This window comes from Pelophylax lessonae, assembly GCF_965119305.1.
Source record: "Pelophylax lessonae genome assembly, chromosome: 9".
Taxonomy (NCBI): domain Eukaryota; kingdom Metazoa; phylum Chordata; class Amphibia; order Anura; family Ranidae; genus Pelophylax; species Pelophylax lessonae.
Genome location: NC_138776.1, coordinates 57,260,639 through 57,389,691, shown reverse-complemented (window position 1 = coordinate 57,389,691; position 129,053 = coordinate 57,260,639). Strand labels below are relative to the sequence as shown.

Sequence of the window (129,053 nt, the reverse complement as noted above, 5' to 3'; positions counted from 1 at the left end):
TTTTTTTTTCTTTGAAGCACGTGATTAGAGCCGGAGGCTCTAATAGGCTTAAACAAAGGGTGGGCCCGGGGCGCAGAGCACTGCACCCTGAGCCCACCCAGTTGTGTGACATTAGCGAATGAATATTCGCTATTATCACACTGACTCTCCTCCCAGCCAATCAGGAAGCAGGTCGTGAGACCCCTTTCCCGATTAGTTGAAAGGAGAATCTATCTTATTGGCCGAGGAGAAGGAGGGAGGAGACACACAGCCAGAGAGAGGAGAAGCAGTAGAAGCACAGCCTGATCCACCAGCCGCCACTGACCGGCAGACAACTAGCAAATTCACGAGGTACGCAATGGTTGCTCTTGTGTATCTCCCATGAAAGGTTCACATTGATTCTGGCAGACTTGCCTGTGCTGAAGGCTGAAAACCCATTGTAAAAAAAACCCACCTCTATGGGATTTTGGGATGGATTACTGAAAGACAATAGCAACCTATGTGTATCCTCCTCACTTATGGAAACAGCCGACCTGGGAAATTCACATGAGCTGTATGCATCTAGAAACTCCAGACAAAGTGTTGCATCTGATCATGATGTCATGGATTCCCAGTGAATGGATGAGCTACACTACGTTCTTGGAAACCTGTGCCCAACACACAAAGCAGCAGCATCAGCTTTACATGTCTGTGAGTAAGGCAGATACACAAAACAGAGCAGTGTCATTATGTATTGATCATGTGATCACCAATCTAGTAGTTAGTTTTTTTACATTTATGGAGGGGATCATTTCTTGTACATACAGACTGCAGATAGTATACAATCTGTGTATACAGCAAGCTTTCACAAAGCATATAGAAAGCTTTCAGCAAACTTAGATCAGTTTTCTTGAAGATTTGAAATGTCATTCAACTGCAATCTGGGGATGGTAAAACATGGATCTTAATGGAAGTGCTGTCATGCTAAACAAGTTTCAACAAGTTTCAAGAAGTGGTAAAGCTCACAAAAAGCCTGCTAACCGCTTGTTTAAAATGGCAGGTAGGCCTCCAATTTCAGATCTGTTTTAAAAGCATCTGAGTTGTGCTTCAAATAGACAATGCCACCTTGCCTACGTACTGTAGGACAAGTGTCTGTAAAAAAGGGCACATATCCCCCCAAAATCATAACCCCCCCCCCCCCCAGCCCTATAGGGATGGATTGCTGAGAGTTTCCAGGACAAGTAGAATGTTAGAAGTTAGCAAGGGCTGCTGCCAGTACAGGGCGATCAAGGGCATACCAGAGGTGGGCAAGCTGGCACTGTTGATGGGGGGCAGATGGGGGATGACAGCTGGAAGTTGATGGGGGGGAAATGTGCAACAGTGTCTCAGGGAGCATTTTCAGTGCGGGATGGTTTGCAGCATGTGTGTACAGCAAAGCATGCAATGCCGCAGTTTACAGTGTGATGTTGTAGTCCTGGTCCCTGACTGTGTAATATGATGTCCTTCTGCTGATGATAGGTCCGGTATGCTGTGCAGCATGATACTAGAGATGAATGATGAAAGATGCCAGGAATCATAGCTGAGCCTAGTAGTAGAGTATGAGCAAAAGTGTGCAAGTGTGTCTCTGCATCCATTCTCACTCTCAGTATATATCCCATATGTGGGGGGTCACTCTCAGTCAGTGTATCCCATAATAGGGTGTCTCTCACAGTATATCCCATATTAGGGCCCCTGCTCCCTATTATGGGATATACTAGTACTGAGAGACCCCTTAATATATGATATATTGGGAGAATTTGTTCACGCAAGCGAAATACAGGGGGCGAAATGGGTGGAGTCTATAAGGGGTGGGGCTTCTGAGAGGTGGGAGGGGTCAAAATGGAAGAGTGGGGTCAGGCGCCCCACCATCTTAAAACTTCGCCAGCCGCCACTGTAGGTGACCTGTAATACGGCCTGGGGTTCTATAAAGTTTGTTAACCAGAAGAAAGTAGAGGTCATGTGGAGCAGATATAAAAAAATCTCAGATGCCCTTATAATGCACATTCAGATCTGTAGCAAAAAAAGCAAGGAAAAAAAGAGAAGGAAAGCTCAGTAGAGACTTCTTATGGTGCAGTATTATCTGTGGCTGGATGGAGAGCACATTTCCTGACAAATTTTCATTTGCATAATTACATCTGCAAGGTGGCTGAGACTTCTATTTGAGGAATATATATGTCTCCACTCAAATATCTTAGGAGAGGGTCATATGATGCACATAGTGGTCATTGCAATACTGAGCGCTGTTCTGCTTGGGTATATAAACAATATCGTGGCTGTAACTAGGTTCACACTGCTGCAATCTGATTTCAATCCAATTTTTAGTGTGAATATGTAGACATGGATGCAATTTGGCTGTGGTTTGCATATCCAATGGGGCCAAAATTGCACTGGAATCGCACCAAAGTAGTACAGGAAGCTTTTTCAAAATTGCTCTATGCCGAGTTTCATTGATATAACTGGACACCATTGAAAACAAAATGATTTTCATTGTCATGCAATTTTGTGGTACTCAAGTCACATCTATAATTGTGCTAGTGTGAAGAAAGCCTTAAGGGAAGATGCATGGACACATACATAAAATTATGTTTTCATCAACCTATACGTCTTCCAACAAAGTTCTTTACTGATCCCTCCAGTGTTAATAACCTGAACTGTGTCAATACATTAGTTGACACACCACCTGAAAGGTAAGATCAGGCTCCCAGTGGGAGTGACTGCTTTATTATTTGATGGATAAAAAGAGGAGGTACTCTTGTGGGTTGAAGGAGCTCAGGGCAGCCAAAGCCCATTTGACCTCCAGTGGGTCCCACGTGCCCTGGCTAAGATTGTCTCCTAATTTATAACAATCTGCTAAAGCCATGGAATTTAAAGTTATCTGCCCCTACAGCAATGGTAACGCCCCACTCCAGGCACACATGGACGTTTCCTGCCACAAAGAGTTACAACTGAAACTGTGCTGATACTTGATTGCAGTAGGACATGCTTGTAGTTTTAGAGCAGGAGGAGGCTGGTTGATGTGGTGGGAAAGGAAAGTGCTTCTGTGAAGTGTTCTCATGACACAGGTCTAGTAAAGATTTGTTTTCATTGTCAGCATACACGCCCTGATAAAGGGGATCTGTTGGACTCTGAAAACGCACTGGATTTTTACTTTTACATTGTATCTAATAAAAAACCCACACTGGACTGAACCATTTAATGTGGTACTCTCAACCAATAAAAAACATAAAAGAAAACACAACCATACAAGGCGAAGGCGAAAAACCCCAGCAAAGCATGATCCAATTTGCTACAGTGGGTAATAAATTCCTTCCTGATCCCCTGAGAGGCAATCGAATATTCCCTGGATCAACTTTACCTATAAATGTTAGTACCCAGTTATATTATGTATATCTAGGAAAGAATCCAGGCCTTTTTTAAACCAATCTACTGAGCTGTCCAGAACCACCTCTGGAGGGAGTCTATTCCACATTTTCATAGCTCCTACTGGGAAGAAACCTTTCCGTATTTGGAGACAAAATCTCTTTTCCTCTAGATGTAGAGTGCCCCCTTGTCCTCTGTGTTGACCTTAAAGTGAATAACCCAACACCAATTTCATTTTATGGACCCCTTATGTATTTATACATGTTGATCATATCCCCCCCCTAATCTCCTCTTTTTAAGAGAAAATAAATTCAGTTCCTCTAATCTCTCCTCATAGCTGAGTTCCTCAATGCCTCTAATCAGTTTGGTTGCCCTTCTCTGCACTTTCTCCAGTTCCCCGATATCCTTTTTGAGAACTGGTGCCCAAAACTGAACTGCATATTCTAAATGAGGTCTTACTAATGATTTGTACAGGGGCAAAATTATATCTCTCTCGCTGGAGTCCATACGTCTCTTAATACAAGAGAGGACTTTGCTTGCTTTGGAAACTGCAGCTTGGCATTGCATGCCATTATTAAGCTTATGATCTACCAGAACACCCAGATCATTCTCCGCTATGGATTCCCCCAGTTCTACTCCACCTAGTATGTATGATGCATGCATATTCTTAGCCCCCAAGTGCATAACTTTACATTCATCAACATTAAACCTCATTTGCCACATAGTTGCCCAATGAAACAGCGCATTGAGGTTGGCTTGTAAGTTGGAGACATCCTGTAAGGAAGTTATTCCACTGCATAGCTTTGTGTCATTTGCAAATGGTGGTACCTTTATTCCCAGACCCTATATCATTTATAAATATATGAAAAAGTAAGGATCCCAACCAATCAAGGAGATGTACCAGGGGATTGGAGGAAGGCTAACGTGATTCCGATATTCAAAAAGGGCCAGAGACATATCCCGGGAAATTATAGGCCTGTCAGTCTGACATCAATAATATGTAAACTTTTGGAGGGGATGATAAGGGACTATATCGTAGAGTATGCTAAAGACAACAACATCATCAGTAGTAACCAGCACGGGTTTACAAATGGGCGATCTTGTCAAACCAATCTCTTAGCATTCTACGAGGAAGTGAGCTGTGAGCTAGATAGGGGGAGACCAGTGGATGTGGTGTACTTGGATTTCGCTAAGGCGTTTGATACAGTTCCCCACAAGCGCTTAATTTATAAAATAAGGTCTGCAGGTATCGACAGCAGGGTTTGCTCTTGGATACGGAATTGGCTAAAAGGCCGTGTCCAAAGGGTAGTAATAAACAGCGCATACTCAGACTGGTCTGAGGTAGTAAGCGGGGTGCCCCAGGGCTCAGTCCTGGGACCAACCTTGTTCAATTTATTCATAAACAGCATTGAGGAAGGGATCAGTAGTTCGTTATCAGTTTTTGCAGATGACACAAAATTGGCCAGGGCAATAACTGCACAGCATGAAGCAGATATCCTACAGAATGACCTGGACAAAATTACGGAGTGGGCAACGACATGGCAAATGAGGTTTAATGTGGAGAAGTGTAAGGTTTTGCACTTGGGGACCAAAAACATAAAAACACAATACACGTTAGGAGGGGAACCCTTGGGGGAACCAAAAACGGAGAAAGATCTGGGAGTCTTAGTTGATGATAGATTAGGCAACAGCATGCAATGCCAAGCGGCAGCTTCCAAAGCCAACAGAATATTAGCATGCATAAAGAAAGGGATGTATTCCAGAGATAAGACTATAATCCTTCCACTTTATAAAACTCTGGTCCGACCGCATCTGGAGTATTCTGTCCAGTTCTGGTCGCCAGTCCTCAGGAGGGATGTGTTGGAGCTGGAGAAAGTCCAGAGAAGGGCAACTAAACTGATTAGGGGGTTGGAGGACCTTACCTATGAAGAGCGGCTGCAATCGCTCGATTTATTTTCCCTGGAGAAAAGACGTCTGAGAGGGGACATGATAGCAATTTATAAATATCTTAATGGGGATCTCAGCTTAGAAGAAAAGCTGTTCATTCGAAGGAATTGCATGAGGACTCGAGGACATACAATGCGATTAGAGGAGAAGCGTTTTAACCTCAGGCAACGTGGGGGGTTCTTTACTGTTAGGGCTACAAGATTGTGGAATTGTCTACCACAAGAGGTGGTTTCTGCGGGTAGTATGGTGACTTTCAAAAGACTCTTAGACTTACATCTCAAGGATCAGGAGATTGAGGGCTATGTTAGATGATTACAGTCACACACACCTACACAGGTTGAACTGGATGGACTATTGTCTTTATTCAACCTCACCTACTATGTAACTATGTAACTATGTAACCATGTGCATTCACAGAACTTTTTCCAGGGGGGGGGGGGCATCATTTTAAGGTCAGTGATGCTCCGCCCCTTTTCACCAATGTCATGAAGGGGAGGGGTTCAGTCATTATGACGTAAAGAGCAGGTATTCAAAGGTTTGAGAAACTTAATGCAAAAGCAAAGCTGACCCTCTCTGTTTTGGGTTCGTGCAGGCGACATGACGTCATTTAACGGGGAAGTTGAGATTCCGGGAAGGTTTTACTTGCCCCCCCCATGCGGACGCCCATGGTCCCGACACTGAACCTTGGGGTACACCACTGATAACCTTAGACCATTCAGAGTAAGAATCATTAACCACTAATCTCTGAATTCTATCTTTTAGCCAGTTTTCTATCCATTTACAAACTGATCTTTCCAAAAATTGACGTCCTTTTTTTTCCCACAAATAGAGCTTTCGTTTAGTGGTATTTGATCGCCTGTGCGATTTTTTTTTTTTTTTTTTTGCGCTATAAACAAAAAAAGCGACAATTTTGAAAAAAAAAATATATATATTTTTCACATTCTGCTATATGACATTCTCAAAAAAAAAATTAAAAATCTAAATTTTTTAACATTTTAGGCCAATTTGTTTCCTGCTACATATTTTTGGTAAAAAAAATTGTAATAAGCGTATTTTGATTAGTTTGCGCAGTAGTTATTGCGTCTACTAACTACGGGAAGGATTTATGTCATTTTTATTGTTTTTTTTTTTTTTTACTAGTAATGGCGGCGATCTGCGATTTTTAGCGGGACTGCGACATTGCGGCGGACAGATCGGACCCCTAACTGACATTTATGACACTCTTGGGGGTACCAGTGACCTTACTACAGTAATCAGTGCTAAAAATATGCACTGTTACTGTAATAATGCCATTGGCAGGGAAGGGGTTAATACTGTTGGTGATCAAGGGGTTAAATGTGACCCTAGGGAGTGATTCTAACTGTGGGGAGGGGGGGGGGGTTTGGGCTTGTGAGATGATCACAGAGACATGCAATCCTATATAGCAGGGTAACATGGTATCTGTGATCATTGCAGGGAGGACGGACGGCTGTGTTTACATCAGCTGACTGTCCTTCTCCCTCAGCGGGGAGAGATCGAGAGTGTCAGGCGGCAACATGCGCCGGCTTCCCCGCTGATGATCGGGGATGTATATATACGTGATTCTGCCTGTAGGTGCCAATCTGCCGCTGTTTATATCCAGTAAGCAATCGGCAAGTGGTTAACCTCTCCTGGTGCAGCTCTGAATAGAAACCAATAATCTTCCATTGTTTTTATCAAAGCTTAAATGAACAAGCTGAGGGTACAAGCTGATTGGCTACCATGCAGAGCTCCACCAGATTTTGCACTCTCCAGTTTTAGTAAATCACCCCCAATGCATCTAATATGTTTATTTATTTGTTTATAGACATGGCTGTGCAAATGCGGAGTCATTCACACAGCAATTTTACACACAGACCCCAAATCATTTACCTGAAACCAAAGTGCTTCCAGGGATACACCCTTCATTCAAGCTCTTCATTAGGGCTTGAAGAAAAAAAGAAACAAGCTGACACTGCTTGGCTACCATGAGCAGATGCACCAGATTTTGTATTCTCCAGTTTTAGTAAAGCAAACCCTTTGTCAGCAGGAGATTGATGTCATTCTCTGCAATATGGAAGCTGGGGAAAGGTGAGTATATTATATGACTATTCCCCCCCCCCACAAGCTCATTATTGCACTATTATGTTGCATTTAAGCAAGGGGGAGGGGACCACACTGAATAAGCGGGCTTTGCTTGAAGAGCAAGGTCTACTTTTAAATTGTCTGTAAAAGAAATTGTAGGAGATGAAAAGGAAAGACTTGACTTTTGTCAGCTCAATGGCCGAACACACAGTCTATTAAATATATAATATGTACACAGATATTGGAAACATACATGCTCTTTTTCCTTTGTTAACCAGCAAAACACTTTAAGCGATTACAGAGGCAATCAACAGCTTGCTCCACTGATCTCATCCATTCTCCTCCTCTAATGGAATCTTTTCCAATCTGCACAGACAGTTCACTCACAATACCACTTCTTGTGTTTTGAAGGCCCTCCTCTTCGTACGTTGCCACGCTCTTCCTTTCGTAAACATGTCAACTAGATGTAAACAGTTTAAAGCCATTGGCAAGGAGTGAAACAAGTGGATAATATTTATCAGCCAAGTGCTAAATGCTTATTGTTTGCAGGGAAAAGCTGCGGCCTTGCCTGTAGAAAAGGCTTACAGATTGCCAGAGACACAATGGAGGAGCAGCTGTTTGTCCTGGGAATAATACAGCCTGTTAAGTGAATTCTTCAGCAAGTTGGGAGGATTTGTGCTGCCTGCTCAGCTTTTAATGGGGTCATGGAGATGCAAGCAGGTAATTCAAGGTAAGCATGGGGGTTGGCCACAGGATACTGCCACTGTGCGCCATTGTGCGTGCTGTTTTCATTAACCAGAGATACCTGGAGATGAGGTGTAGAGGGATCATGGTCTCCCTGCATTCTGTGCGCCGATGATAAAAGCTTGCAGGAGTGCATTATTATGCTCACAATGGATTGCGTTCACCTGCTGAGATGTGCCACCATTAGTAAGAGGGGCATTCATTTTTCCAAATGTTTCTTTTCCTATTCTCCATATACATTAGAAGAAAGCTTTTTTTTTTCATCTGTCTTGTCCCCTCTTCTCCTCCCCACTTAACCCTCTCCAATGTTACAGCTGTTGACTTGTTGGCTCTGGAGCGCAATCTGGAGTGTCTCTGCTATTTTCCAGACTGGCATAATGCCATCTCCCATCTTCTTGGCCTGAGAATGGAGCAGTGAGGGTCTCCAAGCAGCCAACAGGATATTGTCTTTCCTCTTCTGGAGATGAAGAAGAAAAGATCAGCAGCGGAAACTCTTTAGCTACAAACATTTGTGATACTTGAGGTGTATTGTGCAAGTAACTCCATGGCACGTCATTCCAAAAAGATTATTTTAAAGTGGCATAAAAAAAAAATAGGAAACTACAGGGCAAATTTCTTAAGTGTCAGCGTGTCATTATTCTGGGAACCCCAAAAGTCTGTGTGTTATTGGTCTGGGACCTCCAAGTATCAGTGCGTCATTGTTTCTGGAACCCTCAGGGTCAGTACATCATTGCTATAGGTATCAGTGTGTCATTATCCTGGGACACATGGGCTGAATGTCGGTGACATCAGCTGGTAAAAAAAAATTTGGCCTGTGTGTACTGCAGTTGGCCTGAGTGAAGCAGGCCATTCGTCCATTTTCTGTCGAAGAGGCATGATCAAAATAGGTCTACTGATCAGTGCTCTCAGCCTATGGCTGAGTGCGTTGACTGGAGTGTTCTGGCGGGGTGTTCTGTCAGAACACAACAGATCAGCAGGGGATCGCTGTACTACCATCGGATCGATAGTACAGCGGGTCCTCCTGAGCTGTCAGTTTTTTTTTCGTTTAGCCCTGTTGGGTTGACCGTTAAAAAAAAAAAATACTGTGTACTAGGCTTTAATGTCAGTTTGCTCTGCTTCAGGGATCCCCAAAGTCCAAAGTGTTATTGTTCTGGGATCCCCAAGTGTAGTGACGGTGTACACTTGTTTTCGGACACCCAGGTGTCAGTGTGCCAGTGTTCTGGGACCTCTAATTGTCCATGTGTCATTATTCTCAGACGCCAAAGTATCAGTGTGTCATTGTTCTGAGACTCACAAATGTTGTCCTAACTCTGGGACCCCCAAGTCCATAGTGTTATTGCTTAGGAACCCCCAAGTGTCAGTGTGTGCTTATTCTGGGATCCCCAAGTGTCAGTGTGCCCATCTTCTTGGAACCCCAAGTGTCAGTGTGTCCATTTTGTGGGATCCACAAAATCTCAAGTGTTATTGTTCTGGGTTCCCCAAGTGTAGTCTCAAGTGTTTTTGGACCCCCAGTTGTCAGTGTGCCATATTTCTGGGACCTCCAAGTGTAGTCTCAGTGTATAAAAGGTTTTGGACCTGGACCCTCAGGTGTCAGTGTGTCTTTATTCTGGGACCCCCAGGTGTCAGTGTGTCATTGTTCTGGGATCTCTGAGGACGTCACAACAAGTGACAAAACGCGTTAGATTGGAACGCATAGCGTCGTCACGTCACGTAAGGTGGAACGCAAGCCAGAAGCACCGCTCGCCACTCTGCAGGGAGGACGCGCAGCCCACACCGCTGACCACCAGTGATCCCCTTTTATATATTTTATTGCAATCTAACCCAAATTGAATTTGAATTACTACACTATCTGGAGCTTCTTTCTCCTTCTCCAATATTTAACTGGCCGTACACCCGGAGCCTAAGGAGGCGGCACCAGCCCATAGGATCTTAAAGGGGAAGCCATCCCAGCCCAGGGGGTAACTAAGCACAAGTGGTCCTAATGCTATACGGCATATAGGACCCACAAGATCCGGTAAATGATTTACTCTATCCATATACACGGTGAAAGGAATCGATGTCATGGACAATCACGTCTGAGCACCTGCACTTTTGAATTTGTTGGAAAATTCACAATCACTGAGGACTTTTGTTGATAAGAATTTTGAGCACTACAGTCACCTTTTGGACTTTATCATTGATCATATCCGTTGAACATATTTATTCATATATTATTTATTAAGTCACTGATGCATATTGTGGCACGCATTTATTTATTAGATTATTGAATGATTTTGGTATTTGTTATTTATTAAGGTTGTCCACAAGTCACCTTTAATCACTATATTAATATCACCTATTTTTTAATTTTAATCACAGATTATATATATTTTACTGAAAGTTTTTATGTTCATCACATATCACCTGTTTCAGTTATTATTACTGCTATTTAAGTAGGGTTTAACTAGCAAGCGCTGTAGTTGGCCTTTTAGTAAGACCAATACCCTCTAATTTACTCATTCTTTCTACAGCAGCTGCTGTACCCTACATCATATAATATAATATAACAATTACTATTTATCATTAGATTACTCCTAGGCACGTGGAATATACCTTAGTATATTTTTTCACATTGTTCTGGGACTGCTGAATGTCAGTGTGCCATTGTACTGGGACCTTCAAGCATAAGTGTTTGTGCGCATTTTGAGATCTCCAAGTGTCTGCGTGTCCTTAATCTCAGACCTCAGGTATCAATGTGTCATTGTTCTGAGACCCACAAAAGTCAGAGTGTTCTTATTTTGGGACCCCCAAGTCCAAAGTTTTATTGCTCTTGGACCCCAAGTGTCAATGTGTCCATCATCTGGGAAACCCCAAGTGCTGGTGTGTCCATCTTCTGGGATCCCCAAAGTCTCAAGTGTTATTTTTCTGGGATCCCCAAGTGTAGTCTCAATGTAAAGGTGTTTTTAGGACCCCCGGTGTCAGTGTGTCATGGGACCCCCAAGCTTCAGTGTGTGCTCACTCTAAGATTTCCAAGTGTCAGTGTGTCCTCATTCTGTGATCAGGTGTCAGCGTGCCATTGTTCTGGGATCCCCAAGTGTACGTGTGTCCTTATTCTCAGACCCCCATGTATCAGAGTGGAATTGTTCTAGGACCCAGAAATCTCAGAGTGTTCTTATTTTGGAACCCCCAAGTCTAAAGTGTTATTGCTCTGGGACCCCCAAGTGTCAGTGTGTCCATATTCTTGGATTCCCAAGTGCGAGTGTGTCATTGTTTTTGGAACACAAAATAACAGTGTGTCCCTATTCTGAGATCCCCAAGTGTCAGTGTGTCATTGTTCCGGCCCCCTGAGTGTCAGTATGTCCATCTTCTCAGAACCCAAAGCCCCAAGTGTTATTGTTTTCGGACCCCCAAATGTCAGTGTGTCCATCATTTGGGAACCCTATATCCCAAGTGTTATTGTGTGGGGATTCCCAAGTGTCAATATGTGATTGTACTTCACCCCCAAGGTGTCAGTGTGTCCATCTTCTAGGAACCCCCAGGTGTCAGTGTGCCATTGCTCTGGGAACTTCAAGCTCCAGTGTCTGCTCATTCTGGGATCTGCAAGTGCCAGTTTGTCCTCGTTCTGGGATGTCTAAGTGTCCCTTTTCTCGGACCCCCTCTACAAATGTGTCATTGTTTTGAGACCCACGAGTGTCAGTGTGTCCTTGTTCTGGGCCCCCTTCCACTCCCAAGTTTTATTATTCTGGGACCCCCCAGGTGTCATTGTGTCCTTATTCTGAGATCCTCGGGTCTTATTGTACTGGGAACCCCAAGTGTCATTGCTCTTCAGCCCACAAGTAGCAGTGTGTCCCTATTCTGGTATCCCAAAGTGCCAGTGTGCCATTGTTCTGGGAACCCCAAAGTCCCAAGTGTTATTGTTCTGGGATCCCCAAGTGTCAGTGTATCAGGGTTCTCAGACCCCTAGGTGTCAGTGTTCCATTTTTCTGTGACATCCATGTGCGAGTGTGTGCTTAATCTGAGATCTCCAAGTCTCAGTTTGTCCTCTTTCTGAGATCTGTCAGTGGGAAGTGTCAGTGTACCATTTTTCTGGTATCCCAAAGTGTCCGTGTGTCCTTATTCACAGACCCGCAAGTATAAACATGTCATTGTTCTCGGACCCACAAGTGTCAGTGTGTCCTCATTCTCGGACCCCCAAATCCAAAGCGTTATTGCTCTGGGACCCCACAGTGTCAGTGATTCCTTGTTTTGGGCCCCTCTAAGTCCCAAGAGTTATTGTTCTGGGAGCCCAAAGTTTTATTGTTTGCTTATTCTTGGACACCCAAGTGTTGTACTGAAATCCCCAAGTGTCATTGTGACATTGTTCTCAGATCCCAAAATGTCAGTGTGTCCTTCTGGGGACCCCACAGTCCCAAGTGTTATTGTTCTGGGATCCCCAAGTTCAGTGTATCAGTGTTCTCAGACCCCCAGGTGTCAGTCATTGCTCTGGGACCTCCATATGTTATTGTGTCCTCTTTCTCCGCGACTTAGTGTACGTGCAGCTACGGGATGGGGTATGTCTTAGTTGCTGCTGATTGGTCCTGTTCAGCCAAACCCAATTTTGGACTAAACCCAATGCAATTTCTTCCAGCATTTTAAGCAAGAAGGCACCTAGAATAAGGAGATTTTGTCACTGAGGTGCATTGTCCAATTTAACTGGGGAATTGCTTTTCGCAGATATTAAGTTAGAGTTTCTTTACACAGACAATTGTTAGTGTCAGAAGAGTTTTTCCCTCCATACAAGTCAATAGGCGAAAAACTAGCTCAAGTGAAGGTTAGGTGTAGCTCAGAAAGGGGTCATAAGCAGCTCAGGAGGATGTCAGAAGCATCTCAGATATAGGTCAAAAGCAGCTCAGGATGGGGTGAGAAGAATCTCAGACAGAGGTCAGAAGCAGCTTGGGATGAGATTAGAAGCAGCTCAGAACAAGGTCAGAAGCATCTCAGATAGAGGTCATAAGCTGCTTAGACAGAGGTCAAGATGCAGCTTGGGATGAGATCAGAAGCAGCTCAAAAAGAGGCCAGAAGCAACTCAGGAGTTAGTCAAAAGCAACTCCCTGGGAGGTCTGAAGCATCCCAGAAAAAAAGCCAGAGGCAACTCAGGAGGTCAGAAGCAGTTCAGAAGCTTCTGACATCCTCCTGAGCTGCTTATGACCCCTTTCTGAGCTACACCTAACCTTCACTTGAGCTACTTTTTCACCTATTGACTTGTATGGAGGGAAAAACTCTTCTGACACTAACAATTGTCTGTGTAAAGAAACTCTAACTTAATATCTGCGAAAAGCAATTCCCCAGTTAAATTGGACAATGCACCTCAGTGACAATATCTCCTTATTCAAGGTGCCTTCTTGCTTTAAATGCTGGAAGAAATTGCAAAGACAAGGTTAGATAATATACTTACCATCTCCATGCTTCCTCAAATTGAACCTGAGCAAAGGTGACCTTATCCTCTTCCCAGCCAGATTTCAGAGAATTTTTATAGCCCAATAACCCATAAAGAAGACAATCCTGAACTTTGCTGTAGCCTCTTCTTGTGAGATTTGGGCTAGTGAGGGGTTTTGTCTGCATCTGAGTGATGCAGTATGGAAGTCAAGGAAAGGTGAGTATATTATAGAACTCATTTTTCCCCCACAGACTCGTTATTGCACTATTATATTGCATTTACGCAAGGGGAGGGGGCCACATTGAATAAGCAGGCCTTGCTTGAAAAGCAAGGTCCACTTTTAAATTGCCTGTAGTAAGTAATTGTTGTAAGAGATGAAAAGGAAAGACTTGACCTTTGTCAGCTCAATGGCTAAACATATATATATGTACACAAATACTGAAAACATATGTGCTCTTCTTCCTTTGTCAATTGGCAAAACACTTAAGGGATTACAGGGGCAATCAACAACTTGCTCCACTGATCTCATCCATTCTCCTCCACTAATGGAATCTTTTTTTAATCTGCGCAGACAATTCACTCACAATACCGCTCATTGTTCTGAGAAGACAGAGCTATCTCTCCTCTTCGCACGTGGCCACACACTTCCTTTTATAAACCTGTCAACTAGATGTAAACCGCTTAAAGCCATTGGCTAGGAGTAAAACAAGCAGATATTATTTATCAGCTGAGTACTAAATGCTCAGTAAAGAGCTTAGTAAATGAGCTTCAATCATGTGCAAGCAAAAATGCTTTTTTTTTTAATTTTCCTTGCATATGATTGGGTACTCCTTGCAAAGTGAAGCTTTACCTCATTTACTAAGCTCTGGAGTAACCGCACTTGCAGAGGGCAATTGCACTTTGCAAAGTGTACAGTCTATTTGCCTTTAGTAAACCAACCCCAGTGTGTCATTGGTCTGGGACCCCCTCCAAGTCCCAAGTGTTATTGTTCTGGAACCCCCAAGTGTCAGTGTGCCTTTGTTCTTGGACCTCCAATTCCCAAGTGTTATTGTCTGGGGATCCCCAAGTGTCAATGTGTGATTGCTCTTGAACTCTCCAAGTGTCAGTGTGTGATTGTTCTGGACCCCAAAGTGTCCATATTCTGGGATTCCCAAGTAGGAGTGTAGCATTGTTCTTAGACTGCCAAGCGTCAGTGTGTCATTGTTCTGGGACCCCAAGTCCCAAGTGTTATTGATTTGTGATTCCCAAGTGTCAGTGTGTCCTTGTCTGGGATCTCCAAGTGTTAGTTTTCTAGAACCACCAAATGTCAATGTGTAGTTGTTCTGTGACACCCTCCAAGTCCCAAGTGTTATTGTTCTGGAACCTCCAAGTGTCAGTGTGTCATTGTCTTTGACTCCTTCCCTCCCAAAACTGTATCTTGGAAGTCTATGCTATTGATTGTAAACAATATTAGCACCCCAGCTCCCATTAGCCTCATAAAATGTATGTATCATATACAATATAATTTCGTTAGTACTGGCTCCTTTATTAGATTATAGCAACATCATGTACGTGAGAAGGAAAATGTGCATCCAGGCAGCTGTAATAATAATTTTATGTATTACCGTGTTTTCCCCAAAATTAAGACCTACCCCGAAATCAAGACCTATCTTGGTTTTCTATGATGGCTGCAATAAAAGGCCTACCACGAAAAAAAAAGCCCTAGTAAAATCATGTAATCCACACTGTAAAAGGATAAAAAAATGTCCAGGGTGTGTCTATATGTAACATTATTGTACAAAATATCTTATTTACAGCGTCGCTGGGTGCTCATGTGACCCACCGGAGCTCTCCTGCTCTCCGCCCGACTGACGTCAGCGGCCCTTCCCTCTGCAGTGCTCGGAGCAGGGCTGACGTCAGTGAGGATCTCCCTTGGCAGTACTCAGGGCGGGGAAGAAGAGTTCTGGCAGGTCCTGTGAGCGCCCAGCAATGCTGTAAAAAAGGTATTCTCTACAATGTTACATAAAGACACACACTGGACATTATATAATCCATTTACAGCGCGGATTAAATGATTTTACAAGGACTTTAACTAGGGTTTATTTTGGAGATTACAGAGATACTGACTCCTATGCTGACAGGGAGGGAGAGGGGGAAAGAAGACAGGAGACAAATAAGACATTCCCCAAACATTAAACCCCTAATGCATTTTTGTAGCCAAAATTATAAGACCCGGTCTTACTTTCGGGGAAACATGGTAATTTTAATGGCTATGTTTCTGCTCACAGTTATGATTTAGGGGTTTCGTTCTTGTAACTCTAATAGTACAAACATAAACTCCTATTGTCACTGTATGGCAAAGATGACTGAGGGCCCAACCAGGGAGGAAATAAGAGTTTGGAGATTTGGGTGACCTCTGAATAAACTGATTACAACCAATCCTCCCTATAACTGGATTTGGGATCATAGTGGCTGTGGGTGTGAACTGTGCACAGTTCAAGTGTAAGTATCATATTGTCTCTGACCATCCCCGAGGAGCAAAATGATGATCTGTGAAAAGGAAAAAAATCTATTAGTGAAAACATTTACACAACTTTCTAAGAAAAATGTTGCACAATGAGGACTCCTGGAAACAATACTGTGCTTAAAGTGCACCTTTGCAAAGACTTCAGACATCACTCAAACCTTCCCTTCAGTCTTGTACAGTTATACAGGCTCCTATCCTGGTCTGAAATTACTAACTCTGATTTCACTGCTTACTGTCAGCTTCTCACAATTACATTAGAAGCTACACAGATTTAACCACTTTCAATCATGGAGGTTCATCATTATAGGTGGGCTTTATCTAGGACATTTTCCATGCAAATGCAGCCTGCCTAGGAAGACTAAACTAAAACACAGCACAATAGAATCCTACAGGGTTAAAAACCACTTAAACTTATTGTACATATTGAACGGTGGGGGAGCAGTTCCACTGTTTGAAACTATAAAATAAAAACTTTTGACCTAAAGATGGATGTTTCTCAACCCCTACCCACATATATAATGCCTAGGAACACTCATCCAGACCAACATCCACCCATCAAGGCATTTTGATATTTGCATACCTCCTCCCAAGAGACAACCCACAGTTTACATCAGAGCTGAGGACTTTTAAGAGGAGTGCTGAGGTACAGTGCTGCAATATCCTATTGACAAGAGTTTAAAGGGGTAACCAGGGAAGTCAAATTATGAACAGATTAAGCACGCGCAAACTATTTGCAGATTCTTAACAATCTGTGACAAGGCTTTTAAACACGCATCCCTGATCTTTGTAGCTGTTAGTGTTGTGAAGTAATTCAGCCTTAAAGATTCTCAAAGATCATACCAAAGACTTTGAAGTTGGGTTTAAGTTTCTAACAGCTCAGCAACACCTATTTTGGGGTCAGCAGCCCGTCAATCGCGATCTACCCATTGACTGTGGGTAGGTGATAGGTAGATGGTGAACATGTCCCTGCACTGCTGATTCTTGAGTGCTATCCTCCATAGCTGCAGAGCAGGCACAGGCTCAGCCAAGTCCTAGTCTGGAGAGGCATTCCCTGTCTCCTAACATGCCCCTTGCATATGTGTGGCTGTGGGGTGGGGAAAGCCTCAAGAACAGCTTACGCGGGTTCGGCTCCGTTTTTCCTCTGAGTGTGATATGGTCAATGCACCCGCCCTCCTATCTGATCCATCCAATGTGCACTGCCCTACATACTACTTACACTGATCAGAGAGCCAGGCTAACACTGAAGCCAGCCAGGCCTTAAACGAATTGAGCAAACCAGCCTGCAGTACTAGATGTTCTGCTTTCATTATGGACTCCGGCATCAGACTTGTGGGGTGACCAAATACTCCCCAGACATAAAAAAACAATTGTTAATGAAAGTGAATTCTGTTTTTCACTGAAGCTAAATTTTAAGGTAATCCTAAAAGCTTTTTTTTTTTTACCTTCATGCATTTCATTTACCCATAGGAAGGAAGCAACTGTGGTGGCACTCGGCAGGGGCCCAGAGCACTGGGGGGGATCCCGAGAAGAGGAGGATTGGGGCAGAGGCGTAACTAAAACCTTCAGGGCCTCGGTGCAAGAACCCATAAAGGGTCCCCCCGCCCCTCCCTTCCATCCAAGCTCTGGGCTTCCAGTTCTGGGTGGGCGTCCGTGGACATCAACCCCAGAATCCTGCCTCCCACATGCCCCCTGGTACACGCATCCAGCATGCTCTGTGACTGCTGTGTTCTTCAGACAATCACAGTGGCCCTTTACCATGTGATCAGCTGATCACATGTAAACAAACTTGTCGGTTATCGGCACTCCTTTCTTCCCATGCTGTGTCTGTGTGAGGAAAGATGAGCCGTTAACTAGCAAAACTGTTAGTACATTGTTTACACTGATAATCAGGGCTCTGATTGTGTCCTGATTATCAGTGCAGCCACATCATTGCTGCCTATCTTTGCTACCTACCAGTGCTCATGAATGCCGCCTATCAGTGTTGCCTATCAGTGCAGTGTTCAGCATACTGCCTGTCAGTGATCATCAATACCCATCAGTGCTGCTTATCAGTGCTCATCAATGTTGCCTATCAGTGCTGCCTATCAGTGCCACCTATCAGTACTCATCAATGTCCAGCAGTGCTGCCTATCAGTGCTCACAAATGATGCCTATTAGTGCTCATCAATGCTGCCTATTAATGCCACCTATCAGTGCTCATCAGTAGAGTTGAGCGGACACCTGGATGTCCGTGTTCGGCGGGTTCGGCCGAACTTTAAAAAAAAGTCCGGGTCCGTGTCCCCGGACTTTTGCCGAACTTTTCCCGGACACCGAACCCCATGGCTCTAAAACAACGTTTCTCAACTCCGGTCCTCAGGGCACACTAACAGGCCAGGTTTGCAAAAAAACTGAAATGCATCACAGGTGATATAATTTGCTGCTCACTGATTGCAGTATTCTAGTCTTCATCTCCCCAAGGTAATACTTAAAATCTGGCCTGTTAGTGTGCCCCGAGAACCGGAGTCGAGAAACACTGCTCTAAAACACCAATGGAAAGGGCTAGAGTGCTGCAAATGGCAGCAAAACGTAGTTAAGACCATGGCGAGTGCTCTGCAAACAAATGTGGATAGGGAAATAACTTAAAAAAAAAAAAAAATAAATAAAACAACGTTCTTCATCTCTGAAGGACGAGGCCCATATGGAGTAGGAGGGAGGTTAAGGTGGTGGTGGATGTGGCGGTGTCATAGGCGTGCGCACAGGGTGTGCCGGGTGTACCTGGGCACACCCTAATCACCTAGGGCACATAGCATTATCGCTCTGTTTGCCAGTGAGGAGATGGGAAGGATCTCCCTCGGACCTGCTCTGCTCTATTTCTCTTTGCCAGCAGGGAGAGTAATGTATCGGGGCCATGTACATGTAGGCAAACACATGCATGTGTATTTAAACTCTCGGGTGCACACCCTAATGCAATAGGCTGCGCACACCTATGGGCGGTGTAGGTGGAAGCGGCGGCGGAGGAGGACCAGGGCCGGATTAAGAGCATCATGGGCTTGGTGCTGAGGATTTTGAAGGGCCTTAAGGGGCGTGCCTTGGCATGCACCCAGAGGAGGAAGGGTGCAGCCATGCATGCCTAATTCAACATGGGATGCTGTCTCTGAAGCCCATAAACACATCCATGCATCGGCAACTGTCCCTCCTTGTCCGGCCTTCGTGCTGTGTGGGGAGGTTCTGAGGGAGCTGCCTGGGGAAGCGAGCATAGAAGCCAGACTTCTGTGTTTACAAGTCACAGAAGAGCGGTAACAGTGAATATGGCCAACCCGGGGCCTATATAAAGGTAGGGGCCTGGAGCTGCAGCTCCAATAGCCCCTACGTTAATCTGGCCCTGAGGAGGACGAGGTAGCCAACACTGCTTCTTTTCAGAAATTTTAAATGAGGGTACACCCCAAAAGAGTGAGAAAGAGCAAAAATAGAACAATGGGTGGGTAAGGTCGGTATCCATTGCTATTCTGCACAAGGTACGGAAAAGTCCCGTGGGATCCATGCCTGGTTCATTTTAATGAACGTGAGCTTGTCCACATTGTCTCTGGACAGGCGGCTGCGCTTGTCTGTGATAACGCCTCCAGCCGTGCTAAATACCCGTTCAGATAATACACTGGCTGCAGGGCACGACAGCACCTCCAAGGCGTAAAGGGCAAGCTCAGGCCATGTGCCCAACTTGGAGACCCAGAAGTTGAAGGGGGCAGACCCGTCATTCAGTACGTCTAGGCGTGTGCACACATACTGCTCCACCATGTTGGTGAAATGCTGCCTCCTGCTAAGACGTTCCATATGAGCTGCTGGTGCTGCTGTTTGTTGTGGCGTGCTGACAAAGCTTTTCCACATTTCGGCCATGCTAACCCTGCCTTCTGAGGTGCTGGCGGTGCCCTGGTTGCGTTGGCGACCTCTTCCTCCTCCTCTGCCTTGTGCTTCCACTGTGGCCCCGCTGTCAGGTGGGAATGCCAGCAGCGTCACGTCTACCAGCGTGCGCTTGTACTCGCGCATCTTGCGATCGCGCTCCAGTGAGTGAATTAAGGACGGTACATTGTCCTTGTAATGGGGATCCAGCAGCGTGGCCACCCAGTAATCAGCACAAGTTAGAATGTGGGCAACTCGGCGGTCGTTGTGGAGACACTGCAGCATGTAATCGCTCATGTGTGCCAGGCTGCCCAGAGGCAACGAAAGGCTGTCCTCTGTGGGAGGTGTATCGTCTGTGTCCTCTGTATCCCCCCAGCCATGCACCAGTGATGGCCATGAGCTGGCCTGGGTGCCACCCTGCTGTGAACATGGTTCCATCTCCTCCTCCAGCTCCTCCTCCTCATCCTCCAGAACTGTGCCCCTGCTGGACAATTGTGTCCCTGGCGTTTGTGTGTGCAGGAAACCACCCTTGGAGCCCCTTGTGAATGACTGCCCTGAAAGCCTTGGAAATGTTACCTCTTCATCCTCCTCCTCCTCCTCATCCTGTGCCACATCCTCTTCCATCATCGCCCGAATTGTTTTTTCAAGGAGGCATAGAAGTGGGATAGTTAAGCTGACAACGGCGTCATCGGCACTGGCCATGTTGGTGGAGTACTCAAAACAGCGCAACAAGGCACACAGGTCTCACATGGAGGCCCAGTTATTGGTGGTGAAGTGGTGCTGTTCCGCAGAGCGACTCACGCGTGCGTGCTGCAGCTGAGACTCCACTATGGCCTGCTGCTGCTCGCACAGTCTTTCCAGCATGTGCAAGGTGGAGTTCCACCTTGTGGGCACGTCACATATGAGGCGGTGAGCGGGAAGGCCAAAGTTACGCTGCAGCGCTGACAGGCGAGCAGCAGCAGGGTGAGAACGCCGAAAGTGCGCACAGACGGCCCACACTTTCTGCAGCAGCTCTGACATATCGGGGTAGTTTTTAAGGAACCTCTGCACCACCAAATTCAGCACATGCGCAGGGCAAGGGATGTGCGTCAAACCGGCTAGGCCCAGAGCTGCTATGAGATTTCGCCCGTTATCGCACACCACCAGGCCGGGCTTGAGGCTCGCTGGCAGCAACCACTCATTTGTCTGCTGTTCCATGCTCCTCCACAACTCCTGCGCGGTGTATGGTTTTTCCCCCAAACAGGCAAGTTTTAAAACTGCCTGCTGTCGTTTACCCCTGGCCGTGCTGAAGTTGGTGGTGAAGGTGTTACGCTGTCCGGATGAGGAGGCGGTAGAGGATGAGGAAGCGGAGTAGGAGGAGTTAGGAACAGGAGGCAAACTGAAGCGCCCTGCAATCCTCGGTGGTGGAAGGACATGCGCCAAATTGCTATCCGCCTCAGGCCCATCCGCCACTGCATTTACCCAGTGTGCCGTTAGGGAGATATAACGCCCCTGACCGTGCTTACTGGTCCACGTATCGGTAGTTAGGTGGACCTTGGCACAGATGGCTTTGCGCAGTGCACACCTGATTTTTTCCCCCACTTGGTTGTGCAGGGAAGGGATGGCTTGCCTGGAAAAGTAGTGGCGGCTGGGCACGACGTACTGTGGGACAGCCACCGACATAAGGTTTTTAAAACTGTGCGTCTCCACCAGACGGAATGACAGCATTTCAAAGGCCAAGAATTTTGAAATGCTGGCATTCAGGGCCAGGGATCGCGGGTGGGTAGGGGGGTACTTCCTCTTCCTCTCAAGTGTTTGGGAGATGGAAAGCTGAACGCTTCCACGGGACATTGTGGAGATGGTTGGTGACCCAGGTGGTGGTGTTGCTGACAGATCGTCTGTTTGCAGGGTGGCAGGTGCCGGTATCACTACAGATGTGGCTGGAGCGGCCGAGACTGCAGCAGAAGAGGAAGCAGGATGAGCCAGAGACGTTTCTTGGTTTTGAAGGTGTCTACTCCACTGCAGCTCGTGCTTTGCACTTAGATGCCTGATCATGCAGGTTGTGCTCAGGTTGAGAACGTTTATGCCTCGCTTCAGGCTCTGATTGCACAGGGTGCAAACCACTCGTGTCCTGTCATCAGCACATTTTCTAAAGAACTTCCACGCTAGAGAACTCCTTTGAGCTGGCTTTGGTGCGCTCGTTCCCTTGCTGCGTTGGGCAGTAGCAGGCGTAGTGTCTAGGGCACGGCCGCTCCGCTTCTGCACCCTGCTCCCTCTTCTGCTGTGCTGTTGGCTCTGTGCAACCACCACCTCTTCCTCCAAACTACTCAGGTCACCTGCATGACCTTCATTCCATGTGGGGTCGAGAACCTCATCGTCCTCCACATCATCTTCCACCCAGTCTTCACCCCTGCCCTCCTTGTCGGTCTCCACAATTCTGAACGCCGCAGCAGTTGGCACCTGCGTTTCGTCATCATCGGAGACGTGCTGCGATGGTCCTTGCATGTACTCATCTTGAGAAATAAGTGGTTGGGCATCGCTGCACTCAATCTCTTCCACTTCTGGGGCAGGGCTAGGTGGATGGCCCTGGGAAACCCTGCTGACAGAGTCCTCAAAAAGAACAAGAGACTGCTGTATGGCTTGGGGCTCAGACTGCTTGTCTGATTTGCAAGGGGGTGAGGTGAAAGACGGTTGGACATTGGCTGCAGGTGCCAACTCTGACCTTTCTGCAGTAGACTGGGTGGGAGACAATGTGAAGGAACTGGAGGCAGTGTCAGCAGCAAACCAATCTACTATCGCCTCTACGTGTTCTGGCCTCATCACTTCTAGAGGCGTATGATGCCCTACCAAATACTGATGCAGGTTCTGTCGCCTACTAACACTTGAGGAAGGTGTTTCACTTGTGCGTGTAGCTGGCACAGATCGACCACGTCCTCTCCTTGCAACAGGAGCTCTACCAGCAGCACCACGACCCAGGCCACGGCCCCTATTTGACGGTCTCCTCATATTTCTGTAATTTAAGATCTTGCCCTAGAAAGGTGTTTATTGAATAGCGGAACAAAACAACAACAGTATCGCACGGGTGTATCTCACAGTCAAATATGCAAACTATGCCGCAATTTAATGTTTTTTACCCCAAAAGGGTGTATATTGAATAGCGGAATAGGATAAAAAACGGTGTATCTCACATGTACAAACACAGACTAGGCCCCGATTAAAATTTTTTGTACCCTAAAGGGAGGATGAGGAAGAGGAGTAGGAGGAGTTGGGAACAGGAGGCAAACTGAAGCGCCCTGCAATCCTTGGCGGTGGAAGAATATGCGCCAAACAAATTTAAAAGGTGTATCTCACACGTACCGATACAGACTATGCCGTAATTTTATTTTTTACACTCCAAAAGGGTGTATATTGAATAGCGGAATAGGAAAAATTTTATAATACTGTGTATCTCACACGTACAAACACAGACTAGGCCCCGATTACAATTTTTTGTACCCTAAAGGCAGGATGAGGAAGAGGAGTAGGAGGAGTTGGGAACAGGAGGCAAACTGAAGCGCCCTGCAATCCTTGGCGGTGGAAGGAGATGCACCAAACAAATTTAAAAGGTGTATCTCACACGTACCGATACAGACTATGCCGTAATTTAATTTTTTACACTGCAAAAGGGTGTATATTGAATAGCGGAATAGGAAAAATTTTATAATACGGTGTATCTCACACGTACAAACACAGACTAGGCCCCGATTACAATTTTTTGTACCCTAAAGGCAGGATGAGGAGTAGGAGGAGTTGGGAACAGGAGGCAAACTGAAGCGCCCTGCAATCCTCGGCGGTAGAAGGAGATGCGCCAAACAAATTTAAAAAGGTGTATCTCACATGTACCGATACAGACTATCCCGCAATTTAATTTTTTACACTCAAACAGGGTGTATATTGAATAGCGGAATAGGACAAATTTTACAAAACGGTGTATCTCACACGTACAAACACCAACTAGGCCCCGATTACAATTTTTTCTACCCTAAAGGCAGGATGAGGAGTAGGAGGAGTTCGGAACAGGCAGGAGGCAGACTGAAGCACCCTCAAATCCTCGGCAGTATGAGATGCGCCCCAAAAATTGGAAAGGTGTATCTCACACGTACCAACACAGACTATCCCGCAATTTAATTGATACCCAAAGGCTTTTATTGAATAGCGGAAATTGAAAATATGATATAAAATTGGTGTGATTTATCAATAGCACATGATGTGAACAGCAGTGTCTTATATCATTCAGCTCTGCTGCAGGCCACAATTTAATTTTTTTTAACCCAAGGCTGTATATTGAATAGTGGAATAGAAAAAAGTGTATGATTTTTGAAATAATAGCACATGTGAACTGAACACTGAACACAGCAGTGTATGATCAGAGTCAGCACAGCACAGCTGAAGGACAAACGCTGCACACAGTGACTGATAGAAAAGTACTTTTCTCCCTCCTCCTCAGTGGGCAAAAAAGATTGTGTTCACTGCACTCCACACACAGCAAAATCGATGTGGACCACTGACACCTGCCTATCTCCAGCCTCTCCCTAAAAGGATTGATAAGATCGGTCACTGCAAACCCCCCCACACAGCAATATCGATTGTAGAACACACTGTCTGACCCTAAAAATCAGCAGCCTCTCTCCCTAAAAGGATTGATAAGATCGGTCACTGCAAACCCCACCCCACACAGGAATATTGATTGTAGAACACACTGTCTGACCCTAAAAATCAGCAGCCTCTCTCCCTAAAAGGATTGATGAGATCGGTCACTGCAAACCCCACCCCACACAGCAATATCGATTGTAGAACACACTGTCTGACCCTAAAAATCAGCAGCCTCTCTCCCTAAAAGGATTGATAAGATCGGTCACTGCAAACCCCACCCCATACAGCAATATCGATTGTAAAACACACTGTCTGACCCTAAAAATCAGCAGCCTCTCTCCCTAAAAGGATTGATAAGATCGTAGATCGGTCACTGCAAACCCCCCCCACACAGCAAAATCGATCGTAGAAAACTGACCCTAAAAATCAGCAGCCTCGCCCTAAAATGCCTACAACTCGCCCTGCCTAACACACTCTGACCTGTCCCTCAATTCTATGCGGACACAAATGAGTTTTGCCTGCCTGTCTGTCCCTAATCAGCAGCCAGCATGTATAATGTGTGCTCTGTCCCTGAACTACACAGCAGAATGACGCCAGCTGCCGCGCTGGCTCGAACTTATAAAGACTTGGTCACATGCTTCAGATGGCCAATCACAGCTACTAATACATTTGTAGGCATGGCTGGGATGGCTTAAGTCACACCAGTTAAACGCTTGTTGATTGGCTGTTGAAAGCCCGCCATGAAAAGCACGCCAATGCATACAAAACCCGGAAATAAAACGACCGAACACTGATTTTTACCCGAATATACAGTAAAGTTTTCGGGTCCGTGTTCGGGTAACAAAAAACCAATTATTCGGTAAGAACACGAATAATACAGTCCGTGTTCGATCAACCCTACTCATCAGTGCTGCCTATCAGTGCCACTTATCAGTGCTCATCAATGCTGCCTATTAGTGCCACTTAGTGCTCATCAATGCCGCCTATCAGAGCCCATCATCAGTACTCTGAGCTGAAAGTATCTCTCTCATACAGCTCAGACTCAAAGCCTGCACTGACAGTCCCTCCTACCTCACACAGATAGAAGAGAGCCAATCTGCTCCTTCCCCTTCCGCCCCTCTCCTGTGTGCACAGCAGGAAGTGTGAAGCTCAGCAGCTGAATGTGATCATTCACACTTCCCGCTGTTTACACAGGAGAGGGGCGGGAGGAGAAGGAGCAGATCGGCTGTCTTCTATCTGTTCTATCTGTGCGAAGTAGGAGGAACTGTCAGTACAGGTTCTGAGCCACTGACCGAGTGACAGAACGGGCGGGGGGCAGGCCCCCTCCTCTCGCAGTGACCGCCCCTTCCCCACGCAGTGACAGAAGAGGCGGATGAGGGCGGGCCCCCTCCTCTCGCAGTGACCGCCATCTCCCCTCGAAGTGACAGAACGGGTGGGTGGGAGTGGGCCCCCTCCCCTCACAGTGACAGAATGGGCAGGCCCCCTCCTCTCCCAGTGGCCAAGCCGTCCCCTCGCAGTGACAGACGGTGGGCCACCCACAGTGTCGGAACTTCAGGAGCCAGTTGCAAGTGCGACTCCTGCGACCCTGGTAGTTCTGCCACTGGTTTGGGACTGCACTGTGCAAAACCACTGCAAAGATCAGGTAAGTATAATGTGTGTTACTACTAAAGAAAGGAAAAAATGTCATTTAAAATTGCTCGCAGCTGTAATGTATGTATTGTTGGCTCCCGGTAATACTGGTATGGATTTTAAGGGGAACACGCCAAAATGAAAAAAAAAAAAACGCTGTAGGGTCCCCCCCCAAAATACATACCAGACCTCTATCTTAGCATGCAGTCTGGCAGGTCAGGAAAGGGGGAGGGGGATGAGCGAGCACCCCCCCTCCTGAACCATACCAGGCCACATGCCCTCACCATGCTATCTCCATGTTGATGGGGACAAGGGCCACTACCTGACAACCCTGGGCTGTGGTTGTCGGGGTCTGCGGGTGTGGGGGCTTATCGTAATCTGAAAAATCCTGATAAGATATCAAGATCCCAGCTCCCACTATGTAAATGGGTATCAGGTACGTCGTACCCCTACCCATTCACAAAAAAAGTGTACAACAAAAATAAAAACATAAGACGTCGGTGATGTCACCGGGTGTTCCCGCCCCTCGTGATGTCACAGACCGTTGCCTACTGGGTTGGTGACGTCGCAAAGGGCGGGGCTGCTGGGTGACATCACCGGTGTGGCCCTGCCCATTCCCTATATAAGAAATGTCAAACCATGAATAGGCAGTCCGCGGGAAGCATTCACAGAGGGAGAAACTTTTTTTTTCTTTTTTTGGGTCAGCGGGCGGCGTGATTGACGATGGATTTACATCGGGGGACACTATTTTTTAATTTTTAAATAAAGGACTTGTCGAAAACTGTCTTGTGTGTTTATTTTTTTTGCACACTTTTTTGGTGAATGGGTAGGGGTACGATGTACTCGATACCCCTTTCAAATGGGGGGGGGATCTGGGGGCCCCCTTGTTAAAGGGGATTCAAGATTCTGATAAGCCCCCCCACCCACAGACCCCCACAACCACAGCCCACGGTTGTTGGGAAGAGGCCCTTGTCCCCATCAACATGGGGACCGGTGCCTTGGGGGGCACCCCAAAGCATCCTCCCTATGTTGAGGGCAAGCGGCTGGTATGGTTCAGGGGGGGTAAGCGCTCCCCCCTTTCCTGCTCGGATAAGGGTCTGGTATGGATTTTGGGGGGGGGGGGGACCGCACGCCATTATTTTTCTTAATTCTGTCATGGGTTCCTCTTTAACCACTTAAGCCCCGGAGGATTTGGCTGCTAAAAGACCAGGGTTTTTTTTGCGATTTTTTACTGCGTGAATTTAACGGACAATTGCGCGGTCGTACGACGCTGTACCCAAACAAATTTGACATCCTTTTTTTCCCACAAACAGAGCTTTCTTTTGGTGGTATTTGATCACCTGTGCGATTTTTTGATCATGCGCTATAAACAAAAAAAGAGCGTCAATTTTGCAAAAATAACAATATTTTTCACATTTTTTTATATGAAATTCCCCAAGAAAAAATGTAAAAATCAAAATATTTTAACATTTTCGGCCAATTTGTTTTATGCTACATATGTTTGGTAAAAAAAAATTGCAAAAAGCGTATTTTGATTGGTTTGAGCAAAAGTTATCGCGTTTACTAACAAAGGGACAGATTTTTGTCATTTTTGGTGGGTTTTTTTAACGCGTAATGGCGGTACTGCGACATTGCGGCGGACAGATTGGACCCTTGACTGACATTTTTGACACTTTTGGGGTTACCAGTGACATTACTGCAGTAATCAGTGCTATACATATGCACTGTTACTGCAAAAATGACACTGGCAGGGAAGGGGTTAACTGTATTGGAGAGGGAGGGGTTAAGTGTGTCCTAGGGGCGTGTTTCTAACTGTAAAGGGACATGGCTATTGGTGTAAAAACAAAGATCAACGGTCCTACATAGTAGAACCGTCTGATCTTCATTTTTACACAGGGAAGAATGACAGACGGCTTGTTAACATAAGCCGTCCGCCTTTCTCCCTTCACCGGAGCGATCGTGAGTGACCGGCGGACGATCGGGTCCGCCGGTCACACGCACTGACTTGTCAGTGAACGAGCCGGGGTGGGCGCACACGTCGGCGGGCGCGTGCCCGCCCGCAATTGGCTCACAAGTCAGTGACAGGCGAGTGACCTACCCCTACGTCACTCTGACTGGCCGGGGCTGACCGCCGCAGTATATAGTCGTGCGGCGGTTGGCAACCGGTTAAAGCCATACAAGACCCAAAGGGTCCCCCAAGCTGTTTTTACCCCAGTTTTTATTTAATTTACATTGTTTTTTTGCAATTATTTTTTTAAATTAAGCTCTCAGCAGGGAAGCCTTAACAACCTATTGACTGTGCGCTCGGCAGGTGAACATCCCACTAAGTGCCAAGAAAGGTCAGGTGTTAGGCGAGTACCTGAATAGGCAATGTTTAGGTGAAACTTATGCTCAGCCTACACCGTTCACCCATCCCTACTGGTGCCTGAACACTGTAACCCCTCACAGTTACTCTTGTTGGGTGCAGGAACAGGCCCTTCTGTTAAAAAATAGAAAGAAAATTTGAAATTACATGTACCTGTCATACAGGTGCAGAAAAATTGGGCCTTGGGTGTTGTGTTGCTGTAAACCAAAAGCACTGTTGGAAGCTAGCATAATCAAGATTCAGGAATAGGATAGGCAGCATGGGCAGTCTTCAAGGGATCCCAGATCCCTAGCAAATTCAATCAGTTACATCAGCATCAGGAGCTTGATAGCTGCTGTTGATCCAGGACTGATTCATTTTGATAAATGTCAGCTGGTCAACGGAGTTTGTGGAATGACACACTCTTTTATCTGTCACGAAACCTCGGCAGCACTGAATGTCCGTTCGGAAAGCACGCTGGTAGCAGGACAGGCCAGTAGCTTGATTGCATATTGGGCTGTTTTGGTCCAGCCTCAAGACCCAGTATCCAAGTGGATGCTCAGTTGGAAAGGTCTCTAAGTCTGCTTTTAAAAATTCAGATAAGGCAGCGCTAACAGGTAAAAAATGTGTAGATAAAATGCAAAGAAGTATCTATATATTTGTATCCATGTGACTTGTGATCAAAATATGAAAATACTTAATTAAATATAAATATAAAGTGCATTAGTGAACAACAATCAATAATATTAAGTGCAGAAATATAATAGATCGAAATGTCCTTTGTGCAACCATATGCAAAGTGCAAAATATTCAGTCCAAAAGGAAAGGTTTCTTTCAAACGAAACTAAGGTGCTGAAAAGGTGCTCACATCCATATAAGTGCCCAGGTGCTCTTCAAGAAAAGGACCCCCTATGGGGATGCACTCACCACAACTAGGATATCAATGCGCCTTATGCAAACATAGCATTCCTTAACCGGATGGTTGGATGGGAACCTCTTAGTATTGGCTTCCTTAATAATGCCTTGCCTCTCTCTCCCCTGCAGTGTGTCTCATAAGAAAAGGAAGGAGGCGAACACAGTGAAGCCCGTAAGGTGTTTATTAAATTTTGAGCAAAGAAATAGTACTCACAAACATAGGTTGATAATCGGCATTGGTAAAGCAAATACACTCCGTGTTCCTCCGCTTCCGTGTACGCTGCCGGCGTGCGTTCCACGGTTGTGGTGAGTGCATCCCCATAGGGGGTCCTTTTCTTGAAGAGCACCTGGGCACTTATATGGATGTGAGCACCTTTTCAGCACCTTAGTTTCGTTTGAAAGAAACCTTTCCTTTTGGACTGAATATTTTGCACTTTGCATATGGTTGCACAAAGGACATTTCGATCTATTATATTTCTGCACTTAATATTATTGATTGTTGTTCACTAATGCACTTTATATTTATATTTAATTAAGTATTTTCATATTTTGATCACAAGTCACATGGATACAAATATATAGATACTTCTTTGCATTTTATCTACACATTTTTTACCTGTTAGCGCTGCCTTATCTGAATTTTTAATCTTTCTGGTATTTTACTTAATGAGCAGCAGCTTCAGGTTGACTATTAATTTATTTATTATTAATCATTTTTTTATTCCTCATTTATTTATTCATCAATTTATTGGTTTTATAAGTCTGCTTTTGCCCCTAGATAATCCTGCACCATATGATGCAGGCGCTGCAGATGAATGCTTAAACCTACCAGCCCTGGGTGCTGAGCACTAAAGAATTGTTTAAAGGCATCAGTCAGCCGGCCGCCTTCTCCACCGCTTCTTCTTTGACCGAACAAAGCCTCAGAAACACATTGTCCAGGAAACGGTAACCTCCCAGTGTCTGGAATGATCATGGTATCACTGTGCTTGATTGGCCAGCAAACTCGCCTGACCTAAACCCCATAGAGGATCTGTGGGGTACTGTCAAGAGAAAGATGAGAGACACCAGACCCAACAATACAGATGAGCTGAAAGCTGCTATCAAAGCATCCTGGGCTTCCATATCACCTCAGCAGTGTCACAGGCTGATCGCCTCCATGCAATGCCACATTGATGCAGTAATTCATGCAAAAGGAGGCCCGACCAAGTATTGTGTGTATACTGTACTGTACATGAACATACTATTTAGTAAGCCAACATTTCTGTATTAAAAATCCATTATTTTTATTTTTAAAAATCCTACATTTTTATTGGTCTTATGTAATATTCTTCTTTTCGGAGATAATGAATTTTGGATTTTCACTAGCTGTAAGCCATGATCATCAAAATTGAAAGAAAGAAATTCTTGAAATATATCTCTGTGTGTAACGCATCTATATAAAATATATGAGTTTCACTTTTTATATTGAGTTACTGAAATAAATTAACTTTTTGATGATATTCTAATTTTACGAGATGCACCTGTATATAGGATGGGTGGAGTGGAGTGAGTGGCTGGTTGATGGGAAAGGGAAAATCAATGGGAGAGAGCATTACCTAGAGGACGGTGACTTTATTTGTTCTGTTGTCTGGAGGGAGCTTCCCTGTAACTGGGCACAAAGAGATACACTACCACACCAAATGGGAACTTTTTTTTACTTTAATGGAGGATATAATGTTGTTTGCATTTTTAGAACTGTGCAGAATAAAAAGATGCTGATTACTTTATTAGAACTGTGACACTTACAATGACATTGGGTTGGATTAAGCTTCTGGCTGCTTCATGTGTCTGAGGTTGATTCTCAGTAACCTTGCTGTTGGGAAGTGGGATAGCACACCTCTAGGCTAGGCTATGCTAGACAGTGCCTCCAATGAGGTATCCACTTGGTGAAGAAGGATCCCGGTGTGCCCAATGGTGTCGCAAACCTGACCTAACTAGGGGCAAGTGGTGGTTAGGCAGGGAAAGAGCTATCCTGGAACCACAAGAAGTCTTCAGGCCTGAAGTGACTGGTATCCCTGGCAAGAAGATATGCTGTTGTCAAGAGAGACCAGGAGCGTGGAGAGTGAGCCTAAGAATATGTCTCTGACACATTACAAGGTGCAAATGGCAGGCAGATGCATAATTCTGCAAGGGCTCAGGTCAACACTCATAGCCAGTGAGTGAATCTGGGTGAGCCCTGTGTACTAGGCGGACCCCGATAAAGCAAGTTATGGCCGCCTTTGGCACATATGGGTAGCCCCACCTATATGGGTACAGGTTAATCTCTACAATAAGGTAAAAAACTTTCATTATGCAGCCCCCGCCCCCTTATTCTTACATGAGCCCAATTTTGATCCAGCAATGTACATGAGAGTGCTATGGGGGCACTCGTGCAGACTTGCTCCCGAGTTAGCTCTGTGCGTCCATAGACAGACAGAGCAGAGCTTGGCTCTCTTCCTCCTCATTGGCTCAGAGACAGCAGCATGAGCGATTGGCTCCCGATGCTTTCAATCACAGCTAGTGAAGAGGGAACAAGGCCAAGACGTCCTCTGTTTGTCTAGGGGCCCACAGAGCCAGCTTGGAAGTGAGCCCGCACAAATGCCCCCATAGAAAGCAGCGTGCTATGGGGGGGGCAGTCGGCAGGGGGTAGAGAGGGGGCCAGGAGCGTCAGCGGGGGACCCCAGAAAAGGAGGATTGGGGCTGCTCTGTGCAAGACTATTTCACAGAACAGGAAAGTATGATCTTTTTTGTTATTTTAAAAAATACGATGAGAGTTTACAATTACTTTAATGTTATTTAAAGAAAAAACTGAACTGATAGGATATCTAAAAAAATATCCTGTATTTCAGCATCATGAGTGGGAAACTAGATATAGATTTTACTGGGTTGCAATTTATCCCTCCTGTTTAGGGTTGAGCGGACACCTAGATGTCCGTGTTCGACGGGTTCGGCCGAACTTTAAAAAAAAGTCCGGGTCCGTGTCCCGGACTTTTACCGAACTTTTCCCGGACACCGAACCCCATTGAAGTCAATGGGGACCCGAACTTTAAGGCACTAAAATGGCTCTAAAACACCAATGGAAAGGGCTAGAGTGCTGCAAATGGCAGCAAAACGTAGTTAAGAGCATGGCAAGTGCTCTGCAAACAAATGTGGATAGGGAAATAACTTAAAACAACAAAAAAAAAAACAGAAAAATAAAACAATGTTCTTCATCTCTGAAGGACGAGGCCCATATGGAGTAGGAGGGAGGTTGAGGTGGTGGTGGATGTGGCGGTGTCATAGGCGTGCGCACAGGGTGTGCCTGGTGTACCTGGGCACACCCTAATCACCTAGGGCACATAGCATTATCGCTCTGTTTGCCAGTGAGGAGATGGGAAAGATCTCCCTCGCACCTGCTCTGCTCTATTTCTCTTTGCCAGCAGGGAGAGTAATGTATCGGGGCCATGTACATGTAGGCAAACACATGCATGTGTATTTCAACTTTGGGGTGCACACCCTAATGCAATAGGCTGCGCACACCTATGGGCGGTGTAGGTGGAAGCGGCGGTGGAGGAGGACCAGGGCCGGATTAAGAGCATCATGGTCTTGGTGCTGAGGATTTTGAAGGGCCTTAAGGGCCGTGCCTTGGCATGCACCCAGAGGAGGAAGGGTGCAGCCATGCATGCCTAATTCAACATGGGATGCTGTCTCTGAAGCCCATAAACACATCCATGCATCGGCAACTGTCCCTCCTTGTCCGGCCTTCGCGCTGTGTGGGGAGGTTCTGAGGGTGCTGCCTGGGGAAGCGAGCATAGAAGCCAGACTTCTGTGTTTACAAGTGACAGAAGAGCGGTAACAGTGAATATGGCCAACCCGGGGCCTATATAAAAGGTAGGGGCCTGCATGGAGCTGCAGCTCCAATAGCCCCTACGTTAATCTGGCCCTGAGGAGGAGGACGAGGTAGCCAACACTGCTTCTTTTCACAAATTTTAAATGAGGGTACACCCCAAAAGAGTGAGAAAGAGCAAAAATGGAACAATGGGTGGGTAAGGTCGGTATCCATTGCTATTCTGCACAAGGTACGGAAAAGTCCCGTGGGATCCATGCCTGGTTCATTTTAATGAACGTGAGCTTGTCCACATTGTCTCTGGACAGGCGGCTGCGCTTGTCTGTTATAACGCCCCCAGCCGTGCTAAATACCCGTTCAGATAATACACTGGCTGCAGGGCACGCCAGCACCTCCAAGGCGTAAAGGGCAAGCTCAGGCCATGTGCCCAATTTGGAGACCCAGAAGTTGAAGGGGGCAGACCCCTCATTCACTACATGTAGGCGTGTGCACACATACTGCTCCACCATGTTGGTAAAATGCTGCCTCCTGCTAAGACGTTCCATCTGAGCTGCTGGTGCTGCTGTTTGTTGTGGCGTGCTGACAAAGCTTTTCCACATTTCGGCCATGCTAACCCTGCCTTCTGAGGTGCTGGCGGTGCCCTGGTTGCGTTGGCGACCTCCTCCTCCTCTGCCTTGTGCTTCCACTGCGGCCCCGCTGTCAGATGGGAATGCCAGCAGCATGGCGTCTACCAGCGTGCGCTTGTACTCGCGCATCTTGCGATCGCGCTCCAGTGAGTGAATTAAGGACGGTACGTTGTCCTTGTAACGGGGATCCAGCAGCGTGGCCACCCAGTAATCAGCACAAGTTAGAATGTGGGCAACTCGGCGGTCGTTGTGGAGACACTGCAGCATGTAATCGCTCATGTGTGCCAGGCTGCCCAGAGGCAACGAAAGGCTGTCCTCTGTGGGAGGTGTATCGTCCGTGTCCTCTGTATCCCCCCAGCCACGCACCAGTGATGGCCATGAGCTGGCCTGGGTGCCACCCTGCTGTGAACATGGTTCCATCTCCTCCTCCAGCTCCTCCTCCTCCTCATCCTCCAGAACTGTGCCCCTGCTGGACAATTGTGTCCCTGGCGTTTGTGTGTGCAGGAACCCACCCTCGGAGCCCCTTGCGAATGACTGCCCTGAAAGCCTTGGAAATGTTACCTCTTCATCCTCCTCCTCCTCCTCATCCTGTGCCACATCCTCTTCCATCATCGCCCGAATTGTTTTTTCAAGGAGGCATAGAAGTGGGATAGTTAAGCTGAGAACGGCGTCATTGCCACTGGCCATGTTGGTGGAGTACTCAAAACAGCGCAACAAGGCACACAGGTCTCGCATGGAGGCCCAGTTATTGGTGGTGAAGTGGTGCTGTTCCGCAGAGCGACTCACGCGTGCGTGCTGCAGCTGAAACTCCACTATGGCCTGCTGCTGCTCGCACAGTCTTTCCAGCATGTGCAAGGTGGAGTTCCACCTTGTGGGCACGTCACATATGAGGCGGTGAGCGGGAAGGCCGAAGTTACGCTGCAGCGCTGCCAGGCGAGCAGCAGCAGGGTGAGAACGCCGAAAGTGCGCACAAACGGCCCGCACTTTCTGCAGCAGCTCTGACATATCGGGGTAGTTTTTAAGGAACCTCTGCACCACCAAATTCAGCACATGCGCCAGGCAAGGGATGTGCGTCAAACCGGCTAGGCCCAGAGCTGCTATGAGATTTCTCCCGTTATCGCACACCACAAGGCCGGGCTTGAGGCTCGCTGGCAGCAACCACTCATTTGTCTGCTGTTCCATGCTCCTCCACAACTCCTGCGCGGTGTGTGGTTTGTCCCCCAAATAGGCAAGTTGTAAAACTGCCTGCTGTCGTTTACCCCTGGCCGTGCTGAAGTTGGTGGTGAAGGTGTTACGCTGTCCGGATGAGGAGGCGGTAGAGGATGAGGAAGCGGAGTAGGAGGAGTTAGGAACAGGAGGCAAACTGAAGCGCCCTGCAATCCTCGGTGGTGGAAGGCGCCAAATTGCTATCCGCCTCAGGCCCATCCGCCACTGCATTTACCCAGGGGAGATATAACGCCCCTGACCGTGCTTACTGGTCCACGTATCGGTAGTTAGGTGGACCTTGGCACAGATGGCGTTGCGCAGTGCACACCTGATTTTTTCCCCCACTTGGTTGTGCAGGGAAGGGATGGCTTGCCTGGAAAAGTAGTGGCGGCTGGGCACGACGTACTGTGGGACAGCCACCGACATAAGGTTTTTAAAACTGTGCGTCTCCACCAGACGGAATGACAGCATTTCAAAGGCCAATAATTTTGAAATGCTGGCATTCAGGGCCAGGGATCGCGGGTGGGTAGGGGGGTACTTCCTCTTCCTCTCAAGTGTTTGGGAGATGGAAAGCTGAACGCTTCCACGGGACATTGTGGAGATGGTTGTTGGTGACCCAGGTGGTGGTGTTGCTGACAGATCGTCTGTTTGCGGGGTGGCAGGTGCCGGTATCACTACAGATGTGGCTGGAGCGGCCGAGACTGCAGCAGAAGAGGAAGCAGGATGAGCCAGAGACGTTTCTTGGTTTTGAAGGTGTGTACTCCACTGCAGCTCGTGCTTTGCACTTAGATGCCTGATCATGCAGGTTGTGCTCAGGTTGAGAAGGTTTATGCCTCGCTTCAAGCTCTGATTGCACAGGGTGCAAACCACTCGTGTCCTGTCATCAGCACATTTTCTAAAGAACTTCCACGCTAGAGAACTCCTTTGAGCTGACTTTGGTGCGCTCGTTCCCTTGCTGCGTTGGGCAGTAGCGGGCGTAGTGTCTAGGGCACGGCCGCTCCGCTTCTGCACCCTGCTCCCTCTTCTGCTGTGCTGGTGGCTCTGTGCGACCACCGCCTCTTCCTCCAAACTACTCAGGTCACCTGCATGACGTTCATTCCATGTGGGGTCGAGGAGCTCATCGTCCTCCACATCATCTTCCACCCAGTCTTCACCCCTGCCCTCCTTGTCGGTCTCCACAATGCTGAACGCCGCAGCAGTTGGCACCTGCGTTTCGTCATCATCGGAGACGTGCTGCGATGATCCTTGCATGTACTCATCTTGAGAAATAAGTGGTTGGGCATCGCTGCACTCAATCTCTTCCACTTCTGGGGCAGGGCTAGGTGGATGGCCCTGGGAAACCCTGCTGACAGAGTCATCAAAAAGAAGAAGAGACTGCTGTATGGCTTGGGGCTCAGACTGCTTGCCTGATTTGCAAGGGGGTGAGGTGAAAGACGGTTGGACATCGGCTGCAGGTGCCAACTGTGACCTTTCTGCAGTAGACTGGGTGGGAGACAATGTGAAGGAACTGGAGGCACTGTCAGCAGCAAACCAATCTACTATCGCCTCCACTTGTTCTGGCCTCATCACTTCTAGGGGAGTATGATGACCTACCAAATACTGATGCAGGTTCTGTCGCCTACTCACACTTGAGGAAGGTGTTTCACTTGTGCGTGTAGCTGGCACAGATCGACCACGTCCTCTCCTTGCAACAGGAGCTCTAGCAGCAGCACCACCACGACCCAGGCCACGGCCCCTATTTGACGCTCTCCTCATATTTCTGAAATTTAAGATCTTGCCCTAGAAAGGTCTTTATTGAATAGCGGAACAAAAGAACAACAGTATCGCACGGGTGTATCTCACAGTCAAATATGCAAACTATGCCGCAATTTAATGTTTTTTACACCAAAAGGGTGTGTATTGAATAGCGGAATAGGATAAAAAACTGTGTATCTCACACGTACAAACACAGACTAGGCCCGATTAAATTTTTTCCTACCCTAAAGGGAGGATGAGGAAGAGGAGTATGGAACAGGCAGCACCCTCAAAGCTTCGGAAGTATGAGATGAACCCCAAAAACTTGGAAAGGTGGATCTCACACGTACCGACACAGACTATTCCGCAATTTAATTGAGCCCCAAAGGTTTTTATTGAATAACGGAATAGGAAATAGGATCAAAAAAAGTGTATGTTTTTCACACGTACAGAAGCACACTAGGCCCCAATTACTATTGTTTGTACACCTAAAAGGATGGATGAGGAGGAGGAGGAGGAGGAGTATAGAACAGGCAGCACCCTCAAAGCTTCAGAAGTATGAGATGAACCCCAAAAACTTGGAAAGGTGGATCTCACACGTACCGACACAGACTATTCCGCAATTTAATTGAGCCCCAAAGGTTTTTATTGAATAGCGGAATAGGAAATATGATCAAAAAAAAGTGTATGTTTTTCACACGTACAGAAGCACACTAGGCCCCAATTACTATTGTTTGTACACCTAAAAGGATGGATGAGGAAGAGGAGGAGGAGGAGTATAGAACAGGCAGCACCCTCAAAGCTTCAGAAGTATGAGATGAACCCCAAAAACTTGGAAAGGTGGATCTCACACGTACCGACACAGACTGTTCCGCAATTTAATTGTGCCCCAAAGGTTTTTATTGAATAGCGGAATAGGAAATATGATCAAAAAAAAGTGTATGTTTTTCACACGTACAGAAGCACACTAGGCCCCAATTACTATTGTTTGTACACCTAAAAGGATGGATGAGGAAGAGGAGGAGGAGGAGTATAGAACAGGCAGCACCCTCAAAGCTTCAGAAGTATGAGATGAACCCCAAAAACTTGGAAAGGTGGATCTCACACGTACCGACACAGACTATTCCGCAATTTAATTGAGCCCCAAAGGTTTTTATTGAATAACGGAATAGGAAATATGATCAAAAAAAGTGTATGTTTTTCACACGTACAGAAGCACACTAGGCCCCAATTACTATTGTTTGTACACCTAAAAGGATGGATGAGGAGGAGGAGGAGGAGTATAGAACAGGCAGCACCCTCAAAGCTTCAGAAGTATGAGATTGTGTTCACTGTACCCCACAAAGATTGTGTTCACTGTACCCCACAAAGATTGTGTTCACTGTACCCCACAAAGGTTTTGTTCACTGCACCCCAGAAAGATTGTGTTCACTGTACCCCACAAAGGTTTTGTTCACTTCACCCCACAAAGATTGTGTTCACTGCACCCCAAAAGGATTGTCTTCTCTGCACCCCACAAAGATTGTGTTCACTGTACCCCACAAAGGTTTTGTTCACTGTACCCCACAAAGATTGTGTTCACTGCACTCCAAAAGGATTGTCTTCACTGCACCCCACAAAGATTGTGTTCACTGTACCCCACAAAGGTTTTGTTCACTGCACCCCACAAAGATTGTGTTCACTGTACCCCACAAAGGTTTTGTTCACTGCACCCCACAAAGATTGTGTTCACTGTACCCCCCAAAGATTTTGTTCACTGCACCCCACAAGGATTGTTTGTCTTCACTGCACCCCACAAGGATTGTCTTCACTGTACCCCACAAAGGTTTTGTTCACTGCACCCCAGAAAGATTGTGTTCACTGTACCCCACAAAGGTTTTGTTCACTGCACCCCAGAAAGATTGTGTTCACTGTACCCCACAAAGGTTTTGTTCACTTCACCCCACAAAGATTGTGTTCACTGCACCCCAAAAGGATTGTCTTCTCTGCACCCCACAAAGATTGTGTTCACTGTACCCCACAAAGGTTTTGTTCACTGTACCCCACAAAGATTGTGTTCACTGCACTCCAAAAGGATTGTCTTCACTGCACCCCACAAAGATTGTGTTCACTGTACCCCACAAAGGTTTTGTTCACTGCACCCCACAAAGATTGTGTTCACTGTACCCCACAAAGGTTTTGTTCACTGCACCCCACAAAGATTGTGTTCACTGTACCCCCCAAAGATTTTGTTCACTGCACCCCACAAGGATTGTTTGTCTTCACTGCACCCCACAAGGATTGTCTTCACTGCACCCCACAAGGATTGTCTTCACTGCACCCCACAAAGATTGTGTTCACTGCACCCCACAAAGGTTTTGTTCACTGCACCCCACAAAGATTGTGTTCACTGCACCCCACAAAGGTTTTGTTCACTGCACCCCACAAAGGTTTTGTTCACTGCACCCCACAAAGATTGTGTTCACTGTACCCCACAAAGGTTTTGTTCACTGCACCCCACAAAGATTGTGTTCACTGTACCCCACAAAGATTGTGTTCACTGTACCCCACAAAGGTTTTGTTCACTGCACCCCACAAAGATTGTGTTCACTGTACCCCACAAAGGTTGTGTTCACTGCACCCCACAAAGGTTTTGTTCACTGCACCCCACAAAGATTGTGTTCACTGTACCCCACAAAGATTGTGTTCACTGCACCCCACAAAGATTGTGTTCACTGTACCCCACAAAGATTGTGTTCACTGTACCCCACAAAGGTTTTGTTCACTGCACCCCACAAAGATTGTGTTCACTGTACCCCACAAAGGTTGTGTTCACTTCACCCCACAAAGGTTTTGTTCACTGCACCCCACAAAGATTGTGTTCACTGCACCCCACAAAGATTGTGTTCACTGTACCCCACAAAGGTTTTGTTCACTGCACCCCACAAAGATTGTGTTCACTGTACCCCACAAAGATTGTGTTCACTGCACTCCAAAAGGATTGTCTTCACTGCACCCCACAAAGATTGTGTTCACTGTACCCCACAAAGGTTTTGTTCACTGCACCCCACAAAGATTGTGTTCACTGTACCCCACAAAGGTTTTGTTCACTGCACCCCACAAAGATTGTGTTCACTGTACCCCCCAAAGATTTTGTTCACTGCACCCCACAAGGATTGTCTTCACTGCACCCCACAAGGATTGTCTTCACTGCACCCCACAAGGATTGTGTTCACTGTACCCCCCCAAAGATTTTGTTCACTGCACCCCACAAGGATTGTCTTCTCTGCACCCCACAAAGATTGTGTTCACTGTACCCCCCAAAGATTTTGTTCACTGCACCCCACAAGGATTGTCTTCACTGCACCCCACAAGGATTGTCTTCACTGCACCCCACAAAGATTGTGTTCACTGTACCCCCACAAAGGTTTTGTTCACTGCACCCCACAAAGATTTTGTTCACTGCACTCCAAAAGGATTGTGTTCACTGCACCCCAAAAAGATTGTGTTCACTGCAGCCCACACACAGAAAAATGGATGTGGATCACTGACACCTGCCTATCTCCTATCCCACACCACACAGCAATATCGATTGTAGTTTGTAGAACACACTTTCCCTAAAATTCAGCAGACTCTGTCCCTAACAGGATTGAGAAGAGATCGTAGATCAGGAGAACTAAGTGCAGACCCCACCCCACACAGCAATATCGATTGTAGTTTGTAGAACACACTGACCCTATAATTCAGCAGACTCTATCCCTAAAATGCCTACAACTCGCCCTGCCTAAACACTCCGACCTGTCCCTCAATTCTATCCGGACACAAATGTTTTTTTCCTGCCTATCTTTCCCTAATCAGCAGCCAGCACGTTGATGTGTGCTCTGTCCCTGATCTAAGCAGCATAATGACGCCGCTGCGGCTGCCTCGAACTTATAAAGACTTGGTCACATGCTTCAGACGGCCAATCACAGCTACTGAGACATTTCCAGGCATGGCTGGGATGGCTTAAGGCACACCAGTTAAACGATTGTTGATTGGCTGTTGAAAGCCCGCCATGAAAAGAGCGCCAAAGCATGCAAAACCCGGAAATAAAACGACCGAACACGGATTTTTACCCGAATATACAGTAAAGTGTCCGTGTTCGGGTAACAAAAATCCAATTATTCGGTACGAACACGAATAATACAGTCCGTGTTCGCTCAACACTACTCCTGTTGTGTCTTTACTGTTTGTATTTTTTGTGACCCAGAGAGCAGAACACAAACTTACACTTCTCCATCTTCTCCCGACTGAACGTCCACTTGCTCTGCACCCAACTGGATTAGAAAGATGTTCGATTGCAGAAGGGGAGGAGCCCAGCGAAAGTCCATGCAGCTAACTTCATTCAACTTCACATCAGCATTGATAAACCCTGAATACCTGTTCCCGGGCAGAAGTGTTCCCCTACAGATGAAAAATACAATCACAAAGGAGAATCATATTCAGTCCTATTTATCAAATAGTGACGTATGTATTTTGTGGCTATTTTATAGGTTTAGGTATTTACATGGGAAACTGACACATTTCAGTCTCCACTGCTGAAAGCCAGTATATTTACTGCTGACAAATGAGATAAAGCATTTATGGGAGTTCAGAGTTTAGACCAGGCTCTCTGTAGATTTTCCCTGTTTATCAGCACAAATTCCTTTAGATGAACGAAGAATCATGGTCAGGATCGAAAATATGCTCTGCTATAAAGCTTAATCTGTGGCCAAACTTTGCAGTATTCACTTCATTTAGTTTGAACAGCATTGTCTAAAACAACAATTCTCAACTAGGAATTTGTGGAACCCTAGGGTTTCTCCAGAAGTTGCTAGGGGTCCCTTAACCACTTTACCACCGGAGGATTTTCCTGCTAAAAGACCAGGGGGTTTTTTGCGATTTTTTACTGCGTTACTTTAACGGTCAATTGCGCGGTCGTGCAACGCTGTACCTAAACGAATTTCACGTCCTTTTTTTCCCACAAACGGAGCTTTCTTTTGGTGGTATTTGATCACCTGTGCGATTTTTTGATCACGCGCTATAAACAAAAAAAGAGCGTAATTTTTGCAAAAATAACAATATTTTTCACTTTTTTTTATATGAAATCCCCCCCAAAAAAAATGTAAAAATCAAAATTTTTTAACATTTTCGGCCAATTTGTTTTACGCTACCTATGTTTGGTAAAAAAAATCGCAAAAAGCGTATTTTGATTGGTTTGCGCAAAAGTTATCGCGTTTACTAACAAAGGGAAAGGTTTTTGTCATTTTTGGTGTTTTTTTTTTTAACGAGTAATGGCGGCGATCTGCGATTTTTTTTGCGGTACTGCGACATTGGGGCGGACAGATCGGACCCTTGACTGACATTTTTGACACTTTTGGGGGTACCAGTGACATTACTGCAGTAATCAGTGCTATATATATGCACTGTTACTGCAAAAATGACACTGGCAGGGAAGGGGTTAACTCTATTGGACAGGGAGGGGTTAAGTGTGTCCTAGGGGCGTGCTTCTAACTGTAGTGGAACATTGCTATTGGTGTAAAAACAAAGATCAACGGTTCTACATAGTAGAACCGTCTGATCTTCATTTTTACACAGGGAGAACTGACAGGCGGCTTGTTTACATAAGCCGCTCTGTCTTTCTCCCGCTGTACCGGCGATCGTAGTGTGACCGGCGGACATCGGGTCCGCCAGTCACACTCCCGCACTCCTCCGTGAACGAGCCAAGGCGGGCGCGCGCCTTGGCGGGCGCGCGCTCGCCCGCTATTGGCTCTAGAAGGAGTGACAGGCGAGCGACGTAGACCTACGTCACTCTGCCTGGCCAGGGCCGACTGCCGCAGTAAATATACTGTGAGCAGTCGGCAAGTGGTTAAGCTGTGGTTGGTTGATATCTCTTCGGATGGTGTCTGCATGATTCTTTCACTGACTCCAATGAATTGTTTTTAGCAAGGATTCTCTTAAACCAGAAAAATATGCCAACTGTCTAACTGGGAATATACGTCATGTTTTGGACATTAAATATTGGGGTTCTGGCAGCAGCTAGCTGCCATAACCGCGGTATTATTTTTTCCCTTAGGCGGCCAGTTTTCAGATAAAAGTGATCCTGGCAGCGGATTCACCTTGTGACCTTGGTATCACTTTTATAGGCAGCCGGAGAGGTGCCACCTGGTCGTTTCCAAGCTTACCGGAGCCGTCAGTAAGCCCAGAACCGATTCATTGTGCCCGGAGGCTAGGAGCTGAGGGCAAGATAGCCCCCACTTAGCTTTATGCTCTTGGAGGACTTAAGTGACCTTGACTGTTACTTCCTGTTCTTGGGCTTAAAGATATGATTTTTTTTCTTTTCCTATTAAGGCTAAATGAGAGTCCTGGGGTCCTTTTTACCCCATATCTCTCAATAAAGAGGACCTATAATGCTTATTTTAATTACAAGGGATGCTTAAATTCCTTATAATAGGAATAAAAGCAATAAAAAAAAAAAAAGAAAATAAATAAAAGAGACAGTGTCAAAATAAAAATAACAAAAAAAAAAAGCGAACACATACGTAAGTTGCGCACACATATGAAAAATGTGTTCAAACCACACATGAGATATCACCTGATCGTTAGAGCGAAAGCAATAATTCTAGCGAAGGACCTCCTCTATAACTCTAAACAGGTAACCTGTAAAAAGGTTTAAAGCGTCGCTTTAAATGGAGATTTTTAAGTACCAAAGTTTGTTGCCATTCCACGAGCATGTGCAATTTTAAAGCATGACATGTTAGGTATCTATTTACTTGGCGTAACATCATCCTTCACATTATATAGAAAAAAAATTGGGCTAACTTAACTCTTTTTTTTTTTTTTTAATTCATTAAAATGTATTTTTAAAAAAATGCGTTTGAAAGATGTTGCGCAAATTCAGTGTGACATAAAATATTGCAATGACCGCCATTTTATTGGCTAAGGTCTCTGCTAAGAAAAATGTGGCCTACATCAGGAGAAGGGTTAAAGTGTTACTAAACCCAGGACCCTGCATTCACTATATCTGGTCTTCCACAGTACACAGAACATGGAAATGCAATTTTAGTAACTATAAACTGCTTAATACCTTTTTTGATCAGCAGTATATAGCAGTCTTGTGACTTCTATCAGTGTCTGGTTAAAGCATATAGGAGCAGTTTTCATTCCTCCTCGATTGTCCTATGAGAATGCAGGACCCCCAACCCTCTGTCTGGACAGTGTTAATTGGCCCTGTGCTGATCACATGCACTCTCCCAAACAAAAAAAAAAAAACTCTCTAGCAATACACATCAAACGGAGCATGTGCAGTATGTCCCCTGGCTCTGTAAATATCAGGAAATATATTGGAGTCACTGGAAAAAGGAGATGATCAGAGGAGACAGGATCATACAGCCTTTTTACACAATACAGGGGATTAACCCCTTAGGTTCCAGAGTGAGTATAAAAAGCATGCTTTACTGCTTATACAGACTTATTTTACTGTTGTGGGTTTAGTAACACTTTAAAGCTTTCCTTCCTCTAAAAGGGATACAATGGTTTCTTCCTTTTATCCAAATTAGGGTGTTGTAAATTAACATGATGTTGTTTGAGCTGTGATTACAGCCTGGCATGTTAGGTATGGCCAGAAGTAAAACTAGCATTGATTACCAACCTCTTGGTTGTCAATCAAATTCTGGACACGTATATGAACTATCCATAGGCTAACTAATGCTAAAAATAATCAGAGAGGATGTAGCTGAAGGAGCTGCTAGCTGTGATCTTGGATAGAATTGGCTAGCACTGCTGAGAACAAATGCAGCTAATATGATGTGTTACATTTAAGTGTTTTTTGTTTTTTAATATGCAAAAATTAAAACTTTTTGAAAATGTAATACTTTCTAAAAATGTTGTTACTTTTTAATGGTCATCAGTGATCTGACTTTTTATATTATCATTGTGCTACATTTGCACCAGACATGATCTTCACCCTAAGAAATTCAGCGCCCTCTTTACCATTTATAAATGGTGCTCTCTTCATTTTTCTAAATTTACTGTGGTCGATCCGAGGACCTCCTCTTCAGACCTTGGGAAGTAGCCTTGTGTTGTTGTAATAACCCCCCGGCCCCCCAACCTTTCTAATAATGTTTATATTCTACTGGTGCCTTTTGTTTTATTAGTTTTATTAATGAAACATTCCTTTTAAAGAAACTACATGTTGATCATTCCAGTTAGGCCAGCTATACACACTGATTTCTACTGATTGCCCATCCACACTAAACAGCATAGGTAGATGAATCTCCCGCTGCTGGCTTTTGTATTAGAATTGGAATACTTGAACAGTGGCTGATTGACTGCAGTCACTGTTCAGCCAACAGTTTTCTGCCTGACCACTTCAGATCAAAGGATGTTAGGCAAACTGGTGCCAACAATGGCTCCATTGCTTAAATTTTGAACAGTTGGAAATAAAATCTAACTTTTGTTGACATATTATAAGAATGTCCAATATGTAATTTGATGCCTTTTGGAGATTTTTCCATCTTTCCTTGGCTTCTTTATGCACATTAATACAAATTTTTACCTGGGGTGCCCAAACTTTCGATCACCACTGTATACTATGTTAAATAAAGGTTAGGAGGTCGAGAAGAATTCTCAAACTTTTTTTTTTTTCTAATGAATACATGGAATGTCCATCTGTAATGCCACATGATTAATTACTAATTATTCATGTTGCCCCAGTGACGGTGCTCAGTAGAATGAAATGTACATTCGGTTAGTGGTAGCGGTGACATCTTATCATCTGTAAGAACGCCAGACACTGTGTGTAACCGATTTGACTATAATATCCTTCTTACTTGTAAGTAAATTTCTATACCAATAAATTGTTTTTTTATGGATGTCTGCGCAATTGGTTGTTTCCTCCTTTTTCATGTGTGACAAAAGGAGCTGGAGTGTGGATTACTAGCACAGTTTGTTGTTAATGAAATGAGGTTTATCCATCCATACTGAGAGCCTGGATTTGCTAAGAAAGTGTCATCCCATAGATGAGGCGCTATTTCCTTGCATTGAAAATCTGCAAAAAGGCTGTGTTAGACCTGCAAAGGTCGATCCATCTGGTAAGAGGCAGATCCACTTTTGTGTACAGTGGTGCACAGTCTATTTAAATAGGTTCACAATTTTATACAGGAAGAATCACCTCTGAATGGTGTTTGGGAATCTACACCTGATCACACTATCTTGTGCATGGGACTTTTTTTCATCTATTTATTTAACCATGGACTAACTTTTGGTTTAATTTTTTCACTTTGTTTGTGAAAACACCCTTTAATAATTGATGTTATTAATTATTTTTTTAGGCAGGCAGAGGGGGGAGAGAAGTGGCGCAAACAGACAGTACGGGTGACTGCAAAAGTATACTGTGGGCAGATGGTGGAGTGTAATCCAATAGCTGGACACTTGGATGGCTGCAGGCTTGTAGAGGGTGAAGCGACCTGTATCTCTCTCTCTCTCCTGAAATTATTTTTTTAGCACTGTTGTTTTGAATAAGCGCATTTATTTTCTATATATGATTACTAATTATACCTCCCTCACCCCTGATGAAGGAGTGTAACGCTCCTGCGTTTTTATTGTAAGCTGGATTTGCAGCTGCAGAATCTCCACTCAGTAGTCATGTAGAGATGTGTTGGAATACCAGATCCAACTCTCCAGACTCATCACTGTGGGCCTGTCTGCTTCAGCATACAGATATACACACACTCAATAAGATGTTCCTGGAGTGATAGGATGTATATGATAGTATGGAGGTGATGTGCTGAAGGGACAGGTGTGAGCAGTGACAGTAATGGTAAGCACTTGATAGTAATGTTCAGGAGAGTAGTAGATGGTAATAGGTAGAATGCAGATAGGTTAGTAATCATGTATGGTAACAGGTGGTAAGGACAGCAGATGACATATACAGGATAGACTAACCCAGTGCAAGGATAGATGGTAGTAGACTCAAGAGCTAGCAATCTATGTAACAGTGCAGATGGTAGAATTAGTATGCATAGATAGTAACAGTCCTTAATGTGCAGAAGATGATAGTGTAAGTTAGTTATGGAGGGTTCCCCTGTGGGGTACTTATCACTAGTAAGGTTTAGTAAGTAGAGGGGTCCAGTAGTGAGGGAGTGTTTCGGTAGCGAGATACGGGATCAGTAGCGAGGTTCCGGTCTGTTCCAGGTAAAGGCAAATAGCTGGAGGTTCCGACAGCAAGACAAGGCTTGTAAGCATGTAGGCACACATTGAACGAACAACGTGAGAGAGAACGCCGGCGATTGAAATAGCCGCTCAGCGGCGCTCAGCGATGACGTCATCCGTCTTAAAGGTGTATGCGTTCCACCTAACTAGAAAGGTGGGACGCAATGTTGAAAGGAAAATGGTAAATAAGGGTACCAAAGGTACCAGAATCTTACAAGGAGATATTCATTCTCTGAAACACGTAGAGTAGAGGAAGCTATAGCATATTATCGTTGTCTCTCACAGTTGGTGTTTCTATAGCTGTCCTTACCATGTATACACTGTTTTTTGTAGTTTTTTATTCCATGGTGTATTAATAAAAAAATGAGATTTTGGTTTACCGTAAAATCCATTTCTCTGATGTTCAATGATGGACACAGCTCATGTCATTCTTGACCATTGAGTTATGCTGCCCCCTACAGGAGTAGGACACTAGGCAGAAAAAAATTCTGGCCACACCCGTACTCCCTCTTCCTGCTATAGTCACTCAGTTTTGTTACAAGCAGTGTCAGGAGAATTATAACTCCACAGAGGGGTGGGTGCTGTGTCCGTCAATGAACATCAGAGAAATGGATTTTACGGTTAGTCAAAAATCCCATTTTCTCCTTCATTCATTGACGGACACCGCTCCTGTCATTCTTGACCATTGGGACGTCCCAAAGCAGTGTTAAACATGAGAGGTGGGAAAGAGCAAATAATTTCCAAGGCTAAACAGTAGCCAACCAGGCAACAGGGGCTCAACCAAAACAATACACCCTCAAAGAGGATCAGGTCCTCTTAAACAGCAGCCTGCAAAACTTTGCGGCAAAAGGAAGCCAACACATCCACTTTGTAAAAGTGTGCACTGATGACCAGGTGGCCCGCCTTCCAAACCTGCGTCACTGACACTTGATGATGGAAGGCCCAGGAGGCACTAAGCGCCCTAGTAAAGTGTGCCTTGACAAGGAAAGGAGGAACCTGACTCTTGATGGAATAGGCTTGAACCACCGTCTCTCTGATCCATCTAGAAAATGGTCACAGAGGAAGCAGACAACCCTTTGCGAGGTCCATCCATGAGCACAAATAGAGTCTGACTTCATCAAAGATTCTGTAGCTGCCAGGTACACCCTAATTGCCCGGACCACATCCAAGCCATGCAAGGCAATTTCCTTCGGATGTTTATGCCTGGGACACAGGGAAGGCAACACAATCTCTTCATTCAAATGAAAGTCAGAGACCACTTTAGGAAGGAATGATGGACAGGGTCAAAGCACCACCTTATCCTTGTGAATCACCAGATAAGGTGAACGATATGATAACGCTGCCAGTTCCAACACCCTGCGCGCAGAGGTGATAGCCACCAAAAAGGCCACCTTCTGGGACAGCGTAAGCAGGGGAATCTCCCAAATATTTTCAAAAGGAGGCTTCTGTAGAACTGAAAGCACCAAATTAAGACCCCAAGGCGTCAACAGAGCCCACACTGGAGGAACCAAATGTCGGACACCCTGAAGAAAAGTACGCACTAGGGAGTGTGTGGCCAAAGGTCTTTGGAAAAAGACCGCCAAGGCCGATACCTGGCCCTTGATGGTACTCAAGGCCAATTTCTGTTCAACCCCCCGTTGAAGGAAGGTTAAGATCCAAGCCACCGAGAAGGAGCGAGAATGAACCCCAAGAGTCTCACACCATGCAACGTAGAAGAAGATTTTCTAGCTTTTAACAACGTAGGAACCACAGATTCAGACAAACCTCTATCCTTTAGCACCTTGCATTCAACAGCCAAGCCATTAAAGACAGCAACTGTAAAGCAGGATGGAGGATTGGTCCTTGGGACAGCATATCCTCCCTGAGAGGAAACTTCCAAGGAACGTCGGTGACCAGCCGCACTTGCTCGGCATACCAAGCCCGACGAGGCCAGCCCAGAGCCACTAAGATGACCGGAATCCCTTCTGCCTTGATCCTGCGTAGGAGTCGGGCAAAAGCTTGAGAGGAGGGAAGGCGTAGATCAGACGATACTGACCCCACAGGGCCACCAGCGTGTCTGTGGCATCCGCCAGTGGATCCCTTGACTGCGCCACAAATCTCTGCATCTTTCTGTTGAGCCAAGACGCCAACAGATCCACCTCGGGGGCGCCCCACCGGAGATACAGCTGATGAAACACCTCCGGATGAAGGGACCACTCCCCTTGGTCCAACGAATGCCGACTGAGGTAATTCGCCTGTCATTTTTCCACCCCGGGAATGTGTACGGCAGAGAGTACTGGAACTAACCATTTTGCCCACCTTAGAATGCCGGCTACCTCCAGAGCTGCCAGGAAACTTCTTGTGCCCACTTGGTGATTGACATAAGCCACAGCCATGGTGCACTGGGCATCCCTGAAGACAATCCGTCCAATGATCCAGACACAGTTTGATCGCTTGGAGTTCCAAGACATTGATCTGTAGTCTGGACAGTTCCAGCGTCTAGATTCCCTGAGCAGAATGCTTGCCGAGGACGTCTCCCCAGCCAGACAGGTTGGCATTCCCGGTGACCACTGTCCAATTCAAGGGAAGGAAGGATTTTCCCAGTCGAAGCACCGGAGAACGAAACCACCATATCAGGGACTCCTTTGTTCCCCCACTCAACCGGATCCGATTGTCCAGAGATTGTGGAGTCTTGTCCCACATGGTCAGAATCTCCCTTTTCAGGGACCTCATATGCAACTGTGCAAAGGGAACCACCTTGAGGGTAGATACCATCAGGCCCAGCACTCGCATGCAAGTCTGGAGGGATGACCATTTTTTTGACAGCAGGAGGCGAACTGCAGTCTGCAATTTCTGGAGTTTGTCCAGAGGAAGGAGCACTCTGGCTATGGCCAAGTCCAGAAACAGGCCCAAATAATCCAGCTTTGTGGACGGAACCAGTGCAGACTTCTGAAAATTCTGAATCCAGCTGAACTCCCCTCCCACAGCAAAGCAAAAAAAACGCTGGTGACAAGGAAATCCCCCTGAGGCAGGGATGCCGCCGCTGTTCAAATAGACTCCATTCTGAACTTCTGTACCCGCACAAAGCAGTTTAGTGTCTTGAGGGCCAGGATTGGACATGCTTTGCTTTCCTTCCTGGGGACTGTGAACAGGCTTGAGTAAAAACCCTGAAAACGTTCCAAAGTCGGAACTGGGACAATCACCCCTTGAAGGAACAGGTCTTATGCCGCCCCAAACAGACCCTGTAACCGGTCTGGGGACAGGGGAAGGTTGGAAGGAAAAAACCTTTCCGAGGGACAAGAGCAAAACTCGATCTTGTAGCCAGGCCGAATGACTTCCTGGAACACCCCCTCCCTCTGCCCCCTTCTTTTTTTTTTCCCAGCATCTTCGTCATTATATTTATGCATTGATCCACATATACACTATTACATGTAGAATTCCCATTCTTTGATCTCAGTTTAATGATTTGCTATTATTACATATTTTTGACCACATAAGGTTCCATTGATTTATCCTTTAGCACATTTTTTGGACGCTTTATCCCCGGGTATTCTGTTGTCCGGCGTGTTCCGCCAGACTCTTATGTGTGGAGCTCATCTCCCTCCCCCGTGGTGACTGCTTGCAGGGCCGCTGATAGGGGGGGACCACCAGCCCTCTTGCAGGGGGCCCGAGCACACGGGGGGCCCACACAGAGAGGGGGGATTAGTGATGGACAACAATTACAGAAATCTTCCTCCAGCACCTGAATCTGATCTGTCCCCCTCCCTGCTATCAGCTTTTATCTGTTGAGAAAGAGACAGTCGTATCTCACTAATCCCCCTCCCTTGTGTGGGCCCCCCCCCCTCCCAGCACTTATCTCTGCTCATGAGTTTATTTGTAAATTGTAACTTTGTTTCTCTCTCTCTCTCGGATCACTGAGCTCCAACTGCCCAGCCTGTATATTTTTCTCCTCTCATCTTCTTTTTTATTTAACATAGTTTTTTTTTTTAGATTTAGCAGGAATTATGCGAGGTATGTTATATTTGTGTCTGATAATAGTGATTTTGTTGTAATTTTAGCTAAATATATCTTTAATATTTTCTTGAGGGGCCCTGCCAGGTAGTCTGTAAGGGGCCCCGCGATTTCTAACAGCAGCCCTGACTGCTTGCTTCCAGCCCCTCGGGTTTGGAAGTGACTTGCTGTCCTTGGTGTACTCGGCTCACCCTTAGTTTGGAGAGGGGTGTTACTTTCTGAGCCAAGGTTACTCCACCCCTGGACACTACAGGTTCCGGAGCGCAGAGCGAGTAGCGTGCGTTCCGGGACCGGGAAGTGGAGACAGCACGGCGTGGGACAGAGGATGTGGGGACTCCCGGAGTGGTCGGGGGGATTGATCCCGTGCCAGGGGGGATCGATGCGGCAGGGGGGGGGGATGGCCCCCAGAGCTGGGATACTGAAGAAGCCTCAAGAACATAGTATACATATACATAGCTCAGTAAGTGGGACCATGGATCCCCCAGTGATTTGACTCTACATGCATCATTGGCTAACATTACTCTTTTCAAATTATGCGTCAGCGGTCCAATTACAGGGACATGTTCATTTCCACATGTGGCTGATTCTCTATATGCGATTTTACTCTTCATGTCTGTGAGTATGTCTTTGACATTTTAATAAACCTTTTAAAGGTGTCCACAGGTAATGCACTAGGTGCTTGCGCCCCCTTTTTTCTTTCATTTACCTATGTTTGGAGTCCCCTGCCTGAGAAGAGTGGCATGCCTGTCATCCCCATCAGAGTGAGCGCTTGGGTCATTCGGTTGTGTGAAGATCAGTCAAGGGCTTTTTAGAAGTCTGGTCCGCAGACCAGCATTTGAGTCAAAAGATACGCCGCCAAAACAGAGGCGAGCAATCAGGGGAGCTGCATCCAAAGAGGCATCACAGATAAACTGCAGCCCCTGGACTAGCTGGTCTGTCAGCTTAGCAAAGGCAGAGGGGAGCTCTCTTTAAGGTTCTCCCTCCAGGTCAGGGCGCAGGAGCTTACCCACTCGGTCAGAGTTTGCGACACCAGGGCAATAGTAAATACTGGTCTCATTGCCAAACCAGCTAAGGCAGTGGTTCTTAACCTGGGTTCGATCGAACCCCAGGGGTTCGGTGGGTCAGTCTCAAGGGTTCAGCACACCCTCCGCTAGTACCACTTCGCTGTCAGAGACTATTTCTCCAGTTTTGGGCATGTCCTTCCGCTCCCGCTCCACGCCGTCATCACGGAAATACATAACATCCAGTGGCATAGTGTGAGGGGTGCAGGGGGGGTGACCGCACCGGGCGCAACATCTGGGGGGGGTGCATCTGCTCCGCAGTGTCATGTCACTCACTGTCATTATAGGCTGGCCGCCGCCGCCCACTGAGTCTGCTCGCACTCGCAGCTCTCTCTGCCCCTGGCTCGCTCTCACTGCTGGCTGTGCAGAGGGACTGTCTGGGGGAGGGACTAACCCATGCAGCAGCCGCCCAGCGCAGCGTGGGAGAGAACCACCAGGCCAGGCAGCCGCAGCAGCAGAAGAAGCCGGCAGGTCAGAGGCCAGAGAGCCAGTGGTGACAGTGGTGCTGCAGCCTGCAGGAGGAAAACCTAGCCTGTGATCGGGAGTCTGGACACAGGTGAAAAAAAGGAAGGACTGGAGTAGTACTGGCTGTACTAGTCTAGTGACTGACTGTCTGACTGACTGTGTGAGAACACTAAGAAGACTATGTAAAGGGGATCTATTTTATGGGGAACCTGGCCTACTGTAAGGGGGGAGATCTAAATGGGGGACGGGACCTCACCTCACCCTGGCCTGCTGTAAGGGGGGAATCTATATGGGGGACCTGGGATCTATATGGGGGACCTCACCCTGGCCTGCTGTAAGGGGGTATCTATCGATCCCCCATATAGATCCCCCCTTACAGTAGGCCAGGGTGAGGTGAGGTCCCCCATATAGATCCCCCCCTACAGCAGGCCAGGGTGAGGTTAGGTCACTCTGGGGTCCCCCATATAGATCCCCCCTTACAGCAGGCCAGGGTGAGGCTAGGTCACTCTGGGGTACCCAATATAGATCCCCCCCTACAGCAGGCCAGGGTCCGGACCTCACCTCACCCTGTCCTGCTGTAAGGGGGGGAGATCTATAGGGGGGACGGGACCTCACCCTGGCCTGCTGTAAGGGGGGATCTATATGGGGGACCTGGGATCTATATGGGGGACCTCACCCTGGCCTGCTGTAAGGGGGTATCTATATGGGGGACCAGGTCCCCCATATAGATCCCCCCTTACAGCAGGCCAGGGTGAGGTGAGGTCCCGTCCCCCATATAGATCTCCCCCCTTACAGCAGGATGAGGTGAGGTCCCGTCCCCCATATAGATCCCCCCTTACAGCAGGCCAGGGTGAGGTGAGGTCCGAGGTCCCCCATATAGATCCCCCCTTACAGCAGGCCAGGGTGAGGAGAGGTCCCCCATATAGATCCACCCTTACAGCAGGTCAGGGTGAGGAGAGGTTCCGTCCCCCATATAGATCACCCCCTTACAGCAGGCCAGGGTGAGGTGAGATCCGGGGTCCCCCATATAGATCCCCTTCACCCTGGCCTACTGTAAAGGGGGTGATCTATATGGGGGACGGGACCTCACCTCACTCTGGCCTGCTGTAAGGGGGGATGCTGGACATAAAAACAAAGAAAAGGAACAGACTTTGTTGCGAAAATGACATGAGAGTGGCACTTGCCAAGATAAAGCCGCGCATTTCTGAACTGGTCTCTGAAGACACTAATTTGCAGTAAATATTCATTATTATGTTTTTTTGTGAAAATCATATTTTAATGGTTTTGTTCATTTTGTTCACCTATGTATAAATATATACCTAAAATAATATATACCTATGTTTTGAATTTGAAAAAATCATATTTTATTTTTCCAATTAAGGGTTCGGTGAATGCGCATATGAAACTGGTGGGGTTCAGTACATCCAACAAGGTTAAGAACCACTGAGCTAAGGTGTATATAGTGCAGGCCACAGCCTCTGCCTTCCGGTCAGCCGGGTCCTTAAAGGCCAGGGACTCTTCAACTGGAATCATGGTTGCCTTGTTTAATCTGGAAACCGGAGGGTCCACCACTAGTGGCACAGTCCACTTCTTAAAAAAGGGACTCCTCATAGGGGTAACGCCTAGCAAAATGCTTAGGAATCCCACGGGGACACTTTGGTCGTCCCCACTCTTTAGCGCCAATTCTGTCAAAATAGGCTGGGAAAGGAAACATCTTTGCCGCTCTGGATGGCTTGTGAGTGCCAAAGGGTACCAGCGCCTCCGTCGCAGCTTCAGCTGCGTCCTCCATCTTCAGGGTCTCACGCACAGATACAATCAGTGCATCCACAGCACCTTTTCGTGCGCGGTCGCAGACATCCAGGAACCATTCTCACTATCAGAGGATTCCAGACACATGGTCACAGACCCAGAAGGGTGACCCACGTCCGTGGCTGCCGAATCAGATTCAGGATCTGATGAGACAGATGAGGCAGGGGAAGGTGGAGGGTGCTTTTTGCTAGCCGGTCGCCCGCAAGCCACCTCCCGAGAACAATGGACTCCAGGACTGCTGTCAGTGCATGGATGGATGGTTGGGACCCGGAGGGCCCCTCAGCCTCAGAGAGGGGATCAGGGGGGAAACGTGCTCCAAAGACTCCATGAGTCACCAGGTGGACCCCACAAAAAGGTGTAAACACCTTACTTAGGGGCAGCCCCCACCATGCTAGCAGCACTACCCGGTCGCCAAGTGCAAGCCACAGAACGATCTTCAGGAGAGAGCGAGAGGACCACACCAGACTCAGCACCCGCCAACACAGGCACCTGCAACCACCAGGAAAATCTGCACTACACGTGCAGCAATCAGGAAGCTAAATGATACAGGAGTCACCACCAGGGGATAAGGAGGGGCTCCCACCACCGAAATCGCTGCCCATAGGGTTCACTGTCATGGATGCCGCTATTTGCAATAGCAAACCACAAGAAAATGGCCGCTTGACTACACAAACACGTCCACTGTGTATAGGAATACACAGGCTACAACAAAATGGCAGCCCCACGCTGCACCACGAGGCATACAGGAATCTAGAATTGGGAGACCAGGCCTCAGGACAGATCCAGGCAGGACAGGGGGCCCTGGCAGGGGACCTCACCAGGTATAACCCCCCTGCACAATCGATTGTCAGGTTGCCGGCGGTTACCTCCCCTGGCCCCCTATCGCCAGTTAGCGCCTTGCCTCCACCCCAGGAAAGTGGCCAGGCCACCCAAAAAAAATACATCCCCAGCATACAGTATGTGAAGGGGGGGGTCAGGATGAGGGACTTGGCAAGGGGGGGTGCCCGCAGGAAGGAGGGGAACCCAATGGACCCAAGGAGGGGCCCACATCCACCCCGAAACCCTCCAGGGATAGAGGGGGAACAGCTATTCACCATACCAGGAGGGCACCGCTACAGACAGATCCTCCTCTTTAACGAAATGGGGGGCTGTTGGCCAGGAGGAACGCTGCGACTCAGGACGAGACGTTTAACTCGCAGGGCCAACCCCCGTCCAATGGGGCTATGTCGCTGCCCATCTAGCGTGGAGCTGAGGCCTGCACGCGCTCGCTGGCCAGACTGGGGTGACCACTGGATCTAGATTATCCAGCCTGTCGCCCAGTCCAGCAGTTGATGATAGATCTCACAAGAAAAAAATTTCTATCTAAAAAATGTCCTATCTAAAAAATGTTGCCAGGACCAAAGGACTAGGCAGGAAGAGAGAGTGTACCCCCTGGGACTGCCTATGGTTGTAGCCAGAAGTTTTTTCTGCCTAGTGGCCTACTCCTGTAGGGGGCAGCATAACCCAATGGTCAAGAATGACAGGAGCTGTGTCCGCCTATGAACGAAAGAGAAATATTCTTTTATAATTATTACTCCCATATGTTGTATGATCAAAGTGCCTTTAAAGTCCCAACACCAGGGGAATTGTTATATTTTGTATTTGTATCCCAGGGATGTGGCACATAGTGGAACTTAATCATTTATATCTATACAGTATGTAGCACTGCCCCCTTGTGGGCTGCTGGATTTTCACACTTTTAGGTCCCCCTGGGTTACCGGTAGCAACTGCATGCAAAATCTTAACACTCTAGGGGTTGTTGTTTTTGTTGTTTTATTTGATAAGGGGATGGGAGAAGGGATGAGTGGGATACTCCAACACTTGAACTATTCACAATGCTGAGGACTTCTATCTGAGAATGCGGCAAGGCCGCAGCTTCATCCTGCCACTAGATGAATCTGAGGTAATGTTGCCTTAGTACTTATTTTTAGGGCACACACCCAGTACCCCCTTTGTATCCACCAGCTGACACCCGTCCACTCACTACTCTACTATGGAGTGGCCCACTTCCTGACCGGGTCCTTAGGCACAATCCTCTGTACACACGATACTGCTTTCCAGATTCTCCAGTGCCTCAACTCCTTCGGTCAGCTCTCCTGGACCTCTGGGTTCAGCTCCACACTTCTGGCTTACCGGGCCGACTGCCTGTGACCATGCAACAAACACTGCAGAAGAGAAGGCAGCCACCACCCCCTTTCCAGGACTCTGCTCACCAGCCAAAGACCTTGAGCACATGTGCCCCTGGCTTTTTATACTACACCCCACAATTCCCCCAGACAACAGTCTGTGCCAATCCCTGGGGCTGTATCAAAGCCTGTATGCCCACTGGTCAGGTTTCCTCCACTGTGCAATGTGCCTCCCCATTAGACCAGTGGGGACACTCCCTCAGACCACATGAATCACACACTGAGCACATTGAGCAGACCTAACTCACAGATCCTGCTCCCTGTTAAGCAGAGAGATATAAAGAATTTACCTGCTGCTCCTCTGATAGGCAGACAGAGCCAAAAACTATACTCACTTTCTAGCACCTACCTAGGAGGGTGCTACAAGTATATTATATCTATGGTCAAAATGGCCTAGTACACACCACTAGTTTCAGCGGGTTGAAAGAAAAAAAAACCTGACAGCTCCGGTCAGAGCCCCTGTACTAACAATAAGATGTTAGTACAGCGATCCCCCCTGCTGTTCTATTGTGTTCTGACAGGGGGACTACCCCCTGCCAGAACACTTCGGTCAGCACTCTCTGCCATTGGCTGAGAGTGCTGATTGGAAGCTGGTCGACTGCGGGAGTTTTTTATTAAATCAGCCGATGTCACCCGACATTCAGCCTGTGTGGACTTGGCTTTATTTTGTGAAGATCCCCACACATTTACTTTTTTAAATAGTGTGACAAATTTTACCTTTACCTTGTGAGTAGGCACCTATGTGTCACACATTTCACAGAGCAGGACAGCTTGCAGGCAGCAAGGTACCATGGGATTTTCCTTAGAAAAGCTGCAAATAATGCAGGGAATCCAGGAAGTTGTGGAAAGAGACTGCCAGCAGCAGACAGTACTCACAACATGAAAGGAAATTTCTCAAGTAAGCTTAAATTTGATTTTCAAAAATAACTATTTTCTGTATTGTTGCTGATGTCATAAAATGAAACAGTATGCTGCGACCATAGAATTAATTTTAAAGGTGGTAAATATCTGGGTTAACAGCCACTCTAAGTTCATAGGAAGTATCAGCAAACAGGTTTACAACCTGGGAGCAAGTATTTTGTGAATTGGGGGCACCACATGGAGAGCTGCACCCTTTACGTTTAATTCCTATCCTGCCTTTCATTTTTCATTTCATTTCCTGGCACAGATTTTTACAATATTTATTTTTTTTTAAATAATACTTACTGTACAACTTCATATTCTGGGGTGGAAATGTGATCACTGAACAGCGATATGTATATTTTTCCAGAAATCTTTTCCTTCCCGACCAGAGACACCGAAATTTTGTATCTAAAACCTGTAGAAAGGAAGAAGGTTTCATTTATATTTGGTCACCTGACACAGTTGTGCAATCCATGTTTACCAACATTTCAGTCCTGGTCCTCGGGACACAATTAGGCTCCATGCACACAGGGCGTCATAAAAACTTGCTCCAAAGCTGTTTACATAACGCCGGGAAACAGCAGCTGTAAAAACGTGCTTTCAGTAGCTTTTTCTACTAGCGTTATTGCACGTTTGGCCACAGTAGCTGTTAGCAGCGTTTTTTTCTGCCTCCATTCAAAATCAATGGTTCCCTATTGATTTGAATGGAAGTCACACCGCAGGTCGGATCGGGGTGATCCGACTTGCGGTGCGACCTGCACTGTGAGAATCTTGAGGGGGAACTCCACGCCAAAATGGGGAAAAAAACGGCGTGGGGTTCCCCCCCAGGTTCCAAACCAGGCCCTTCGGATCTGGTATGGAATTTGAGGGTAGCCCCGCGCCGAAAAAACGGCGTGGGGTCCCCCCCAAAATCCATACCAGACCCTTATCCGAGCATGCAGTCCGGCATGCCAGGAAAGGGGAGGGGACGAGCGAGCGGCCCCACCCCCCCTGGATCATACCAGGCCACACGCCCTCAACATGGGGGGGTGTGGGTGCTTTGGGGCAGGGGGGGCTCTGCACCCCGCACCTCAAAGCACCTTGCCCCCATGTTGATGAGGACAAGGGCCTCATCCCCACAACCCTGGCCGGTGGTTGTGGGGGTCTGCGGGCAGGGGGCTCATCGGAATCTGGAAGCCCCCTTTAACAAGGGGGCCCCCGATCCCGGACCCCCTCCTTATGTGAATGGGTATGGGGTACACTGTACCCCTACTCATTCACCCCATAAAATGCAGTGTATGGAAATAACGACAGGAGACGTTTTGGAAAATGTATTAAAAATCTTCATCCGGCTCTTGTCCTCTCCGGGGGTCTTCTCCTCTCCGAGGGTCTTCTGCTCTTTTGCTGTCCGCCCTTCTTGTCTTCTCCTCTCCGGGGTCTTCTGCTGTCTTCTGCTCTTTTGCTGTCCGCCCTTCTTGTCTTCTCCTCTCCGGGGGTCTTCTGCTGTCTTCTCCTCTCCGGGGGTCTTCTGCTGTCCGCCCTTCTGCTGTCCAATCTTCTTGTCTTCTCCTCTCCGGTCTTCTGCTCATTTGCTGTCGGCTGTCCTTCTTCCTCCGGTCCTCCTCCTCCGACGTCTTCAGCGATTATGCCGGCCTCTGGTCTCTGCAGCTTATTATATAGCCATTAGGGGCGTGGTCGCCAGATGACGTCATCGGGAGACCACGCCCCCTTGTGTCACAGATGAGAAAATCGGACGTACGCAGACGTTTCTTTAAAAATCTAGAGGTTTTTCTTTTTCACTTACAGCTTTCAGAGTTTGTAAAAGACCCCCCCCCCCCCCCGCCAAATCATATATTTTCTGAAAGCACATGAGCTGTAGAATAAAAAGAAGGTGCTACTGATTTTAATGCCCTGCGAAAAACAGATGGATGTGGATCCTATTCCTCCTCCATCTAGCAGATCGTATTTTTTTTTTTTTTTTTATTCGGGGGGGGGGGGGTCTTTGGTGAGATATCAGAAGTCTAAACAGACCCCATATCTCTTTTTTTGAGACAGAGGAAGGGACTTAAGAAAGTCCCTTTCTTTGCAGCAATTTACATGAATGAATAAGAAGCCTGTATAGAGACTCCTCATCCATTCATAAACTGACAGTCTGACATAGTAAACACTCAGTTTATGAAGATTGTAGGGAGAGAAATGGTCTAACAGTAAATCAACTGGCACCGTCCCCTGGGGTAAATTGTGAAACAATTGTATAACCAGGTTGGTAGGCAACTGATAGGGTTGGGGGGAGGGAGAGGGAGGGAAGGAGACAAAGGTGGAAATAAATCTACCAAACACTGAATATGGGGATTAAAATGTGCCTATATATAAACGACAAAGACCACAAATAAAAAGATATAACATGTTTATTAAAATTACAAATATAACATATATATATATATATATACACACAGTATATATATAAATATATATATATATATTGTAAGGGATTAGCTCGGTGGTAGGCGTGGATGACCCCTTGGGGGTGCGTTTTCACAGAGAGATAGCCGAGCAGAGGTTGAAAACAAGACTGATTTATTCATGCAATTTACTTCATACAATTGCAAGCGTCAAAACAGCCAAAATAAAATAAAAGACAAAAAAAAATCCTTGCCTCTGTGGGCGGCTACCTTCTCACGCTGGAACCTACCTAAGAAGTCTTTCCAACCTACTGTTGGGCCGACACTGCTGATCCTACAGCAGACACTCAAATGTCCATTTGTTTGCTTTTCACACAGCACAAACATTGTCCATTGAACATGTCCCTTTGTTTTCTTTCACACAGCACATGTTCATTTATAACAGGATCCTTTACTCTTCAGATTCTTCATATTGAACACAGTTCATTTAACAGGTCCCTTTACTCTTCACACTCTTCACATGGAACACTTTGTCTTCTCACCTTTGAGACGTCTTCACTCGTGGTTACCCTCCTTAGCTTCACATCGCTTTAGGGGGTCTTCTCCCATGCTCACCAGCTTGTCGGGAGGCACACATCCGACTGTCCCCCTCTCCCAGCCCACACGGCGACAGGCGGCAGCAGTCCTTCTCCCATGCCCACACGGCGTCGGGAGGTACACGTATGTCTGTCCTCCTCTCCCAGCTCACACAGCGACAGGAGGCAGCACTCAATAGATTTTCTCTGGACAAATTATAGAGTCCTTGATCTCCTCATTCTGAACAGCTGAATGGTTTTCAACTTCCTGCTGGCTCTCTCTGCAGCCAACACCCTATAGTATCAATGAACTTTCAAAGCAGGTGGGAATGTGTCTCCTCTCAGTGACTACATTCCCAGATTTACCTGACTTCCTGTCACATACCCCCCCCTCTTGTTTCAACCCTAGGGTTGGGACACATATTTCCAGGCACGCATGTGTCAGGCACTGCTGACTCACTGATAAGCCTCCTATTATCCTCAAGCTTCCGGATGAAACTGTTTTGTCATCTTCATTGACAGATTTCTCATAAATGCCACACAGTTTGTCTCTCATCTCATATACACATTCTTCAACTGCATTTTTGGCATCATTTTGCTCCTTCTCGTTTCTGTCATCTTCATTGACAGCTTTCTCATAAATGTCAGACAGCTTGTCTCTCATAACCGTCTGTCCAATCCACCATGGAGGACCGTGATCCATAGGCAACTCAATTGGGCTAGTCTTAATGTCTTCAACATTCTTAAGACGCCTCTCTCTGCTATCCATAAATGTTTTCCACAAAACTTTGAGAACCTTTGCTTCACTAAGCTTTGTTCCAAGTAGAGACTCTTGACATCCCTCTGTGACTTGAGTTGCCTCTCCATACATCTGTACACAATCATTGACTTTTTGTTGTAAAAGGGAATGATCTTCCTTCTTGAGCTTTGCTTGCTCTAAGATGCTGTGCAGAGGATTTTCCAATTGAGACAACAGGCTGTCACACATTTCTTCAAAGTGACCCCTGTTCCTTTTCCCAGAGATATCAATATCATTCACCAAACATTTCATATTCATAGGCAGATCGGAAGCATTTGCACTCATCAACTTCTTAAACTTTTCGCCCTCCTGAGCGAGTCGCAGTAAAGGCCTACTATTTGATTTGATATTCAGTTTATATTTCTTGCCAAACTCTTCACAGAAGTAGTCAACCAGAACATCATCAACTTTCCTTACACCAACATAGGGGTTAAAGGCAACAACACAGTTGAACCCAGCGATCTGGGTGGTATCCATTATAGACCTCCTCTCTGCATCAGTGAAGAAGCATGGAACTGCAACACATTCTTTTACAGGTTTCTTCAATGCACTTTCTGCTGAACTATTTGACCGCTCAAGGTCACCTAGTTCTTTTTCTCTATCTGAATTCCACATGGAATGCATCTCAAGATCACGATCAAACTTCTGCCACCCGTCTTTCACCAGTTCCATTTTGGAAACACTCCCTGAAAGGCACTTATTCATTTGCTTCACGTTTTCACCAACAGCCTTAGTTTTCCCCACTAGGTTTTCAGCCTGAACTGAGAAATCATCACATTTCTTACTCAGCTCCTTTGTTTGCTGAAGCTCTAATGATACATTTTCCAATGCTTGAAGTTTTTGAAGGAACGGTTTATTCCAAAGGGGTGATTCAAGCCACATGTCATCACATTTCTGAGGCTCACTCAGGACAGACCCCAAAACACTGATCCTTTTAAAAACTGCATCAGGCACACTATCCCCTCTTTGGGACAGATCCTCTGTTGCCTGGAATTCCTCTTCCAGTTCCTGCAACGGAATCTTCATCTCTTCTACTTGCTGTTCTAAGGCTCGCTTAGACTTTTCTAGCTCCTGAACTCTTTTCACAACATCATCCTTGGAGCTGACCAATTCTTCCATTTCTGTACGCAGCTGTTTGTTAACACTTTCTAGTTCAGCCTTACACTCTAGAGCTTCCTCCAAAGAGCGAGCCAAGAACAGGGCTTTGCTCTCGTTATCACGCACCTCCGTTTCTGCACGGGCGCGTTCTTCTGCATATTTTGCAGACACAGTCTTCTCTTCACCAAGCATCTGATCAAACTTCTTTTTCACATCTTCAACACACTGTAATGAACCAACGCTTTCTTCCATGCGTTTTTTCATATCCGCTATCTGAGCTTGCAATGTTGCGACTTGCTCTGATAGGTTTTTCTTTGCTTCCGCCTCCTTTTTTAATTGTTCCAGGAAGCCATTTTTCTCATCTTCCATTTGTTTGAGCTTTGTGCTAAAACTCAGCCTTTGACACCTCTCTTCCTGTAAGAGTTCCTGCGTGTCTTGCAGCTGCGATTCCAAGATAGAAAAATCTTCCGCAATTTCTCTAGATTTGCTGTCTGCTTGAGAAAGCTGATTTGTAACATTGTCCAACTCAACCTGCAGTCGGTTTGCCTTCTCTGACAGCTTAGCACACAATCGGTCACCTTCTGACACCTTGACTTGCGATTCCAGAAGCTGTGCCTCTACTTTTTCCCTCTTATGTTCACAATCTTCTTTTCCCTGCATAAGAGCCTTCACCTCATTGGCTAGCATCTGGGAATAAGAATGTAATTCTGCCACACAGGCTTCTTTCTCCTTTAACTGCTGCTGGACACGTTGGGCTTCCCCTTTCCAACTTTCACAGTCCGCACGCCATTCATTTACCACATTGCTTAAAGTAGTGAGCTCATACACAGTACTCAGTAATTTAGCCTCTCTTTCACTTTTCTCGTTGTCGCTGAGAGACAATGTCGTTTTCAGAGCGACATTCTGTTCCTGCGACTCCTGCAGGTCTATTTTTGTAGCTCCCAAAGACTGAAGACTTTTTTCCAGCTGATTACGCAACTCCAACATATCAGCCATACTTTGCTTCTGCAAAGTCTGAATTTCACTTTCCTTTTCCATGAGGATGGTATCTTTCTCCATTATAGTCTCTCTGCGTTTTTGCAACTCGACCAAAAGAAGAGCAGTGGATTCTTCCCACTGTAACACATGAGACTTGAGTAGTTCATTCATTTCCTGCAAGTTTCTATGCTCCATTTTAAGCAATTCCAAGGCTTGTTCCTTTTCTTCCATTTTCCGTTGCAAGGCATCCAACTCAGCCCTGCACACATACTCGGTTTCTTCCAAACCGATGGCCTCCATTGGCTGCTGGCGTCTCTGTTTCCAGCCTGCCATGCTCTCTTGATGAGCCTTTTGTTGAGCTGCAAAGCTCTGCTGAAAATCCGCATTTGCCTGCTGTTGAGCTGCATTTGCTTGCTGTTGAGCTGCATTTGATATAATCAGATGTTTCAACATCTCCTCCATTTTGAGTTTACTTTTCATCTGAGCACACTGCGTCTCCATAGCAGTTTCATCAGTGTTGCTAGGGACAACAACCTTCCTCTTTAGTAGACTCTCTTTAGGCATGGATGGGGCTGGTTCAGACGGTAGCATCCCCTCCATCCATAGAATCCGGTCTCTCATTTCATCTATCTTTGCATTTTTCAGGCGTTTTGAACGCCCCATCTTCAATAACTCCACAAACAAATTTTTCACAGTCCAGCAAAAATTTTTCAGACCACTGTCTCTTCAACACATGTAGTTTTTCTCTCTCTTGCAGGATCTCTTTTCCTGCGCACACAGTTTGTGCAGTCACTTGCACCAGACACAACAAAGTTCATCAAAAAATTTTGAGACCGCTGTCTCTTTAAAACACTTTTTTTTTTTTTTTTTTCTGTCAGGATCTTCTCTCCTGCACACATAGATTGTGCAATCTCATGCACCAGATAAAGTTCATCAAACATTTGCACTTCCTTGCAGGGATCTCTGCTTATGCCCACTGCATACCTCCACCATATGTAAGGGATTAGCTCGGTGGTAGGCGTGGATGACCCCTTGGGGGTGCGTTTTCACAGAGAGATAGCCGAGCAGAGGTTGAAAACAAGACTGATTTATTCATGCAATTTACTTCATACAATTGCAAGCGTCAAAACAGCCAAAATAAAATAAAAGACAAAATAAATCCTTGCCTCTGTGGGCGGCTACCTTCTCACGCTGGAACCTACCTAAGAAGTCTTTCCAACCTACTGTTGGGCCGACACTGCTGATCCTACAGCAGACACTCAAATGTCCATTTGTTTGCTTTTCACACAGCACAAACATTGTCCATTGAACATGTCCCTTTGTTTTCTTTCACACAGCACATGTTCATTTATAACAGGATCCTTTACTCTTCAGATTCTTCATATTGAACACAGTTCATTTAACAGGTCCCTTTACTCTTCACACTCTTCACATGGAACACTTTGTCTTCTCACCTTTGAGACGTCTTCACTCGTGGTTACCCTCCTTAGCTTCACATCGCTTTAGGGGGTCTTCTCCCATGCTCACCAGCTTGTCGGGAGGCACACATCCGACTGTCCCCCTCTCCCAGCCCACACGGCGACAGGCGGCAGCAGTCCTTCTCCCATGCCCACACGGCGTCGGGAGGTACACGTATGTCTGTCCTCCTCTCCCAGCTCACACAGCGACAGGAGGCAGCACTCAATAGATTTTCTCTGGACAAATTATAGAGTCCTTGATCTCCTCATTCTGAACAGCTGAATGGTTTTCAACTTCCTGCTGGCTCTCTCTGCAGCCAACACCCTATAGTATCAGTGAACTTTCAAAGCAGGTGGGAATGTGTCTCCTCTCAGTGACTACATTCCCAGATTTACCTGACTTCCTGTCACAATATATATATATATATATATATATAATTCCTCTATTCATATAACATAAAACACATATGATTGTGCTTACCCATCGATAAAATCAAACGTCAAACTTCTTGCAAAGTTTGGTAGCAAGTAATATCACCTTAGCAGCTGTATATAGAATAGCTGAAATTATACAAGATCCCAAAAACATCAAAATATGCAAAGAGCAGCCCAAGTGATAGTGCAGAAAAAGTGGACATATACAAGTGACAAGGCACAATTGCTGAAGAACCCATAATTGGGTAATAAAACTGACAAAATTGCAAGAATATAATTGTATCTATAAAAGTGACCAGAGAGAAGTGCAATTAAAGAGAGTAGTGACCAGAGTATACCCTCAAAAACCTGATGTACAAATATGCCAAAAACATGAGAGAGAAAAAAAACAAAAGGGGGAGGAAGAAAAAAACACCCAATCCAGTGCAACAGTGATTTTATCGATGGGTAAGAACAATCTTATGTGTTTTATGTTATGTGCTGGTTCTTTTTCCTCCCTTCCCTGTCCTTCAACCTGTTTGAAGTCCACCCCCCCCGTTGATCCGTTGCAGCTTGATACCTCACATCCTCATTTTTATGTCCCCCCCCCCTTTTTTTGTTGTTGCTCGTCCATTTGCCTTTCCTTTCCAGATTCTGTTATGATGTACCGATATATTAATTTTTGGTAGCATCAATATTTATCTGAAGTATTGTATGTGATATATATTGATATGTATTGTTGTTTATCTTAGATATTGTAGTTTGCAAGTCTGTCTGATATGTATACAATGCTTGGATTCCGAAGAAGCTATTTCAGCGAAACGCGTCGATCAACAAGCAGATCATGTGATGAATCCTAGACAAACATTGTATATTTATAAGACTAGAGGAATTATATATATATATATATATATATATATATATATATATATATATATATATATATATATTATATTTGTAATTTTAATAAACATGTTATATCTTTTTGTTTGTGGTCTTTGTTGTTGATATAGGCACATTTAAATCCCCATATCCAGTGTTTGGTAGATTTATTCCCACCTTTGTCTCCTTCCCTCCTTCCCTCAACCCTATCAGTCACCTACCATACTGGTTATACAATTAAACACTCAGTTTACTATGATCAGCTGATAGGCTGTCAGTGGACTTAGGAGCGATCGGTAGTGATCGCTGCCCAGGTCCACTGTACTACAGAGAGGGGGCTGGCAAACACATGTTTACCAAGCCCCCCCAATCCCCATCCTCACCAGCATCTGCACACCCCCCCCCCCCCTCGCCCTGACAGCTCGCCGGAGCATAGTGCCGGTCAGCAGCTGCAGGCGATGTGAGAGGAAGGAGGGATGCCGCCGGAGCAGCAGGGATTAATCAGGGGTGCAGGAGCTGGTACGGGAGGGACAAACTTTGATCCCTTCCAGGCCCCATCATGACTTGAAGCAGCCGGGATGCTGGCTTCAATAAGTAAATGCAGGGGATCGGGTTTGCTGGGGGCAGGGATCAGATTGGGTGGGGATATCAGTGATGAGGGGGAAGAAGGGGATAAGAAAGGAGAGTGGGGGGACCAGTTTTAGGTGACAGGGAGCAGCGGGAGGTAGAGAGGCTGGGGACAGGGCAGCAGGGGGGGGGGGTGTTCACATTTTAGGTTAGGTTTTAGGTAATAGCTTTAATCAGCGGATTGTAACCTGCTGATCAAAGTTTAAAAATTGTTCAGCAGAGTCTGCTGAGCAATTCTGTTATAAGTTCATAGTCATTGAAGTGACCATGAGCCTTTAGCAGAGGGAGAAATTAGGTCTGTCTGTCGTACAGACCTGGCCAGCTGCAAGCAGTGCTGTAGGTCTGTGCGGACCTGACAGTAAAAGGGTTTAGAGTGTTACTAACCCCACAACGGTAAAATCAGTCTGTATATGCAGTAAAGCACACTTGTTATACTCACTGTGGAACCTAAGGGGTTAATCCTCTGCATTGTGTAAAACAGCTGTTTGATTTTGTATGTACAGATCTTCCTCTTCTTCCACGGACTCCTAAACATGTCCGCATAAGACAGAGCTTTGGAGTCAGGCTGCACATGCTCAGTTTGGTGTGAATTGCTGGAAAGGTTTTTTCTCTTGAGAGAGTGCATGTGATTAGCACAGGGACAATCAGCACTGTCCAGACAGAGGATCAGGAACCCTGCAGCCTCATAGGACACCTGAGTGCATTATGAAAACTCCTCCTACAAGCTTCACCAGGAACTGATAGAAATCAGAAGACTGCTAGATACTGTTGAAGAGAAAAGTTATTTAGCTGTTTAAATTTTAAAAATAATTGCATTTCCATGTTCTGTGTACTGTGGGAGACCAGATATAGTGAATGTAGGCTCCAGGGTTTAGTTACACTTTAAACACTTGCCGACCAGGTTATATACAAATGACATCCTCGTTCGCTGCAGCAATATGCCATAACCCCGGTATTGTTTTTTTCAGCCGATTCTCAAACCGATAAAAGTGGTCAAAGCTGCGGATTTACCACTGGATCACTTTTAGATGTGGCGGGAGGGGTCGCTCCCTCCCGCTTCTTCCCGGTGATTCTCGGACTTACCTGGCAGATCAGGAAGCCCAAGAACCGATCTGGCAGTTGTGGTAGCTAGTAACAGAGATGAGCGGAGGAAAAATGGCCTCCGCTCATCTCTATGGTCTAGCAAGACTGGAGTGATATCATGACGTCACTTCCACTTCCGGCCCAATGTAAACAAGGCCATTTTTTTAAAGCACTAGATTGTGATAGCCAGGGGCAGACTGGCAACTTTCAGCCCAGGAGGCAAGTAGAAACCAGAGGCCCAGGATGCAGCGACTCGGCCCCCCCCCCTCCCACTCTCCCTATTCCCGTCCTCCTCCTGACCCCTATTCCAAGCTGAAGCCCTGCTCCAGATACTCTCTACTTACCGGCTAAATCCGGGTTCCCGACCTAGCCAGCAGGGGGAGGTTGGGAGGAGCTGGGACAGCTCAGTCGGGACTGGCTGGGAGAGAAGAGTCTCCAGTGGGGCATGGAACTGGCCTCTGCTCAGAGACAGTTTACACCATCCATGCTAGGGGGGGAGGTATGCACTCTGTCCTTGTTTTCAACTTGCACTTAGTAGTCAGCGGCAGGGACTTTTTTTTACTTCTCTTCACCAGGAATCCCTTAAGACATGTCTGTGGCAGAAGCCTTTTTATGGGGCATCAGAGCAGCCCAGGGGGCAATTGCCCGCCTGCCCCCTGGCCCAATCCTCCCCTGGTGATAGCAATAAAAGTGATCAAAACATTTTTTTATAAGGAAAGTGTAAAAAGTACCAAAAAAAAAATTCAAGCGCCAACCCCCCCCCCCCCCCCCCACAGTGGTAAATGCATACATAGGTCATGCCCACATTTGTAAACATTGTTCAAAGCACACTTGTGAGGTATCGCCCCAAACGTCAGAATGAGAGCAATCATTTAAGCACTAGATATCCTCTGTAAGTCTAAACTGGTAACCTGTAGAAATTTTGAAAGCTTTGCCTATGGAGATTTTTAAGTACAGTAGTTTGCCACCTCTCCAGGAGCGTGTGCAATTTTACAGCATGACATGTTGGGTATCTATTTACCCAGGGTATTCATATTTTACAAAAAAAATTGGTTATATATTGTGTTTATTTTTTATTCATTAAAGTGTATTTTTTTCCCCAAAAAATTGTGATTGAAAAACCGCTGCGCAAATAACGTGTGACATAAACAATTGCAATGGCCGCCATTTTATTTTCTAGGGTCTCTGCAAAAAAAAAATATGTTTGGGGGTTCTAAGCAATTTTCTAGCAAAAAAACAAAACAAAACATATTTTACATATATGAGAAAAGTGTCAGAATTGGCCCGGTAGCCAAGTAGTTAAACAACTGGTCAGGTATAAGGTGCAACCATTTCCCCTTCTTACACAGGTACTTACTTGAGAAATGGTGGGGATTCCCTCCGGTGTGAAGGTAAAAGGTCTGATGCTGGGTGCTCGTACTATGTGATGGATCAGCATAATGCCCCATGGCCGGACAACCACTGGAGGGGCAGGGAAAACAGGAACCCTGAGGAAGAAGATAGATAATCACTGATTTCTAGAAGTTATCATTATGAGCTGTTGTATAAATTGGGCCAAAAAAGTTTATTTGAGACTCATGCTTTTGTCTTTGAAAGAGAGGCTTTGCCCAGCTAATGAGGACAGTGCAGAGCTTGCCAATCATTGCAGAAAACCAGCCACATATCTGTCTTCCTCACTGACAACCCCCATGACCAATCAGTCTATTAAGACCTCAGAGAGTTTTGTTAATGACCAGAATTGTAAGTTAGCAATTTTGGTTCTGCATCCTTTATTAAAAGTACTCTTCGGGAGCGAATATCTGTTTATTAAATGGAGTAATCACATACAATGTCATACTTATCCATCTATGGACTTTATCAATCTCTCACAATTATTTTTACCTCGTGGGAAATTCCCAGAGATTAGAATTGTTCCTTACATCTTGAAACGCCATGTAGTTCTCACATGGGTAGCTCAGGAATCCCCCGGGGTTTTGGACGCTCTCTATGTAGAAGAGGGGGGCTCGAAGATGGTTGCAGGCCATCGACTCCACCAACGCTGAGAAGGCCAAACAAAGAAAGACTTTAACAGGGTTCATACACATTTTTAGCAATACAATTCCATTACTTTTACATGACTTCATGTAAATATTCATGACCTAAAGTTTCATGAAATGTCTATGTATACATTAAATAAAAAGAAAATCCATGTCACACCCAGCATATTTTTACTAAAATAAATGACAATCTTTGTAGTGTACAGTACCTCTGCAGTTAGGGTTTCGTTTCTGGATACAGCGCGACTCAAAATGGTCCCTTGTTTTACAATGGATGAGATGGAAGCACCACTGCCGCAGCTGGGAGCGGGTGTCACTTCAGGCGCACGGGTGAAAAAGCTGAGAACTCTGATGTAAGGGGGACTCTGGTGACCAGAGACCACTTTCCACAGAGTGAATGCACTAAGGAAGGGAGGGGGGGTCCTGATATAAGGAGGAACCTTTATAACAGTGCCCCCTTACATCAGTGACCCCCCCTCAGACTGGCGGGGCAGCACTGTCACTGACCTCCTCTTAGGTGCACCATGCTCTGGTTTTATCCTGTAGTCTCCTATCCCCAGTCAACACATGTCTGACTTCTCCTGTGATCCCCATCCCGACAGCACTCCCACTTTTGACTCCTCTCCAGACCCCCTCAGAGACTGCAGACATGATAAAAGACAAGAGATGGTCAGAGATTACGGACATGATAGAAGAGATGGTTAGAGGCTGTGGACATGGTACAGGAGGTGGTCAAAGACTGTGGACATGGTACAGGAGGTGGTTAGAGGCTGTGGACATGGTACAGGAGGTGGTTAGAGGCTGCGGACATGGTACAGGAGATTTTCAAAGGCTGTGGACATGGTACAGGAGGTGGTTAGAGGCTGGGGACATGATACAGGAGGTGGTCAAAGGCTGCAGACATGGTACAGAAGATGGTCAGAGGCTGCGGACATGGTAGAAGAGATGGTCAGAGACTGCGGACATGGTAGAAGAGATGGTCAGAGACTGCGGACATGGTAGAAGAGATGGTCAGAGACTGCGGACATGGTACAGGAGATGGTCAGAGACTGTGGACATGATAGAAGATAGAAGAGCACTAGGGGGGGCTGGAGAGCACAGGGGAAGCAGAGAGCACTGGAGGAGCTGAAGGGCATGGGGGGGAATAGAGAGAATTAAGGGGGTGTTTGGAAAGCATTGCAGGGGGTTGGAAGGCGCAGGGGAGTGGAGAGCACTGGGGGGGGGGGGGCAGGCAGGGAAAACCAGGGAGATGGAGAGCACAGGGGGAGGGGGGAACTGATGAGCACTGTCTGGGGGGGAACAGGTAATCACTGAGGGGGGAGCCAGGGAGCACAGGGGGGTGGAGAGCACTGGGGGAGCCAGACTAAGAGCACGGAGGGGGCTAAGAGCACGGGGTGAGGTAAAGAGCAGTGGGGGGGGGGGCTAAAAGAGCACTGGGGGGGTTAATAGCACTGAGGGGGTGGGGTTAATAGCACTGAGGGGTGGGGTTAATAGCACTGGGGGGGGTTAACAGCACTGAGGGGGGGTTAACAGCACTGAGGGTGGGGGGGGTAATAGCACTGAGGGGGGGGGGGGTAATAGCACTGAGGGGGACAAGCAAAGGAAGTTGTATAGGAGGGGGATGGGGCAGCTGCATATAGATGAATTTAACTTTCCATATTCCTAGTGCAGCTTCTGAGAGGAAGAGTAACAACATTCAGCGACATGAGGCATGAGGAATATGAAAGTTCAATTCCTCTCTATGCAGCTGTCCCATCCCATCCCCCTCCTATCCAGCACACGAGACTCCTGAGGCACCCTCTCTGACCTTCTTCCTGCCGCTGCCTTCTTCACACGGAGATGCGGGCGGCCCGACGGACACCGGCCTGACACCCCCCCCCCCAGTGCGGAGATGCGGGCGGCCCGGCGGACACCGGCCTGACACCCCCCAGTGCACGCGCCCCCCCCCCCCCCCCGCTGGTACGTCCCTGAGAGCGGGACAGTAAATGCACGAGTTCCCAGCCTGTCACCGTCTATTCATAATGAAGGGGCCAGTGATCAGGCTTCAGCTGTGCAGTGCGCTGCGGAGATTAATCCGCCTAAACCCGAAACAGAGAAAATAGTCCACTTACTGTCCCCCGCTCCCACAGAATACAGGGGGCCCAGAGACAAAATTAAATAGTTGCACAACACTTTTCCATGACTTTTCCAAAACTTAGTAAGTTTACTCATTTTCCAGGACTTTTCCAGGCCTGGAAAGTGTCATGTCAACATCCCATGACTTTTCCAGGATTTTCATGACCGTACGAACCCTGCTTTGAGATTTCCATCAGAATGAGACATCTACCAAATTAACATATAACTATTGGACTGGAGACTCAAGGCAATCAGTTTGCTTATCAAGTCTTCGGGCCACTAAAATTCCCTCTAAAAATTCCCAAAATTCCCTTTAACTTGATTAGCTGACAAGAGTAGTGTCATTACCACTTCTTCTCTTATCACCCAGTGAATCAACATAGGAGAAGAGAATAGAACCAGCAGGGAGTGCAAGCTTTGCTATCTCCATCTCCTCCCTCTGGCCACCGAGGATGTACGTGAGCGGAAAGATAAAGACAATAAAACTTGCTGTTGTGGATCTGGAGGTACAGTAATGAGGGAAGGCAGACTGGGGTCCAGTTTCTGTCATTGTCATTGGCTGTTTACTTACCACTCAATGATTGCCTTCAGGGCCGGCCTCAAGTGTTCAGACGCCCTGTGTGAGCTAATCTTATGGCGACACCCCCCCCCCCCCATCCCCATGCCCCTGACCACCTAAACAGACACAAAGAGGAAAAAAATATTTGTAACAAATAAGAGAGAGATGCAGGGACTACAGGTACAGGAGATGCAGGGGCTGCGAGCATGGTACAGGAGATGCAGAGGCTGAGGGCATGATGCAGGAGATACAGGGTCTGCAGGCATGGTACAGAAGATGCAGAGGCTGTGGGCATGGTGCAGGAGATGCAGGGGCTGCAGGCATGGTACAGGAGATGCAGGGGCTGCAGGCATGGTGTAGGAGATGCAGGGCTGTGGGCATGGTACATGCAGGGCTGTGGGCATGGTACATGCAGGGCTGTGGGCATGGTACAGGAGAGGCAGTGCTACGGGCATAGTACAGAAGATGCAAAGGCTGCAGGCATGGTGCTGGAGAAGCAGGGGTTGCGGGAATGGTACAGGAGATGCAAGGGCTGCGGGCATGGTGCAGGAGATGCAGAGGCTGCGGGCATGATGCAGGGGCTGCGGGCATACTGCAGGAGCTGTGGGCATGGTACAGGAGAGGCAGTGCTATGGGCATAGTACAGAAGATGCAGAGGCTGCAGGCATGGTGCTGGAGAAGCAGGGGTTGCGGGAATGGTACAGGAGATGCAAGGGCTGCGGGCATGGTGCAGGAGATGCAGAGGTTTTGGGCTTGATGCAGGGGCGGTGGGCATAGTGCAGGAGATGCAGGGGCTGTGGGCATGGTGCAGGAGATGCAGGGGCTGCGGGCATGGTGCAGGAGATGCAGGGGCTGCGGGCATTGTGCAGGAGATGCAGGGGCTGCAGGCATGGTGTAGGAGATGCAGGACTGCGGACATGATGGAGGGCTGTGGGCATGTGGAACATGCAGGGCTGTGGGCATGGTACAGGAGAGGCAGTGCTGTGGGCATAGTACAGAAGATGCAGTGCTGCGGGCATGATACAGGAGATTCTCCTGGAGAATCTCCTGTACCATGCCCGCAGCACTGCATCTCCTGAGGAGATGCAGAGGCTGCGGAGGGGTCTCACTTATCGTTTGGTGAGGCGCCTTGCATTTAAAAATGGCGCCGCCCGGCACCAACATGTTACAGCGCATGAGCCAATTGACCGAGAATAGCCCAGCGTGTACAGCTTTCCCAAGCGGCGCATACGCAATGTACCTGTCGGGCCGTCCGCGGCCATTCTTTTTTTCAGGTGCATTGATCTTCAGCCAGCCCCATCTTCAGACAGTCCTGCTGTGACTCATCCTGGCTGTGAGTAACTGACTGCTGCGAGCTGTGATAGCCGCACGGCGCCCCTGTTGCCCATGGCGCCCTGTGCAGCCGCACAGCTCGCACACCCCAAAGGCCGGCCCTGATTGCCTTTGTGTTGCCTGGCTAATATCATCAAACCTCAAGGCACAAAGCGTCAACAGATAAGTATTGTCCTTCAAGTCACTGTTTAACCGCAATTCTTCAAACCACATCAATTATATGACCTTGATTTCTGGAGCTGGCATACACTAGTTTCTAGCATACCTCCCAACTTTTTGAGATGGGAATGAGGGGGCGCCTATTAGCAGCAAAAGTTTGTAGGCCTAGAACACACCACCTTATAGGAGAATTATACAAAAAAATGATTAGTTAAACCCACAAGTGCTTTTTTTTATCACTACTTTTCCTTTTAAACCCACAAGTGCTTTTTTTTATCACTACTTTTCCTTTATACTGGCTTTTGAAATTTGCAAATGCAGCAATTTAGAAATTGGATGAAAGGTTTAGCACTGTTAAACAGCAGGCTGTCAGGCATTGTCATGTGGGCCTCACACCCAGTTTTGCAGCCAGATCGTGGCAGAACTCCATTCTACCCCCTCCGGATCTCACCCTCTGTTCCTGCTCCCCACTGTCACTGCTGCATTTACGAGGGACAGCTTTTCTCTCAGCAGCTCCCAGAACTAACAGATCCCTGCAAGCACTCACAGCAGGGCATGGCAGGGACAGATCTGCAGAATCTCAGAGAGAAAACAATCTCCCTGCAAGTCAAGACAGAGCTTCCCTGGACTTTGTACATAGCGCACCCTTGAACTCTGCACATAGCGCACTCCTGAACACTGCATTCTGTTTATAGCACACCCCAGACACAACCGGCCCTTTGAGGGCAACCATACTCATGATGTGCCCTGTGGTTTGTACAGCTCCTCCAACTTTTGAAACCTCAGCCATCTCAGTCTTCATCTCAGGAAGGAACTCTTGAGCTAGGCGGGTCAGTAACACTTGTTTTGAGATGGCTGCTTGGCTTCTGATTGGACAAAACAGGTGGATGTTATTAGATTGTGGTAGAGTGTAAGGAGTCTTCCACCTATGGTGGCATAGAAGCTCAGGACTTCCACCTCAAGTCCCTATTACACAAATCCTGCAATTCTTTTGGGAAAGCAGTAAAGTGTTATACCTCATACAGTATATATACTGTATATGATTAAATGGTAATTTATTAATGTTGATCATAACAATTGTTACAATAAAATTATATAAAAAGAAGTATGGCTCCTCCTACAATGTTGCTTAAGCTGAAGAGACCATATTTTCTATGGGCAGCAGGTACACAGTTTACATCAAATATACAGTTGTAGGTAGCTTACAGACTGCATTTCCAGTTAGGAAGGACAGTTTGCTTGGACATCCAGTCATGTGTTGTCCCCCATTGGGATAAAAATCGTAGTGTCCGGTCGCTTTAATCATGCCAAGACCTGTGTGTACATAGAGAGCTGATGAATAGCAGGCAGATGTACCACAGGTGAAAAATTTCAGAGCCCCAGGCTTTAAAAGAATCTTACCTAAGAAGGGGTCCGTGTCTGTGTGAATGATGTCAACAAACCTTGCGTCAGAGGCATCCAGGTGAACCATTTTATCTGTGTCCTCAAAGAATGGCCGAGCCGGGTCTAAGCCTGCGACAGACAGAACTTTCATCAGTTGGAGTCAGTAATGAGATTTTTTTTGTGTAATTTATAGAGGAACTCTAACTGTTTTGGTTCCATTTTGTTTTATCCGACCTTGTAATTTTATACCTTAACCACTTGACCTCTGGAAGGTTTTACCCCCTTCATGACCAGGGCATTTATTGCTATTCAGCACTGTGCTACTTTAACTGGCAGTTGCGCAGTCATGCAATACTGTACCCAAATCAAATTTATATTATTTTTTTTCCCACAAATAGAGCCTTTTTTTGGTGGTATTCAATCACTACTGGGTTTTAAATGTTTTGGTATATAAACAAAAAAATACCAGTTTTTCATTGTTTCTGCTATATCATTTTGCAAACAAATAATCTTTTTTAATAAATTTAGGCCAAAATTTATTCTGTTACATTTCTTTGCTAAAAAAAGCTAAATTTGTGTATTTTTTTTAGTCTATGTGAAAGTTATAGGGTCTACACGTTATGGTATATATACTTGAAAGTGATCATTCCTAATGTACTGACTTAAAATAAACAGTACAGCACTCAAAGTGACATAATAGGCATGAAACAGTATAAAAACCTCAATATAAGAAATAGATTCCCAATAGCACTGATTAGGAAGAGAAATAAACCCTACTTATTGGGTCCATTGGATAATGTGCCAGTGATATGATAAATAAAAAAATCATGAGAAGAAAACTGAATAATATAAATAAGATCTGCAGTGTAGTATACTCCAAACAATTTTTTTAAATCAAAATTCATAAAAAGTACAAAAAATCTTAAAGCAAGATAGTCCATCATAGAAAATAAATCTCATAAGTTGAGTGATGGTCACCCGCAAAGAGGCAAATTGTGATCAAACTTCACCATCACTGTGTACTCCTCCACCATAATGTAAAGCCAGCACACTTACCCGAGGGTACAGACTTATATACTGTTATGTATTGAGTCAACAAGGCAGTTATGGGGAATCGCCACAATCATATCCAGCTCCCAGGTAGTTGATAAGGAAGTCCACCAGCCTGGAGTTGGATGAAAGAATCCACTTTCATACGCCAAATGTACTGACGGCCTATCTCATTTATTGAAGTCCGAAAATGCCAGAACAGTACAAATATCCCCCAAATGACCCCTTTGTGTAAAATAGACAGTGTAAGGTCTTAAGCCCCGGTTCACACTACTGCGTGTGCGGGGTTCGCATGTCATGTCGGAGCGCACTGCTCCGACATGACATGCGATCAGCTGTGCGGTGCGAGTTTAGCCATACAGTTTCTATGGCTAAATTTGCATCGCACCCGCAGCAAACACGCACAGGAGGCATTTTTGCTGCCGCATCAGGATCGGATTGCACAGCGGTTCACACTTGTGCGATCCGATCCTGTGCGAACTGCACGATCGCACTGCGATATGCGATCAAACTGGGGGTGTCATTAAGATTACATTGACACCCCCAGCGGATCGCATATGGCAGTGTGAACTGCCTGGGGTGCGTGTGCGATGCGGGAACAGGCTGCGAATTAGAAAATGATCAAAAAAAAAAATAAATAAAAGGATTTCTTCACTTTTTTTTTTTACATACTGTCACCAGTGCAGTACAGCATCCAGTACATTGCCTAGCCTGTAGTTGCCACCGGCCTGCAGTAAATGTACCGTGGGCAGATGGCAAGTGGTTCATAAAACTAGCAGCAATTGGCCACTAGTTGGCACTGGTGTCACAGGAATTTCTTATGATACTTAGTGCTATCTAGTGGCCAAATGCTGTATTTTCCATTTAAAGTGGAAGTAAAGTCCACTTTTTAATTTGTACCTACAGGTAAGCCTATAATGAGGCTTACCTTTAGGTACAGTGAACACCTCCTAAACTTGCACTGTTTAGGAGACATTCATACGGGATACATCTGGGGCCTGCACCCCGAAGGGACAGCATACCTCTGCCAGCTCCATGCTGTAGCTCCCACAGTATGCATGGGAATGACGTCATTGCAGCCCTAGCCATTCATAGATCTTGAGCCCGTGAACCTGGAAGGAAGACCAGGTGAAGATGGAGGCGCCGAGAGTCTTGACAGCGGTGCACTGGAAGGCTCTGTGTGTAGGTGAGTCTGCCATAATGTGCTAGTATGCAGTGAGTATTCGTACATTATGACTTAAACCTGCAGGGGGCTCAGATATTTTTTTTATTTTCGTGGTGGTCTAATACTGCTTTAAAACTATTGAAAACATTCGTTAAGCACAGGAAACAGACCCAAAGCATTCATTTTTTGCCTTATTGGCAGAAAATGAATGTATATGCACTTTCACTGGGGAATTGCAGTGCAAATTTTTTTTTACAAATATATTCCAAAAAGTAACAGTACACAATTAAGGATTTCTGCTTCAGTGAAATTAGTAATTTTGCAGCAAAATCTGTTTAACTGAAATCACTCCAATCATCCCCGTTTCATGACAGTCCCTCTTATCTGAACACGGACATATGGTACCGGTTATTCTACCAATCCCGCGACATCGCTTCCCGGCTTCTCCAGCTACGTGAGCACCCAGGCTGTGCCCAATGAGGTGAACCTTGGATGGTGGGTATTCCAACTCCTCCTGGGAACAGAAAATCAAAAAAATGTTCAAGTGATACGGTTAATGAGATGGAAATCAGCATTCAGTGGCTTATTTAAAAAGATCAGCAAAACAAGTTTATAATTTACAATGTTAAAATAAAAATCACACCACCTCAAGGAATATTTCATATAAAGTTAGATATGGCGTATTGCGGCAGGTTTTGACCTTTTTTTTTTCTTACAGTTTACATGTTCAGCATTTTTGTTACAAACCTGCAATTTCGTCACCAGATAGGCGATTTCAGCTCCCACCACTTGGACATTGCTGCTTGCCTGAGCATACATCTCCAAATTAGCTGAACCATGACGCCAATCCACTCCGACACAATTCACGTCTTCCACTTGGAGGATCTCCTGTGGGAAAAATGTAGATTCTGTGGGTTCAATTTAATTTATTTATTACAGCTACTTAAATAACGCTGCCAATTTACACAGCGCTTTATACATAGATTGTACATTCACATCAGTCTCTGCCCTCAAGGAGCTTACAATTTAATGTCCCTAATTCACATTCATATACACACACATACTAAGGCAAATTTAAACAGGAGCCAATTAACCTATCAGCATGTCTTTGGCGTGTGGGAGAAAACCGAGGTACCCAGAGGAAACCCACACAAGCACAGGGAGTACATGCAGGAGAACTGCAGGCAGGTAGTGTTGTGGTTGGGATTCAAACCAACAACTCCAGTGCTTCTAAGCAGAAGTGCTAACCGCTTTGCCACTGTGAAATCTATTCTACTCCTCTATAGCAGTGGTCCCCAAACTACAGCCTGGGGGCCAGATGCAGCCCAGCCCATGGGACACTATTCCTCCAAATGACACCAAATATGAGGCACCATTCCTTCTTACACCATTACTAGGGCATTATTCCTCCCACTGACACAATTGATGGGGCATTACTACTGCTAAGAACAACAATGGAGCACTTTTCCTCCCATTGATACCAACCATGGGACACTATTCCTCCTGCTAAAATCAAGAACAATGGGGCACTGTTCCTCCAGTCAAAATCAATGTCATGTTCTACTCACACTGGCCACAGTCCAGCCCCTCTAAAGTCTGAAGAACAGTAAACTACCCTTTGTTCAAAAATTTGGAGACCCCTGCTCTATAGGATTGATAAAAAGGAGAACACAGGCGCCACACTAAGTGCAGTATATCGAGATTTATTATTAATTAGCCAACGAAAAGGTATTTACAAGCATGTGTGTAAAACCAGCATAACAGTATCATAAAAGGAATAATGATCCCGGTATCCAGATTCAGGATGGCACAAGCGGTCTCAGAGCGCTGGGTTGTAGCGAATGAACGAACGGTACTTCCCATCTGCAGGGGACACAGCAGTAGCCGTCCTGACGTCAATTCCGGGATACGTACTGGCGCCGGCGACGCGTTGTCGGAGCATGCGCTCCTTCTTCAGGCCGATACTGTTATGCTGTTTTTACACACATGCTTGTGAGTACCTTTTCGTTGGCTAATTAACAATAAATCTCGATATACTGCACTTAGTGTGGCGCCTGTGTTCTCCTTTCAGCTAACCACAAGCCCCTTCTACTTGTCACCAGAGCAGCCTACGGAGTGTGGTGTTTGGAGATATATGTATATGTATATAGACTTTTCATATGGACTTTTAATATAGCCACCATTATGTTGCTGTTTCCATTATATGTCTGTATGTTTACTATTGGAGTTTGTGAAGTGTTTTGGACACCCCTTTCCCTATTGTGCGCCAGGTTTCACCCCTCCTTTCTAGTCTATAGGATTGATGAAAATCTAACAATGCCACCATCAAAAATGTGATGACGTATGGTAACAAAGTTTAGGTGTGAAATTGTGTGTGTGTGTATATATATATATATATATATATATATATATATATATATACTGTATATACACATATTGCTCAGCATAAATAAGTACACCCGAACCCATTTGCCAAAAAAACTTTTCTTTCAGAATCAACATTTTCTATGGGACACTACTGTATACTACAAAATGCTCCCACAAATGTGGGCCATTAATTGCAACCAAGATTTGTTCATTTGCACACACATAAAAGTATTTTTCCTAACAAATTAATTTAGGACCATATTGCTAAAATGAATACATCCCAATGAAAGTCTTATGAGCAAAGCTAAATTTTAGACAACAAAATCCTAATTAACAAGAATTCAACTACAGTCCAATGTATTAAAGGAGTTGTAAAGTCAGAAGGTTTTTTTTATCCTAATGCATTCTATGCATTAAGTTAAAAAACCTTCTGTGTGAAGCAGTCTCCCCAGCACCCCTAATACTTACCTGAGCCCCATTTCTGTCCAGCGATTTCTGCGAGTCCCTCAGCCGTCCGGACTCTCTCTCCTGATTGGCTGAGACATTGGCTCCCGCGGACTGTCAATCAAAGTCAGTTAGTCAATCAGGAGAGAGAGGGGTGAGGCCAAACCAGAGTGTCTGAATGGACATAGGGAGCTGCCTCTCGGCTTGGGTGCCCCCATAACAAGCTGCTTGCTGTGGGGGAACTCAACAGGAGGGAGGGACTATGAGCAGCAGAGAGAGACCCTAGAAGAGGAGGATCTGGGCTGCCCTGTGCAAAACCACTGCAAATAAGAGGTAAGTATAACATGTTTGTTATTTAAAAAAAAATAAAAATAGACTTTCCTATCACACAAATCACTCTTAACAGGTGTCCAAAAGACAGTTTATTACAAAAAGATGTTACTTAACAAAGAAAACCCCTTCCCGTTTTATGCTGTCTGCAATGGCACCACGTGGAAGAGAAATGTCACAAGGCCTGAGAAAGAAAATAATTTCTTTACACAAGAAAGGCAAAGGCTATAAGAAGATCAGCAAAGCTTTAGGCCCCTTTCACACATAGGGTCCGTTCAGTTCATCAGTTCAGTCACGTCAAAATGTATCAGTTTTTCATGCGTTTTTTTCATCCGTTTTTTCATCCGTTTTGACAATGATCCAATACACAGATCTAAGGCCACTGTTGCATTTCTGAAGAAGAACAGGGTGAAAGTGATTCAGTGGCCAAGTACTGTATGTTTCCTGATCTGAACTCAATCGAACACCTATGGGGAATTCTGAAGATACAAGTTGAGAATCACTCTCCGTCCAGAATGCAGGCTCTAAAAGAGGTCGTTTTTGAAGGAAAAAGATAGATGTTGCAATATGTGGCCAACTTGTTTATTCCATGCCTAGAAGACCTGGTACTGTCCTTACAAATCATGGAGGTTATACAAAATACTAGATGTAGTAGTTTTTGTTGTGGGGTGTTTTCATGTTTGCATAAACTTATTTGAGTAAAATTGAAGATTTTGTAATCTAAGATATATTATTAACCTTACTGTTATGTAATGAGCTCAGCAAATGTTCTATAAAACTCAGTTTTATAGAAAAGCCCGATAAATGCCTGCAACAAAAACTCCCAGGTGGAGCGGAGCCATTTGCCTGTGCTACTAAAAATTATAAGAAAAATAATCTTTTTTTTCTGGTTCTGGACATGCTACAGAGCTGAAACTTCACAGGTACACTTTTTAGACCCCCCAGATACTAAATCCAAAAAAAGTCATGCCTGCCTCCAAAAATGCCCGATAAATGCCTGCAACAAAAACGCCCAGGTGGAGAGGAGCCCTATGCCTGTGCTACTAAAAATTCTAAGAAAAATTATCTTTTTTTCTGGTTCTGGACATGCTACAGAGCTTAAACTTCACAGGTACACTTTTTAGACCCCACAGACACTAAAAATCCAAAGAAATCTCATTTTTTTTTTCAATAATATTTTCAATAATTGGCTCTCTATCAAAAACGACAATTTTTAAGAACTTTTTTTTGTGTGATTGAGCATGACCCAGAACTATCATATTCTGATTGGCCAAATACAAAGTCGTACAAAGCGGTCTATCATACAAGTCGCGCTGAATAAGCACAAAGTCGCGCTAACAAGTCGCCACTTATGAGGCGACTTAGAGGTCGCGGCAGTGTGAACCGGCTCTTACAAAGAAAAAAAAGCAACATTTTAATTATCAGTAAATAACCTTTCTGGTTTTCACTGAAAAAAAAAATGCACAGGGAGCCCCCTTCCTCAAAAACACATACCAGACCCATAAAGGTCCTTTAAGGGGTGACAGGGGTCTCTATGCCAATTTTATTTTTACAAAAAAAAATGGCTGACAGGCTAATGTAAATTACCAGCAAATATTTTTTTCTCTTTCTAAAATGTCACAGCAAGAACAGCAAAAAAAATAAAATAAATATTAATGACCCTTTTCTCAAAATTCCAGAACCCTTAGCCTTGACGAAGGACTGTTATGGATTTTAAAGGGGAACCCCACACAAAAAAACACAAACCAACTAACCAAACAAATGGCATGGTGTCCCCGACAAATCCATAGATAATGCTTTGGAACTGATATGGAATATATGGGGTTATCCAATGCAGAAAACTAAATGATGTGGGGCTTCCCAAAAATTAGAAGTAATAATCAGACTATGAAGACCAGGAAAGAGAAGGGGGTTTAGGCCTACCTCTTACCAACACCCCCGTCCTCTATACAAGGCTGACACTTTTGTATCAGTACAACAAATTGTTATATATTTTCAGCATTTAAAATCAAAAAGTGAATTGATTTAGGGGCCTGATTAAACATTTGGTATCAAATGTCACTTCCTTGTAAGGAAATATTTCCTTTTCACTGCGGGAGGGATATAGGGGTAGAAGGAGGGACAGAGAGATCTGATGAGATAAGAGGCACAGCTAGGAGCCGTTGGGCAATGCTGACTTGTATCTCTCTCCCATCAGCATTGAAGATTCAGGAATTACCTAGAAACTCACCAGGATCATGTCAGACACCCAGTTATCCTCCGCTTTGTCGGTCATACCATGCACTATGAAGATCGTCTTCTGTCCTGCTCTGAAGAAAGAATTCTTAATGCTCATGATATCCCTAGAGATGATTTCCTGGAGGAAAATAATGAAACACACAATCAGATTGTATCTTCTCTTCTTTTGCTATTTAATAACTAATAAAACTGCAAAGTACAAAAATCTGGTGCAGCTCTGCACAGAAACCGCTTCCAAATGTTACTGTATTTTCTTACAGTGACATTAAAGGCAAACATTTTTTTTTTAAATTAAAAGTAAACAAACATGTCATACTTACCTGCTCTGCACAGAGCAGCCGCGATCCTCCTTTTCTTGGGTCCCTCGCCGGCACTCCTGGCGTCTCCCTCCTGCTGTGTCCCCCAAGAGCAAGCAGCATGCGATGGGGCACCCAAGCAGGCACGCTCCCAAGAAACACATCAAAAATTGTATTTATTTATCTACACTCCTCGCTGGCACCATTTAGGCACTTGCCTACACTCCACCCCCCTTAAAGCGGAACTTCACTCTCTCAATCAACATTGACTCATTTTAATCCCTATGCTGCTAGCCTTAGTAAATAGATAGATTATATTTACTTGTTTTATACTTCTTTTTTTAACATTTCTTCAGTAAAGGCCCGTACACACGTAGCGATTGTCGGCCGTAAATATTCGGCCACCGACCGATCGGCGGATTGTCGGCTTGTTAGTATGATGCTTCCGACAACGGACTGCGACTTTTCGGCCGAACAGGATCTGGCGTGCAGACTTTAAAATTTTTGTTGGCCAACACCAGAACGGCCGATTGTTCCTCAGTCAGTACAGAATTCGGCCGACAAACAGCAGATGAGCAAGACTGGGCATGCTCAGAGTAGAAAAAACACACGGAAAGTCAACCATCACATGACATCACTTCTGCAGTCGGCTGTTGTTGGCCGACAAAATTCATGTGCAGTCTTTATCACTTTTCAACCGACAGGACAGCACCGGACAAAAGACGGCCGAACGTTCGGCCGACAATCGGTACGTGTGTACTGGGCTTTACTTCCTGATTTGCAGACAAAGGCAAATAATGTCATACATCCCAGAAGTCTTCTGTAGGGGAGGAGGGGTTTTCTCAGCTGAGTACACCCTCTTGCCTGCATGCCTGAGCTAGGGGCACAAGGATTCTAGGAAGTAAATGCTACATACTGTATATCATCTGCCCTTACTCAAGATGGCCACGGACAGAAATGTTAGGGGTGTTTTACAATTAAATTTCTCAGCAAAAGAAAGCATAGAGACATGGATGGATGAGTGTGTTGGTTTTGAATATTAAAAATTAATTAAATAGTATTTTTGGTTGGTGGAGCTAAGATGCATTCTATTTCTGCTTTAAAGTGATTGAAAAAGAGTGAAGATGGCCGCTTAACATCAGACCTCCGGCGTGTACCTCCGCATCGATCCATCCACAGCCTGCCACAGCGACGGTCACCTTCCACAACCCACAGCTCCGGTTGTCTGAAGGCCTCCTGCACCCTCCGATCATGTCCAGAAAGAAGCTGGACGCTCCGGCAGTACGGAAACTCTCCGAGTTTTTTAAACCGGCGGCCGCTGGTCTTCAACAATATGGCGCCGGCGTCCCTCCTCTTCCCCAGCGTGTCCGCCCTCTTGTGGCGGCGCGCACGGATGACGACACATCTGCGGCTCCCGGGCTCTCTTCACCAACGGACCCGATGCGCTCCTCCTGATCCTCAGACTCTTCCCCATCAACGCCCTCTACACACAGCCCTGTGAAATCAAAACCTCGCTGGGAAGAGCCCTTACCGGATCTCGAGCACCCTGGCATGGAGGTGAGTGCTACCCCAACGCAGGCCCCGCATGGTGTGCCTTACACACCGCTACCGGACCCCTTTGCCAACATAGTCACCACAGGTCAGCCAGTGTCTGACTCAACCTTAAGGGAAATGATGTCTTTACTCCATACTTCCATGCAAAGTAACATTAGTGCATCCATCGCTTACTGCCAAAGAGAGCTACATGGGCTGGGAGATAGAGTGCACACTGTGGAGGATAAGCTGGGTGAAATTACAACATCCTACAATACTCTAGTGGACTCCCATACATCACAGCAAACTGATATTCATCGCATACAAGCCAAATTGGCGGACCTGGAAGATCGGTCAAGACGCAACAACCTTAAGATACGTGGCATTCCGGAATCCGTCCTTCCCAATCAACTGCCCTCCTTTGTGCGGGATCTGTTCCAAAAATCCGTCCCTGAGCTCACCAATGCTGACTTGACCATCGATCGGATTCATCGCATCCCTAAACCTTCCTTCTTACCACAAGAAATTCCCAGAGACGTCCTGCTCAGGATACACTTTTTCCAAGCGAAAGATAAGATATTGGACACCTTCCGCCGCAAAGACCGCCTGCCTGAACAAGCTGTATCTCTCCAAATCCTCCCGGATTACTCCCAATACACCCTTCAACAACGACGCAACTTGAACTCTATCACCAAAGCTCTCCGCAACCACAAAATCATCTATAAGTGGAAATACCCGGCCAAACTCTGCGTCACCCATCAGGGGTCAACGTCCCACATAACATCTATCGACCAAGGGATCCGCGTGCTTCGACAATGGGGAATTGTGCCAGATCCTCCTGACAACCTTCCACTCAACTCTGCTCCTCCACCTCAACAAGTTCAACCGGACTGGAATGTTGTAACCCGACCGTCCAGATCATCCCACCGTAACAAATGACCACCTTCAACCTTGCCTTCATTAGGTACACCCGGCCCTGATGCCTATGATGGACACCCACCACCGTGTCCATGACCCCCGCTACTTTTGCAATTTAGTTTGCGCACCTGGTCTTAACGGACCAAGTTTTTTTACCCTTTTTCTCTTTGTTTTTGTGCTTTGTTTTTTGTTTATTGTTTTTTGTCAGGTATGTCCCTTTTGTTTTTGTCTCTGATCCTTTTTGTAGCTATGGAACTTGGATCCAGTTTTGGACTCACTAGAGGCTCATCCTTATGAGCACCTCCTACGGCTCGACCATGCTACTGGACACGACCTACACTACAATCTGCTGTTGCATCCTCAGCCCTGCATGACCGCTCTACTGTGACCTTCTTACACCCAGGTCTTTTCTAGCATCACTGCTCCTTCCCACACCACGTTTTGGGCCTCGCCTTCCTTCCACCCTTTTACGGCCCCTACGGGTCCCGTGAGACTGTCCGGCCTCACTGTTTTTGGCACCTCTGATTTTCCTGTATTGACACCATGACACCGCTCCATTTTCTCTCCTTGAACACCAAGGGTCTCAACCACCCTGCGAAACGCCACTCTATGTGGCAGGAGGCGTTGTCATCAAAGGCAGACGTCATAGCGGTCCAGGACACTCACTTTAAGTTGGGTTCTACCCCCAAATGCTCGCACCCGGAGTTCCCTGAAGTCTTTTTAGCCTCCTCGAACGAGAAGAAAAGGGGTGTGTTGCTGGCGTTCCGTGCCTCTGTGCCCTTCACCTATTCTAGGGTGGTGCAGGACACAGAGGGGCGCTACATTATTGTCAATTGTACCCTGGATGGCTGTCCCTATACAATAGTAAATGTCTATGCGCCTAATACTCACCAACTTAGGTTTTTACGCAAACTGTTTTCTAGGGTAGCCAAATTAACATTGGGTAAGCTGATCATGTGCGGCGATTTTAACTTGGTGTCGGACCACGTCATGGACTCCTCCTCCAGAGGGAAATCAAAATTACCCACCCTGGCTGCCCTGGTGCATGCTGAGGGACTTCACGACGTGTGGCGATACCAACACGCAGAGGAAAGGGACTATACCTATTTCTCCCCTTGCCATAACAGCTACACGAGAATTGACATGTTTTTGGTAGACTCTGCCACTTTGCCTCTGGTTATCGACACACGCTTGTCCCCTATCACTTGGTCCGACCACGCGGCCATACACATGACAATCTCCGCGAGCCCCTCAGACCCATCTACGTTTATTTGGCGTTGTAACAACTCCATCTTATCGGACCCCGACTCCTTTCAATACCTACAGTCCCAACTACGCAAATTCTTTCTCAATAACGATACCCCTGAAGTCACCCCCACCACCATATGGAACACCCACAAAGCATTCGTTAGGGGACTCCTCATTCAGTTAGGTTCTAGGTTGAAAAAGAAGTACAATTTAAAACTACAAGCTCTTACCGAAGAGATCCATTCCCTGGACACCATTAATAAGACAGCTCCTTCTCCTGCCCATGCCTCCAAGCTCACGTCCTTGCGCTCAGACCTTCGGCGGCTACTCGTTGACCGACACGACAAACTACTGGCGCGTCTGCGATTACACTACTACTCATCCCACAATAAAGCGGGTAAATTCCTGGCCTCTCGATTGAAAGCCAGACGTGTTAAAACGAAGATTGACTCCATCACCCACCCCCACACCGGTGAAAACCTGAAACATCCGCACAAAATTGCGGATGCCTTCGCTGATTATTACAGCTCACTTTATAATCTTAATGCAGACAAAGATACCCCCCAGCCTACTGACATGGACATTAACTCATTCCTAGACCGCCTCGCCCTGCCCTCCCTCTCTGCAGAATCCCTTGCTCAGTTGAATCGACCCTTCTTGACCCAGGAACTGGCTAAAACTTCCCCTACACAAATCCCCAGGCCCTGATGGCCTGACGAATGAATACTACCAATCCATGCAAGACACTTTAATCCCACATTTGCTTCCCCTCTTTTCTGAAGCAGTCGAGACTGGCGTTCTCCCTCCTGAAATGCTTCAGGCTAATATCACGACCCTTCCCAAACCCGGCAAGCCACCTTCCACTCCCGCCAATTTCAGGCCTATCTTACTACTAAATACTGATATCAAAATCTTTGCCAAGCTCATAGCCAATAGAGTTGCAGCGATCCTTCCTACACTAGTTGGTACCGATCAGATGGGATTCGTGAAGGGTCGGCAGGCTCCGGATGCCACCAGGAGAGTAGTCAATCTGATTCATCATGCGGAGCGCACTGGGATGCCTTCTCTGCTCCTTTCTATAGATGCAGAGAAGGCGTTCGACCGCGTTCATTGGGGCTATATGAAGCTGGTCCTGCGGAGGTTTGGCTTCTCGGGTCCCATCTTATCGGCTATGCTCACCCTTTACACTTCCCCATCGGCCAGGGTTTTATCGGCTGGAGTCCTCTCCAAACCCTTTTCTATTACCAATGGCACTAGACAAGGTTGTCCATTGTCACCCCTTATATTCAACCTCCTCATAGAGCCATTAGCAGCTACATTCAGACAGAGCCCCTTGATTTCTGGTTTTAAAATTAATCGCTCGAATCATGTCGTCACACTATTTGCTGATGATGTGATTCTTAGTCTCACCAATCCGGTAATTTCCCTTCCTGCAGCCCACGAAATATTGCAAACCTTTAGCAAATTATCATACTACAAGGTTAATTACGGTAAATCAGTTATAATGGGTATGGGTGTCCACGCCACTGCACGTTCCCATCTACAATCTACTCTCCCATACACATGGTCCACGTCGCCTTTGTGTTACCTGGGCATAAACCTTACATTCCCGTCCGTTAACCTAGCTGCCTCTAACATAACGCCGCTGGTTTCTACTATCTCTGAGGATATTGTCAAACTTAAAAACGTGGAACTATCATGGACTGGCAGAATTGCTGCCTTCAAGATGGTCTGTTTGCCCAAAATACTGTATCTCTTTCGCACCCTCCCAGTTCCCATCCCCCTCAAACTCATTAAACCTCTTGTTTCCCTCTTACGCTCCTACGTCTGGCAAAAGAAAAGAGCGAGATGCTCTTATGCTCACATCATCCGCCACAGATCTGTCGGGGGGCTAGGCCTGCCCGACCTTTTAGACTACTACTATGCAGCCCATCTTGCACCACTACGACATTGGTTCTCCAAAACCTCGACTCTCCCATGGGTTCCTATAGAGGCAGCACTCGCCAAGGTAGAGTCTCTAGGCACTTTATTGCTGGCAGACAAATGGAAACAACTCCCCCTACATACTTTCCCTCTACCCATGCAGGCATCATTAATGTCTTGGAGAGTGTTGCTTCAACACCTCCCTGGCCCCCAACCGTCCGTTAGGGTACCAATCCCGCTTGCGGTCCTTGGCGTCCTCCTCCCTTGCGTTAATCTGTCTAAATTAACCTCGGCGGGTATTACCTCTGTCACAGAACTCTACCATGACGGTAATCTCAAATCGTTTGCGAGGCTCGTGCACGAATCTTCGTTACCCCCGCAAACTATTTTTATCTACAACAGCTTATCAAGCTTCCTGCGGAAGCATCCCCCACCGGACGTTTCCCTCTCATCTCAATTATGGCAATTCCTCACATACCCCAATTGCCCCCAGAAAGGCATTTCCATGTTCTATAACACCATCCAACATAAGGCTATATTCAGGAAATCGCCGCACATGGTCACTTGGGAAAGAGAACTCAAACGAGAGTTCTCGAACACACAATGGCAAGTAGCGATTCAAGCTACTTTTAAAGCATCCAAGTGTGTATCCCACTGGGAGCAGGCACAGAAACTCCTTACCCGTTGGTACTTAACACCATATCGTCTATCTAAAATTTACGATACCCAAAGCCCTCTCTGTTGGCGCAACTGCGACCAGGTGGGCACGATTGCTCATGTCTTTTGGCATTGTAGAGGATTGACCAGCTTCTGGGGAAGGATATTCGAAATTATCTCAGACACTACTGGTATACTTTGTAAACCGGATCCTGCCCTAGCACTCCTCTTCCTGGGCCTAGACACGTTTCCAGCCCACATGCGTATAGTTGTAGCACATATCTTGATCGCAGCCAGAACTATCATAGCGAGATGCTGGAAGCAACCTATTGCTCCATCACATTTGGAAGCATTGAAACAAGTTAACCTCCAATTCTCCCTAGAGCGGGCCTATGCCTTTTCGACCCTCACAGGCCCTAAGATCCACAGAGACTGGTCAATTTGGTCTAACAGCAGATATTTTATTCCCTCCTGCTGACATTCTTATAGACACTTAGTTTACTGTGTCGTTGTTTGTTTGTTATAACCCTGTTTTGCTTTTCCTGCTGACAGTTCTGGTAACAGTTAGTCCACGTTATGCATAATTCATGTCCTATGCTACCGCGACAGGTCAAATGTTTCTCCACCGTATACAATGCCTTTCATGATTTTGTGACATCCTGACTCCTCATGTATCCATTATCTCATGTTCCTTAACATTGTTCATTATGTTTTATTCTCTTGTATGTCTATTATGTATATTTCAATAAAAATTATTGAAAGTAAAGTGATTGAAAAAGGATCACCTTGTAAAACAACCCATTTAGCTTTTTAAATAGAAATGAAAGGCAAAACATTATGTATAGATATAAGAAAAACAGTATAAATACCTTTCTTTCCTTTCCCTCTGTTCTCAGCTGCAAAAGAACTAGAAGAAGCAGCAGTACACTGAACTTCTCAGCAAATGGCTGAGCGGGGTGGGGGATGTCAGGACAACTCTGATTATTGGAGGAGAGCACACTGAGTTCCCAGCATAGCTGGTGAACTGACCACGATGTGTTCTCCTGCTAAAAATGTATCAGGATGCAGAACAGTTGGAAGTAGGCTGGGATGGAAAGAGTGTTAGGCAGGCAGACAGTCAGTATGTACTACTAGTGCGTAATGCCCACATCTGAGACTGGAGGCTGCAAGACTTGTTTAGTGCAGAGTGACTTTACTAATCCAACCATTGTACCACGGTATGTTTTCACACATCCATATCTCCCTTCCCCTTTTTTTCTCCCCCCCCCCCCTCGTTTTTTTTCCTCTCTACTTGTCTATTCTCCAACTCTCCCACCTCTGCTTATCTAACTTTACTTTTTTCTAACTACATATTCCTTCTATACTTCCTTTACTTCTGAAAATTTAAAGAGGACAGATGGAGTGGGCCACCGGAGGTTGGATACGACTCATTATTACTACTGTCTCCATAATAGTGTAAATCTAAAATAGAACGAGTAATCATTATTACGAGTAGATAGTGGAGACATTTTGTGATACTTGTTACAAAATCATTATGTGCATGTATCTCTCCAAATTGTTCATTGCTGTTTGCCTATTTTTGTTCCTTGATATCTCTGTAAATGCCTGTCTATCTGTCTTTGCTTAAATAAAATATTTGAAAAAAAAAAATTATACAAAATACCAATTTATAAATATAAAAAATACAAGCAACGATAAAAAGCAAACAAAATGATTTATTTTTGAAAGAACATTGCAGAATAAACCAGAGCTATATAAATATACAATGACCCATTCACATCAGTGATTTCTGTACAGCACTGTGGAATATGTCAGAGCTATAAAAATGTATGATAATAATAGGTTATTGTGGTGGAGATAATACAGTGTAAGCTCTTCTGGAGAGATTGATGTAATTGTCTCAGTGTTCTTTGCACAGCTCTGTGGAATGTGGCAGAGCAATATAAATTTATATTGATAATAGTGTGTGAGTGTGATGAGGACACTATATTGATAATCAGTGGGAATTTAGACTGTGACTCACCTGGTACTGTTGGGGATTATCCCTGGTGTGGAGGAAAAATCGGGTATTAATCTTTTGGGGGCTCCAGGGTAGAGGTATGATCTTCCTCTGTGGAGTACCGGACCATGGTTTGTCATCGTAGAAACAACCAAGATTGTCATAGCAGTTTTCTGCACCTGGAAGGACACAGGTGACACTCAGCTCTATATAGATGACATACCCATCTAATGTATGTTATGGGGTTATCACATGTCACTAACACTTATACACAGGAGAAGGAATTAAATCTTATCCAAAGCTGATCTCTTTATTGTAGTCCTTTATGGTAAAAACTACAAATGCACTCATCTCTCATTATAACAAGTGTAATGGTACAGTGTGATGTAATTATAGCTAGGAGGCAGTATTGTGCCAATCTAAGAAATACTAACTGCCAAGACAAGGTGCCTGCCCCCCCTTCCCCCATGTGACACCTGTGAAGCACAATCAGCATACTCTCCTATCACCCATCGCCAACTCTCCCGGATTCTACAAACTGGCTGGACTGGATGCTGAGTCTATGTGGAAGAAGAGTGATGCCATTGTGTTAGAGAGGAAGAAACTCACAGGGAAAGAAGACACAGAGGATTGTCACACTGATAACCTTAAGGCTGCATTCACACTTGAGCGTAGCGTTTTAACGCTTTTTTACCGCGATTTTCAGGCGTTTTTTTCAGGCGTTTTTGGAGGAAGGAGTTGACATCTATCAAAAACGCTGGTAATCAGCCGAAAAAGAAGCTCATTTACTTTTTTCAGCTACAGGCGTTTTGCAAAACGCTCAGATGTGAACAGGGGCCATTTAAATGAATGGGGTTTTACTTGTTGGGCGTTTTGGAACGTTTTTTTTTAGCGTTTTTGGAGCTGGAAAACACTCAAAAACGCCCAGGTGTGAATGGAGCCTTAGGGGCTGATTAAAGCTGAACTCAAGAAAAGTGATTATTGATCATGTGTATTATTATTTGAATCTTGGTGTTCTTTGTGTATTTCTTCCAGATCTGTGCAGTAATCAGATTTTTCCTGTAATAAAGACTGCTCACTCCTGCTCTCTCTGTGCAGGATTACTGATCTTGTCTCCACCCCCTCCTGTAGTTTTCTGAAGGTAGCTTGTAGGGGATAGAGCCTGCTGGGCCCCTCCCACAGCTCTGCTCCCTTTACAGGCGATGTACAGCACAGCGATTATGTCACTGCTCCTTTTAGAAGATAACAACTAGGTTTGCAAAATCATGCAAAGTGCATGAGGAATAGTTAAGGCCTTGTTTAGACTTGTGCAAAAATGCACAGTTGAGCAGCGTTTTGCCACCCACCAACCGCCCCCTTAAGCTGCAATAGGCAATGGATGGGGATTTATTTATGCTGTGGACACAATGCTTTATGCCCCCAGGACAGTTGACACGACATGTAGCAATTGGCAAGCGGAGAGATAAACAAGACTTTTTTTTTGTGTTATTTTTCAGAATTACCTACTTTTCTATATATATATATATATATATATATATATATATATATATATATATACGTATATTAAAGGAATGACATTTCCTTTCTTTGGTGAGTTCTAAAGTGATACTTTCGATATACGTGGTCGTTTTGACCCACTAATTAGCCTGGTTTTCATGACCCCAAAATAACATTTCTAATTCGAACTGTGGCAAAGAATTTTTTTTATTTTTAATCACACTACAAAACATGACAATCCAAAAATAAAAAATAAGAACATTAAAAAACAAAGTAAAACATTTGTTATTTTAGAAGGAGAGGGAAAAGGAAAGAATTCATTCGGTCTATTTAAATTTTGGATTAAATATACATTTTTTTTCTAGTTATAAGTCTGCTTTACCAACTCTTGTATAAGGCTCCATTCAACTTTAATTGTTTTTGGCTTGTTTGCCTGACTACGTTCAACATTCAGAACTCCATTCTTTCTAATTATCCCTGTTCACACTTGTACGCTCATTTATCCTACACTCTACACCCAACGCTAAAAAAAAGTACATGATTCTTTTTTGCAGTATATGCTGGCATTTTTGCCCCATAGACTTCAATGGGTGCACCTGTAAACGGGCATCACAGGCGTCTAAAAAACATCGGAAAGTGGAACTATAGGCAATTTTTTTTTTTTCATTTTGAATAGTGTAAAAGAGGGTAATCCCTGTCAGATTTTCTTGCCTACCTCTGTCACACTGCTCCCCCACCCTGAAACACTGCTCCCCCCCTCTTACACACTTCCCCCACCACCCGACACACCGCTCCCCACCTCTGACACAGTGCTCCCCCACCCTGAAAAACTGCTCCCCCACCCTGACACACTGTTCCCCCTCCCTCTGACACACTTCTCCTTCCCCTCTGACACACTGCTCCCCCCCCCGACACACTGCTCCCCCCAACACACTGCTCTCTCCCCCTCTGACACACTGCTCCCCCAACCTGACACACTGCGAGTGATGCATCTCTGCTTCCCACACAGATTAAGATTGTCAATCATACCGGTGTACAGATTGGTATGTCATGTGAATGAGACCTAAAATTTGGGAAAAAACCAGAGTTAGACTTACCAGTAACTCAGTTTCTAGGACTCGTCCAGGACAGCATAGGAGAGACAGGCTCTACCTCCGGAGACAGGAAACACAAACAATCAGGTGAATAAAGGGCGGTCACCATCTCTCTTCCCCAGTCTTCTTACCCGAGAACTCCCCCGGAAACGGTTTCTAAAACAAGAAAAAAAATACTCGTCCAAGGATACAACTGCATATATGGAGGGAAACCCTGCTGTCCTGGACGACTCCTAGAAACTAAGTCTAACTTTGGGTTTTTTCCAGTCGTCTGTCCAGGACAGCATAGGAGAGGATCAACGAGAACTTACCAGATTAGGGGGGACTACCACATGGAGGACCTTTCTCCCAAGCGCTTGATCTTGCGCTGAGAGAAGGTCCAGTCTGTAATGTTTAATTAAGGTAGAGTAACTAGACCATGTTGCTGCTTGGCAAATTTGTTCTGGTGTCGCCCCAGCTCACTCCGCCCAAGAAGCAAATAATGCCCGCGTGGAGTGAGCCAACAGGGAAAAAGGGCATTCCTTTTTTAGGATTTTTTAGGCCTCCACAATTGCCTGTTTGATCCACCAAGCAATGTTGTTCTTTGAGGCTTGATGCCCCAATGTTTTATCAGAATGTAGAATAAACAGAGCATTTGATTTTCTAACGCCTTTGGAGAATTCTAAATAGCGCAAGACACAACCATTTCCATCCAAAAGGTGGAATTCTGTTTCTTTAGGATTAGTTAGAGATGCACAGAAGGAAGGTAAAACAATCTCTTGGGCCCTGTGGAACCTAGAGGCCACTTGAGGCAAGAATCCTGGATCTGTATGCATTATCAGTCTGTCCTCAAAAATCTGCAGAAATGGTTTCTTAATTGAAAGCGCCTGAAGTTCGCTAATGCGTCTGGCTGTAGAAATCGCAACCAAGAAGACCGTCTTGAGAATAACCCACTTCAAGGACAGGACTTCCCCTGCGAAAGCTTCATCCAAACTTGTAAAACGATTGCCAAATCCCATTTAGGTAGAATTTTAAACAGAACTGGTCTAATTCTGGCAAATCCCTTAAAGAACCTGCACACTAAGGGTTCCAGTGCCAGGGATTGCTCGAGAAATAGCGACAAGGCCGCTATCTGGACTTTTAATGTACTAATGGCCAGCCCTTTGTCCACTCCTTCCTGCAAAAACTCTAAGATGGCTGAGAACCCTGTCGCACGTTTTCTGGTGTCCACCCAGGAACAAAAAACTTTCTAACATTCCAACATTTTAAATAAATTGCTTGGGTTACTTTCTTCTTTCTAGATAGGATTGTGAGCAAAACTCTGTCTGAAAGCCCTTTCAATTTCAAGAGACTTTCCTCAGATACCAAGCTGACAATTTCAGACTCTGAACTTTTGGTAATTGGACAAAGCCCCTGAGCCAGCAGATCCCCCCTCTCGGGCAACATATGGGGAGGCACTGATCCCAGAGCTGAAAACCAAGGCCTTTTTGGCCAATACGGGACCACCAGGATCAAACTTTTTTAGGACTAGGGGAATAAGTTTGAATGGGGGAAAGGAGAAGCACAGGTGAAATATCCATTTCTGAGCCAGGGCGTCTATACCTTTGCCCTCCCCCCCGTCCTTTTCCAACGAGAAGTACATTGGAACCTTGTTGATCCACTTGCTGGTGAACAAATCCATGTCTGGGAGGCCCCACTTCTGAGTCACTAGCTGGAAGGCGCCCCTGTTCAGAGACCACTCTGATTCGTACACCTGATGGCGACTTAAGAAGTCTGCCAGACAATTATCATCCCTGAGGTGGACTGCGGAGATCGAGCTCAGATTTGCTTCTGCCCAGACGAAAATGGCACCTGCCAGCTGAATTAAGGAAGAGTACCGTGCCCCTCCTTGTCTGTTGACATATGGCACTGCCACTATGCTGTCCGAGAGGACTTGCACATGGTGACCACTCAGATCTTTGGTGAATGCCTTCAGGTCTTCCCAAATCACCTGCAATTCCCTCTAATTGGTCGATCTTAGAGACTCTGCCCTGGACCAGGACCCCTGGGTCACTTTTGTTCCCCAGTAGGCTCCCCATCCCGAAGCACTGGCATCCGTGGTAATAGGGGCCGACACCAGGAAGGACCATTGAAGACCCTTCAAGAGGTTCTCCTCGCTCCTCCACTACCAAAGTGTCCGCTTGGTCTTCTGGGATAGGCAAAAGGTTTCGTACAATGACTGTTTTCTTCCGTCCCAAACTTTTACACCTCAGATCACCCCGATATCTGCACCTTCACACCTTAGATCAGTCCCAGTTCCAGTACCTTCACACCTCAGATCAGCCCCAATTAATTCAACATCACATTTCAGATCAACCTCGATTCCAGCACCTTCTTACCTCAAATCAGTCCAATTCCCGCACCTTCACACCTCAGATCAGCCCCAATTCCAGCACCTTCACACCTCAGATCAGCCCCAATTCATGTAACAACACACCTCAGATCACCCTCAATTCATGCAACATCACACCTCAGACCTTCCTCACTTCCAGCACCTTCACACCTCAGATCAACCCCAATTCATGCATCTTCACACCTTGGGTCAGCCCCAATTCCTGCACCTTCACACCTCAGATTAGCCCCAATTCATGCAACATTACACCTCAGTTTAACCAAATTCATGCAACATCACACCTCAGATCACCATATTTCCTGCATCTTCACACCTCAGATCAGCCCCAGTTCATGCAACATTAAACCTCAGAGCCCCAATTCCTGCACCTTCACACCTCAGATCAGTCCAATTCCTGCACCTTCATACCTCAGATCAGCCCCAATTCATGCATCATTACACCTCAGAACAGCCCCAATTTATGCATCATCCCACCTCAGATCCGCCTCAATTCCAGCACCTTCACACCTCAGATCAGCACCAATTCATGCCACATTACACCTCAGATCCGCCCAAATTCATGCACCTTCACATCTCAGGTCAGCACCAATTCCTGCACCTTCACATCTCAGATTAGCTCCAATTCATGCAACATCACACCTCAGTTTAGCCCAATTCATGCAAAATCACACCTCAGATCACCACATTTCCTGCACCTTCACCCCTCAGATCAGCCCCCATTCCTGCACCTTCACACATCACATCAGTCCCGATTCCTGCACCTTCACACATCAGATCAGCCCCAATTCCTGCACCTTCACACCTCAGATCAGCCCCAATTTCTGCACCTTCACACCTCAGATCACCCCAATTCCAGCACCTTCACACCTCAGATCAGATCCAACTCCTGCACCTTCACATTTCAGATCAGCCCCAATTGCTGCACCTTCACCCCTCAGGTAAGCCCTAATTCATGCATTATCACACTTCAAATCAGATCCAATTCCTGCATCTTCACTCATCAAATCAGTCTCACTGCCTGCACCTCTAATTTAGAATTTCCCAACAGCTTTTAAATACCATTCCAAAGTAAGAAAAGGCATTCAACCCAACACTAGAGCCAGATCCAGCATGTTTGATAGGGGTGCAAGAAACAGATGTCAAGGGGGCAGAGGATGGGAGGTCAGCAGGGCACAGGATAGGCCTAGCAGTTTGTAAGGCAAAGTACAATGGCCAGCAAGGCAGAGGATGGGAGTTTGGCAGGAAAGTATACAGGGGTCAGCAGGGCAGAGGACAGGGGTCAGTAGGGTGGAAAACAGGGTTTCGCGAGGTGGACAACAGGGGTTAACATGGCAGAGGACAGGGGTCAGTAGGGCAGAGTACAGCCGGTCAGCAGGTCAGTGTATAGGGGTCAGCAGGGCAATGTACCAAGGTTAGCAGGGCAGAGGATGGGGTCAACAGGGCAGTGAACAGGGGTCAGGAGGGTGGAAGACAGAGGTCAGCAGGGCAGAGAATGGGGTTTAGCAGGGAAGTGTACAGGGGTCAGCAGGGCATAGAACAGGGGTCAGCAGATCATCGAACAGGGGTCAGCAGGGCACAGACCCCGGGTCAGCAGGGCATATAACACAGGTCAGAAGGGCATAGAATGAGGTCAGCAGGGCATATAATAAGGTCAGCAGGGCATAGGACAGGGGTCAGTACGGAAGAGGATGGTGTCAACAGGTCAGAATACAGGGTGGGAAGGGTATAGGATGGAATCAGCAGGGCATAGGATAGGTTTAGAGAACAGGGTCAGGAGGGCATAAGAGGGGGTCAGGAAGGTATAGAATGGGGGGTCAGCAGGGCATAGGACAGGGGTCAGTAGGGGAGAGCATTTGGGTAACCAGGAGGACATAGGACAGGGGGTCAGTAGGGCAGAGCATTTTGGTCAGCATGGCATAGGGCAGGGGTCAGTAGGGCAGAGCATTGTGTCAGCAGGGCATAGGACAGGGGTCAGTAGGGCAAATGGTGGGGTCACTGCTGGCAGGGCACTCAGCAGAGCTCCACCTCCCCACACTGCACACAGCTGAGATCAGATTTTTTTACAGATACAACCTCCATTTGCACGTAGCTGGCTGTTGCAGCTGTGCTGGATTTCCATGTGAAGTTTCCACATGTCAGAATTGCAACAGCCAGCTACACACAGTGAAGATGGAGGTAGTGTATGTAAAAGAATCCAATCTCAGCTGGAGAGGACCAGTCAAATAATTATATAATAAATACTGGCTGGGGGGGGGGGGGGGAGGGTTAATAAATTGCAGCCCAGTTAAAGTCAGCTGACAGCTGTTTAACTCAAAGGGTCTGTGCAACCAAGTTGATGTTTCTCTTATAGATGGAGTCACCCCTTGGAATCATATAATGTATATCTTGGGGATTCAAGAAACAAAATACTACCAACCAGAATTCCCAGCTCTTTTCTCATCACTCTGGGCGTCATGGGTGCCCCCATCCCCTCTCATCCTACAGGGTGTTCCCCTTTACCGCTATGTGTTCCAGCTCCGCATGTAATATTCTCTATAACATTAAACACATATATGGTAACAATTATGTAACATATACTATACCATATTAGTATAATCCAGCAGAGATGGTGAGAACTCCTCATAATGGGCACAAAAGGTTTCAGACCAGAGAACTCAGTGCAGGAATAGTGAGAGCCCTTCATATTGGAAACAGATGGTGTGTAGAGCTGGGAGCTTACACGGGGATAGTGGGAACTCCTTATAATGAGCACAGCTGGTGTGTAGACCTGGGAACTCAGAGCAAGGATGGTGGGAACCCCTCATAATAGGCACAGCAGATGTACAGACCCAGGACATAGAGCAGGTTTATTGCTAGTAATAATAAAGTAGTCCTCACCTTTTACTGTCTCACTTGATAATGAGTACATGACCAAAATTGTAAGAATTTTAGACAGGAACATATTGCACAAGGATTTGTAATTCTATCCCTGGTCTGAATTTCTGAAAAGAAGAAAAGGAACACGCTTATATATCCAGATAGAAATTTTTTATATACCGGTATTTGTAATAGAGTGTTAGAGCAGCTGAACACACAGTAGAAGTACATATAAGAGAGCTTGTTGAATGTAAAAAAAAAATGTAAGTCTGTTTGGCCAGTCCTGTCATCCAGGCAGCCATGCCAGACAGCAACATTAAGTTAGTGACCTCCCTTTTCTCCACTGCAGTTATCAATTATGCTAGGTCACTGATCCACCCCCAGCTAGCTGATTGGACAGAGAAAGAGCCGACCGCATTTATGAGTATCACAGGGTATTTTATTTCTCACAAGTCTTCAGCCCTTCCATACTGGACATTATAGGATTCTCAAATGAAGACTGATTTACGTACTTCTACCAGCTGTATTTTGAATACATTTTATAAAGTTTAGGAAATACAAAACTGGAATAAATGAGGAACTTTTATATCTGCCCAGAGTCAAACTATAGATAATGCACAGGAAATATTGCATTGTAACAGTGAAAATCAAGTATTAAAGGCATTTCACCCTTATTAGTGAAAAGAGCACCTGTCTAAGGTGAGTGTTCACAGCCTGGAAGAAAAAGAGCACCTGTCTATTTTGTTTATAGCTTTGAGCGTTAACATTGTGCATACAATATTGAAATTTTTCATGTCAATTATTTATTTAAAAAAGAGGCAATGAAATTAAATGAAAGCAATTATGTATTCTCAGTAAATACACACCATGACATCTTATCTGTTAGTCCTACATAAATCAAAGTAGCAAACAAACAAGACAAGTATTTTCTGTCACCGGATATAAAATTAATCTCAGTGATGATAGATTGCTTTTTCTGCACTAATGGCAGGGTATAGTACTTAACGACAACTAAAGTAATGTGATATGCATTGTATGTACCAAAACCTCTTACCTAAACCCTGTTTTCACTTGTGTTCTGTCTAAGTGCTGCTGATCTCCTGAAGTCTTTTTGCAGTCACTTCCTCTCTACATGCAATCCAGTGATGGCTGAATGACTCTTCTCAGGGTGAGGTTACTGATGATGACCCATGTCTGCTTAATGTGCTTTGAAACAGCCACTTGTGGTCTATTATCAGACAGGGTGACGATGTAGAAGCACATTAGGGAGAAAGGGACAAAGTGTTGTCACCATATAATAGGAAGTGCCCAAATGTACCTTCATGGTAGGATCATTGGACTGCTTCTATTCACGATCTACACCTCCTCCCATCTATTCGCCGTCGACATCCACATTTATTTCTCTACCCCTCAGTGCACTCCTTCAGTCTGCTCATGTATCACTAATTTAGTAATAGACATATCAGTCTGGATGTCGCACCACTTCCTCATACTTAGTTTATCCTAAACCGAGCTCATAATTTTTCCTCCCCCATGTGCCCCTTCCCCTGATCTCTCAACATTGACCGACTATTGACTAACCAATGACACCACAGAGCTCCTAATTCGCTCTCTGGTCATCTCTCGCCTCGACTACCCCAACTCCCTCCTCATTGAATTACCTTTACATAGGCTATCCCCCCTTCAGTCCATTATGAATGCTGCTGCCAGGCTCATCCACCTTACCAACCGCTCAGTGTTTTTTAGCCCATGAAATGTGAACACATCTTCACTGCATTTACTAAGCTCAGCCAACACTCTTTTTGGTAACTCACTCCAATGTGTTCTGTCTAAGTTTCTCTCCTCCACTGCTCCAAATGTGGCTGTGTTTTCCCTTTTCTACTCCATGATTACATATGGCCAGGGGAATGCAGTGGTACACAGTTCCTGCTCCTCCAGCACTGAACATATGTGTTGGTAAGGGGTGTTAGGATGTGCTTGAGGGTCTAGTGATGCTGAATGGAGGATCTATTGTTAATGGGGGATTTAGTGTTGCCTGGGGATCTAATGTTGTAGGGGGGTGTCTTATGTTGTTGGGGGAATCTACTTTTGAAGAGGGGGTCTATTGTTGCTGGCTCCTGGGGAATCTGTTGTTGCTGATTTGGATCTATTTTTGCTGGGGGGGAGGTGGATCTATTTTTTCTGGTGGGGGATCTATTGTTGCTGGGGGGGGTATTTTCTTCATGAAGAGGCCTATTGTTTCTAGTGGGAAACTATTGTTGCTGGGGGGTGGGTCTATTTTTTTTTGGGGGGGGGGCGTATGGGGGGGGGCGTATTTTGTTCATGGAGGGGCCTATTGCTGCTAGGGGGAAAATACTGTTGCTGGTGGGGGTCTATTGTTGCTGGCTGCAGGGGATCTATTGTATGGTCTTTCTTGTTATCATTGACAAATTCCATACCAATTACTTAGCACCACAGAATTATACTTGGTTCTGTATTATAGGTGATGGTACTGGGAGTTGGGCAGTGGGTAGAGACAAGAGATGGTGCTCAGAGGTGGGTAGGGGCTGGAGACACGGGGTGACTCAGGGGAGGAGGGAAGTTCCTGCACCTATTCTCTGATATGTTCCTGCATATGGCTGTTAATACTAAACAGATATTCATATTAGCACTGTGTCAGAGATCTTTGTAGAGCTGACATGTCTTCCTCTAAGAAAAGCTTTTTGATAGCCTAATTCCTCTATTTATAGTCACTATAATTTACAAAATTGGTGAAATTTGTTAAAATATGTTTTAGGAAACTGCAATGGCTCACCTGTATGGTGGGAAGATCTGGTCACCAAATCTGGTAAGAGACACTGGGACTTGAGGGTTGATATGATGGAATGGATCAAGCTGTTGAGCATTTGAGGATAGATCTGGTAAAATGTGACTTGGTCAATGAGTCATAGATCTGGTGGTGTGGATCCAGTCACAGAATTTTAGAAGTGGACCTGGCAAACTAGATTTAGTCACTAAGTCTTCCAAGTAGATCTGGCAGAGTGGATCTAGTCACAGAGTCTTACTGGATCTAGTCACAGAGTCTTACATGTGGACCAGGCAGAGTGGATCCAGCTGTTAAATCTTTCAGGTAGATCTGGGAGAATCTTTGAGATAGATCTGGCAGATTCAGCTATAGAGGGTAAATCTGATCTCTCCACAATCTGGCAGAAGAAGGAGAAAAGGAATATTATATAAATAAACTGAAAGGGGAAATGTCAGCATTATATCCGGAATTCCAGGTTGTTTTTCTGGTTTTCTGCAGTGTCAGTTAATAGTGCGGAAGATTAGAAGAAGTTTATGTTGGACAGACATCCCCCAGATGACAGTATTATCCCATCAGTGTCCAGCAGGGGACGGCACCTCTCTGTCCATGGCTGAAGAGGGTTTGGACTTAGTTCTAACCTCGCCAGAACTCAGACATACAATTATATTTGCACGGATTCAAAGCAAGCTGTCAAAGGGAGCTTCACAGCGCCCTAATCCCTGATGGCAGCCAAGTTCTACATAGTCATTAAATGAAGAAAGATCTGTAAACAACATGAATTAACCCTTCCCTGAAAAAAAACAGCTATTACGTTCAAGAGAAGATTCAGGTTTATCCAAGGTAACTCCCCTAAGACAGTGATATGCCTGAGTCTCTTCTGGTCACTGGCAGTGTTGGGGGTAACTAGTTACAAAGTAACTAATTACAGTAACTACATTACTTTTTTGGTAACTAAGTAATGTAACTAGTTACAATACTAATATTGGTAACTACACTACTTTACTAGGCTATAGGAGGTAACTACACTACTTTACTAGGCTACAGGAACGTGCTTTTACCCAAGCCGTGTGATACAATCGTTATTTCGAAGAATAGAGAGGGGTGAAGTTTATGACTTTTTGTTGCACTTAATGTTTTATTCTGTTTTTTCAGGTTTTGTTCTCATGTTTCCCAAAGCCTGTGTTTATACAATAAACTCCATGCAGAAAGAGTGTCATGTATCTTCTTCTACATGGTCAATTAAGAAAGAGGAGAGTAAAGTAATAAGTAGTGAAGTTACTTTTCAAATGCAGTAACTAGTAAAGTAATCTCGTTACAATTTACAGAAGGAACTAGTAACTAGTTACATTTTTTGAGTAACTACCCCAACACTGGTCACTGGGGCACTGGCAATGCCCATTTGAATACTGGATTTAATTGGAGCTTAACCTATCAGTTTAGTTCCCAAAACAGATATAACTAAAACATGACATAAATAATATTGTCAAAGTTGCCTGTGTTCTCAAACTGTCAAGCCATCAAATGACTGGCGTAGCTCTATGGCAACTGCAGATCAATTAGAGGCCAAATTGACAGGTTCCTTCTCTATAAAATATAGGGAGGTGTAGTCTTGCTTTAGGATGGCCATATACCTATACAATTTTGTTTAAAAATAAATTTTTGGAATGTAGAATTTAGTTAGAATGTTTGTATGGAAATTCAGAAAAATCCTTAGACCCCTGATGTTTCATTAAAGAGAACCTAAAAAAAAATTAATCACATAGGGAACTTTTCGTCCCCTATGTAATGAAAATAAAAGTGTAAAAAATTAACGTTACACCCAAGCACCTAAAATCCCCCAGCTAAACATTTTTTAAGCCTTTTCACTCTGGCAAACATTAATGCACAAACAGAGCCACACATGTTGTGGCACCTATGTGCAAAAAATAGGATTTTTGTACTTACCGTAAAATCCATTTCTCTGAGTTCATTGACGGACACAGCTCTCCATTATTCAGAACCATAGGGTTATATTGGCCCCTACACAAGTAGAACACTATGCAGAAAAAAGACTTGGCTACGCCTATGGAAAGTCCTAGGTGGTAAACATCCCTCTCTCTGATATAGGCCTTCAGTTTAGTAACAAGCAGTGTCAGAAGTATTAAAACTCCATAGAGAGGTGGGTGCTGTGTCCATCAATGAACTCAGAGAAATGGATTTTACGGTAAGTACAAAAATCCTATTTTCTCTTTCGCTCATTTGACGGACACAGCTCTCCATTATTCAGAACCATAGGGACGTCCCTAAGCAGTGCCAAACATGAGGGGTGGGACAACAAAAAATCCCAATGCTAAACACAATAGCCAACCAGGTAAACAAGAGCTCAACAAAAACAACTAGAGCCCAACCTGAACAATACACCCCCAAAGAGGAACCAGACCCTCTAAACAGCAGCCCGCAAAACCTTACGGCCAAAGGAAGCATCCCCAGATGCCAACACATCCACTTTGTAGAACTTTGAAAGTGTGCACCGATGACCAAGTGGCAGCCTTGCAAACCTGCACCACTGATGCCTGATGATGGAAGGCCCAATAAGCACTAAGCGCCCGAGTAGAGTGCGCCATTACAAGGAAAGGAGGAACCTAACCCTTGATAGAATAGGCCTGAGTCACCATCTGTCTGATCCATCTGGAAATGGTCGCAGAAGAAGCGGACAGCCCTTTTCTTGGCACATCCGTGATCACAAACAGTGAGTTTGACCTCCGAAAAAGAATCCGTGGCTGCCAAATACACCCATATCGCCCAAACCACATCCAGGGCATGCAACGCAAATTCCTTAGGATGTTTGGGCCTGGGACACAGGGGCAGCGCAATGTCTTCCTTTAAATGAAGTCAGAGACTACCTTAGGAAGGAATGATGGACATGGGCGGCACAGTAGTGTAGTGGTTAGCACTTTCACCTAGCAGCAAGAGGGTCGCTGGTTCAAATCCCAACCACGACACTACCTGCCTGGAGTTTGCATGTTCCCCCTGTGTCTGCGTGGGTTTCCTCCAGGTACTACGGTTTCCTCCCACACTCCAAAGACATGCTGGTAGGTTAATTGGATCCTGTATAAAATTGGCCCTACTATGTATGTATGAATGTGAGTTAGGGACCTTAGATTGTACGCTCCTTGAGGGGAGGGACTGATGTGAATGTGCAATGTATATGTAAAGCGCTGTGTAAATTGACAGCGCTATATAAGTACCTGAAATAAATAAATAAATGAACATAGGCAAAGAACCACCTTATCTTTGTGGATCACCAGATAGGGGGTACAACAAGCTAACGCTGCCAGCTCCGACACCCTGTGAACAGCGGTGTCCAAAAAGGCCACCTTCTGGGACAGCGTAAACAGGGGAATCTCCAAATTATTTTCAAAGGGAGGCTTCTGGAGAACCGAAAGCACCAAGTTCAAATCCACGGCGGAGGACACCGCACTGGTAGAGTCACATGTTGAACTCGTTGAAATAAAGAATGCATCAAAGAGTGCGTGCCCATTCTTTGATGCATTCGGTATTGTCACACAATGGGTGGGCTGGGGAGCACTGCTCTGCACCCGGGTCCACCATTTTCTGAAGCCTATTAGAGCCTCTGGCTCTAATCAGGTGATTAAAAAAAAAAAAACCCCATTGAGCTCCATGCGCCCCAACACACCAGCCGCCACTGGTAAGCTAGCAACAGTGTGCCTGATTGCCACCATACTCACTAGTCCCAGTCTCTCCAGACCAGTGTAAGCAAGTAACAGTGTTCCTGATCACTATTTATACCAGTCTCACGGTCACCAGACCACTATATATCAGCAAACATGTTACTCATCACTAACCATGCCTGTCTCAGTGTCATTAGACCAGCGTAAGCCAACAACAGTGTTCAGTGCATATAGGTGGCCCTGTCTGCTTATCAGGGGGGGCTGATCATTTAGTTAGGCTGTCACATGTTTCCAGGTGTGACCTGTTGAGCCTAGGGAGTCTCCCCACTGTTTCCAATGAGGGCTCTTATTGGACAGTGGAGGAAACCTAGCCAATAGCATACCAGGGCTTATGGCTATCTCAGTGGGCGGAGTTTGCCGCAATGCACCCTGGGATGAGATATAAGTCTGAAGAGAGCATGTGACAGGGTGTCTTTGGCGGGAAGCAGAGTCCCAGGAAGAGGCTGACGGCTGTCTCTCCTCCTGTCAGAGTTAGGGAAGGTGTCCTAGGCAGTCAGCCTAGAGGACGAAGGTTGAGCTGGGCTGCAGAGAGGGATCCAGAGTGCTGTGGACTGAGTGGAGCTGCTGGGCAGGAGTTTCAGGGAAAAACAGTGTCGTGACTACTTGAAACTGCCCAGGGGTCTGCCTAGGAGAGGGGACCACTCCAGAAGGTCAAAGAGATCCGGGAACCAGCTAACCTGTGGAGAAGGCTTAGAAAAGGAGGTGCCAGTGTCTAAGCCCTGAAGATAACAGAGTGAAAGAGGGCACTGGTGTGGGCCCTGAAGTGTTCAGCAGTGCAACAGAGTATACATGTAGCTACCTCAGCAAGGAGTGCTTAAGGGAGCTTAAAGAGGACTTCTTCACTCAGGAAAGCAGTCAGTTCAGCGTTAACAGACAGCAGGCCAGCGTTAACCAGTGTTAATTGGCGTTGACAGGCATCCAGTCAGCGTCAAGTCAGTGCCAAACAGCATTTTTCAATTGTCCCTAGCAATTTGTGCATAGTTGAGCCAAAGGAATATCCCACTCATCCCTTCTCCCATCCAACTTACCAAATAAATACAAAAACCCAAAGATACTGGACTGGTCATTGTCTCAGTGCTCATACTTTGAGAAACATGCACAAAGGTACTTTTTTGCACTTCGTGACCCAGGGGGACCCATATCCAGCAAAACGGCTGGGAATTGTGCTACATAAGCAAGCAATAGTGCTCTTGATTACAACCATACCAGTCTTGCTGGACCAGTGAATGCAAGCAACACTGTTCCTGATCACTAGCCACACCAGTCCCAGTGTCACCAGACCACTGTAAGTCCGTAACAGTGCTCCTGATCGCCAGTTACACCAGTCCTACTGTCACCAGACCAGTGTAAACCAACAACAGTGTTCCTCATCACTGCCATACCAATGTTAGTGACCCATACTAGTGCAGCCAGCAACAGTGTCCCTGGTCACCACTACAGCAGTCCCAGTGTCACCAGACTGACGCAGCCAGCAACAGTATTCCTAAATAGTGCCACACCAGTCCTAGTATCACCAGACCAGTGTAAGCCAGGAAGAGTGTTCATGAGCGCTAGCCACACCAGTCCCAGTGTCACAAGACCAGTGTAAATCAGCAACAGTGTTCCTGATCACTAGTCACATTAGTCCCAGTGTCTCCAGACCAGTGTAAGCCAAAAACAGTGTTACTGATCACCACAAAACCAGTCCTATTCCAGACCAGAGCAGTGTAAGCCAGCAACAGTGTTCGTGATCACAATCACACAAGTCCCAGTGTCGCCAGAACATTGCAGCCAGCAGCAATATTCTGGATCACTAGCTACACCAGTGTCAGTATCACCAGAGTCAGTGCAGCCAATAACAATGTCCATGATTGATGCCCCATCACTACAGCATCACCAGAGTTAATGCAACCAGCACCAGTGTTCTTGATCACCAGTGCAGTGTTGCCTCTGTATGCTGCCTGTACTGACCCTGGTCTGATTATTGACCATGCTTTTGCCTGCCAACTCTTTTTTACCTTTTGTTTGGCTTTCCTTACCAATAAACATGGTATTCCTGGGGGCAGCCATATACAAGTTGTCTAGGCTTACTTGGCAATAGGAACAGGGATTGCTAGAAGTGAATCTATGCTAAGCTATATTTCGTACAGAGGCGACCATTACAGTACACTATTTTTCATGCAATATTGGTTGATTTTTGGTGATAATCAAGATACAATGTCCGGTATATATTCAGTCCAAACGTTGAAAAGGTTTGACATCATGTGGTATTCCCATACTCAGGTGGAATAGCAGAATGTGTTTTGGGGTGTAATTCTAAGTATGCTCATGCTGTGTGTGAATTATCTTATTAAATTGACAACTTTGTTTAGAAAAAAAATACATTATCATTTTCTTTCTGCATTTTCCAAAAACTTGTGGCAAAAATGTGATCTTCAAAAGACTCACCATGCTTCTAATTAAATAGGTTGGAACTTCTACTTTGCAAATGTGGTAATTTTGTGGGTGATTCTCCTGCCCGGGCACTTTAGGGACTTAAGAAATGTCAGAGGTAGTCAGGAAATTAGACACATAATATATGCCCCTTGAAAGTTTGAAGGTGCTCCTTGGATTCTGGACCCCTCCATGCATCTAAGCAGTGAAAGGTTTCACACATGTGGTATCCCCATACTCAGGAGAAGCAGAAGAATGTGTTTTGAGGTGTAATTCTAAGTATGCCTACGCTATGTGTAAGAAATAAAGTCTTCATAAAATGATAACATTGTGAATTAAAAACACATTTCTCTTACGTCCTCCGACAGTCGCCGCCTCTTCATATTCGTCACTAATGGGGTTATTGACCTTTGCTCCGTAGGAGTAGCTAGGCAACAGAATATATTAATATCAAAGCTTTTAGCATATCCCACCCCCAGGGGGTGGTCTCCTCAGTCAATACCTCCCTGCTTCCTGCATACCAACTCAGTTTCATATGCCTAGCTCAGGAGTATGCAGGCTGTTCCTGTGCTGGGGCTCTTAGTCTCAGCCACTTTTCTCTTTTTTGATTTTATTTGAAGTTTTTTCTCTTTCTTTTACTTAGCTGTTTATTTTCAGCGTTAGTTAGTTCTTCTGATGAAGATGATCGTGCGGCGCTGGGTCTCAGTCTGGCCACCCTGGATCCCAGGGCTCAGGGCCAGGGGCTTCCCAGCCTGCCATCGAGCGTTCAGCTTAGGTTTTGCCCTGGCACATTGAACAACCCATCCGTGTTCGCTGCAGGGATGCTATCGGTGAGGTGGCTACCTCACTGGACGCCATTGCGGTTTCGCACCGCAACTCCACTGCGTCATGCTTGCGACACTCCCTGTCCTCAGTACTGCGGTTTGGTCGCTGGAGCAGGCTCCCCACGCCATCCGGACTGGTAAGTGTGACTCTATGTGGGGACCTGTCTTTTTTGGGTGTCAGTCTGGGACTGTGTGACCCTGCATGTCTGTGTGGCTGCTGTGCTCCCTGTCAGCTCCTGTGTGCACTTGCTGCCTGTGTGTGGGCTGTGAGGGGGGGGGGGGGCTCTCCCGCTCTGCTGGGTGTCATATGAAGCAGTTAGATTTTCAGCATGCTGTGCGGCAATCGCTGCGGCGATCCGCCATTTTTCTGGGGCAAAAATATGGTGGCAGGTCCTGTGAGGTACTGCACAGCGTTTTTGGCGCCAAACGCCGCCATTTTGAGCGGCGATCGATCACCACATGTCAGCGCCATGTTCTATTTGCCCAGGGTTTTTTCCTCAGCTGAGCGGCCATGTTTGTGTAGCCTTGCAGAGGCTTCATAGGGGCGGTCAGTCTTGCATCACTTCCTTTTCCTCTGGGACAGCGATCGATGCAGCAGCCTGTGTGAGCTCTCCGGGTTTTATATCTCCTTTTTTCCTGTATTCCTTGCCCAGTTTCTTGTCCCTGTGGGGGTCAGTGTGTTCAGTGGGTGCGGTGGGCAGCGCTCGCCGCGATCTTAAAGGGGCAGTACCCTTTATTAACTATTTTGCTGGGGCATGGATTCTCAGGATTGCAAGTTTCCTCCCACCCTGGTGGGGGGCCAAGGGGCTGCTGCTTCCCCAGAGGGGGCTGATCTGGCCACTATTGTGGCTAACTTAGCTGCTCAGGTGCAGATGCTGGTGGCTGATCGATCCACTAAACGGCCCAGGGTGTCTATTTCCTCTGATTCAGAGGGCGATGGGGCTGCTATGGCTGGAGTGCCCTTCTCAGGGTCTCACTCATCCCTGGACCTTGTGGGGTCCGACGGGGAGGCTGAGGTGGAAGGTTTTGATAATTCTCCCCCTGGCTCGTCTGAAGAGCTTGCACTCATGGATGAGTTGGTTGCTTCTATCAAGCAAACGCTGCATTTGCAGGATGAACCATGTCCTCCTGCTTTGATGTCCTCTTATGGGACGCAGAGGAAACGCAAAACATTGCAGGTTTTTCCTTGCTCTACGGAATTTCAGCGCGCGGTTGATGAGCAATGGCGCAATTTAAAAAAGCATTTTGCTGTGCCGAGTAGGTTCAAGATGCGTTATCCCTTTACACCGGCTACTGATGAGCGTTGGTGTGTACCGCCTCAGGTGGATCACGCGGTGGCGATTTTGAATAAATCAACTGCGATCCCTGCTGAGGATACCCCGGTGTTTTCCGGGACCCAACGGACAGGAGATTGGAATCTCTGGCCCGTCATGCCTATACGGTTGCTGGTTCTATGCTGAAGCCTATTTTTGCTTCCATTATGGCAGCCCAGGCTATTGCGGATTGGACGCAGGTGCTCAAGCGCACTCTGGTGGCTGACTCTGCCCCGCCGACGACTTTGGCTATGGTGGATCAGATTCATCAGGGTGTCATGTATTTGTGTGATGCGGACTTGGATTTAGTCCCTTTGGCGGCGCGCCTTTCTAGTGTGGCGGTCTTGAACCGTCGCCTGATATGGTTGAAATGTTGGTCGGTTGACCAATCTTCTCGCAAGACTCTGGCAAATTTACCCTACGCGGGATCTCGCCTTTTTGGCGAATCTTTGGATACTCTGATAAAGGGTATTTCTGGGGGTAAGAGCACTCTCTTGCCCCAATCTCACAAGAATAAGTTTGTTCGCGGTAAGAAGAATGCTTCGTTTAGGCCCTTTCAGGGGTCCTTTAGTGCCTTTCGGTCGCACTATAAGGGCAAGCCCTTCAAAGGTCAAGGCTCCCAGAAGAAGCCGTGGGCGGGTAAGCAGAAGTCCGGCCAGTCCGGATCCGCTGCCCATAACAATGCGGCCTGAAGGGGCGCCCTCACCCGTTTCTGGGGTGGGGGGACGTTTGCTCGGTTTTCTTCAACCCTGGCTGGACCGCATTCGGGACAGGTGGGTTCAGGAAATCGTTCGATCTGGATACAAGATCGAGTTTCTCTCTCGGCCGGCGGGCAGATTTTTCCCCTCAAACCTTCAGCTACCTCCGGAGCGCTTGCAGGATCTGCACCTGGCGGTGCGGGACCTGCGGGCCCAGGGAGTGGTGGTTCCGGTGCCTCATCGGGACAGATTTCGGGGGTTTTATTCCAATCTGTTCACTGTGCCCAGAAAGGAGGGCAAAGTACGTCCGATTCTGGACTTGAAAGCTCTGAACCGCTTTGTGCGGGTTCGCAAGTTTTGCATGGAATCCCTGCGCTCGGTGGTGGCTGCCCTGGTTCCGGGGGAATTCATGGCCTCCATTGACTTGAAGGATGCGTACCTAAACATCCCCATTTTCGAGGGTCACCAGAGGTACCTTCGATTTGCCATTGTGGAGGATCATTATCAATTCGTGGCGTTACCCTTCACTCTTGCTTCGGCTCCGCGGGTTTTCACCAAGGAGCTTGCGCCGGTTCTGGACTTATTGAGGGCCCAGGGCATTTCTGTCCTCGGGTATCTGGACGATATTCTGATTCGGTCCGCGACCAGTCAGGGCCTGGTGAACGACCTGTCCATCACGATACGGACTCTGCAGGAATTTGGCTGGACGATAAATTTTCCAAAATCGACGTTGTGTCCGTCGGTTCGTCTTCCCTACCTGGGGATGATTCTGGACTCTGTTCAGGCGAAGGTCTTCCTGCCAGAAGACAAGCTTCGGACACTTTAGTGTGAAGTCAGGTCCCTCAGGGACAATCAGTGCTCGTCCCTCCGGACGTGTATGAGGTGTCTGGGGTTGATGGTTTCGGCCTTCGAGGCGATCCCCTTCGCCCAGTTTCACACGCGGGAGCTTCAGGCGGAGGTCTTGGCCAAGTGGGACGGGCGTCCGCAATCTCTGGATCTGCGGCTGTCGTTAAGCCATCTCACCCGAAGGGGTCTTTTGTGGTGGCTCCAGTCTCCGGCGGTGTCGGGGGGCAAGTCCTTCCGTCCTTTGGACGGTGATCACCACGGATGCCAGCCTGTCGGGCTGGGGTGGTGTTCTGGGCGTTCTGTCCACCCAGGGAACTTGGTCGGAGGAGGAATCCTCCCTTCCGATCAACATTCTGGAATTGCGAGCGATAAATCTCTGTCTTCTGCGTTGGACGGACAGGCTTCAGGGCTGTCCAGTTCGGGTGCAGACGGACAATGCCACAGCGGTGGCCTACATCAACCACCAAGGGGGCACCAGGAGTGCCCGGGCGGCTCGGGAAGTAGCCGACATTCTGTCTTGGGCCGAGACGCACGTCCCGGCGATCTCTGCAGTTCACATTCCGGGGGTGGAAAACTGGCAGGCGGATTATCTGAGCCGCCAGACCCTGGACCAGGGGGAATGGTCCCTTCACCCGGATGTCTTCCAGATGTTGTGCGCGAAGTGGGGGTCCCCAGATGTGGACCTGTTCGCGTCTCGTCTAAACCACAAGGTGGAAAGGTTCGTGGCAAGGACGCGCGATCCTCGGGCAGACGCCTCGGACGCGTTAGTGACGCCCTGGCATCAGTATCGCCTGATGTATGCCTTTCCACCGATTCAGCTGCTGTCCAGGTTCCTTCGCAGGTTGGCCTCGGAACCGAAAACGGTGATTCTGGTGGCACCGGACTGGCCTCGCCGGTCTTGGTACGCAGACCTCGTGAATCTGGCGGTCGACGCTCCGTGGCGTCTGCCTCTTCGAGAAGACCTTCTGTCTCAAGGACCGATATTCCATCCTGCTTTACAGTCGCTGGCTTTAACGGCCTGGCTGTTGAAAGCCAGGTCCTGAAGGATAGGGGTCTCTCCCCTGAGGTCATTCCCACTTTGATCAAGGCCAGGAAGGCCTCTTCAGGGAAGATTTACTACCGTACTTGGAAGGCGTATTTTGCCTGGTGTGAGTCCAGGGGGTATTCCCCTCGCTCGTACTCGGTATCGAGAGTGTTGGCTTTCCTTCAAACGGGCGTGGACCAGCGTTTGGCGTTGGCCACGATTAAGGGTCAGATTTCTGCGCTGGCCGTTCTCTTTCAACGTCCTGTGGTGTCTAACTCTTTGGTTAGCACCTTTGTTCAAGGGGTGCGACATTTGGTCCCTCCTAGGAGGGAGCCTTTGCCTCCATGGGATTTGAACCTTGTTCTCTCCGTGTTGCAACATGCTCCTTTTGAAAATATCAGGGAGATCTCGTTGTCTTTGTTGTCCAAGAAGGTTGCCTTCTTAGTGGCGATCACTTCGGCTCGCAGGGTGTCGGAGCTGGCGGCCTTGTCCTGCAAGTCTCCGTATTTGGTGATTCACTTGGATAAGGTGGTCTTGCGACCTAACCCGTCTTTTCTTCCGAAGAGGATCTCGGAATTTCACCTCAATGAGGACATTGTCTTGCCTTCGCTTTGCACAAAGCCTAAGCATCCGAAGGAGGTGGCTTTACATTCCTTGGATGTTGTTAGGGCGATCAGGGTTTACCTGTCATCGACTAAATCCTTTCGCAAGTCGGATTCTCTCTTTGTCCTTCCTGAGGGACCTCGGAAGGGCATGGCGGCGTCGGCTTCTACCATCGCCAAATGGATCAGACAGACCATTGAGCAGGCCTATGCTTTGAGGGGGAAGGTTCCTCCCATGCCTGTGAAGGCGCACTCTACCAGATCTCTGAGTACGTCTTGGGCCTGTCATCATCGGGCTTCTGTGGCCCAGGTGTGTAAGGCGGCGACTTGGTCATCCGTTCACACCTTCTCGAAATTTTACAAAGTGGATGTTCAGGCATCGGCAGATGCTTCTTTTGGCCGTAAAGTTCTTAGTGCGGCGGTGCCTTAGGGTCCCTTGTTTGGGCCCTTGGCTGTTGGGGTGTTTTTACCCCTGGGTTACTTGTTTTTTCCTGGGTTGTTGCTCCTGTTGAGCACGTTTTCCTGTTGCCCAGTTGGTTCTCTTACTTTGGTAAGGTTCCTGTCTCTGATGTGGGTACTGCGTTGCTTTAGGCGCGGCTGCTTTTTTTCCCACCCCTCATGTCTACACTGCTTTGGGACGTCCCCATTAGTGACGAATATGAAGAGGCGGCGACTGTCGGAGGACGTAAGAGAAAACGGAATTTTTGTAAAATCTTACCTGTAAAATTCCTTTCTCTGAGTCCTCCGACAGTCGCCGCCCCCGCCCCTCTTTTGGGGTTTGTTTATGTACTCTACTGCTATTCTACTGAAACTGAGTTGGTATGCAGGAAGCAGGGAGGTATTGACTGAGGGGACCACCCCCTGGGGGTGGGATATGCTAAAAGCTTTGATATTAATATATTCTGTTGCCTAGCTACTCCTACGGAGAAAAGGTCAATAACCCCATTAGTGACGAATATGAAGAGGCGGCGACTGTCGGAGGACTCAGAGAAAGGAATTTTACAGGTAAGATTTTACAAAAATTCAGTTTTTATTTACTTTCCCTATTTCTCAAAAATATACAACTTCAAAGCTCACCATGCTTCTTACTAAATACAATGGAGTGTCTGCTTTCCAATTTTAGGGGAGTTTGTTCTGGAATTTTAGTGCCTCGAGTAATTTGATCAGTCGGGGTTGATAAATTTCACACATATAATATATACTGTATATCCCATGGTTTGTATAATTTATAACATTTACACAGACTAAATAACATACACTGATTTTTTTTTTCTGCTGCAGCAAATGTTTGGTCCTAAATTTATGAAGAACCATTATTATTTGAAAAGATTTATAGCAGAAACTAAGAGATTTTTTTTTTTTTTTTTCAAAATGTTTAGTCTTTTTTTCCTTTATATAATAAAAAATAGAAAATACACTGGTGAAAAGGACATACAATGCGATTAGAGGAGAAGCGTTTTAACCTCAGGCAGCGTGGGGGGTTCTTTACTGTTAGGGCTACAAGATTGTGGAATTGTCTACCACAAGATGTGGTTTCTGCGGGTAGTATGGTGACTTTCAAAAGACTCTTAGACTTACATCTCAAGGATCAGGAGATTGAGGGCTATGTTAGATGATTACAGTCACACACACCTACACAGGTTGAACTGGATGGACTATTGTCTTTATTCAACCTCACCTACTATGTAACTATGTAACTATGTAACACCAAATGAAAGCACTGCTTGTCTCAAGCTATTATATAAAATTAATTTGGGTAAAGTATTGCATCATGGAGTAATTTAGTCAAAGTATTACAGTGTCAATAACTGAAAAATGGCCTTGACACGTAGGGGGTTTTACATGTTGGTTTTTAAGTCCTTAAAGCTGTTTTCCTAAATACTCTCGTTACTTCTTTTATTTACCAGTTGATCCTGTTATTATTTAGCTACCTTTAACAGATTAAGCTGTACAGCAAAAGTGGTAGCTAAACGGTTGAGATGATCCATTTATCACTGACAGGGGTGCTTACAATGGTCAGCTTTAATTAATATGTGTAAAATCTTTATCCCAAAAGCAAAAAAAAAAAAACTGTTTGCTGTATCTGCTTTAAAAGTGTCAGCTGGAGTTTGGCTTTAATGTAAAGTCGATCTCCATTAGTCCTTTAACACTACCTTCTCTTGGCAGTGCTGCTTTCCAAGGGTGACTCGGTTGCTCCTCCTTTGACAGAGGAGTCACAGGACAGGAAGCGTGTAACTGGCTCACTAGGGGAAAATAAAAGTAAACAAATTGAAAACTATAGTAGCCACCACATTTAAGGACTGGTGATATATAGTACATTTTTGTTTATGGGTTCGTAAGTGGTTTGAAATTGGTTGTAAATCATTCCATATACTCACTGAAAAGTCTTGCCTCAGATACACAGAGAATAAAAAAATCCTCCTACATAAGTTGTAATTGTTTATCTGTGGCCCGTCTTCTCTATAGCTATTCAAAGTGCAGAATTTACACAGCATTTCTAAACTCCAGAAGGCAGGAGGCGAGGATCTGATGTCACACTGCGCAACATAGAGTAGGGAGCTGAATGTAATCTGAGACATAAGGAAAGAGAATGGGCACACCCCTTCTACATAGTCTTATATATAAACAAAATTCTGTGTGCTGAAAGGGGTGGGGGGCATCCCCAGGATTACTTGGTGTCGGCATAACCTGTCAGAAGTGAAAATTGCAGATATCAAGGGGAAGAGAGAACAGGCAGAAATCACAATATGTTCTTTGAACCGACAAACTCTATCACAAAACCATTCTAAAATTATGGCTGGCTGACTAGAGAGGTATCACTCCCTAAGTTCATGTTGCCAATGTTACCACCCTTCTGGAAATACCAGTCTCCTGGCTGTTTTATTAGTCCTTTCAAGATTAGCTGAGTCATTGTCCCAGAAGAAGTACACAAATGAAAAATCCTTATTTCTCAACACCAGATGATCAGCATGAAAGCTAAGTAACTATCAATGCTCTAGGACGTCAGCAATGATATTTCACTCCATACAGGTTTCCTTTAATTTCTCATATAACTAGAAGTTCTTTTAATTCAGAATGCAATTCGACAAAAGGCAATATTAGGCACATTCACATAATCGTTCTATTGCATATAGAAGCTGAAAAGAGGAAATTGCAAACTGCTCTTTTGAAATTGGGAAAGTGTATTCAGAAGAGCAGACAGACTGGCTCAGGCGCTTCTGGTTCCTGTTATCAAATGATCAATTTCAAGAAAAGGAGAACAAATGATATGTACAGTATGAGTATACAAATTTTGTGTTTCATCATTTTACATTGTGCCAACCCAAAAGAGTAACAGTGTTTCGGAATGTCTGATTGTAAATATTATAGTGCTGATGATTGTAATACATTTAACATATCTGAAAAATAGCTCTAAAAACATTAAACATTGTGTGATGGGTTAAAGATGACCATAGATGATTGAAGAAATATGAGCAGCTGGTGACATCTAGTGGCCAATTTTATTTACAGCATATAAATTACATACTGCAAGCTCACATAAAGCATTATTTTTTTTATAATTTAATCTATTTTACCGATCATATTTTATTGAATATATTTATTAATTGTGCACTGTTTATTTTTTTCTGTCTTGAAAACTGTGAGTCACAGGAGAATTTTTTAAAAATGATATACAAGACTAATTTAAACATTTAAAAGATAAAAGCACCAATAAATAATAAAGTGAACAAAATGTTTTCTGTTATAAGAGAGCACTGTGGAATAAGATAGAGCTATATTAATAATAATAACAATAATAGTATTAATAATAAAAGCAATAATAATATAATAATTTGTGTTTGACTGTGGTAGAATATTACAGTGTAAGCTCCTCTGGAACAGAGACTGATATCACGGGCTCTGTAAAGCACTACAGAATATAATCTGTATGCCAGAGCTTTAAAATGTATAATAATAATAATATGAATGTATTAATTAATAATACTAATAATAATTAATTATGGTGGAGAATTTAGTAAGTGAGCTTCTCAGTGTTCTCTGTACAGAATATAGCAACATAAATGTATAATAGCAACAATAATAATAATAATACTAGAGTGTGATTGTGGGGGGACATTAAAGTGTTAGCTCTTCTGATACAGAGACTGTCGTGACTGGCTTGGTGTTCTCTGTACATCACTGTGGTATATGTCAGACCAATATAAATGTATATATATATATATATATATATATATATAAGGTATATATATATGTATAGCAGCAGAGATTGATGTAACTTGCTAAGCCTTCTCTGTACAGCTCTGCGGAATATGTCAGAGCTATATAAATGTACAATAATAATAATGTTTGACTGTGATTAGGACATTTTATTGATAAGCAGTGGGACCTAGAGCTGTGGCTCACCTGGTACAGTTGGGTGCTGTCCCCGGTGGGGAGCAAGTATTGGGTATTAATCTTCTTAGGGCTCCAGGGTAGACGGAAGTTCCGGCTCTCTGCAGTACCCAACAAAGACCTTTCAGGGTGGAAACAGCCCATTCTGCTATAGCAGATTTTAACACCTGGGAGGACACAGAGGTCTCAATCAGAGGACATATCCATTTAACACATTTTAACTAAAAACAACATTCAAGCCAAGATCTCTCTGTTTGTTTTATGGGGTTATTACAGGTCACTAACTGTCATAATCTAATGAACAAATCCTAATAAAATTAGGAGCTGCGTGTATCCAATAGCATGTATTAGCTGTCAGTCATGGTGGAGGGGCACAGACACAGAACTCCTCCCACTGATCTCAAAGGAACCTATCAGGATAGACATGTCAGACCAGGCACTGATCCAAGACCAAACTTTATATTGTTGGCCTTCATGGTGCCTCAGGAACACTGGGACCGCACTCATCTGCAATTATAAAAGGTGTAATATCACAGTGTGATGTCATTATAGCCAGGAGGCGGTATTTTGTCAATCTGAGTTGTTTTTTTTTTGTCTGAAAAACTTTATTAGCTTTGTACAAACATACAGGTTCCGGAACTAAACAGATATCAAAATACCTCCATTACATATGGTTACAGCATTACAAACACTCTGCCGATATTCAATTTCAGTCCAAAAGGATTAAATTCCAAGTCCCATTTCTCCCCCAAAGTGTGAATCAACCAACTGCAAAAATTAGCATAAAAAATGTATTTTGACTTGGATTATACAAGCATTTCAACAAATACAGAGACCAGCAACACATTACCCCCCAGTGACCTATCCATGACCAGTTCCACGGGCGCCAGTCCAGGAATATTAACCATCCACCCCATACTTTTTCAAATTTGAATGGGCATCCTTTATGTTGGTAGATAGCTGAGAGTAGTGTTCATAAGAGTAACCCATTCTCTATGGGTGGGAAGAGTAGCACCTTTCCAGTGAAGCAAAATGACTCTGCGGGCCTAAAACAGGGCCCTGGAGACTGCTTACCACCAAAAGAAAGCTCTATTTGTGTGGGAAAAAAGGACATCACCTTTTTTTGTGTTCAGCGTCGCACGACCGCGCAATTGTCAGTTAAAGTAACGCAGTGCCCTATCCCAAAAAATGGACTGGTCATGAAGGGGGGGGGGGGGTAAACCTTCCAGAGCTAAAGTGGTTAATGGTGGAAAGTATGGATCCCCAGTATCTAAAGTATGTAAAATTCAGCTGGTAGAGTTGCTAAACTGCAGTGAAGAAAAGGGAGGTCACTCACCATCAAAATCATCAAAAATGTGATCAGAATTGAAAAGTGATGCTCCAAAAAAACATTTAAGGTTATAAATTATTTAAAAATAAAATAAAATGGGGGGCGTGTCCAAGATGGCGACTTGAGCAGACGTGCCTGCTGAGAGCTCCGAGAGCGATTTATCCTGACTATCCTCCGTGACTCCTATTCCTACTTGCCTTAGCCGTTTCGGTCCTCTGCATGCCCAGTCGATCATCCGCCCGACCGCAGCGGGCGAAGAAGCTCCGTTTTCCGCAGCCGGTGCAGTCTCCCGAGGCCCCCGCTCCCGCGCAGACTAGGCCGCAGCCGCCTTGCCTTTCCTGCAACATGGCCTCTCAGATGGAGCATCACCCTGCTGCCGAGGTCCCGCTGCCTGGCATCCCGGAGGTCATGGCGGCCATAGTGGCCTGCCAGACGGCACTCACCACGAAGATCGAGGCAGTGCAACTGGATGTCTGTCTGATGCGGCAGGACTTTGACAAGATCCGGTCCCGTCTCACGGAGGTGGAGCAGCGTGTTGGCCCTGTGGAGGATGTGGTGGCTGAGCATACGGCCTCCCTGCGGGTCCTGCATACCAAGGTGAGGGCCCTGGAGTTCCGCGCTGAGGACGCCGAGAATCGTAACCGGCGCAACAACCTCCGGATCGTGGGACTCCCGGAGGGGGCGGAAGGTAGGGACCCGACGCTGTTCGTGGAGGAGCTGCTCCGGTCCTTGCTGCCTGCAGCCCGCTACTCCCAGCATTACACCGTAGAGCGGGCTCACCGGGTCCCTCCTCGCCCGGGCCCGGAGGGCTCCCCCCCTCGCACTCTGATCCTTAGACTGCTGAATTTCAGGGACCGGGATGAGACCCTGCGGGCGGCTCGGGCGGCGGGGTCTCTGTCTTACCAGAATGCCAAGCTCATGATTTTCCCAGATTACACCGTGGAGACACAGAAGCAGCGCCGTTCCTTTGATGCTGTCAAGGCTGCGCTCCGGTCTCGGGGCATCAAGTATAATATGCTGTTCCCGGCTAAACTCCGAGTGATTGATGGTGAATCTACACGTTTTTTCACGGATCCTAGAGATGCATCGGGCTGGCTGGAGCGCCTTCCCCCCCGTGGCTGAGTGGGTATCTGTTGCCCAGCGTTATTTGCATCACCTATATGTCACCGCTGGCTTGTTTGCTCTACCCTTCCTGGTTTTTTCCATAAGCCCTGGCTGCCATGTTGGCGGTGACTTGCACCACCCTTGTTGGATTGATTGCGGCCCTGCGCCTGGACGCCCAAAGATTGCTGTCTGCACCTGCGGTCGAATGTATGGCTGGCTGACTTGAACTCATTGGACCTACAGATTTGGATCCGGTTTGTGATGCTCTCGGCTGCACCATGCAGCTGCACTTGACTGATACCGGTTGTGCCTGCCTTACCTGAGAGCCCGTTGGCCCTTGGTATCACGTCACCTGTTTGACTTGTTTGTTGTGGGGTGTTAGGGGATCCATGCCTGCCCTTGTTTTTGGGTCTGGCGGGGTGGGGGGGGGGGACCGTGGGTTGTTTTGTTCTGACTCGCATACTGCATTTTTTTTTGTTGTTCATTTTTGGATAACCTGCGAGCTCAGGGGTTTGTATGTACAAGGTTTTGTTTTTCTGGTTGCTCTTTATTTTGTGCCTGATGTGGCTCCGGCCCTCTGTGGGACCCTTGAGGGGGTCTGGATGGTGTGCGGGTGGCCTGGCCCCCCGGCTTTCGGTGGAGTGGTGGTGCGGGCCTATCCTTCATTGCTGGTTCCCTTGGGTGCTAATGGCGAGGGTTGATGTGATTTCCTGGAATGTGCGGGGTATGAACTCTGCGGTTAAACGCTCCTTGGTCTTTACCTTTTTGCGCAGGTATGCCCCGCACATTTGTGTGTTGCAGGAAACCCACCTGTTGGGATCTCGTATTCGGGGTCTCAGGCGGGCCTGGGTGGGCGCCCACTATCACTCCACGTATTCATGCTACGCCAGGGGGGTTAGCGTCCTCGTGCATCGATCCCTGCCTTTTCGGCTGCTGGAGGTTAGGACTGACCCTGCCGGGAGGTATGTGCTGCTACATGCTATCATACATTCTGTGCCCTTTTTGTTGGTGGGTCTTTACTTGCCTCCTCCGGTTGATCATGCCTTCCTCTACACTCTCATGCAATTGATTGTCTCGTATGATGTGGTTAATGTGCTTTTGCTGGGTGACTTTAACATGTCTCCCACCCCGGATCTGGATCGCCTTCACCCTCCCTCGGTCTGGTCTGACGCCTTGGCCCGTTGGATGTCCACCTTTTCTCTGGTGGATGTCTGGCGGAGCTTACACCCGTCGGATCGGGCGTTTACGTGCCACTCGGCCTCTCATCGGACTTTCTCCCGCATAGATTTGGCGCTGGCCTCTATGGAGGTTGTTAAAATGGTTGCGGCTGCCTCTATTTTGCCCCGAGGCATCTCTGACCATGCTCCCTTATTGCTTTCTCTTCGGTTGTCTGATGGGAGGCCGAGTGGAGGGTGGCGGCTGTCTAGATATTGGATATCGGAGCCCTCTATTGTGGAAGCTATGCCGGCTGAATTGTCCACTTTTTGGTCGCGCAATCTCGAGCACCCTGACCCTCTGGTCCTTTGGGATGCCTTCAAGGCCTGGTTGAGAGGAGTGTATATTACCCGTATTGCGGCAGCTCGCAGGAATTCTGTGCGGTCTCTGGAGCAGCTGGAGGCATCCCTTCGCTCAGCGGAGGAATTGTATGTAGCGGCCCCTGATCCGGCCCGTTATTCATCCTTCCAACGTGCGTTGCGGGAGCTCTCGGTTTACAGGGCTGCTGCCACGGAGAAGTCCCTTCTCTCGACAGCTCAACGAATTTTTGAACATGGGGACAAAAATGGCCGTCTGTTGGCCTGGTTGTCGAGGGAACAGACTCCGGTCACGCATATAGGTCGGATCCGGTCCCCTTCGGGCGACATGGTATCTGATGTTTCTGATGTAAATTCCTGTTTTCTAGATTATTATCGGACGCTATACACCTCTAGGGTGAACTATGCTGATGATGCTTTGGAGAGTTATCTGGATGGTGTCTCCCTCCCAGAGTTGGATGCGGAGACCAGGGCACGCTTGGATAAACCTATCACCTTGGAGGAGGTTCAGATGGCGTTGTCGAGGATGCAGCCTGGCAAGGCTCCGGGCCCAGATGGTATCCCAGTAGAATTTTATTCTACGTTCCAGGAACCCCTGGCGCCTCGCCTGGTGGATCTCTTGACTAAGTTTGCGGACCTGGGTGCCTTGCCGGATTCTTTCTCCGAGGCCCTCATAGTGCTCATCCTTAAGCCTGGTAAGGACCCGGAGGACTGCTCCTCGTATCGCCCTATATCCTTACTGAACGCTGATGCCAAGCTTCTGGCCAAGGTCTTGGCCATTCGTTTGTCCTCGGTCATTGAGGACCTTGTGCATGTGGATCAGACTGGTTTTATGCCGGGGAAGGGGACGGACATTAATCTCCGTCGTCTTCACCTCAACCTTTCTGCTCCCCATCTCAATCCTGGGCAGCGGGTGGTGGCCTCTCTGGATGCGGAGAAGGCTTTTGATTCGGTCGAGTGGCCGTATCTCTGGTCGGTGCTCCGTCGCTTCGGGTTTGGTCCTCGCTTTCTGGGTTGGTTGCGCCTGATCTATCGACGACCGTCGGCTCGGGTTCGCACGAATGGCGTCGCCTCTGCGGCCTTCCCTCTGGGCAGGGGGACGAGGCAGGGCTGCCCGCTTTCCCCCGGGCTGTTTGCCCTGGCTTTGGAGCCGCTGGCGGCCCTGGTTCGCTCCTCGGAGGATGTTCGCGGTTGGAGGCTGGGCTCCCTGGAGGAGAAGGTGTCCCTCTACGCCGATGACACCTTGCTGTATCTGGCGGATGCGTCCTCGTCCCTGCAGGCCGCTTTGGCCATTTTCGAATCATTTGGCAGGTTTTCGGGGATATGTATTAATTGGTCCAAATCGGTGCTGTTCCCCCTCGATCCGGATGCGCGGGCCTTGGCGGCCCCTTCTCCTTTGATGTGGGTGGACGAATTTAAATATCTGGGGATCCGGATTACCAAAAACAGTGGCGACTATCTCTCCCGCAACGTTACCCCTATATTGGCCCGTCTTCGCGACCGCTGCGCAGGTTGGGGATCTCTACCATTGAACCTACTGGGCCGTATTAATATTGTTAAGATGATTTTTTTGCCTAAATTCCTGTATGTATTTCGCCAGTCCCCGGTGTGGATCCCGGCCGGCTTTTTCCATGACCTTGACGCTTGCGTCGGCTCCTTTTTATGGGCTGGTTCGCATCCCCGGTTGGCGCGGTCTACATTACAACTGCCAGTGTCGTCGGGGGGTTTAGCTCTTCCTCATTTTAAGCTTTACTTTTGGGCGGCAGTCCTGGTCACTGTCCATTGGTGGTTTGCGGGCTCCCGATCTAATGCAGCGACGTGCCTGGAGGCTGCTTGCTTGGGCTCCCTGGCGGGCCTCGGCAATCTGCCGTATCGGGGAGTGCGGGCATATCCGTCTTTACCACTGCCTACTAGATCTACCCTCAGGGTCTGGACGGTGGCTCGGGCGCGATTTCTCCAACCTAATACTTGGTCCCCCTATCAGCCTTTGTGGGGCAATCCCTCCCTCCCTCATCTGCGGACGCTTCCGGATCCGCAGGTCTGGGCTGACCGTGGAATTCGCAGGCTAAGGGATATTATGCCAGTTGGTGAGTTGCGCACGCTTCAGGACTTGCGTGGCTCCTTTGACCTCCCCCGTTGGATTGGGTTCCGCTATCTTCAGTTGCGCCATGCGATCCGTGCCCAGTTCCCGACCCCTCCGGTTCTCCAGACTGACCGCCTGGAGGATGTCCTCGCGCAGGCTGAGCTCCCCAAACCGTTATCCGTCCTTTATTCTACCCTCCTTGTTGAGGCCTCCCCGGCCCTGGAGCGCCTGTGGCGGCGTTGGTCTGCGGATATACCTGGCTTGGATAGGGAGGATTGGGACGACTGCTTGGGACGGGGCTCGAGCTCAGTTATAGCTGCCAGAGACAAGCTCATCTACACTAAATTTCTGCATAGGGTTTACTTCACTCCTTCGAGACTGCACAGAATGTATCCTGCACGTTCGGCTGACTGCCCTAAGTGTCTGCTGTCTGAGGGCTCCTACATGCACATGTTCTGGGACTGCCCGCGAGTGGCGGAGTTCTGGGGTGAGGTGTTTGTAGTTTTGAACACCCGCCTAGACCTTAGGGTTGTGTGCACCCCGGAGCTGGCGCTTCTGGACATCCCGGACCAGGTCAGGCGTTCTAAATACTCGAGGTTAATGCTATCTTTGGTACTGTATTATGCCAGGAAAGAGATAATTCTGCGGTGGGGTTCCCCCTCCCCTCCCACGCTGTCGGCGTGGAGGGTCCTGGTTAACGGGGCCCTCCCCATGTATAAACTTACCTACATTGCTAGAAATTGCCCCCGCAAATATGATAAGATTTGGCAACCATGGGTAGATAATGTACCTTGATTTCCTTTTCACTGGTTGTGTATTGCATACTGATCTACTGGTTCTCTCAGGGATCTTACTTGACCTTCTTGTATCTCACTGTCGTATCACTGTATTGTGCTCCCACTGTGCCTTGTTGTTGCCTACTCTCGATGTACTGATGTTTTGGGATTGCTACTTCCCGTCTGCTCTCATGGTGGCCATTGTCTACACATTTACTGTATACTGTTTTTACCTTGTTTTTGTTTTCAATAAAGAGCAACCTTGTTTGTAAAAAAAAAAATAAAATAAAATAATAAATTATAAAGTAGGTACATAAAATTCACAACAAAGGTGCACTGTGTATGTGAAAACATGCATATAATATTCAAGTCCACAAGAGTCCATAAACATGTGTACATGAAACTTCTTGATGATAAAGTGCAAATGAGAAAGTGCAATAATGGTCCAGACTTGTGTCCTCTACAACACCACGTGAAAAGTGGGAATGGTGATGGTACGCTTACCAGCTAACAAGATAGCATACACTTTATAACTTGCAAGGGCTGGTGTAGTGCAGAAAAAAATCTTCCTACAACCGAATCTTTCACTTCGTAAAATAGTGAGGATGAAACTCTTACCAGATGTAAATTATTACGGGTCAGGTATGGGAAATATTGCCAGCAACCACTATATATACAAGTTGTCTCCCTCTGAACAATCCTACTGCGGCTCCGTATCAATATGGGTTTATGGGTCACTTCCAGTGTGTCTCATTCACAGTGATAGTCCCCACATAAGAAAGTAAGGAGCAGGCAATAGTGCATTATCTCAATGATAAGTTTAATGCAAATAAAGGTAGAACACTTACATAAACAGACGGTAAGATGGGCGAGTAGATGGTAAAAGATGTACGCGGCCGCTCTGCAGCACGGACCGCGAGAAGTGACAGCGCGGCTTCTCCATCCGACGCGTTTCCCCTAAGAAGGCGTCCACTGGGATTGGTAATAATTTACATCTGGTAAGAGTTTCATCCTCACTATTTTACGAGGTGAAAGATTCGGTTGTGGGAAGATTTCTTACTGCACTACACCAGCCCTTGCAAGTTATAAAGTGTATGCTATCTTGTTAGCTGGTAAGGGTACCATCATCATTCCCACTTTTCACGTGGTGTTGTGGAGGACACAAGTCTGTGGACCATTATTGCACTTTCTCATTTGCACTTTATCATCAAGAAGTTTCATGTACACGTTTATGGACTTGGCTTGGCTCTTGGGACTTGAATATTATATGCGTTTTTTCACATACACAGTGCACCTTTGTTGAGAATTTTATGTACCTACTTTATATTTTATTCTTTTATTTTATTTTTAAATAATTTATAACCTTTGATCATTTTTTGGAGCATCACTTTTCAATTCTGATCAAATTTTTGATGATTTTGATTATATATACTATCAAGCGCACTCATACACCTTTTTCAATACACTCACTCTACTCAGGTTGGAGTTTCAGTTTCTACTGATAGGACACTCACTAGTTTGCGCACCTTCATTTTTTCTAATAACCAATCATATGCAAGGAAAATAAAAAGCAGCATTTTTGCTTGAATATGATTGGATGATGGAAGTCAGCAGGGCTTCCCCTCTTTTACTAAACTCTGGAGCAGCTGCACTTGCTGAGTGCACAGTCTATTTTCCTTTCGCAAATCAACCCCTATGTATAAAAGAAATATCAGTTTGGTTGTACAGTTTATGTTAAACACCTGTCAGCTGATTTATTCTGGGCTCCTATTTATTCCCAACCAGTCAGGATTTATTATATGGCCTAATTTGCTTCATTGGAACTTTCTTAGAGTAAGTTCACACATACTGCGGTGACAGGACTTTTACTGCCTTATAAAACGCCTGTACAATTTGTACACTTCACATAAAGTTTGTACAAAATAAACAAAAAAGGAGTCGTGAGATGTACTGATTTACACACCACACTGCTCCTTACTGCAGCTGGGAATGGAGAGCTGCCAGAGCATTCCTGTGTGAATTCAGCCTCAATGTGCAAAGTCAGCAGAGGCTTCCTTTGGTCTCCGCATCTGATTTAAGGGGGACTCCTAAGGCATTCTCTGATGTAAGAGAGGCTCTGATGACGATTGTAATGTACAGAGGGACTCTAATTTAAGGAAGGGCTCTGATGGGGACTCTAATTTAAGGGGGGGACTTTGATGTAAGTGGGGAGTCTTTTGGGGACCCTAATGTGGGGGAGGGGGGGACTGATTAAAGCAGGACTGATGGGGATCCTGATTTAAGGGGGGTCTCTAATGGGTATTCTGATGTAAGAGGGAAGTCTTATGGGGGTTCTGATTTAAAGCAGGACTGATGGGGACTCTGATTTAAGGAGGAACTCTGATGAAAAGGGGACTCTTACTGTAAATATAAATCATGTGGCCCTCCTACTGAAATGTTTGGAGACCTCTGCTCCATAATATCTGCATACACAGTACACAGGTAGAGTGAAAAAAACCTTAGAACAGAGAGTTCATGTTATTTATCAAGTAGTTAAGGAGCTTGGAAGGACTTTGTAGACCCTCCCTTGCGGAGCACATCATGCTCACATGTAGCTGCAGAAAATCTGCTTGGAATTTGCCAGCCGAGTTATCAATTTGTGTAGTTGTGGCTCTTTCAGCACTAAGTAGCAGAAACATACGTTTTCTCTTATTTTCATTAAAATATAAACAATGATACGTTGAGGTTGATTTACTAAAGGCAAACAGACTGTGTACTTTGCCAGTGCAGGTACTCCAGAGCTTAGTAAATGTGGTAAAGTTGCACTTTGCAAAGAACACCAAATCACATGCAAGAAAAAAAAGAAAAATGCATATTTGCTTGCACATGATTGGATGATGGAAGTCAGCAGAGCTTCTGCTCATTTACTAAGCTCTTAAGCAACTGCGTACACCCGTGTGAAGAGCCACTTTCACCTGTGTACAGGTTGGTACGCTCGTTTCAGTGAGACCTCACAAACTTTGCGTAGGTGCCAGAAAAGGCATGGGTCTTAGCCATGTCACCCCCAAATAGACAGAATAAATGTGTTCCTTTTTCCTATAAATGTAAACATTTTTTTTATCATCAAATCAATAGATGAAAAGCTGCACTGTAAAAACGTCTCTGGATCAAAACTAGTTAAAGCAGAACTCCGGATAAAAAAAAAATCTTTAATTTATATCTATTCCCCAATATCCACAGAGGATATAAATCCACTTTTCATGCACCAAATGCCTTAACAAACCCAGATATTACCATGTAAATGTAGCATTATCACAGTGCTGTGGGAGGTGCCCAGTAAGCTGATCTAATCAGATCTGGAAGAAATACACAAAGCACACTGAGATTCAAATATTAATACTAATAATAATGACTCTTCTATTTAAATAATATTTGCTTATCCTGGAATCCAGCTTTAGTCCCTGTTCACACTATTGCGGTATAGAAAACCATGTGATTCGGACAGGAATCACTCCACATTCCTGTTCAAATTACATGCGACTCTTTGTGCACTGCAAATCACACCACACCTGCAGGAAAGGTGCAGGCATCTTTTTTTTTTTAACTGGAATCAGTTCACATGGATGTTGACACCCCATGTGATCCAATTCAGCCAATTGCACTCTGTTTTGAGAACCGTTTTGGGGTGTCGTTACATTGACACTAGCTGCGGTTTGCATGAACGCAGTGCGATTGTGAGGCTGTGCGGGAAACGCACTGGAATCCATGCAAACCCCACACCGCATCAGTGTGAACAGGGACCTAATCAGCCCCCAAAAAAATATCAGTATGACAATCCGCTGTGTCTTCTCTGCCTAACACAATGACATCACTCTTCTTGTACACAAAGAAACATCCAGTCCAACCAGTTTGCTGAATCTGGGCGGACTGCCCTTCTCAAGTGTCAAATAAGGGCACCTTGTCTTAGCAGTTAGTAAATCTCAGATTCCGCCTGTCTTAAATGTAGCAGGGACCATGGAGATGTTATTCATATGCTATGGCGCTGTCCAAACTTACATACAGTAAATATATATATATATATATATATATATATGTGTCCAGTCTCTGAGTCTTACAAGTGGATCTGGCAGAGTGGTTCCAGCCATTAAGTACTACAGGTAGTTCAGGCAAAGTGGATCCAGTCGCTGAGTCTTTCAGATAGATCTGGCAGAGCGAAACCAGTTGCGGAATCTTAGAGACAAATCTGGCAGAGTGGATCCATTAACAGGGCCTTAAAAGGTAAA

General features: G+C 46.1%; 1 protein-coding gene across 2 annotated transcripts; it reads right to left on the bottom strand.

Annotated features, from left to right (window-relative positions):
• Positions 1-15,842: 15,842 nt before the first annotated feature.
• On the bottom strand, positions 15,843-102,651 carry LOC309564635 (pancreatic lipase-related protein 2-like). Of its 2 annotated transcripts, none has more exons than XM_082269296.1 (13): positions 102,562-102,651; positions 99,361-99,464; positions 91,546-91,700; positions 82,940-83,065; positions 78,316-78,456; positions 77,974-78,082; positions 75,372-75,482; positions 75,177-75,284; positions 69,689-69,807; positions 69,127-69,256; positions 57,779-57,890; positions 41,062-41,235; positions 15,843-16,054 (listed from the first exon to the last, which is right to left on the bottom strand). In XM_082269296.1, the coding sequence occupies exons 2-13, from the start codon at positions 99,422-99,424 to the stop codon at positions 15,934-15,936; spliced, it is 1,470 nt and encodes a 489-aa protein (XP_082125422.1). In that variant the 5' UTR covers positions 99,425-99,464; positions 102,562-102,651; the 3' UTR covers positions 15,843-15,933. The 2 variants fall into 2 exon arrangements, with proteins under 2 accessions (XP_082125422.1, XP_082125421.1); XM_082269295.1 differs by lacking the exon at positions 102,562-102,651 and adding an exon at positions 102,134-102,169.
• Between the last annotated feature and the right edge of the window lie 26,402 nt (positions 102,652-129,053).

Bases quoted from the DNA above. Each gene is read 5' to 3' on its own strand.
- LOC309564635 (XM_082269296.1), bottom strand. From the start codon at position 99,424: ATGTTCCTGTCTAAAATTCTTACAATTTTGGTCATGTACTCATTATCA. The intron at 78,457-82,939 runs GTGAGTTTCTAG...TTTTTCCCACAG, and splicing joins GGGTGTCTGACATGATCCTG to GAGATCCTCCAAGTGGAAGA. The intron at 16,055-41,061 runs GTAAGTTTGTGT...TCCTTTTCACAG, and splicing joins TCGGGAGAAGATGGAGAAGT to ATCATCATTTTGCTCCTCGG.